General features: G+C 38.4%; 1 protein-coding gene and 1 long non-coding RNA gene across 2 annotated transcripts; both read right to left on the bottom strand.

The window, feature by feature from the left end:
• Nucleotides 1–40,359: 40,359 nt before the first annotated feature.
• On the bottom strand, nucleotides 40,360–90,531 carry LOC145999447 (uncharacterized). Its single transcript, XM_083136406.1, has 2 exons — nucleotides 90,180–90,531; nucleotides 40,360–43,396 (listed from the first exon to the last, which is right to left on the bottom strand). Exons 1-2 carry the CDS (start codon nucleotides 90,226–90,228, stop codon nucleotides 41,031–41,033), a joined length of 2,415 nt encoding a protein of 804 aa, XP_082992532.1. The 5' UTR covers nucleotides 90,229–90,531; the 3' UTR covers nucleotides 40,360–41,030.
• Nucleotides 90,532–98,791: 8,260 nt separating this feature from the next.
• Nucleotides 98,792–105,232, bottom strand: LOC145999446 (uncharacterized). The gene is made up of 3 exons (XR_014443389.1): nucleotides 105,142–105,232; nucleotides 103,189–103,259; nucleotides 98,792–98,913 (listed from the first exon to the last, which is right to left on the bottom strand). It is a non-coding gene; the product is annotated as an uncharacterized LOC145999446 (long non-coding RNA).
• Between the last annotated feature and the right edge of the window lie 38,947 nt (nucleotides 105,233–144,179).

Genomic DNA, 144,179 nt, shown 5'->3' with positions numbered 1-144,179 from the left:
TTTGTTGTGTACTCGAATATGGCGACCACATTTCTCGGCCAGTGAAGCGTATTTTAATCACTGCCTTGTAAAACTCGAGAGAAATCAAACTCCATTTTTTTTAGAAAGTACATTTGTACATTTTTTGCTGGTTTGCTGCAGAAGAAAAATGAACTTGTTCAAACGTAGCAACAAGGAGCATTACCGTCATGCTCAAAAATATTCTCCGACTTACCTCTAGTTTTTATCACGAAGATTGCCGTGTTTAAGCAGATTGCATATATATATATTTCGTTTTCAATAAGTTCAGCTGTAAAGTAATGATATCCTAGACCAAAGTATTTTACGAATGTTTGTGTATTAATAATTTTTCACTACATTCAAGCACTACATAATGTTTCCACACAGGTACTACCGGTATACATTCTATACAATTTGTGTGTGTGTGTAGTGGTAAAAGTGTTAAGAATGTTTTGTGTGTGAACTGTTTGTGTATTCATAACATTTCACTACCTTTAAGCACTACATAATTTTCCCACACAGATACTACATAACATTATTCATAAAATGTGTTTTAGTGAGAAAAGTCACCAAAAGCATTTGATTCCTTGTAATCGTGTAGCAAACCAGCAAAAACTTGTAAAAAAATATTTAACACAGAGACTTTAACCTGATCACTTTGATGGTCATGTATCATACACACTTTTCTATGTATTTTGAACAATTTTCTCTGTAAAATACTGATTTTATTACCACTTAGAACATTATTGGAGCTCTCCATTTTAACAGGATTATGGGTTGAGAAGTATGAGGGTGTATGGAGAATATGCATGTTTAGCATAACATTCTATGAAGCTAGAATCCCAGGTTCGAACACTGTGTTAGACATGTATATACCAACTTTTCATGCTATACCTATTACAAAGAGCTTCCATCAGTATAGTTTTTCCACTGAATGTTTTGCTATGCAAAAGGAGGGAGATATATCTAACCTGGAATATGCATGTTTATAGTATGAGGAGCTGCATGCATGCATGTATGTTATGTGACATCCACACTACACAAATTTATATAACACTAGCTGACATAACTGTGTTTTGATATCTACATCATAAAAATGTGTTTACATCTAAGTTTTTATTTTTTTTCTTAAAATTTGAGGTTATTACAATAATGAGAAGAAGACACATTCACAACGTTAATTTTTCTTAGCAAGCAGCAAATATTTTTCATACATTGATTGTTTTATTTTACTGCATGTTGTTACTGCTAATCAAGGTGTTGATCTGCCTGCAAATAATAACCATTTATAACCATTTGGAGTAGTATTGGAGCTCTTCCTTTTAAAGGGTGTATTGGCTGGGGAGTATGAGAGTGTATAGTCTTAATGTGTTGCTTATTATGAGAATTGTTGCCTAACCTGGAATATACATGTTTAGTAAATGAGGGACTACATGTCTGTATGTTATATGCCATCCGCACAGTACAAATTTAAACAACGCTGGTTGACACAACTGCATTTGAATCTACATACTGAAATATGGGTTTACTTCAGTTTTATTGATTTAGTTTTGAAATTTGACACCATTGCAATAAAGAGAGAGCACTTTGTTCAAAGTACAAGAAATATTATGTTTCACAATTTTAATTTTTCTCAACAAGGGGCAATTTTTTTTCATGTACTGTACAATTCATACATTCTTTATTTCACAACATATTGTTCTAAACAAGGTGTTGATCTGTATGGATAGTTTGTCTATTTGTGAAGAAAATGTTCTACATTTTCCCCTTCATTTTATTTCATGCTTTGATGCATGAAGTTGACTTTAAATTTAATTTAAAAGGAATGTTGCTCATGTTTAGAATATAATATCTCCCTTCTTCCACTTGCATAGCAAGACACACAGGGGAAAAACTGCACTGATGGAAACTTTGTAACAGATATACTTAGAATCAGAATCATGTTCTTTAAAAATTTTGAATGTTCAAAATGCTATGGAAAGTTGGTATATATATGTCTTAACCAGTGTTCAAACCTGGGATTCATGGCTTCCCACCACATTATGCTAACCACTCCCACAAACAGGCTAATTTCACAGATATAATGAGGTATAATTTTCTTCTCTCCTGTACTATAACAAGCTGAGAAGTAAAATCATTATCACAAACACTCATGTAATGGTAGTTATGTATAATGTAAATAATATATATTTACACTTTTAACTCACAATAGAACTCAACTGGGAACAAAGTAGGTTTATGGTAAGTATAAAAAAGTATGCATCTTAACTAAGGCTGAGCCGATACCACTTTGAACCGATGCCGATACTCTCACCGATTCCCACCGATACTTGAAAATTGTAATAATTAAAAGTTACTTAGAAATTTCATTAACAATAGTGTATAAGTATTCCACTCTAATTATATACATCAATTGATAAATATATTTGCCTTAAAATACACAAAAATTATATTAGAATATTGATTTTAGATGTTATGTCATAAAAAAAATTAAGTTTTTCACACAAAGCTGCTGAAAACTAAAGAGAAACTTCTAATTTTGCATAATATCTAGACAGGCCCCACAACATAGTTATGTTGGATATATTTGCTGGCACTATGTTTAAAAAAGTGAGCTAACTGCTGTCATAAATACATAGTAAACTCAACACTAATGATGTAACTCACAGTTGTAACATTTGTATGCCTTTACATGATATCTTTTGAAAATGGCATGAAGGTATCCTCGTATCGAAACAGAGGGGGCCAAATACTTACCAATCAGTGGGATCATATCACTTGCCACAGAACAATTTGAAGTTTGCATTGGTAGTAGTAAGTGTCTTGTTGCCAGGAATATGATGCATATTTTAAATCCCAGTAACTGGTATGTTGTGTCATATGATTATAAGAGCTATCCAGGGCTGGTGACCTTTGATATAGTCCAGAATAAAATAGAAGTCTCCATTATGAATAGAGCTGGCTTATACTTTCAGTGGCCTCTGCCAAAGGACCAGATTTTTTTTTGGTGGGGGGGAGGCTTATCTTGTGTAATGGTCAATAGCACAGGACATTTTACATTGAATGAAGATATTTAAACAGTTGACGTGTGGTGCAAGTTTGCTTATTCAGATTTGTAATATGTGTTTCCATGTTACAAAAGTCACATAATTTGTGTGTGTGTGTGTGTAAATTAACTACAATAATTTGCTGAATTTGTAGGATCTGATATTTTGTCATTTCAGTCTTCAGTTGTTCAGTGCACAGCAAAAAAAATATTTATTAGATTTATAAAATAGGCACCATTGTTTTTCTCACATTGACGTTTTTTTGTTTCACTATGTGTGGTAAATATGTTACATTTACAAAAGGAGTGAGCATTATATTTTACTTAAACATCTCACACCAAGCACTATGTCCAATACTTACTATGAGCTATCTAGGTGTCTGTACTTTTCATATCCATGCTGTGCATATGCCATAATATACTGGTCGGGTACCTTAGTTCACTACCTTAGTCACTTTGGAATGACCCTGAATGGATTGATGAAGAAAGAGATGCAACAAATATTCTTACGAAAATTATTTAATTGTATGATGAAGAAACATTCTTGTAGAAACGTTCAATTTATACCTTCAGTTTGGTTCCTACATTTTAACACAATCTCTTTGGAACATTATGATTTGATTTGGTGTTTTAAGTCCACTTTATGCACAGTAAGACTAATCGGGACTGGACCTACAATTTAAAGTGGGATCAGAACCACTATGTGCCTCCACCAGGTATAGGACTCTGGGCCCCTTGATTACAAGGTGACGACGCTACCACTGCACCATTGGGAAGACACTCTTTGGAATATAACTAGTGGGATGGAATATTGACAATTTTTTAATTCTACATCAGTTTTGAATAAGAAATACATGTAATTAGGATTTTTTTTGTTATCATCCAAGTAATGGTTCAGTTTGGGTTCCTGCATAGCCAAATCGTTATGGCTCATAAATGATTTTAGTACAAACAGAAGTTCAATTTCCATTAGAGCCCCTCCCAGATAGTTTGTGAGTGCCAGCATTGTGAAAAGAAATAGCTGAATCCAATTGGAAGCTACATAACAATGTCACTGGAAATATACGTGCACACTACATGTCACGCAATGGAAGTCCACTGACAGGCTCTTTCATAGCTCCGACATACCATGTCGTGCATGTTTGTGAATCTCTAAGATTATTTAGTTTTGTATTTCTTCGTTTTCTGTTAATTTATGTTTCTTTTTCTTCTTTATCAGATGGATCAGATGTGTGCAATAACATTTTTACTTTCAGTATCAAACTACAAATGCCATTATTTTTGTCTTTTTCTATGTTGACAAACGTTCAATCAACAATGATTTTAAGCACACCTTATGCAGAGATAGGATAATTGGGACTGGTCAAGCCGTTTAAATTACAATTCAATTTACAGCACTGTGTCCTGCTGGGAATCAAATTCAGAGATAACGGGAATCAGAACAATTATGTGGCTCCATGGGGGAGTTACAATAGGTGAATTGAATAATACTCAATATGATTGATTTGTGAATCATTTAGTTGTGAATTATGCTTTTATAGGGTCAAATAAAACTGAGTATTTATGTCCTTCAAAATGAGACAGCAATGCAAGTTATGTTGATTATTGTGTTGCAAATTGAATTGCATCGGAAGCATGTTGAAACGTTTCACTTTACTAGTGAAGAATAGTTCAAATACGAATGTGTTTCATGGTTTTCAAAAGTCTGCCAAACAGTCTTGCACCTTTTAAAACTGACAGTGTCAAAAATCATTATATTTATATATTGTGAGTAAAAAGGGTTTGAAAAACTTGTTTTCCTGAATTGAAGTACCATATACAGTATATCTACTGCAGTGTATAACCGGGGATTATAAAAAAAAAATTGTACACTGTCTTATATTCAAAAATTGTGGGTTTCTTATTTAGGGTACTGTATTCTTCAAAATTAGGGATAAACACATTTTTGTTTTGTGTCAATTATTATACATGTTAGATGTTAATGAAAGTATTATTTTTATAAGCAATAGAAATCAGCTTCATGTGGTACACTGTAGATCATGTTTTGCTCTTTGTGGTAAATAGCAGCAAAGTTGAGAAAATGTCTCATTTACAGCAATATATTTGTATAGACATGTTTTTCCATTTTAATATTCACTAAATGTTTCTTCATGTGGTATGTTTTTCTTTTTCAGGATAAAATTGCCTTATCCAGTCACCTGAAGAGGACATGTGTTGGGATGAAACTGAATGAATAATAAGAATGAACTTAAGGTGATTGCCAGCTGCTTTTTTGTTTGAAATATTGACATGACGTAAGTGGCTAGGCTTTGCTGCATCTTTTGTGGAGGTGAATCTTTGAACAAGTGATTACAGGTGTGGCTTAGATTTTCTTTTGCTATGGAACATATATTAGGGTGTGGTAGTGTATGTGGATCACCATCTTACATGTATTTTCTTCAGTTTTTAAGATCTGAAAAATGTAGCATGGTAAGGTAATAATATACTTTGGATAGGCATTCATATAGAAACCAGTGTGTAGCATCAATAAATGGTTATTCATAGTCATAAAATTCCTTTCACACAGCTTGCATCTAGCTTACCTGAGGGTGGGGGGAAGTCTGCCAGGCCCACCCAGTGGCGGAGAAGTTACAGTTTGAGGGGCAAATTTCAGTCGAGTACCTCATCTGACCGAGAATAAGTTCTAACAACACTTGCACTGTTTTACATAAATAATATAGACTACTGTGGACAGGAACCAAGCAGACGTCCATGGTCTAGTAATTAGCATATTGTTTTGCAAAAATAAGAGTCCAGGGCGGGGAAAAATTATTATTGAGATTGCTATTTGCTTTAAGTCCACTTTATGCACAAATATGCTTATAGGGACTGGAGTTGAATTTTAAACTATTGTAGAATCCAAATCAAAATATTCCTCCACCAGGTATCGAACCTAGGACCCTTTTATAATTCTTTCCATTGCCATTGTAAACTGAATGATCAGACATGAGAAGTAATGTGAATAACCATTGAAAACAAAAACTTATTTTCTCAAGGGGTCACCTTTTAAGGCACATTCCGCAATGGTTTGGATCCAAATTTAAACTGCGGATCCAGTTTCGATTAGGCTGTCATGAGCATACAGTAGGTTTAAACTTTGTGATGAAGCACAGAACATTTTGGTCTTCAAAAAATATTAGGAATAATAATATACAAGAACTGGCAATTGGGAGGGGTGAATGCCCCAATCGCTCTCCCTGTGGGTGCGTGCCTAGACCCACCATTTCTTGTTTTTCTATTTTTATAATGCGAGTATTTTTAGTAAAAGTTGAAAATAAATCATACTGTTCCCTAGGGTGTTCCCAATGTTTATGTATTATTTTTGTTCATAATGTCATAAAGTAACTCGTATTGGAGGAAAAATTCAACGGGTGGACCTGTGAATGCCCCCACCCTCTTGCACATGGCAGTGACAGTGTACAAGTGGTTGGTAATTTTTGTAATTATTATAGTTACTATATAGACATTAATATGATTTTTTGAAGTTTAGTGAATGATAAAATATGTGTACATTCATTAAATGATTGGTTCTTGTTTTTTTATTAATGATAATAATTCTTTAATTGTTATAGTATAACAGCATCTATGTAAGCAACAATGAACTCAGTGATTCAATAATATAATGGCTTGGAGTTTAGAGCTAAGAAAAGTGTAGGCCTCTGAGTCTACCGCTGGGGTGTACGGAAAGAAAATCTGATAAGAATTTTAAAAAATCTAAATACAGTAAACACCTGATATAACCTGACCTGCTAAAGGGTGCAAATCAAATTGAGTATAAGGAAGTATCATAATGAGGTTCACAGCAGGGAGTAGGCTTATAAGTCCAGGTCAGCACTACAGCAGGTGAAAGTCACAAAAAAAATGTTAACATTTTCATAAAATAATATATTCAAAATATTTGCTTGTTTGAACTAGTTGCAGGCCAATATTTTTTTCATTTTCTTTCATAGTATAAAAAAATATTGATTTTCTTGACCTAGTTTTACAATGCTATTTTAGTGTGGTTTTTCCATTTTAATGATTTGGTTTTATTTTTATTTATCTTTATACTTTAGCCTACATAGACATTTTAACACAAGCAACTTCTTGAGTTATTTAAATGTAGCCTACGTATTAGTAAGAAAACATACTTTTCATCCATAAGGTCATTTTCAACTTCCTTCATGTCACAGTGTTGTTTTTAATGTTTGAACCATGTTGCAACTATAAAATGAAACACATTGTGGCTGGGTATAGAGCATATTAACAATAACATATATTTTTTGGTCAGTCTCATTTTTGAATTGAGAATTTGTGGTCTGCTATTGTTACTTATTGAGCAGTTTGTTATGTGAGAGTTCCAATAAATAAATTTCAAAATGAATTGTCCATTTGTTTTGATTCACAGTTTTTTCTTCCAATCCTTCAGTTATTTACGTAATGATTTTAATATAATTTTTAATTCCAAGAATAATTCCAAAGTGGTGGATAATTTATTTCCCTTATTGAGAATGATTTTGGTCATTTTTCTAAGGTATGTGCTTCAAGAACATGTATTTGTTCTACCTAACCTACCTAACAAATGCCTCTTGGGTTAAGCTGGATGAGAATGAATGTCGGATTGATGTATGAGGCATGTACCATGCATCCATGTCTTATACAGGGTCCAAATAAACTTGAGACCTCATAGCTCTTTTGGCACATATCACTGACCAGTTAGCCAATTTGAAGCCAACCTATTTTCTTTTCTGAATTAAATTTTCAGAATATTTATGCAGAATTTTTACTGTCATAGAATGTAGTTCGTATAAGGAAATTGAGACACTTGACTTTTTTTTTTTACAAATGCATATATTTCCAATTGATGGTGTAATGCTTGTTAATTCTAACAACATTTGTACTTGGTGCAGAGTCTGAAGGAAACCTTGCTAGAAGATTGAAACGTTACGTTTAGTTTATGTTTTATAATAAAATAAATTACTGCCTTGGTCAGCATATTGAGTTTTTGTTAATTCTGTGTTAAATTGAGGAAACTACTATATATTCTCTGCACATGCTTCTTCTAGATGTATATCTATCTATCTATCTATCTATCTGAGGTAAGATGATTTTTTTCAATTACTGCAAAGTTGTCCAGGAACCCTTTTTTTCAGCGTGAAAAAATATTATTACTACAGAATTTTAGTGTCATGCTCAGGGATCGATACTTTTTTCATGTTCCATTGTTTAGTCTCAATCTTGAAATAAACTTGTCATTTTTCAAGCAAATGGTCACAAATATAAATGACAAATTTATTTTTATCTTGGAAAGTAGTTTCTCTTAAATTTTGACTAAGTTCTACCTCAAGCTAGAGAAGCAATACTTATTCAATTTTGACCAAATTTAAATAAAAAATGAATAAACTGACCTCAGCCTTGAGAAGCAGTAATTATTCAGTTTTGACTAAATTTTAGTCAAAAAATGAATAAACTGACCTCAGCCTTGAGAAGCAGTAATTATTCCATGTTGACTAAATTTTAGTCAAAAAATGAATAAATCCACTTCAGCCTTGAGAAGCAGTAATTATTCAATTTTTAACTAAATTTTAGTCAAAAAATGAATAAATCCACTTCAACCTTGAGAAGCAGTAATTATTCCATTTTGACTAAATTTTAGTCAAAAAATGAATAAATTTACCTCAGTCTTGAGAAACAGTAATTATTCCATTTTGACTAAATTTTAGTCAAAAAATGAATAAATCCACTTCAGCCTTGAGAAGCAGTAATTATTCATTTTTGACGAAATTTTAGTCAAAAAATGAATAACTTGATTTCTCACTTGAGTAAATTATCTTTGAACTTGAGAAGTAGTGCTTCTTCAATTTTGACTAAATGTTATTCAAAACACGAGTAAATTATCTTTGAACTTGAGAAGTAGTACTTCTTCAATTTTGACTAAATGTTATTCAAAACATGAGTAAATTATCTTTGAACTTGAGTAGTAGTTCTTCTCGAAAAATGACTAAATGTTCTTCAAGTTTTGACTAAGAAATACAGTCAATTCAATTGACTAAATGCTAGTATTCACTTTTGACGCAAATTGAGTCGGTGCTAGTTTCAGTACTGGATTTAGTCAAAAGTGACTAAATTTTACTCGTTTTTGACTAAGTCGTTTTCACAGTGCAAGGTCAGAATATTCTTTTTAGTTATGACACGACATTACAGTTATGTTATTTTAGTTCTGTTAACCTAAGTCAGAATGTTTTAGTCTCCCAAAGTTACATATATATTATTATGTACATTTTAGTTCAGGTAAGGGACTGGATACCGTATAAAGTGACGGGTGCAAAATCGATGTAAAGTGCTGACGCACCCAAAATTAAAAATTCACAAACAAATAAAAAATCTTAAGGTCGGCATAATTTTATAAATATAAAATTGCCATGGCATAGAATTCATGATCCCAATATAATCCTTGCCTTCAATAGGTTTGGCGGAAATAACCCGGGATTAAACAACAAGCAGTTGCGGCGATTGGGTTCCAAAACTGGGGAGGGGGGCAAGGTGAGAAAACTGGGTGGAAAAGACAATATATTTCCTGTTGTAGATAAGGTTTAGCATAGTGCGGCGGCAAAAGTGGAGAAAAGTTGGGGGCAACTGCCCCCCCTTCGCCCCTCCCTAATCGCCGCCACTGGATATAGAAGAAACACAACTCGTACAAACATGAACGATCAGCTGATCGAACGGCGATATCGTGAGTAAGGTTAAGTTTGCAGCAGGTTTTTGCGTATGTAGATCTAAACGTTCGCGCAGAATATAGTTCCAATGAGACAGGTTACATTCCGACAAAACTGCACACTTGCAAGAAAACAGTAATTTAATTTGTAATATACTGACAAAATAATACATCTATTAGCAGGTATGGACTTGATCGGTTGCAATCACTGTGTAGATCACTGTGTGGATCTGCAGATTAGCCAACTGGGATATCTATTATGCTGAAGAATCGCTGGAGCTCAAGAGCGAGTCGAGCGGGACTGAATACGTTGCAGAGAGCGTTGAATCCGCGATACCAGTTTTGCACATCCCACTATTTTAACCCTATTTTTATAGTGATTCATTGCTAATTGTTCTATATCACCAATAACAAATCATGCTTTTTTGGTAGTATAAACTTGAAGGACATGTGTCTTATAGTAACGTATGTATTGCAAACGAAGCAACCAAACGTTTTCATGAATTTATTTATTTCTAAATGAGGAACAATAACTCGTTATTAAATTCAAGAAGTTCCTGTCGTTTACTTTTACCTTTGTTTTTTTCCCTTTCTGCGTGTTCGACATATACATACATGCCCTTATGTTTCGAAGATATTTCGCGATTTATATTAAGTAAGGACATATTTGTTACATAATCTATGCGCAGAAAGTACTTTAAAAATTCAGGAGATTAAAAGAAGCAAAAATGCATTCCGCTTGACATGTATGTACGGGTTTTAATGTGTTAAGGGGTTGGCAATACTGCCGATTCTCTCATTGTCTGCGATACGAAGACCTCGGAGGTTCAGGCAAGACTGTCACGGATGATTCTGAGCTCCGTTCTCGTGCGGATGAATATATAAAACCTGCTGCAAACTTAACCTGGCGCGAAGCTTATTCCAAATCTGATTCAGATTTTAAACTGTGACAGATCACTTGAATAGGTATGAATGCATTTGTACGCCCGCCAAATACAATCACAAGAAAATAAATATACTCGTATTAATTCTTTTCTTTTTTATAAACTTGTGGGGATTGTATCCTGTTCTCTAACATACATTGGTTTGGCAACATACTGTATCCTTCTGTGGCGCCGATCACTGTAATATTTGAAATCTATTTATTTGCTGATTATAATTCTAGTTGCAGTAAATTAATTTATTCCAAATTTTGTAACTTACTCTTAGGGTTTATTAATATTATAACAATACTTCTTGACTTTCCGTTATCTCTCACGGGTAGTTTGTTTAGTAAGTTGTTCAAGAACTCTTAATTGTAAATTTCGATTCATCAGGTATAGGTAATCGTAAGTCGGTCTCTCTTGTGTCACGCATCGTGGGCCAATTATTCCAGGTGGAAGCCGTAAGTCTGGAACGGACAAACGGTACCAATTGAGCCTATACGGTGGTTAGGTGATTGCGAGGAACCTTTTTGGTTGAACACGTTGAGTGGAGCAGACATACGACTTGCACTATTTTTTGAAACTGTTTTCCCTTATTACCTTCATCCTTCCTCTTCTTGGTTGTCCTGGGCTCTACAATTAGTTTGGAATTGCTTCATTGGATTGAGTTGTCGGTTGTTTGAGTTTGTTCGCTTTCCCACAGGATTTTCGTTTGTTCCATTGGATCATATAACAACACACGGTTGTGGTCTTCTGATATGCATCATGGTCTTCCTGCAACGCTGCTACGACAGCGAGAAGGGGTGAAAACCTTCACCGGAGGTACTAAACGGACGGACGGTCCAAACTCCGAGACGATGCTCGATTCACGAAGTACCAATGATCCAATGCAAACGTCCAGCTATTCCACAAAACACCGACGTCGCAATTCCTATGAAGGATTACCTCTACCTCAACGTCAACGATCTAGATCACCAATTAAACGAGATACAGGAAATACAGCTCATGCAACCCAACTAAAATCCAAACAACAGGATAACAGCTTATACAACTTCCTGCTCACCAATTACGACACCAAATTCAATACAGCAAAACATGTGTTCCAACAAACATCTAAGTATGTACCAAGGGCACAAATTGCACAAATACTGTTCACCCGTAATGGCATCATATTGAAATCACCAGATCCAGACTTTGCAAAACTAATTAGAAACAAAGCTTCTTTTGAAATCTATGGAGCCAAAGCAAACATCCAAACACTAAATGCTTCCATTCAAAAACAACCACCACCACCACATAAATCCCCACTACTATCAGTTGTCATCAGGGGTGTAGAACCTAGTCTAACAGACGAAGAGATTTTTGAGGAACTGGAATGCGAAGGTGTACAAATCCGCAAATGTATCCGTATTCGCAATAACAACGGACCCACATACATGGTGCGGGTCCTAACAGACTCACAAAATGCTGTAGACACCCTACTACACAGTGGAGCATACATATACAGACGCAGGTACAAAGTTGAACCATCCCGTTCTCAACAACCTCTTCCATTGCGGTGCGAAAAATGCCAACAGTATAACAAGCACACTACTGCTGCATGTCCAAACCGAGATAAATGCGGATACTGTTCAGGACCCCATTCAACCAGAGAATGTCAAAACCAAACTGCTGCACCAAAATGTGTCACATGTACGGAAAACCATCCTACATACAGTTACAAATGCAAAGCCAAGCCAGATGCAATACCTGAACACCCTGATCTAACAGTTCCCCTGCGCACCAATGACACTGCTACAGAACCTGACAATTCACTACGACATCCAGTAACAGTGGAAGATCTAATACGTTTCTTCACCCTGACTCTCCAAAATGTGCACCCATTTTTAAGAACGCACATATTAACCCAAGTAACAGCATCTGCAAAAACAATTTTCAACTTGCAACTCCATGCAACATACTCTGGTCCTCATGTGCATTTCCACATATCCCACTTGGAAACTCCGGTTTAAGGTTTTGAATATGGCAGTACGGAATATGTATAATTTTCTATTTTTAAATATCCGATCTGTTTCTAAACGAAAAGCTTTATTGCAACACCTGCTTTTGGAAGAATCTGTTCACTGCTTTGCGCTAAACGAAACCTATCTTGCTCCAAAAATGATCTGTCATATTCCACCATACAACATCTTACGCCACGATGGTCCGCCGGGATTAAGAGTAAACGGCGGCACAGCAATTGGAGTAGATAGAAAATTACCATATCGAACAGTTACCTTCCCACCAAACTTCCACTTGCCAGAACATACTGCTAGTACCATCTATTTTCCATCCCGGGTCGTTACTTTTGATACCATCTATGTAAGACCAGGGGAGACTATTCCATACCAATTCTTTCAACATATCCAAACCCTTAGCAAACATTATATCATAGCAGCGGACATCAATTATCATAGTCGAACCATGCAAGACAAAACAAACTTTTACAATTTCTGGACCAAAACACTACAGCAGAATTCCATGTACTGTCCAGAGCCACACGTCCCATAAGTAACACTACCCCTGACGTTGTTATAACATCAACATCTCTAAGTGCCTGCTTGAACATATCTGTGCTGGATTCCATCGGCAGTGACCATGACCCAGTGAAAATTACCTTAAATCTTGGCAACCGCAATACGAGCAGTACAATACAACCTCGAAAAATCTGGTGTTACAACAAAGCGAACTGGGAGGCATATAGTGAAAAGCTACAGAATGCTTTTTCTCACCCGCATCCACCACCAAACAATTCAGAGAAACTCGATACGGCGGTGGAACATCTTACTGCTCAGATTACCAGTGCGGCAACCACTAACATACCTACGACCACTCTGAATAGTTACAAACCCAAGCTACCTCCGCAATATCTTCACCTAATCACAGCATCACGACGAGCATACAGGGACTACCTCCAGACCAGAAATCCTGAATCTCTTAACTTACACCGTCAATGGCTGCGTACCGTACAAAACTATATAAAAGCTTATAAACAACGTCGATGGATTGAAACGTGCAACCAATTGAGTGATGAAAGCCATCCCACCAAATACTGGAAACGTTTCAAGGTGCTCACTGGACAATCCAGTAGTACTCCTTATCCAATAACAATCAAGGACGCAGCCCTAAACACCGACACTGAAAAAGCTTATGCCTTCGCAAATGTCTTGCAAGACACTTTCACTCCAACACCACAATTAGCTCCAAATCTCCGCCTCCAGACCAAAATTGACAGAGTCACCAACCCCAATAACAGGCAACTGCAACCCAGCAATACGCACGATATTGATCCTAATAATGCTCTAACTGTTCCTATTACAACAGACGACATTATCAATACTGTGCGTAGGAAGAGAAACACCGCTCCCGGCTTGGACAATATCACATACGTATTGATCAAACAGGCCCCGCTTGCATTGCTGTCCTTTCTGGCTATTATCTACAATTTTATCCTCCGCACAGGACACTACCCGACAGACTGGAAGATTTCGAAAGTTCTAATGTTTCCAAAGCCACACAAAGATAGTACCAACCCCACAAACTATCGACCTATTCAGCTCACATCAACATTTAGCAAAATATTCGAACGCATCATTGTTCGACGCATACACATGCACTTACAAGCACACAGTTTACTTCCATCGCACCAAGCAGGCTTTAGACCTCAACACAGTGTCCTTGATAATTTGTTAAAACTAACAACTCGCATCACAAATCACTTCAACACTTCCAAACCATCCTGTCTAGTACTATTCGACCTGGAGAAAGCATTTGACAAAGTATGGCATACTGGACTCATTTACAAGCTCCATAAATTCCAACTACCGCTTTGCTATGTTAGATTAGTACACAGCTTTCTAACAAATAGGGTCGCTTATGTCACTGTAAATGGAGCGATGTCATACCCCATTTTCCCTTACTCTGGCGTTCCACAGGGTGCTGCTTTATCACCATTACTCTACATACTATACGTTGCCGATATGCCAAAACCCCCACAAGTTTTCTATCTACCAATTCGCTGACGACACCGCATTTCTCGCCTGTTGTTCAACCATCCAAGCTATAAACAAAACTCTCCAACCAGCTATAAACTCCTTCCAAAGATGGTGTGACACATGGCGTCTCACAATAAATGCTCTCAAAACACAAGCAATGGTGTTTCTACAGACAGGCTGTCGCTCGAAGATCCAAAGGAACCCAACATTATTAAACATCAAAATACGGGGAACGCCAATTCTGCCTGCCACCACTGCAAAATACCTAGGAGTCATATTTGACTCCAAGCTAACATGGAAACCTCAATTGCTCAACATCGTCCAAAAAGCTACAAATCGTCTGAGCTTGCTCAAACGGCTAATTGGAACATCCTGGGGACTCAACTCCCAGGTTGTCCTACATACCTACAAGTCTTTCCTTCGACCAGCAATAATTTACGGCCACACTGCATGGATATCAGCGCCAGACTCATTCTATCACAAACTACAAGTTCTGGAAAGACATGCTCTTCGTTTGGCCTTCAGAGTAGTCCTACCAAGTCCTACACGACTACTGTACGAGCGAATAACCTTCCCGGAAATCACAACCCACATCGAAGCCATCCGTCACAAATATATAACTGGTCGAATGAACTCGCACCATCCACAACTTCTCAGCACAATGTACGAAGATGCTCTACACGACTGCCTTCCCACTTACCACTGCACACCATTACAGCATCTCTTAACCATGTATACCTTCCTGATAGATCCACAGCATCCTGATCATCAGCTGTACATAATCCATCATCCTCCGGAACTACGGCACGTGATATATCCAACACATGCCGCACCATAGCAAATTATTACTTTCCTAAGAAGTAATTTTCCCCTTACTGAATAAATAACATCTAAGTGAACTACCCCCAGAATAAGTAAATCTGTACCACTTCAATACTGAAAACACACTTAGACCATCACCTTGCAAGGGAAAACATTTATGAAAACAATTCACTTACCAAAGAGAAGGTGTAGCCTTCTAAATGGAAAACGAGGACAAAAAAAAAAAAAAAAAAATCGAACACGTCAGTGCGTCGAGAGAAAAACCCCTTGGAACATTCGCTGTGACTGTAATTTCAGTACGTTTGGAACGGACGACTGGAGGTAATTGCAGTCTACACAGTGGTTTGGTGTTTCCGAGGTACATTGTTGAACGCCTTGCTGCGAAGGGATATCTAGCTCGAACGACACTTTTCAGGTGGCAACAACTAGGTTGTAGCCCCAAACTTTCAACGGTGGAGCTCTGGTCACAGTACTTAGAGGTATCAATACTGCTTATTTTGAAGCAAACCGTGTTTTGCAACCCACGCTTGCAACACGTGCTTGTACAGGAGCAACCTGTGTTTGCCACCCAGTTATATCTGGAGCAAACTGTGCTACAATCCTCGTTTGCAGCACATTATAATCAGCTTATTTTGAAGCAAACAGAGTTTGCAATTCCCGTTTGCAACACTTGTAACTCTGTTTCTCATTGTTGTTTCCGCCTTGTTGATTTTAAGATAAGTATTGGTAGGTCTCCTCCCTTTGTTCACCATGCATAAAGGGCTCCCCCAACAAGTTGGGGGTGCACACGCTTGAGACAGGAACATACAAAAACAAGACCGAAGAAATCCAAGAAGCACCTCAGCTGATTCAAAGACAGCTAGGGATCGCTCTCGATCCCCTCTCCAACAACAAAAGAAGCAAAAATACCACGAACAAACACGCAACCCAAAGTTAAATCCCAGAGATACCACACAAATTGATGGCCGAACTGAAGAAAATTCCACTGTCTACAACTTCCTACTACAAAATTACGACCCCAAGTACAGAACTCCTAAGTTGCTCCTTCAACAGATACAAAAATACCTCCCCCGAGCACAAGTAGAACAAATTATATTCAACAGAAATGGCATCATTATAAAATCCAGAGATCCGCAATTTCTATCCACTTTGAGAAACAAAGTTTCGTTCGAAATTTTTGGACCACAGGCTGCTCTATCTCAACTGACACCCAAAACTGCCAAACAATCACCACCCCCAAACAAACCACCTCACATGTCAGTCGTTATTAAAGGCGTAGATACAGAACTCGCTGACCAAGAAGTATTAGAAGAACTACGTTTGGAAGGGCATGAAGTTATAAAATGCGTTCGAATCCAAGACAACAACGGACCAACTTACCTGATGCGAGTAATAACAGATTGTTCCAGCACAATCGATCGCTTACTTCATGAATGGGCTTATATATATCGCCAACGACACAGGGTTGAACCATCGCATTCAAGGGCACCTCTTCCGTTACGATGTGAACGCTGCCAGAAATACAACGTCCACACTACGGCAAATTGCCCCGAAACACCTATCTGTGGCTATTGTTCTGGCCAACACACGACTAAAGAGTGCACAAATCTGAATGCACCACCCAAATGTAACACGTGCAAACAGGCTCATCCCTCATATAGTTACCGTTGTGCTGCACGCCCAAACCCCGAAGCCTCACGCCCTGACCTAACTGTACCATTAAGCACTATGGACTCTACAACTCCACCACAGAATTCTCTGAAACAACCAGTGACTTTTGAAGATCTACTTAGATTTCGAACATTAACCCTACAAAATATCCACCCATTTCTACGCCAACATATATTACAACAGATAGTACAGATAGCTAAGACTCTTTTTCGTGTCCACCTGTTCGCTACATATTCTGGTCCACTTGTACATTTTAAATTGTACCACTGGAAACTGAAGTTTAGAAACCTAACTGTTATTTATATAATTATGGCGGGCTATATACAATATAATTTCCTATTTATGAACATCCATTCTCTACCGAAAGATAAAGCTATATTCCAGGAACTTCTCCTGGAAGAAGACATTCATTTCTTTGCACTGAATGAAACCCGTATCCCCAAAGCCACACCCCTTTACATACCCAGGTATTCCTTGCTACATACACCTGGTCCTACAAGGGCGCAACGATTATGTGGTGGAGTAGCCCTAGGGATCAAGCCAAAATTTCCCTATAGAACAAATATATTACCACCTCAATTTCCATACCAAGAATATTCTATTGCCACACTTTATCTCAAAAGTATAAATGTGACATTGGCTACTGTATATATACGACCCACTAGCCCTCTACCTACGGACTTCTTTCTTTATATCGCTTCTACATACCGTCACTACTTCATACTAGCTGATATTAATATACATAGTCGAACAAATGCAGAACGAACAGCTTTCCACACTACCATCGATAACAATACTACAGGTATATTTCAAGATTTACCATCTGCAACTCGTCCAGAGAGTAACACAACCCCCGACGTAGTTTTTGTGTCACCTTCCTTAGCTGACAAAATTAACATAGAAGTCCTTGCACCGATAGGAAGTGATCATGCACCAATTAAAATAACTCTACCAGTGCACCACTATACTCAACACAAACAGGTTCCTCCAAAGCGGATCTACGATTATAACAGAGCAAATTGGGAAGGTTATCGAGAAGATCTCTCCACTGTCTTTCAAAATCTCACCCCTCCAACGAACTCTGACGAATTAGATAAGACTGTAGAAAACATCACGTCAGAAGTCAAACAAGCAGCAAGCACACATATACCACAGATAACTGTGAACAGTTTTAAACCTAAACTACCACCTAAATACCTTCATCTAGTAACTGCATCACGTCGTGCCTATCGGGAATACGTACAAACAAGGAATCCTGAATGTCTGCGAGTTCACCGTCAATGGATAAGAACTGTCCATAACTACATAAAGGCACACAAACAACGTCAGTGGATCGACACTTGCAATCACCTTGATGCTGAAAGCCATCCTAGCAAATTCTGGAAACGATTTCATATGCTTATAGGAAAACATACAAGTACTACGTATCCTCTTCTCTCACAACAACAAGCTCTTACAAATGATTACGAAAAGGCAAATGAATTTGCACAGATTCTCCAAGACACATTTACTCCTCCGCTTCCGCTTGCTCCTAATAGCAGATTAGAATCTCAAATAACAAGGAAGGTACATCCTGAAAATAGACAACTGCAACCCAGTTCTCATCATACTATCAACGCAAATCACCCTCTTACTATTTTAATTACCACAGATGATATAACAAACGCAGTCCGCAACAAAAGAAACACTGCCCCAGGGTTTGATTCCATCACATATGTCTTGATAAAGAAAGCTCCAGTAGCAATGTTGTCATTTCTCGCCTTCATATACAACTTAATCCTTCGCACTGGATATTACCCTGTCGAATGGAAAGTGTCGAAGGTACTCATGTTTCCGAAACCTGATAAAGATCGTACAGACCCAAAATGCTATAGACCTATACAACTAACATCAACACTCAGCAAAATCCTTGAAAAAATTTTAGTCCACCGATTACACTCTCACTTATTGTCAAATAATTTTCTCCCGATACACCAAGCCGGATTTAGGCCACACTTTAGCGTCTTGGATAACCTACTAAGACTCTCAAATCGAATCTACAACCAGTACAATACCTCTAAACCCTCTTGTTTAATACTATTCGATCTTGAAAAGGCATTCGATAAAGTGTGGCACACCGGCCTCATATATAAACTGCATAAGTTTCGCCTTCCTTTCTGTTACATTCGATTAATTTTCAACTTTCTTACCAACCGAATGGCATATGTAACAATAAATAACAATCTGTCTCACCCTATCTTCTTGAACGCCGGAGTACCGCAAGGATCGGTATTATCTCCATTGCTCTACTTACTTTATGTCGCAGATATGCCAACATTCTCTCAGGTGTCAACATACCAATACGCTGATGATACAGCTTTACTGGCTTGTGGTTCTACAATTCAAGCAATAAATCGCATTATGCAACCAGCTATTAATGTATTTCAACGATGGTGCGACACTTGGAGACTCACCATCAATAGCGCAAAAACTCAAGCCATAATATTTCTTCCTACCGGATGTCGCTCACGGGTACAAAGAAATCCAAGTATGTTAGATCTTAAGGTCCGTGGCCAACAGCCTACCAACAGCGTCAAATATCTTGGTGTCATATTTGACACAAAACTAACATGGACACCACACCTACAGAACATCAAAAAGAAAGCCAAAAACAGACTACAGCTGATGAAGAGACTTGTCGGCACGAATTGGGGACTTCGAGCAAACATCCTCCTAAATAACTATCTGGCCTTTCTTCGGCCCGTACTTACGTATGGACATACAGCATGGCTCTCAGCAGAGGACTCGTTCTATGAACGACTACAAATCATAGAGAGACATGCATGTCGACTGGCATACAGAATCAAACTACCAAGTCCAACTCGACTCTTATACACACGAATAAGTTTTCCACATATAACACTTCACCTAGAGGCATTGCGAAAAGAATATATAAATAACAGGATGGACAAAGAACACCCACCGTTGGTTCACACAATCCGTGAAGATGCAATACACGACTGTTACCCGTACAGATTGTATACTCCATTACAACATCTTTTAACTCTGTATACTCTGACCATCGGGCCCAGACATCCTGATTATGAACTATACACCATTCATCATCCACCACAATTACGACCACATTTATACCCTTCATATTGCAACTAATAATCAAACTACAAGAAAGGGTATTTATTTACTAACATGAGAATGAAAGTAGGGTGTTATATAATTTAGCAATGAAAATCCAAGGTCATTTCAAGACTAGGTTAGTGTTCATTTCATAATCCCAAAAATAGAAAAAGTGCACTTAGCCTATCTATTATTATTATTATATATTTAAAAGTTTCTAGCATGTACCGAAGAGAGGGACATAACCCTCTAAACGGATGAACGGAAAAAAAAAATTCGAACATACATTTTGTCACTTCCTAAAGTTTATCTAGAAAGGGCTTCAAGCTACATGCATGTAGCCTACAAATATGAAATCAATAAAATGTATCATAAGTTTATTATATTGAATACCGTCATGTGATGCGTATTAATGAAGTTATTTTTAGTTGCTATGGAAACAAAAAAAAAAACTCTTTCAACACCCTATGACACAAAAATACTAAGATGCAAATGTCTTCAATTAAACCTGTTACTCTGTGTGAAAAATTACCTCAGGGATTTTTTTCTCCTTATTGTGTGTAATGTTGAACGTGTAGCAAACAATGATTGTCGATAAGATAAACGACCATTGACAACTAGTAGATAAGTGGAATAGCTAGCATTACATGGGATCTTTTTAATTTATTGGAGATTTTTTGCTATATGTTATTTTGGTAGTGATTTACTCCTCAACACAGAGACCCCGAACTGGTTCGATGTTCTTGGGATTTCGAACCTTACGGTGTCCACCAGGTGTTCTTTCATTTCTTTTCTTGAAATTCCTTACCCACAGTAAAATGGTATTCCTACTGGGAACATGCAGATTACGGTTAATGTCGTTACCTTGAGCAACTTCCGTTCAGTGTTGATTCATAAACCGTCACATTCAGTTGCCGCGCCTCACAGGTGTTCTATTAAACAAATGAGCTGTTATAGTCAAGAAACTGCATGAAAGTGCCTCTCATGTTATTTTCCTTAATTGCTTTCAGATGTAGTAGAACTTGAATTAGATTGACTTCGTTGAATGAAAGAGTTTTGTTTTAATTTGTAATTAAAAACCGTCAGGTTTAGTTTCCGGCCTATGTATCGTATATGTAAGGGAGACGAATTTCCCTCTCCTGAACCGAATGGCAGTAGTATTGGCAGTATAATATAGTTTTTAGTAATTGGGCATATTAGACATTATCATTTCATTCGTAATATTTTCCCCAATATTTTCAGAGACGTGAAAAGCATAAACTTTCTACCATACTTTTGGGATCTTGTTACTTGTTTTCTTCCAATCTCTTCAGATGTATAGTCACAGACACTTCAATTGATTGATTTGATTTATTTTACTTCACTTTTTGTGCCACTTTTGGCTAATTTTTGAAGTTGGGGATGAGTGATGATGTGTGAATGGACACTTACAAACACCCATACCCAGGCCGGGATTCAAACCCGGGACCCCTGGCGTCGTAGTGCTATGTGCTAACCACTCCACAATGGGGCCCGGCTCGGACATTTCTTGGTTGTAACAATCCCATTGGCTTGAATTGAATTGTTCCAACAATTTGTCGAGCGCGATCTCCGACTACGGACCACTTCGGTCGCCGAATGTTTCTTTTCCTTTTTTTTCAGATATGCAAATGTGTATATATTACCAGTTAGTAAACTCTTAATATTACCTTCCAGGTCTAAGTGCCTAGCATAAGTCCGCCCACAGGATTTCTTCTCAGGTAGGCAGAAGTGTTTAAAGTGGAGGAAATGTGGGGTGATATCTTCCCCCTACGTAAGAGAATTCTCATATAGCATCTCCAGCACTAGAATAATTTGCATAGGCACTTAATCTGCTGTGTTTCACGAAACTCCTCATCCATGTTTTCACAATACATTTTCAAAATTTAGATTATATGAAGGAATCTCAGGGGGACCCACTTGACCTAGAACATTAAATCTTATGATAATATTTTTAGGCGTAATTTAGAAAAAAAATAAATTCAACGAAAATCCAAACCCATACACAAAGAAAAAAAAATTGAACTAGTAACACCGAGGAAGCTTGACCAATTATCTTTTGTGCGTTCAACTCAGTGACGGCGTGCGGCGTACCTAAGTGTCTTCGTGTACCTCCAACGAATAAAACTGACGAAATCAGCTCTTGCCATGGCCAGTGATGTGCGTCTACGCGTAAACAACGATAGTCTACATTCTACACGTAGACTATTTTATACACGTAGATAACGTAAACTATGTAAACAACATGGCGAAAGGTGATAACTTAGCAAAGGGCGCCGTGGAATTAAAATAAAATTATACTGCCTATCAGTTGGCAACGTGTGAGGAGAACCGTTCATACTCTCCATTGCAAATTCGAACAATTTCTCACCTAGGAAAAAACCTAATATAGGAAATATTCTAGTGTTTTATGGGGAAAAGACCACTTTTGCCTCGCGACTGCCATCTGTTGTTATTTTTTTTCATATGATATATCTTTTTCATAGTTGATAGAAGAGAAGAGAAATTTTGTTGTAAGTAGGATTCTTTTCAGTTCGTTAGGAACCAATGTGGTTTAAAATGTCACTTTCCTTTCATGAAAGCCTTGAAAATTAATTTTAATGTACTTTAGATTGTCTACGTAGTCTATGTAAACTACAAGCCAATGTAATCTACGCGTAGATTACGTGTAAACAACGCATGTAGACGTAAAATTATAGTGTACGGCACATCACTGGCCATGGCGCATAACGGTAGGCTTTCAAGTAGTTTATTTTGCAATGGACAAAGCAACGGCGTTACTCTGGGAGCTTTTCGTAAAACCTCTGCATCCGACGACAATAAACAAATAAACAATGAACTATTTGAAAAAAGAACTTCAGACGCGAAGTAGGCTGCAATTGTTTTAAAGGTTCAATAATTGTTTGCCCGAATGATCTTTCAGTGATATTTGTTCCATTGTTAAGAAATTGTATATGCTTTCAATCACATTTTATTTGGCAGAGATAAAATTTTTGTGGGGGGAAATCTCCGGCATCCCCACTGCCGTCACCTTGCCGGATAACTTGTGATGGCGAGGGTGCGGGCCTTGCCTTCAATAAATTTGGCGGAAATGGCCCTCGGTTAAACAACAAGTATAACTATTTTCATTACTTAATTTATTAATTTTATTACTTCATTATTTAATTTTTGTGATATATACGTCCTTGCTTGTTTTGAAACTTTTATTTTTATTAAATATAAAGGCAACCTGAATTTTTTGTTCATGAAACAAAAGAGAGCATAAAGCATGCACGGTTATATTTATGGCTAGAAACTTTCATAGCTGGAGAACGGAAACTTCTCCTAGAAGTTCCGCACTCAGCCGCTACGCGGCGCCAGTAACCGGACTTGGTCTTAAGATAAGAGCAAGAACGCTCCAGTGTTGTCAACCTGACAAATACAGATCCAAATGTGCTTTCTATGTTAATAAACGTAATTACTTGATTTGATTTGATGTAGCGTCGACTTACTACCACTTTACTCAATGAGGGTGGGTGATGATATGGTGAGGGGGTCACTCACAATGAACATGCAAACTGAGGCCCGCGTTCAATTCCGGGATCCCTGACGTGATCACGTAAGATGTACTTAATATTGAGAATTATTCCAAGTTAATTGCACCAGTTAGCCAAATGAATATTGTGTGAATCATTTCAGCCTTTATTTCATTGATTGATTTTAATTTCTCACATCGTTTTTCTGCCACTTGTGGCAGGTCGCGAATATGAGGATGAGTAATGAATTAATAATTGATTGATTTGCTTTATTTTACTTCGCTTCTTGTGCCACTTTTGGCTAATTTGTGAAGATGGGGTGAGTGATGAAATGACACTCAGAAACATCCATGCTCAGGCCGGGATTCGAACCCAGGGACCCCTTGTGTCGTAGCGCAATGTGCTAACCACTCCGCCACGAAGGTCGGTTCAGCCTTTATAGTTAATACTCGTCCTTGGTCTCGTATCGATTCTAAAATTCCTCTATACTCTGTTCCAGCTAACTGTGGAGCAGCCAAACGAAAGTAAGTCACTGCGCAAGTAGTGACGCGAGATGGCTGCACCAATGAACACGTAACAGGAATGGAATTGCGTGGAGTGGAGGAAAGCCACTGCAGTTACCAACCTTCCCAGCAGCGTGTACTGATTCGCTCTGGCCACTCCATTTCCCTCGCTTCTCAGAATGTTTTAAACCTGTATCAAGACAGGATATATCATCCAAAATACAGTGCAGTGGTTGCTGCAATTGGTATCATATGAAGTGTGTGCAGTTAAAGGAAAGTGATGTGGAATATTTAAAATCTGAAAACAGGGAATGGCGATGTACAAAATGCATGAAAGAACGGCGCAGTAGTCTACTTCTTGAAAGTGCGGAGGAACCAGCTAAGGTAGGGAATCCATCCCTAACGGACGTCTATGAACTGTTACAAGCTCTTACAAATGAAGTTAAAAACTTGAAGCAGAAGCAAGAAGAAACGGAACGTGAACTAGGAAAATCACTAAACCTTGCTCACGAGAAATTAGATGAAAACGCTGAACTAATAAAAAAAACAGTCCGAGAGTATAGGTGCATGCTTAGGGCGGATAGAAGTGTTGGAAAGTGAGAATCTGTTATTAAAGAAGCAATTGAAGGAGACACAGCTTCAAGTAGACGATCTGGAACAGTATGGTAGGAGAAATACTCTTGAAATATATGGTGTACCAGAAAACTTGAATGAAGATCCCTACGAAATTGTAAAAAAAGTAGGACAAGTACTAGATGTAAAGGTAGAAAATGAAATGATTGACATATGTCACAGAATGAAAAAACTTCCGCAACAGAAATCGGCAGGCATTATTGTTAAGTTTGTTAGACGTGTAGTTAGAGATAAGATAATTGATAGACGTAAAGTTAAGAGAAATCTAAACTGTACACATCTGGGCTACACAAATAACGAAGCTGTATATATTAATCAAAGTCTCACTCCCCTCAGGAAGAAAATCTATGGCTATGCCAGGAAAGTTAAAAGAGAGAAAAACTACGCATATTTATGGGTTGATGGTTCAGGGTCTATAAAATTAAGAAAAAGAGAAGGTGATAGAGATATTTTTGTTCTGAAAACAATTGAAGATGTTGATAAGTTAGTATAATTTGAAATGGCTTCACAAAAGGATGTAGGGCTATATGTAATAACTGATGACATAGATAACTTGAAGCAATAAATGGCTTCGTCTGATATTATGGTTTACTATCAAAATGTGAGGGGTCTCAATACAAAAACTTATATGAGTTTTATGTAAATAATATAGCAAGTATATATGATATTATTGTCTTAACAGAAACATGGTTACATGATGGGGTCCTAAGCAGTGAATTATTTCATGATAATTATAGGGTCTTTCGTCATGATAAAACTGGTAATCATAAAGGAGGTGGTGTTCTTATTGCAGTTAAAAATAAAATACCTTCAGATGTTGTTGAACTAAAAAGTAATCTTGATATGTTATGTATTAAAGTCTCTATATGTAACCAATTGTATTATATAATCGGGATCTATATCTCTCCTGCTTCCAAAATTGATATCTATAAATCATTTTACAATTTGTTTGAATGCAAAGAAGAGTTACAAAATAATCTGTTTATAATTGGAGACTTTAATTTACCGTTGATATCTGACTGTTCATACAATTTACAAGAAGGTGGGCCCTGTTATAAATTGTTGCAAAACTTTTTAAGTTTTTATGATTTACATTCAATAAACAATGTTAAGAATGGCAATAACAGAACCTTAGATCTTATACTTACTAATGTGTATATAGTGCGCGTCAAATCTCCTGCATATGGCGATAGCCAATAGCAGCGCACTGCAGCGGTGCCATGTCGAAATCTCACACGGAAAGAGACAGCGTGGTCGAGCGAAACGCCTTGTCACGGAGAGCACGGAACATTAGATAATATAACATATAATAAACATAATGGGAGAAAAGAACATACCTGATTAGGGACTGCATAATTCTTTCAATATTCTCAAGGTGGAAGTTGTAGAGCCTTTGTAAGATATTTTGTCCCGTAAAGAGTACGTTATCTTTTTGGTAGTAGAAAATTCGCCACGATCGTAAATTTCAAAGACTGTTCTACGAACTACGTCTTTTTTCAAAGTCATCTAAATTTGTCGTTCTTTTCGGTATATTAATGTGCTTTCTAGTCTAGGTTATTGAAACATTGGAGCAGGCCCCGATCCACATTGTTTAGCCCCCGAACATATCCGAGAAACGGTTGCTTGATTCACACCACACGCTTGAGCTGTTAGATCCTGGCACTTCTTAAAGTCAATTTTACTTCTTTGTTCGTCACTCGAACACTTTTTTTTTTTTTTAAAAAATGTACACCTGAAAAATCACCTGTCGTGCCTGGCTTCGTACAACACTGTATTTTTCCCTCTTCTTTCGCCATCACTACCACTTGGTTTACTCAACGACATGCTGCACACACCCACTAAACACATGAAAAAAAAAAACGAACAATGACGGTATCCTCTTCGTCAACTTCTTCTGCCATCACTGGGAACGAACGTGCCCTGTTCCCTTAGCTAATCGGAAAGTTTCAGAATGCAACAGGAACGAAGGGAGAGCAAAAAGGATACAATGCAAATACGTTTATAATAACATTGCTTCTACAGAGGGAACGGTATAAGCTACAATCACGCTTGTTTTTCGTACATACTCGCAAATTCATTATCTTTCCATCTGTTGAACTACTGACACTTGAAATAATCTATTTATATCCGAGCGCCAGGTACACGATTTAGTAGCGAGGTGAAACAGCTTCTGAACTAGGCAACGCTGCACGTCCGTGATTCGCTGGTGCTGTTCAGTCGTTCAAGGTCATATGCAGGAGATTTGACGCGCACTCTAGTAACATTACAGTATCTAGAGATGAATATCCTCTTGTTAAGGAGGATTTACATCATCCTGCATTAATTATAAATGTGTCTATGGAAATAAAGTTCAAGAGTATTAAAAATAATATCACTCTCAAAAGGAACTTTTGTAAAGCAAACTTTATGCGCATGTACGAATTACTACGAGGTATAGACTGGGCATATTTATACAAAATAGGTAATGTAGAAGAAGCCATAACGTATTTTTATAATGTAATTAATAAGGTATTTGATGAAACTGTTCCATATAAGAAAACTAATATGCACAGCAAATATCCACGATGGTTTACCGTAGAAATTATTAATAAATTAAAACTAAAAGAATATCATAGAAAACGAAAGAAAGATAGTGTAAATAGTGAGGTAGAATATAAAAAGCTTAGAAAAATAACTAAAATATTGATAGATAAAGCTTACAAAATCTACATCAAAGAAATAGAACAAAATATACAAAAAGATACCAAAGGATTCTGGGAATTTGTGCAAAGTAAAAGGGGCAAGAGAACCAATTATAATCCTACAATGGTCTTTGGAAATAAATTACTTGAAACGAGTCAACATATTGTTAATGGCTTTGCGTCCTATTTTAAATCAGTGTATGTAGATAGTACTGGTGTTTATAATCCATCACAATATTCTGAAACGGTAGTCCCTTATGAACTATCAATTAGGACAATAACATCTAAAGAATATTTTGAAGCCATAAAAAAATTGAAACCAAAAAAATCAACTGGGCCGGATAGAGTCCCTCCTTACGTATTAAAAGCATGTGCAGAAATATTAGAAAAACCTTTGTGTTCAATATTCAATTTAATAATAAAAAATCAATACTTCCCTAATCTATGGAAATTAACGCAAGTCTGCCCCATTTTAAAAACAGGAGATTCTAGAAATATAGAAAATTATAGACCCATTGCAATTTTATGTGCACCAGCAAAAGTATTTGAACATATTATATATATGCGAATATTTAGTCATGTAAAGAGTTTTATAAGTGAAAGTCAACATGGATTTTTTACTGGTAGATCGACAACAACGAATCTAATTAATTTTGTTCAATATGCACACAACATACTGCATGATCGTTCAAGTATGCATGTCATTTACACTGATTTCTCCAAAGCATTTGATAAAATTAATCATGATGTCTTGTTAAAAAAACTTTCAAGCTTTGGGTTGACATAATTTTTTATCTCTTATTGGGTCGTATTTGAATCATAGGAAACAGTATGTAACATATAAAAATGCTAAGTCATACATGTATACTGCACAGTCAGGGGTACCTCAAGGATCCAACTTAGGACCATTGTTTTTCATTCTTTTCATAAATGATTTACCGTTACATGTTAAACATTCATATTGTTTAATGTATGCTGATGATGTAAAGTTATATAAACAAATTAACGGGCCCCAGGATGTTATGAAACTACAAACAGATTTAAACAGCTTATTTGTGTGGAGTGTTAAAAGTAATCTTGGACTCAATATCAAGAAATGCTGTTTTATGATAATATCAAATACAGAACATACCACACATTATGAGTACTTCATTAATCAGGAAAAACTGAAACAAGTGAAAAGTATTAAAGATCTGGGAGTAATAATTGATTGTAAACTAGAGTTTCATGAACATATATCTCATATAATAAATAATGCGTATAGATCTTTGGGTTTACTAATAAGAAATTGTCTGAATTTTAGCAGTACTACTTCTATTAAGCTTCTGTATAGTGCCTTAGTTAGAAGCAAACTAGAATATACATCTATTGTTTGGTCGCCACTTTACAAAACCCACATAAAACAAATAGAACAAGTGCAAAAAAAGTTTTTGAGATACCTATATTACAAGAGGTACAACATGTCTGCATACGCAAACAGAGTTTCATATGTCCTTTTACTGAAGGAATTCTCATTTATGACACTCAGCAATAGAAGAGAATTAGGACAACAGATATTTCTTTATAAAATTATAACTGGATTGTTGGATAATAGAGAGTTTCTTCACCAAATATGTTTCAATGCTAGCACATGTAATTTAAGAAAAAGAAATTTATTGCTATATAATATCCCTAAAACTGAAAAGTACAAACAATCACCATTAATTAGAATGAGTAGTATGTATAATAGAATAACATCCACAAATCCAAATATTGACTTTAATCTTAACATTTTGGAATATAAAAATGCTATAAAAGCCACACTTAACACAGATACTTTCACAAATGGTTGATTATTTATTGTATTTATTAATTATTGTAGAATATGTTCTATATGTATCCCTATATCCACATAAATGTGTGTGTGTGTATATATATAATGTAAATATATGTATTTAGATAAGCTTAAGGATATGTGCCCATTAATATGTGTATGTATTTATTTCATTGTTGTTTCTATCCTATTATGGTCATATTTATTCTGTACACCTCATGAGAAAGGTGATAATATTGGTTGTGGATATATGAATAATTTATGTGTGTTGTGTATATGTTTGTATGTGTGTATGTATATGTAGATGTGTATGTATATGTATATATATATATATATATATGTGTGTGTGTGTGTGTGGGTGGGTGTGTGTGTGTGTGTGTGTGTGTGTGCGAGAGCACGTCATTACTCTACGTTATATAAGTGTACTTATGTTATAGTTAATAACTATGTAATATGTATGCATGTTATTTAATCTCATTTATATTCATGTTCACATTATTTATGTTATATTAATGCCTCTGTAATTGGAGATATCCTTTCTCTGTAGAAGGCAAATAAATAAATAAATAAATAAGTATGCGCTGCCTTGCTCCACAGTTAGCTGGAACAGGGTATAGTTCTTGTCTCAGTCTCTCCCCTCCCCCTATCTCTATTTCTCGGCGAGTGCTCTAAGTATGCCCGTACTCAGGTTTTATTTTGAGGGAGTGGCCAGATCCGAGGGCGACCACCCCCTGGCCTCCCCAAACCCCCTTCGCAGCTAAGACTCCGTGTATCTTATTAGTCGAATTTGAGACTGCTTTATACGTAACTTAGTCCTGAGTAATTCTGTTTTATACATAAATTACTGTAGGTCTCGGCAAAATATAATTTTAAAACGTGATAATTAAACCTTATTTGTACGTAATGCATTTATACGTATACTAATATTCATGAAATACAGATGATTTGCACTTTACCAAGCTACAACCATGGACGTAACTTGGGACGTAACTTTGAGAGTACAGAATTAAACTGGGCCTAATTTTGAAGGGGCAGAATTAAACTTGAGCATAATTTTGAGAGAGCAGAATTAAACCGAGCCTAATTTTGAGGGGGATGAATCAGACTTGGGCCTAATTTTGAGGGGGCAGAATTAACTGGACATAATTTTGAGAGGGATACTTATACTGGGCCTAATTTTGAGAAGGGTAGAAATTAACTTGGGCCTAATTTTGAGGGTACAGAATTTTTAAGTGGGCCTAATTTTGAGGGGGAGAATCAAACCTGGGGCTTAAGTTTTGGGGAAGATACTCTAAAAGTTTTCCACCCCATAAAAACAGCGTGCAAAACTGTATATGGAATCCCATGTCCGAAGGTACAGAGATCGTTTGAAATAAGAGTCCACCTGCATTTTAATATTACGTACTTTAAAGCATGTTTACGTCAATCCACGGCTTATCAATATCGTCTGCATATAGGAACAGCTGAGTTACCCCACTTAATTTTATATCCCGTTAGTTTCTTCCACCTACTCAACGGCACACTCTAAAGCTAAATTAAAAGAAAAGCAATAACGATAAAGCATATTTTTATGTAACTCATCATGAATTTTAAATTTAGTCAACATATTATAACATATACGCTTTTTGTTTTCTGTTTCATGTTTATTCTTAACATATCAATAAATTTTTACTTTTTCAAAGTCAACTGATATATGTATTATCTCCTTCAAACGATTTGTATGCTGTTTATATTCTCAGATTTTTCAATTGCCTCCCTAATCATGTACATCCACAAGGGAGGGCTAAGCAAGGTAATTCCTTCCGAGGGGAGGGGTCCAAATGAGGTATATTTCCCCCATATAACTGTTTCTGCCTCAAAAAATACCAAAAAATCCCCTTGCGATTTTCACCACGAGATGAAAGAGTATAGGGGCCCATACTTTCTTGATCATGGCAGAAGGTGGGGTTGATGTAATCAGCACCACGCCCCTGCCCGCCTGGATTTGCGTGACTCCCCCTTCCAGACGTCTATTTTCCTAATAGGAATTATTCGACCTGTTACGGATCCCGCGTTCGATACCCGGTGGAGGCACATAGGGGTTCAGATCCCACTTTAAGCTGTAGGTCCAGTCCCGATTAGCCTTACTGTGCATAAGGTGGACTTAAACACCAAATAAATAAATCAATCGACCTGTTACGTTTAACATTACCAGTTCACTAGCATATGGGATAAGTCTTTCTAAAGGAACAATAAATAATACGTTCTTTCTTGAAAATTATATCCTTTTTTCCCTAGATGCGTCCTTACACTGTTATCGTTTAAAATTAACGTGGTCCTTTAACCCTTTGATCATTTTGTGCATGCGCTTGAGTAAATTCACCCATTATCGACAACTACTGCTGCTAGATGTGGACATGGGTTATTTCACGTGAAGAAATGGCCCAACAATCTGCAACAAAAGCGCAAACGGCTGCTAAGGAAGCATGTGGACTTATTCATCACATTACTTCAGCTACATTAAGCATGAAGGAACTGCTTTGTGCATTTCCGCCTTGATAGCGGGAACAATTGTCTGTGATTTATTCGTACAGATACAACAAAAACTAAACAACCTATTGAGTCCAAACACAATCAGTTATCTAGAATTTAAACTCAGGATCCCCTCAAAAACATTCTCTAGAGAGAATTGTGTATTTTTATGTCATATCTCTCTGTCATTACTATAAAAAGAACACATTTGAAATTTTTCGTCCACGAAAGATTTGCAAATTTATTGTGACGTAAGAAGAAGTATATTACATTTGTTGAGAAACGCGTTGAATGAATATCTCCAAAATGAAATATGTTTCAAGCTTATTGAGCTTACAAGTATGCCATATTTTTAAACCAGCGTGCCAAATACATTTACGATATTCGTTTTAATTCTCGAGAAATACGGCCTCATTTATTGTTGAAAATCTTTGTTTACGCCACTTAAGTTATCTCGATGACGTCAATTATATCAGTAAACAATAGCTCGTATAAAGTTGCATTACCTGTATTTGAATAAGCGTTACAGCTTAAAATGAGACCCTTCTCCGTACGGTTTTGAAAACTATTGCACAATAGTGACATCTCTTTGGTCATTCACTTTTAAACCGTGCAATATTTAGAAACCTAAATGTAAAAATAATCATTTCATATCATAATAACACTACGTATTCATTTCCTCTACTGCTGTACACAGCACAGTTTATATATTACAGCTGTACGTATGAATGTACAGTTCAAAATATTCGTAGTAGACGGTAAGAATAAAATATCAATCAGATAATAGGACATTTATTAACGTGGACTCAAAATGGTGGTGGTGGAGAGACAGGGATGGTCCGTTGTTGATTTGGAATGGAATCAGTGGCGGCGATTAGGAGGGGGCGAGGGGGCAGTTGCCTCCCACTTTTTACCACTATTGCTCCAGCACTATGCTAAACCTTATCCACCAAGGTAAAGTAAACTGTCCTTGCTCCATCCAGTTTTGGGACTCAATCGCCGCCACTGAATGGAATGACACATACACACACACGCACCCCTCACACATATATATCTTGTGTACTGTGGCATTCATGGAGGTAAGATCGCACACATTCTCGATCTAGGTCGTAAATGAGTTTGATGTGATCAGCACCTCTCTCCTGTCATCTTGACATACTAGGGTTTCGCTAGGTACCCTTGATTGGAGGCTGGGTGGGTCCCATAGCTGTTTTATGCAGGGAAATTGATGGAAAAAATCATATCATACCTGAGGTCACTCACAGCGGAAACATGGGTGTCTTGAGAGGTAGACAGACATCTACATCTTCATATCCACAAATTCACTGCTACTAGTTTATCACGAAGAATGATAGATGGGCGACAGAATAACCATAATGAAGCATCAATCCTTTGACCACTGGCATTACAGTTAGTTGGACTGGGAGGACACACAACGACAACATCGAACGTCTTTGGGTCTGTATTTTAAGGAGTAATTTTTAAAAAAAAACTGTCCTTATCAAGAAACTGCATGACACTGCCTCTCATGTCATTTCCTTTATTTGCAGTGTGGTAAAAGTATAAAATATAAAACTGATAATTTCACATAACTTGTCCTTAAAGTTAAGAATTAAATTGTATAAAGGCAGCCTTCATGATGACATTATTCCTGCATATCCTCACATATAAATTCTGACCTGGATATAAACCACCTCTTACGAATTTCCGTATGTGTGTAGTTTGAACAGATCTATTCTAGAACCATTGAACATCTTGCTGTTGTATAATTAGGTTTTTAACCTATTTTTTTCTTTGTAGGTAAATATGAAATTACAAGTTACATCAACGTTTCATTAAGAAGCGCAACAATGGTGAAGTTTTATAGTGCCTAAAATAACCTATTTTGCTTATTAGAACCTATTTTAGGTTTATGCGCCTAAATCAAACTTTTTTTTTAGGTTTTTAATAGATTTTCAGTTTTTTCAGGATAATCACACAGAGGTATTTCCTCGGTTTGGTACTGAAACAATTCATTGACTAACGTGTTTGGAACATACTTTCAGTCGATTTAGCTCCCTCCTACATCCATAATGTTGTTTTCAAAGCTCTAAACAAAGAAATTTGTCTGGCGTCATTGTTAGCCTACTTGCACAGTTCATAGTACAATCTTGTGATCCGTGTGGTCTTACTCACTTTCGCGTCAGTTTGTACTTTCTGGCATTCGCGCCTTACGAAGTAACGTTTCAGAATTCAAATTTGCACCACTGACTAGGTTTTTGTTGAAAGGTCATTTTCAGCATTTAAGACTGTATATCATGGAGAGGCCTTTTCCGAATTCACCTTCCTCCTGCCGGTAGAGAGCGCACAACGTTTACAACACCAGATGTTTTGTCGAGGCCCGCTTTGCGAGGCTCCTCAAGAACACGCCTCCTCCGGTACCCGGGCAATTAGTGATTGACAGGGTCGTAGAACCCTTGTCTCTCGGCACTGGAGTTTTGCTGTTCGGGTCGATTGGTATCTTCATTGTCAAAAGCTGATCTTACCATTTCGTGTCAAAATTCCAGACGATAATATTCAGTGGTATCGTCGTTGCCTTGTAATCAAGGCGTCCCGGGTTCGATACCCGGTGGAGGCACGAAGTGGTTCGGATCCCATTTTAAACTGTAGGTCCAATCCCGTTTACCCTTTCTGTGCAAAAAGTGGACTTAAAAACAACAAATCAATCAATAAGTTCAAAGGAAATCATAACCATATATTATGTAATAAATGCTACACAAGCATATTTTCATTATTTAATTTTTGCACTTGGTAAGTCTTTCTTGGGTACAGGTCTGGACCCCCCCCCAAAAAAAGTACTTGAGTTTCCTCGATGGAATTAGTAGTAATTATCTCGCCTTGTATTCAAAGGATCTCAAGTTCGATCCCCGGTGGAACTACACAGTGGTCTGGATCCCACTTTATCCTGTAGGCCCAGTCCCGATTACCCTATTTGAGCATGTAATTGATTTAAAACAAACTTTAATTTTGCTATAATTTATGTAAGATTCAATTGGGACAGTTTCTGTATTAATGTATTTATCCTTTTGGAAAATAGGAATAAGACAAATGAAACACAATGAAAAAACTGCCCGGTGAAAGAAATGAACTTTGCTTTTTCCGAAATGGTCGGAGCACGGTCAAAAGCCGCTCCCACGGGAAAAGACAATGCCAAGGGTAGAAGACCTTGGTCAGAGTCATCTATCGGCAGACGGCTGAACTTGTTGGACTCGAACATAACCCCGCCAGACCCCACTATGGCTCGAATGAAGCCATTCTCAAAGGACATATCAATGTTTGCAATGGCGTATTGAAACAATGGGCCTCTCAATTTGAAAAAAATAAAAATCAGTTTACTCAGGAAGGATGCAAGAAAGCCTTGCAAGGTTAAATTTTTACAGTAACTTAGAATCGGGCTCTATACGCCGATCCAAAAACAGCGATATTTGACAGCTAATATCTTTTAAAATATAAAAGTGATATAAAAAATTCAATATTCAGTGTTAAGATCCATACTTTCTAATCAATTTACCACAAAGCTCATTCAAATGTCTCAAATAGTTTTTGAGTAAAAGTCTACTGAATGAAGGCCTCTTTTTCCGCTGCCCATGATATGGCATAGACAAAAGGCAGAGTTTGACTGTGGATAACATGATAAAGATTGTTATGTATTCAGGGTGGCCACTCTAGGATAAAATTCAACTATACTAATTCCCGATTTTCAAGGCTAACTTTCCAAAAATTCAAGAGTACAAGCAGATGTTTTTCAACCTTACGTATTACCGCCTCCCACCAACCACACGCATACAAACAAATATATTAACAATATAAAGGGTCTGTGCGATTCCTATGTATCTAAAAATTCTAATTCAGTTATACGGTATACATATTTAAAATATTTAATTTAAGGTGCTAAGTTTACATTGGGCATTTCACATAGACTAAAAATACATCTATAAACTCAAGTCACAAATGTGAAAACTTGCCTCAGGGCATTAATAAATATCTCGTATAAATTCAAAGGAATCTGGATTAATAAAAGGTGGAATTTTTCACGTAATGGAGAAAAATTCACGCAGATTTCCCTGAATTCAAGGAATTCCCGGTGAGTTGCCACCCAGGTATTGTGCAGCAAATTATTTATTCGTAATTGATTCTTCATATCAACAAAGTAACTTTTGCTAACAACACAAGTATAGTATTACAATAATTTGTGGATAATTTTGAAACTGATGCATGTAAATGAAAATTTGGTTAGAAAATTAATAATTGGTTGTCAATTTACCCATTAAGATTTCTTACGGTTCTCTTTAACGATTATACCTAATCAGTATTTTTCAGGAATTTTGAACCGTTTTAAGTTTTCTCTTGGAAGCTACTTCAGGATTTTTCGAGCCTAATTTAAGATTTTTAGTACCCATTTTAGGATTTTTAGAACCTATTTTGGGATTTTTAGAATCTATTTTAGAGCCTATTTCATAAACCTAAAAGCACACTTTTTAGGACCTAGAAATCCGAGGTCTACTATCCGTGACAAAAATATTGAGCCCTTGGTTTGCGTGCTTGTAAAACTGTACTCCTTGGGAGGAAAAAAGTGAAATATACCTCAGTGGAAAGATACAAGTGTCTGCTTTTAGACAAAAGCAAGACAAAGTGATTTTAACTCCGTCTGTTTTCTATTCAGAGAAAAATGTTTGTAAATGAAAAGATAGTCAATACCAAGAGATATTTCTACCAGGAGAAACGAATGGGCGCATAAGCCAAGGTGTCAAGTGCACGGCGGAGTGTTTGGGGGTTACGTCAGCACAGTGAAAAAGGTATGTAAAGGAAAAGGGAACAACAAAAATTTGCATCAACCCAATATTTTATCGGGCGAGTTTTTATAAGATGTGGTGAGAAGAAAGATACAGAACTTTTATGTTAATTATCCATTTCAACAGAATCCATTATGAACAGCATTTTATACTTTTACCTTTCACTCATTATATTTATTGAAAACTTACTAGTTTTTAGTCCTTCTGTCTCTCTAAACGAACCCACAACTCCTTGCTTATTACAACAGTTACAACTGTGTAAGAGACCAAAATATAAAAGCAATATTTCAGGTGGAATGTATAGCAACACGTTAAATGCTGAAACCACCACCACTACTCGATACAATGCTTAAATGAATTTTGCGAGATAAACACAATTTAAATGTGTTTTTGCTCGAAATATATTTTAAAATGTTAGTTGGCATGAAGGCTTCAAATGCGCAATTTTTAAAATATAATTTTTATGCGTTGCTATCGCTCTGTTTCCCTTGCTTATGAAATCGCTGTACACAGCAGGTTCGTTATTATTGTATACAGAGAAGACTGGGTCTCTCATGGAACATCGTTGCACTCAATATATCTGTTTAAATGTGCGACATAAAATAATATTGGGAAAATTACGTTCATATAAAGCTGAGTGGAGTTGTTTTCTCTTTCTTTTAGTTCACTTTATGCACAGGTAGGCTAATCGGGACTGAACTTACAGTTTAAAGTGGGATCCAAACCACTATGTACCTCCACCGGATATCGAAGGAGTCGACGTTCTTATGAAGTTAACAGCTATAAGTAATTACCTCCAAAAAACTGCAGTACAGCAGTACTCCATTTCTAATATGAGAAATATTTCATTCATTATTTTATGCTGCGACAATACTTTGGATCGGCTAGACGGAACACACTTGCGCGATTCTCGCACCGAAGTGCAGCGAAATGGCAACGCTGTGGAAGTCCCCTGCAGCCCGCGGAGTCTGAGATTGGCCGCACCCGGGCATACGTCATGCACCCGTTTACCATATTAGGAGTGCGAAAGAATAATTAATATCTGGAACCATATTTAAGGTACACACACCAAACTTCTGGAATTTGATCATATGCGTTATATCAACAGTTTTTTTTTTTTTTTGCAATGTCATTGAATTTGTAATTATGCATTTCAAGTTTGCACGTTCCCCTAAAACGCCAACTTTTGAAGCATCTAGTAAAAATATGAATTTGATTTTTTCTACAGAGGTGCAGAAATAATAAAACTTGAAGTACACAAAATCTTAAAATTATACGTACAGTCGATTATGAACTGTATGGTGTTAAGTTCCCCGTTCGTGAAAATTGGAAGAAAAATCTACACTTTTCAGTGATTGTTTTATTATAAATAGTAAGATAACAAAGTTAAGATTAATTTTCAGATAATGCTTATTAAAAGTAGATACTTGAAGCTTTCCAATGAGGTATATTTGAATTTTTTCCTCCCACGAAGTACAATTTTACAAGCGCGTAAACAGAGGGCTCAATATTTTTGTCACGGATAGTAGTTATAATGCAACAAAGGTACTCGCTTTGAATCATTGATCACAAACTAAATTGTGGAAACATTTTTGGGTATGACATTTATTTAATAGCACATTAGAATTTTATATAAAAAGAGGTTATCCAGTGAATTTAATAAAACCATTACAAATTTTAAAGCATAATATATTATTTGCATATTATGATACAGTGAGTGATGTTTTGTAATATTGTTTGTTACTTCTCTTTGTGCACACACTGTTAGGGTTTCATGAATTAACTGGAAAATAAACAATCTGCACAATACATACAACAATTAACACATGTTTTGACTAGTCCCGGTGGTATATATTTGTATTCCTCCATCTAAGAATACAGTTGCTTTGTAATATAAGAGCTATTCTAATGTATTTAGTAAGTAATTTCTCATTCAAAGCCTTAAGTAAATAATATCAAATACCAATATCTATAGACATTGTCTAGTACGAAGATTTATGATTGTGTATATCTCATTTTTATAAGTACCAGTCTTATTTGAAAGATTATTTTCAAAGAACTACATAAAACAAAACTTTTGTATTATACTGATTTATTGGTACAGTAATTGTATAATACTTTTTGTTTGTATTTATATCTTTATAAGTTTTTATTCAGATCATCATCAGTCTTGTTATACTTATATTTTCAAAGGCTTGAAGTATTATTAAAAGTAAATATTAAAAATAGTCACACACATGAAACTTCCCTTCTATTGACATTTTCATTCTATATAAATAAATAATAAATTAATTTAAAAATATTTCTCAGATAATGTTGAAATTGTCACTTCAATGGATTATGATAATTTGAATTCTACATTTATGCAATCAAGTTTTCTATTTCTTTTAAATTAAACGCTTCTTCAAACTATTTAGCTTTTCTTTCATATTCATACAACACGCGAAAGAAAGTTCATCATAGCGAATGCATGAAAATTGTTTAACATTCTTCTAATTCTGTCGTATCATTTCCATTAACAAGTCTTAGTTATTGCTATTTGCATTAGTTACATTGGTAGATAAACTGTTATTAAAAAGTAAATTTCACTTCAAGTACTGTACATTCAAATTAATAAAATTCTCTTCAAATAAGTTCAAAATAGAAAGGAAGTAAGTAATATAAAATACTCTCTTTGGTACGTAGCAATATGTAAATACTACTTATTCAAATTGAAAATTAATGTGAAGGGATACAATAATGACTTTCAGAGTTATTTAACAATTATAAAGTAAACAATTTAAACACACAAACACATACATTTGTACAATAATAACAAATCATTTAACAACAATACAAAAATTGTAATAAACTATTAGCCTATGATCATCAAGTATAATGTGATTATAAGAAATAAGTATTAGCAAATTTTTACTCATTTTGTACATTAATAACAAGTCACTACACAAAACATAAAACAGATGTAAGGATATACTATCTACAGCTGTATAATATGAATTAAGTATTATCAGCATGATTCGTGTAGTGCATTCTAGTTTATCTCCTGATAAACAAAGATCAAACTAACTTCTATGTAATTTTATATCTAGTGTAGCTGGTGAAAATATGATAATTAATGAAATATTGCAAATAGAACATTTGTAAAAAAATGAAAATAATATAACCAGCAGCTTACAACAAACATTATGAACATGAACACTATTGGTGAAAGAACACATTTTTCTTTTTAGAAATCGGCTGTTAAGAAAACATATGCCACTACATGACACATATAAACGCGGATTATCTCTATTATAAAACATTTAACTTACTATTTATAAGAGTTACAGTGTTATGTTTTAAACATCCATTTCGACGAAATCTAAAACCCTACGTATGTTGCTTCATGTTTATGGGTAAGACAATGCCATTGTTAATACCAATGGTGTTATTACTGTTGTGTTTCAGAACGTAACACATTCTGGTATAAAGTGCAAAGGTAAGAAATATACATATTATTCTCTTCACGTTTCAGGAAATGTTTCTAACCATGTACGTGCTTGTACAGGTTGATTGTGTACAAAAGTAATTGGGTCACATTTTGAAATATTTGACATTAATAAGTGAGAATGTTTTGAAGTTTGGAATGTCTGGTAAATACAGGAGATCAGCTGTGAATAGCATTGTATCCAGAGAAAAGTGATTGATATAGGATGATGTGACTCTTTCATATTAGATGATACTGTGCAATACATCCTAGTACCTATATTATATACGGAGCAGAAGCATGGTAATAAAGAGAGACGGGTACAATACACAAGTAGTGCACACATTAGGGCAGAGAACACCAGAAGATGCAGTAATGAGATTTGATAAATGGTGAGAGTAGCGAAGTTGCATGACAGAACATATCACAGTCACTTTTAAGGTATTCCAGCATATGAAGAGATGAGTCAAATGCGCTTCAATGAAGATATGCAGTTCAAAGGAAGTGGGAAGAAAAATCAAGAAGAATGCTAGTGTATGTGGCAAGTGTACATAGCAGAGTGTGCGGAAAGAAAATAGTAGAACTGGAGCAAGGAAAGAAGCAGGGAGTGGTGAAGCAACACAAGAAGGAAAACGAAGCTTGACGTCTATGCCTACCTAGTCAGAGATTGAAATCCGGAAGCCTGATAATGACCGAAGTGATAATCAATATCGACTTACGAACAGTCGTAATTATACTGTAAACTCGACCCCAACTCAGATGTCGATATTGTCCCATATGCTCTTGATATTGGTTGAGATCTCTCAACACAAGAAGCAACATTTTTTGAGTCTTGCGATGTATCCTGATCACTCTGGGTTATTCTACAATTATGACTGTCAACGCCCTCGGAGTTTCCCCCTGTAGTTGCTTTAAAATTAGAGTGTCCTTGCAGATCTGATATCAAGGAATTAATGGAATATTCAACATTGTTCGGGGAATTTATTTTCTGCTGGAAATGGGGTGGAACCGAAGAAGTCATCACCTGGTCAATGGAATCTAATTGTTGGTCATTTCCGGTAGAATTTAACATTGATCTGTATGGTTCTAAATTCAATTCAGCAACACCGGAATCTCTTTGAGTTCTTTGTCCAATAAATTCTTTGGGATAAGAACTGTGAGAAGAATTAGGGGAGTAATACTGGTTGTAGACATTTGATGATGATGCTGTTGCAGGTGGAATATCGTAAGGGATGTGGATATCTGAGTGGTGTGAGCTGTAGTGTGATAAGTGACTCTCGTGTTCGGTTTCCATGCCGTACCACATGAAACCTTGTTCAGTACGAGGGTGCTGTATACGATGATACCCTGTTACAGAAGACGAGAGATTCTGGACTGTATGGAAGTCTGAATCTTGAGCAACATCTGGGCGGTGGTCCTCTGATGAGATTGAGCCGTGTACAGGAAAAGCTGATGGGTGACCTGACAGAGGCTGACTTGGAAAATAGGAAGGACTCAAAGTGTATCCAAGATAGGAACTTAGACCATCTTGGTGTTCATATGGATGTACTGTTGAAGTATTAATTCCAAAATGAATACTACCTTGATTAACTTCACCTCTGGGTTCATCTTGCAAGTAACCAACTTTATGTTTACCTGGCGAACCAGATCCCTCAGAAAATTCATTGTTCTTAGGGGAACTATCGGCTACTTTCATTGGTGGACTGTGTGAAGACGTTGGTTGTGGGGGACGTTCCTGAACAGAATACTCAGAAACATGAATATCACTCTGGTTGCACATTGATTGGCTGTTACCAGCTTGGAGGTGTACATCGGGAGACTCGTTATTTGTCACTGCTGACCAGGAGGTGTAAAATCCAATATCTAGCTTTCCTAATTCATGTTGTATTTGCTGAATATCCTTCTGCTCGATATTAATATTGTAAGCAATATGAGAATCGTTTAGTTCTCTGAGATCTGTGAGTTTCATAAGCAACTTTGGGAACAACACAGTTGCGTTATCTGGATGATATTTCCAATCCATGTACTTCCTCATGATTTGGAGAAAACGATCCTGAAACGTTGCTATTCTAGCCTCATCCTGAAGACCCTCTCGCTCAGGATTGAAAAGGACAACGAGCAGAAGCAGCATGACCGTAGGCTGATCAGGATTTAATGCCTTAACTCCGTGTATAAATTTCATATGTTTCTCGTACAATTCTTTAGATACCATTCTGCGGAGGTCTGCAGCATTCACCGTGCTTGTATCTCTGAAAAGGATCCCAGTTGCTCCTGGCCAAGTGTTGTTCCTGACGTCAAAGGCAAATGCGCTACGTATGAGGCATATCTCCAGCATGCCTTCCTTCAGTAAGATGCTTTGGTCGACGGTGGATAAGGATGTGAACTCTGGTAGAAGACGAACGAAGTAGACTATTCTCTGGATGATGCTCGTGAACACACCTATGAGCTCCACGTTTTTGGATTTCTCATTCTCAACCATTGGCGGCGTGTTGCGGGATATGTACAGATACGCCTCGGCATACTTCTGAACAATCTTTTCGATAACGTCCTGTTCTTGTACGGTAAGGTATTTGATCAGGTCAGGCCGACTAGGTTCATAGTTTGTTGGTCCTCTTTTCTTCCCAAGTTTCTTCAGCCGCTCCTCTTCTTCGACGTCCATCCTCTGCTTCCTTTCCAGCCTTGCCTTGAGCATCTGCTGCCGTTCCTTTTCCGTCATCACCCAACTCTTCTCCATCCCAATACTGATGCACTTCTGGAACCTACACTGTTGGCAACTCTTGCGAGACGAAATTGAAATTATGCACTTTCCATCGTAAGGGCACTGGAAGTTCTTGAAGGCATCGTTCTGCACCGACCTCCTGAAGAAGGCCTTACAGCTGTCGCAGGACAATCCTCCGAAGTGAAGGCTTTTGGCTCGGTCGCCGCACACCCCGCAGGATCTCTTCTGCTTCTTTCTGCCGTTGCCAGGAGACCTGTTGCCATTGGAGGACTCTCGGCCTGTAGACGAGTCTGACGAACTGTTCTCTGGCGAAGACAGGCTGACTTGACGACAGCAAGCAGTGGAGATCGGGTCTGTCATATCTGGAAGTAAAACAAATACTTAAGCTCAAGAGGCACAGTTCAATTTCAAAGGTAAGGCTTCAGGTCATATGGTCTCACTCATAACACAAGCAAGAACTGTGCTCTGACGTAAGCGAGGAATGCCTCCATTAGGTTAGGCTTGTCATGTTTAGTTCTCCTATCATAAACACACTGCCATTTATCTGGGCTTGGCCAAAAGAGTACAATTTATGCTAAGAGGACTAAACCTAACGCACCTAACCTAAAGACGAAGGCATTCCGTAATGACGCCAAAACACAATGTTTCGAACTGATTCAGACACGTTATTGATTTACGAAAAATAGTACTATATGTGTTGGCTATATTATGAACTTTGCAGATCAATTTCTGTTACATATTATTATACCAAAGAAAAGAAATGACGGAGTATGCTTCACGTGGAATCACAGGGAAATTCCCAAATGGTACAGAGGTAGCATATTCGACTTCTAGGTTCGATACCCAGCAGAGGCAGAGAGGTTCGAATTCCACTTTAAACTGTAAGGCTAAACAGCCTGATAAGGTGTACTTAAAACAACAAACTTTGACAAACTTTTTGTTAATGCAAAGACGATTCAAGAAGTTGTGTTCAGTACAGCAATGCTGAGAAAGTGAGAATTTTCGGCCTCGAAATTTCCAACGATGAGCACTGAATTTCCAGTGATGATAAGACACCCTCATACCAAGTGCATGCATACGTTATGTGCTTTGACAGGGTTGGGAATTTTTGATAATTACCATTGTATGCTATAATTATATTATTTCCACATTCTTCGTTAAAATTATTTGTAGAAGATCTCTGTGGACTTCAGGGCGATAGCGGTACTGTGGCGTTGTAAGGGGGCGAAAAAGGAGGGAGGGAGCGAGGCAGGAGGCTTCGTCGGTCGCGTTCAGTAGCGTTTGTGTAATCACTCCTGCTCTGTTGCTTACTTGTCGTTAGGTTCAGTATGCAGGAGGGATGCTCGCACCGCACGGAGCGCTCGCTGGCCTAAACAAGTGCAAGCGAGTTGCCCAAGCCTGCAATAAAGGTAAATCGTCAGGGGTAATTTTGTCCCCTATAAATAATAATAACATTAGTAAAATTAAAATTATTTGAAAATGAAACCCTTAGAAAAATATTCGGACTTAAAAGGAATAAAGAGACAGGTGAGTGGAGAAGGTTACATGATTTAGAACTGCATAATTGCATTCCTGTCAAGATATTATTAGAATGATGAAATCAAGAAAACGTAGGTGGGCAGGCCATATGGCACGAATGGGTGAGGAAAGAAGAGTTTACGGGGTTCATGTTGGGAAACCTGATGGTAAGAGACCTGTAGGGACCTGTAGGAAGGCCAAGACGAAGATGAGATGAACCTAAAGGAAATCGGTAAGGATGGAAAAAATTGGATTGATCTTACCCATTATAGGAACAGATGAAAGGGTTGTGTATAAAACTTCGGGTTTAAGAAGGTTAGAGAGAGAACATTTCTTCCACTGTATTTTAATCATGTTTATGAAGCGACTATCGTTTAGTATTTTCAAATGTTATCAGTCCGAATCGCTTGCAGACTATTGTTGACCTGGTGGTATCTTCCCAGCTTTATCAATAAATGTTCAACAATAAGTATTTGCTAATATTGGATAAAAAAGCGTATTAATTAATTTACGCAAGAAGTTTATTGTACGATAATATGTACACTATTACAATGATTCTTTTGACATTCTCACATTAAATTCTTGGGCAATAAAATGAAGTTGGTGAGCTGTACTTCATACAAATATTCGTTCTTCGAAACAGCTGTTTTCCTAGAACCAAGAATACAGTAATAATTTGTGAAAATAAAGAATAACTAGAATTAGTTGTGAATGCTCGAGAGAAAATGTTATGCTACAATTAGTTTTAATTAAAAAACAATAATAACAAACATCCTCTTATCTACTCTCAAAAAGAGATCGAATTTCCTTGCTAATATGTGCTGATACAAGAAACCAATATAGATAAAGAGTTCATTTCACAAACTGCACAGTAAACTTTGACAAACACAGCCTAAATCTGATAAATTACAAAGTTCTTTTGCATGAAAATTTTCTGACATTCTGAGAACATCCAGTGAAATCAATAATCTGTAGCGATATTGTTTTTCTGTAGAAAAATTATTTCTAGTATTTGTGATCACTGAAATATGTCCACGTCTGAAATTTTACCAAGTAATCCTACACTACATGTTGTTAAACGTAGCCATTGCACCTTAGGAGAATTCTCATGGAAGTTTTATCTTTATGTAACCTTACTCCAGACAATAGATAACTCTAATAATTTAGCGTGATAATGAGATTGTAAGTGTTATGGTGCGACCAATATAATTATTGAGTATCTCTTGAACTTTTTTCGGTTCATCTAGTTCGCACGTGTTTCACTTATATATCATTGTTCTCTAGGTCATCTATGTACATACAAGAAGTTCATACTTGTAGTAATAAGTTTGTATCTTCCAACCTTTCACTGATATTCTCGTGATAAATACATCATGCTTTGATGTACATTGTCCGACGAAGTGCCATTTGTCAAGTCACTTTGAGAAATCAATACACGAAATGGTACGGAAATGACACTACAAGCTTCACGTGTCTCTTGTCACTTATGGAGTGACAATAACATGCATAATGTCGCCTGTCTGCTTTCTGTCGCTGAACAAATTATAATGTAAGACAATTTTTTTAAACATTTTTATCTAATTCTGTTTACAAAATATCCCGGAGCAGGTGATCTGAATCAGGAATTATTCCAGTCATTTCTCTTTTCCGCGCGGCTCTGAGGTCCACCCAGCCTCGTATAAATGTGTACCTCGAAACTCTAGGGGTAAAGGCGACTGGGCATGATGCTGATCACGTCACTATGGTGGAGCAAAGTAATATGTGGAGCTCCATATTTCTACATCACCCCATATGTCTTCACCTCACTTAGTACTCCCACAGATTATTTCTTTGATTTGCAGATGATACAATTCAATCTACAGGTGTATCAATATACGCTGTATAACACACATCTTATTACTAACTTCGTTTACTGTACCTTTCTGTGTACAACATTATGTTGTATGTATGTCACAAAAAGCTAGTGTTATGGAATATTCAAGTAACATTGGTTGTGTTGGAATAACATCGCCGTTATGCTGTTTTAAGATATTCATCAGATATGTTCGCCGACCTGCGTGGTGGAGTGGACGACGCCAGGGGTCCCGGGTTCGAATTCCGACGTGGGCATGGGTGTTCTTTATGACTGTCCCTTTACGAATTTTATCATATCATCACTCATCCTCATCTTCTCGATTAGTAAAGTAAAATAAACAAAATCAATCAATCAATATTCAGACTATAGCGATCTTGATGCTTTTCCCGGAAAGTATACAGGGTTTCCAAGCTAGAGGGATCGAGAAATAAGTGATAAAATCTAGTGAACAGAATGTATTGGTAACATAAACTTTTACTTTTACTTGATACAAAACTCACCGAGTTTCAGATGATGTTCAATGCAACTCGATATGTGCACCTTTGGTGGCTCTGCACACATCTAAACGGTATTCAACTTCCCGCCAAGTGTTCTCTAGCATTTGGGGAGTCACAAGCGCTACTGCATTTGTGATACGGCCCCTCAGTTCCTGCAAATTTCTTGGTGTGTCTCCTTGATAAAGAACGTCCTTAACATATCCCCATAAAAAAAATCCAAAGGGGTCAAATCGGGTGACCTGGGTGGCCAGGCAAGGGGCCCTTCTCTTCCGATCTACATATCGGGGAAACGTTCATCCAAGAAGTCACGCACCTGTCGATGATAATGGGCCGGTGCTCCATCTTTCTGGAAAATCGATCCTGGGGGAGATTGGTCTATGGCGAAGTTCTGCAACATGTCCAGATACACATGTCCTGTGACTGTAGCCTCTAAGAAGAAGAATGGTCCAATGACAGAGTTCATCGTCAATCAACACCAGACATTCACTTTAGGCGAACCCCATATCCGGCAGTTGTGCCTATTGATTTTGCCGCATAAATGAAAGGTTGCTTCATCCGAGGAAACAATCTTGTCCAGATACGAGTTGTCCTTTTCAATTCGCAGAAGCATTTCAGCTGCAAAATGTGCCCTAAGCGGACGATCATTTGGCTTTATGTGGTGATGAAGCTCGATCTTGTAAGCAGTCAAATGGAGTCGCTTGTGTAAGACCTTGTGAATAGTCGATCTAGGCATTTGAAGTTCGGAACTAGCTCTTCGGATAGACTTCCTTGGACTCCTTGTAAATGCCGTTCTCACACGTTCGATTGTTGCCTCATTCACAGACACTTTCGCATCTTTGTCGGTTTGCGGTAGTAAAGAACCTGTTTCTCGGAGTGTTCTGTCCCATTGGAGAAAAGCTTTATGACCAGGTGGATCCACATTCCACGTACGACGAACACGGCGTTGAACCCGAGTAACAGATTTCTCTTCTGCTTGCCATAACACGCACTGAACTTTCTGTTGCGGTGTCCACATGTTTTCCACTGCGCGATCGACTACTGAATGGCGCCTGGCTTCCTTTCGAGACAAAAGCTATTGATGCGCATGCGCAACCGTGTAGCTGTCTGAAAACAGTGTTGCACAATCTCGGAGAGTTTCCCTTTCCTGTCATATGAAAAATACAGCAATATCCTTATCTGGTTTTAAATGCCGAGCATTTATTTCTCGATCCCTCTAGCGTAGACACGCTGTATTTAATGGTGTCAGAGAACACTTTCGCTATTTCTTACAATGTTATAACAATGAGATTTCTGTTGTTAATAATAATAATAATATATATTAATAATAATACTGAAATAAGTCAAACTTAGTTTTTAAACAATAATCAACACTATGTTCTAAACTAGTGTAAACAGTTGACAGTGATTTCTAACTAGTTTAAACAGTAAACACTAACCTAAATTTGTTAAAACATTAAATGATAGAAACCAGTCTAGAACAGGTGTGCTTAAAAGGGGGCGATTAATAAAATTTGGGGAGGATTAATTAAAAAAATATAAAACAAAAATGTATATATTTTTGTGAAATATGAATGTAAAAATATTTACACATTGGCACCATGCTTCAGTATGTGCTATGAGGAGACAGGGGAGGGAGAAATCGGGTGGGGGGGGTTATTTCCTTAGTAGTTCATTTGTTGTGGCTGGTTGCAAGTCACTTTTCCTAGTATGTGCACCATAATTAATCCCTTAGATGAAGAAAAGGAAGAATTTAGGGGGAAGGTCAAGTAAAGTATCCCGTGAAGCTAAAGCAGTGTTCAGTTATAGTAGGACTAGTAAACAAGCTGTCATAACTGAATACTTTATAGGGATTACAACCAGGGTTGTTAAAGGTCCAGGAATTTAAATAAATTCAATTCCGGTCCAGGAGAGAAAATCAGAAAGCGTAAATGGGTTCTGGACCGTAAAGAACCTTTATATCTGTAAAGTGTTTCAATTCGGTCCAGGAACCATTTTACCAGATCAATTTAATTACGGTCCAGGAACTTCTTTTCCGGATCAATTTAAATTCGGTCGAGGAACCTTTGTTCAATGAAGCAATATGTAACTTGGATCGAATTTTAAATTCCGGTCCTGCAGCGAAACCCAATAGAACCCATTAGAATTTATGGATTCCTCTACATTTAACAACCCTGATTACAACATGTTCTGGTGGAACACACCATTCGCTTTGGGGAGATGGGAACCCTTGGTCTAAACTAAAATTTTATTACGTGTATATAACAATAATATGCTATTCAATAGTAAATACCAGTTATAGTGGAACCACAAGCAAAAAAACCTGCGCAGAAGCACATCGCGCCGGCGGGTGCGGGAAAGGGCAGGGGGGAAGGAACATTCAGCTGGCTCACGTCAGCGTTGCCAGACCTAATTGATTTCTCGGGAGAATTCCTTAATAAACTATTGCTATTGAATCTCCAACGGCCAGCTCAAAAACACGTTTCCTGCTCATCTTACTTGAACATGGAGGGGAAAGGTAGAGTGGAACTCCACTCAGCTGTGAAAAGTGCTGTTTGAACTGTGAAATTATGTCAAACGCTACTCAATTGTGCTAGGACATTATTTTATTACTTTTACTACATTACTATCTTTAGATGGCTGTATTTTATCTCACCCAAAACTCAATTTCTATTTTAGTTATTTTACGTCGCTTTTGTGCCTCTACGGGTAAGTACGACAACAAGGATGAATGAAGAAGTGATGAAATGGCTGAAGTGACACACACAGTGAAACGTCCATGCCTGGCTAGGTAGAGCCTCTGACTTCGTAGCGTGGCAAATTATTTTATATATATATATGTGGGGGGGGGGGTATTTCTAGCAGATGGGTGAACCGTAGCATAAGCGTTGTTATCTTCAATTATTGAGGAAGACATGCTGTATAATTCTCCAATATATTTCACATACGTAATTCATTTTCTTATTATGGTGGAGGACGCGTGCCAACCCTTAACGATACCTGTAGACCGAACACCAGCAGAAGGAAAATTAATTTGTTATTGTTAGCATTTTACTTGAAAGATTGTGGAAAATATCAGACAACGAAGGGCGGCACGTTAGCTTCATTTGTGAACAAAACTTTCTACGATTTACTGTCCGAAAATAGAGGCATGGCAGACCCTTGTGTCGGTGTTGAGAAAGCGCAAACTTGAGGGTGTTGCACCCTCTTAGATTTTACCACCGGAAGATGCGGAAGAGATGAAAGACATTGGTCGCGTCCCTCGGACGGTTTACTTTCTTTTGTTTGAAACACGTCCACTCCTGAAATGGATATGTTCAGTTTCTTTTCGCCAAACACAGGGTGCTGGGTTTAGCACCATTGTTACAAAAGTATCTGTGACGTTTACACCGTAAACAACGCGCGCCACTGCAGCAGGGGGCTTTTATTGTGACCCTTTGCTTGGCGACTCTAGGTTATTCGCAACCTATCTCGTTCCCTTCCCTTCTGGAAAATGAATGTTGACATAAAAGTACCTATTATTTCAGATCTATCAGTCGATTTCAGTCACAGTAATTTACATCCATTATTATAATAAGAACGTGGTAATTTCAAACTCAAGATCATTGGATTTTGTAGCAGATCTTCTGGTTTCTCAAGGAACAATCTCCTGATTTTTTCAAGTCTGACCTGGCAACACTGCCACGAGCACCGACAACGGCAGGGAACATGCGCGAAAGCTTTTGACAGAAGGTTTTTTGCCTTGTGGTCGAACTATGCAATAGGTGTAATGAAATAAGACTAAGGATACTAAGGACTCTGTGTAATCAGTACAATTCGGATTTTAGGCTTTTAACCTATTTTTTTCTTTGCAGATAAATAAGAAATAAAAAGTTACATCAGCGTTTCATTAAAAAACGCAACAACTGATGAAGTTATATGGTGCCTAAAATAACCCATTTTGCTTGTTAGAACCTATCTTAGGTTTTTGTGCCTAAATCAAACTTTTTTTTCAGGTTTTTTTATATGTTTTTTAAGGTTTTACATTATTATTACATCACAAAGAGGTATTCGTTCTGCTTGTTTATGAAAAAAATCAATGACTAACTTGTTTGAATCATACTACTAGGGACGTTCAATATATAAGTTTCCCTGTGCTATAAAATATTGTATAAAGCAATACCATTAGAAAGAAGCACATGGTTGACAAGCGCCATCCTTCGTCTACAAGGAACAACAATCGATTCGTTATCAGACGTGAAGGCGCAAGCCCTCAAGGGCGAAAAGTAAATGCTTGTTCGGAAAACACGGGCTCGCGTCATAAGGAGTTAAGAAGCATGGATGCTAAGGGTGTTCTGCTGATGGACTTTTTGGAGCGAGGAAGAACAATTAATGCTGACCGTTATTGTCAAACATTGGATAAACTGAAAAATGCAATTCGACATAAGCGACCAGGTCTCCTGTCATCTGGTGTCACTCTTCTTGACGATAACGCTCGCCCCCACTCAGCAGTGCAAACACAACACAAAATTGAAGAATTGGGGTGGGAACGGCTGTCCCACCCTCGATACAGCCCCGATTTAGCGCCGAGTGATTTCCATCTTTTTCCGGTGTTAAAGTCTGAATTGCAAGGTTACCGTTTCGAAACAGATGAAGAAGTGAAGCGGAATGTGAGAATAGTGCTCAATAGCCAGAGCCCTGATTTTCTTGCAAAGGGTATGGACAAATTGGTGCAACGGTGGGACAAATGCCTAAATCTCTATGGGGATTATGTGGAGAAGTGAGGAAGGATCCTCCTACACATCTATGTATAGTTTTCTAATGTATCTTAAAAATAATTTTTTTTACAGCATACGGAAACTTATATATTGAACGACCCACGTATCTACAGATTTTCCTCCCTCTAAGTCCTTAATGTTTTTTGAAACTCTGTCGCACTGTTGCCTGCTCAGTCCAAAGTGCAAACTTCTTATCCGCTTAGATTTGGTGCTTTCTAGCATTCAAATTTTCACAATTGACTAAGCATCTGTTTAAAGATCATATTCAGCATATAAGATGATCCTCAAGGACAAAAGGTGAGGTTTTGTCTGAGGATAATGTGAAAAATATTGTTACGTATTGTGCAGGAAATTATACATAATTCATTTATCATATCGATAAGTAACTTTTGCTAACAGTACAATATTAGTAATACAATAATTAGTGGATCATTTTGCAAGTGATGCATAGGAATCAAGATTTGGTTGCTATTTGATGGTTACATATGCCTATTTATTAAAATTTCTCACGGTTCCTTTGAAATGTTGTTTTTAAAAATTGAACCTATTTAGTACATTTCAGGATCTTTGAACCATTTTAAGTTTCTTGGAACATACTTCAGGATTTTTTAGTGTAATTTAATATTTTGGAACCTATTTTAGGATTTTTAGGACCTATTTTAAGGTTTTTACAGCCTATATTAATTCTTATTTTTAATAAATTGAAAATACAAAACTTTGTTACTTACGTGAAATATATCATAACATATACCATATCCGAAATATACCATAGTCTCGTCAAATCGTGTCATTCGTCAGGAAAAAATGGAACGGTACAAATTTGGTAAAGATAAAATTTGGAAAACACTTCTAAAACCGTTGTTACCCCCATGCTCTCTATCATTTGTTAAAACTATCACTATAAAACCGTCGCACTAAAACTCCTAAACATTAAAAAAGAAGGAACGCCCTCTCGTTACACCGTTCCCGTGCGGCCTGTTCGTTTCTTCCCTGACGAATGACACGATTTGACGAGGCTATGGTATATTTCGGATAGCTGAGAAAAGAACCTAAAGAAATAAAAACAGTTGTTTCTGAAACGTCGTTGCACAAAACAGATACTCATTTCACGTAAGTAACAAAGTTTTGTGTTTTTAATTTATTGAAAATACCAATTAATATATATGTAAAGTGAGTAAGTCGCACATATCGTGAATTATGAATTTAAGAGCCTATTTTAGAGACCTAAAAGTACATTTTTTAGAAGCTAAAAATCCGAGGTCTAGTAATTATTATTATTATTATTATTATTATTATTATAATCAGTAGGCTACATACGGTACAGTTTATATTTATAATTATACTATTATTTTTTTTATATTTTAACTTTCCTACTGTAAAACTAATTTTCAGAAAGTGTTATGTAAAATATCAATTGCAATATGTATGTGACGAGGGTTTGTTGTAAGAGATCGAACGAAACACGCCAGCTCAATAAAAGCGATTCTATTTCATTCTATTCTATTCTATTCTATTCGCTGTACACTCTACATAATTTATTCGTTTTATGTGGATTTTGAAGTCAAAACTAACAAGTGGAATGTGTCAAATTAAAGATAAGTGTTTAAGCTACAATTTTTGTTTAGAACACTTTCTTCTCATATATTCGTTTAGCGATGTTTTAGTACAAATTTTCACTATACTCATTTTTTTTCCACTCATACTTGGTAGGTATATTATGATCTTACGTGATACAACTTAACCTATCTTTTTTTTACGATTATTTAATTTTTTTTACGATCCTAAGTGATATAACTTAACCTATCATTTTTTTTATTTATGCACTGTTTGAACGTCATCATTTGAGGATCATATTTTGTAGGTATTTTTTTTTTATCAATCGAATATAAGTTTTTGACATATTTTGACAATTTTTTGTCGATGTTATAGCGTTTAGCGATGTTTTAGTACAAATTTTCACTGCACTCATTTTTTCCATTTATACTTGGTAGGTATATCACGATCTTACGTGATACAACTTAACCTATCCTTTTTTTTACGATTTTTTAATTTTTTTTACGATCCTAAGTGATATAACTTAACCTATCATTTTTTTATTTACGCACCGAACTAACCTACAAGGGACTCTGTTTGTTTTAATATTTCAGTATTATAAGGTTTTCACAAATTTTATATAACCTAAAATGTGTTGGATGTTGATTTTTAGTATGTGGCAATTTTTTATGAATTTTAAAACTGCTCTGTGACCCTCTCGTTCTTCACGTCGTAGGCGAAGGACTTCTCTGCAATCAGGATGACACTGCATAGAGTATCGGCAGGCAGCGCGTCGTGGAACTCGCAGACGACCTTGATGTTGGTTCGATCGTTGACCACAACCTTCTTCCTCTTAGATGTGTTGATGACGGTCATGGGTCTCCGGGCTTTGAATTCGCTGGGCGTGTAGTACATGTCCACGCTTCCCTCGGTCACGCGTTTGTAAGCCGAAAACGCTTCGTAAAGTTTGAGGTAATCGTCTTTGGTCACGTCGAGGTTGTAATTCTCGCGCGGGAACACTTCGTTGCGTCCATTCTTCAGATAAACGTTCTTGATTTTGCAGTCGTCGAACTTGCTGGAATCTTTCTCCTGATTGTTATCGCGCCCGGTCTGAAAAAGCACTACGACGAAATCTGGCATGTCGAACTGTATGTTGTTGAACTGCGTCGTCACGTCGAATTCCATGTGACTTCCCGACGCCATCTTCTGCACGCACTGGTAACCGTGAAAGTGAATCACCACCTGCGGACTTTTCAAGATCTCCGCTTTGTACTTGAGGGCGTAGTTCGTTTCGTATTCCACCACCGGCATTCTCAATTCCATGCTCCGGATGACGCATTTCGCCGCTTCGGGTAAAGTGTTGGCTATCGGCGTGGTGCCGTCCGGACCCAAAGTAGCGTATCGCATCAGTGCGTCGTTGTCGTTGGCTGCTCTTCGAAACGTGACCCTCAGTCCTCCCTTCCACATGATCTCCTTGTAGTCCGAGAAGAAACCAGGCAGCAGACGCATGGGAAAGAGCACCGTGTGACTTTTCGTCGATATTTTGGCCCCGGCTTCGAATCCCCCGGCCTGGTAGTACGCTGCGTCCGTTTTGGATAATTTCAACGTTCCCACTGCCGTCGACGTGATGCCTGGATAATCTATTCTGTCGATGACGGTGTTGTGTTTCCTCACCTCCACCTGCGAGAACAGGTAAGGCACGAAGTTGTCCACGAGTATCAAGGTTGCTGCTGCGGGAAACGCGTCTCCGCTTTCCTTCTTCACCACGTCGAATTGAAGGTAGAGGTCCGCTCTGTGAGGATGAATGAACCCATCGCCTACGTCCACATCGTATTCGATCTCCCTGTTCGCCTCGTTGAGATTGGCGAACGTGCGACGGTTGGGAGGGAAAGATTGCAATTCGTAACTTTCGATTTGCTCCATTTTACATGTATGGTTATTTATTATACGTTGATCTCCACGATGGCCGTCGTAGTGGCACCTGCAAAATCCACCACGTCTCCTTTCTCGTTCGTCACCACCAACTCTATGTCGTCTATGCGGTTGCGACATACCGGAAAATAGATCGGCGAAGAGGGCGTGTAGATGATCGGTTCCATGAACTCGGAACTTGGTTTGAAAGTGGCTATGATTCCCGTCTGCTTATGACTTCCTAACAATCCGTCCGAAGATTTCGTGATCATACCTTCGGCCACGTTACAGTGTACGTTCAGAGTCTCTATGGCCAAGAATTTAGGAATGTTGGTTGCTACGTGCTTGATGCCAGCTTCGAGTTTGGTGTTGTTCTCGAAACCTAAAAGTTCTCCCATGGTGCCCAGGTCCACGGTCTCCGTCGCGGATAGGATTTCCACTCTGTGCGTGACCGAATTTTGAGAAAGGTATGTGCCTTTGGGTAATTGAGCTTGCAAAGTGGAAAGATTGTATTGGCCTGGCGTGACGACGATGTGTTCGCTTCCGACGCTAATTTTGTTGTTGTGCTGGGTGACGTTAGGTATGAGGTACATGCTGTAGAATGCACGCAGAGCCACGGATTTAGGATAGACGATGTCGTCGTGCAGCGTGAGTTTCAAGATTGAAGATTCGCTCGTGAGATGGAACACGCCCATCCTAGTGATGCTGTTTGAGGTTCCACAATGTTTTCTGGAAATCCTCGATCGTAGGGTTATTTATTTTAGAGAGAAACGCAAGCACGGAGAGGCAGAGATGACCGCAGTTCACGTCTCCGAAATCTTGAATGCGTTCGTCGTTGTAGTATATGGAGGTTTTGTTCGTTTTCAGATAATAGACTAAATTTGTAGGTGGAACACCTCCGAAAGAATCGAAAACGAATGCTTTATCATCATTTTTGTGGTAACATATCCAATGCGTGCCTGGATTTTCTTGACCGTCCAAGTTGACTACTCCGCATTCTCTTCTTTTGACGGTTGAAGGTAACTAGTCGGACATGAAAACTCCTCTGAAGTGTTTGATTTGTAACGGTTCGATCAGAGATTCAATGTCTCGGTTGGTGAGTGCTTCTGTTTCTTTTTTTTAAACTTTCTCATCACGCCCTTCCCCTTTTTCTTCTCCATGGCCAGGTTGTGACGTTTCTGTTCTTCCAATTCCGCCTTGTTCTTCTTCGAGTCGATGACGGTTTTCGCGATGGCAGCACTTCCGCCGGCCAAACTTCCAACGGCCCCCAATGCTGCCAGGATGGCCGGGATGCTGAATATGAAACCTCCGATTTTTTGCTGTTTCCGCGAACGCTGCAATCTTTTCAATTGAGGTGTGCTGAGCAGCAATTTCATTCCATGTCCTTTCGACAAGCAAGAACGTTTCTTCTCGCGTTGTTTCTTGGTGAGTAACCCATCGAGGGCACCTAGATTTTTAAGATTGGAGTATGGTATCTGGTACACGACACCCTTGGGCTTCATGTTGATGCTCTATGTGTTATTTTCACGGTATGTTATTTATATATATATTCTGAGATTTTTTTTGTGTAGTTTTTTTACGGTATGTTATTTATATATTTTCAAGGCCTCGCAGTTGTTACACAAATTCTATTACGTGCTTCGTTTTCTTGCCAAGAAGTTCCTTTGTCCCCTTGTACACGATTCGAGTTTTGTTCTCGATTAAAATAGATAGCTTCTCGTCGGATAACATGTTAGCGTATCGATCTGGTAAAAATAGACTGTATTGTGCGTTGAGCAACAGGCGTACCTTGGGACCATACTGGGTAGAAACGATTGAACCGGAAGTTATCGTGTAAGGTTTGTCGACTTCCAATTCCTGAATTTTTACATACTCGACTGACAAATTTAGCATTTGTTTTAATGCTTGGAGATCGCTCATTTTTTCAGTTGTCAGAGTGTTAGAGAGAAATTTAATTGCTTTTTTTTCACGATGTGTGTTATTTATATATACCGAAGATTATTTTTTTACGATGTGTGTTATTTATATATCAAGTTTTTTTTTTTACGGTATGTTATTTATATACCCCACCCCAATTTTTGTTTCGTGTTCATGGCGATGGTGGTACCCAGTGCGGCGACCCGTTCACCCAGCGATGCGTCTCTGCTCACGAATCTTTCGAAAGCTGCGTGCTCTAATTTTCTGTCTGCTTCGTGACGTGCATCCAGATCCGTCTGCGTAGTGTTGTAAGCGATGTCGTGATCTTTGCATGCGGCGTCCAACGGATTCACACCCTTGTCTCCTCTCTCCAATCTTTTCTCGAGTTTGGTACCCGGCCCGCAGTACTGGTAGCCAGGTAGATGCATCTCGAAAGGTAACTTGTTGATGATGTCGTTCACGAGTCCCTTTCCTTCGGCCACGTTCCAAAATTTCGGAGGCAGCGTGTTGATGATTTTGATCAGGTAACCTATGCCCTTGTCGTCGTTCACGATGAAGTTGGAAAGTTTCGTGCTGATCATGTCCACGATGCCAACCTTCTCGTTGTAGAAATTACGGTTGCCTGCATTCTCTTCGCCGGCTATCACCAACAATCGGTCCACGAGTTTCCTAACGTCGTCCACCCAAACGAATTCTTTGGGTAACGTGTTGTAGCGTTTGACGCCGCTGCCTGTTTTGACCTGGTTCCAAATCGGTTTGATGAGATTCCTGTACTTCTCGCCGCTGCTCGATTTCACCCTATTCTGCGAGGCGTCGTTGTTCTGGTACAAGGCATCCGTCATGATCAGAATTTCCTTGTAACTTTGGTAATCTTCGTCGGTGTAATCTTTCGGCTGCTTTTTGGCGACGAGTTCCCACAGTCCCACCGTACCCGGATACCTGTTCCAACTATCCTTGTCGCCTAAATTGACTTTAATGTCGTTGCCTTCGAAGGTCACCTTCGATTTCCCAATCTTCCACACCACACCGCCGCCTTCGCTGGTTTCCATGCTGGGATACAATCCGAACACTTCATCCTTGTCGAATTTCCCCGTGCTCAGGTAGTCTCGTGCCAAAGGTCCCAACTCGATTTTATCCGAAGACGTGCTACCTATGGCTCGACGTCGTGCCGGTGCATCCTTCAGTTCGAACGGTGTCGAAGGAATGCTCGAAATGGGTGTGGGTACGGCGTAACTTTTAGCTGCGAGCGGTACGAGTTCATTAATCAAATTTTTATTTTGTTCCGTGACACTTTTAATTTCTTTACCTAGACTGCTGATGGCATCGATCACGGGTTGATCCTGACGTTTCTTCTCTTCGTAGAATCCGCGATTCTCGGATTTCCAACCTTTGAAGCGTTTCGCGAGGTAATCGCGAAGCTTGAGATTTTCGTCTTCGATTTTTCGTTTCGTCATGACGTTATTTATATACGTCGTTTCTCACAACGTTGCAACGTTTAGAAAATCGTTGATTTTGTTTCTGTATTTTCCGTCGTTGGGTTTCCTCGTCATGTCGATCGTCGCGAATCCGAAATCGTCACCGTTCCAGCAAGTAGAGCAGCCTTCCGAAAATTGATTGTAGTTCATGTCTCCGCCTACGTAGTCATCGTATGCGTGCTTGAGGTTGGTGTGATCTTGACGAAACAAACATATGAAATTGGCGTTGTCGCGTACTAACTGTTTTGGAATTTTGGAAAACGTTTGAGCTAGGTAAAAACAATCCATTCCTTTGTGACGACCTTGCGTGAAAAAGTTGTGAATTTCATTTTGATTTTCCAGGATGGCGTCGTCGAACACAACAACTGAATTTTCACGACAATCGTCGAGTGGTTTTATTTCCGAGGCGAATGTTGCAATGTCCAGACCATCGTACAGTTTCATCAGTTGCTGGTATTTGGATTGCTCCAAACTTTTCGAGAACACGTACAGGTGCCTGTTCTTCCAATTTAACCAATTCGGTGCGAGGAGAAAATTGTCCACGAGCAGTGTCGTTTTCCCACACCCCGAAGGACCTACGATCAGACAGCGGATGCTGTCGGGAAGCAACTTACCGTTCTTTTTCTTCGTTTGATTTTCCGGATCCGGTAGACGCTTCACCACGTTCCACGTACTCACAAGATCACTTCGTCCGCGTCGATCCAACTCTTTTCCGGAAGTCCCAGCCATTTGACAAACAGTTTGTCACCTTTCCTACGCAATACTTTCTCGATGAGGTACGTGTCGGGGTGTTTCGTTTTAGAGAGTTCCTCTTCGTAAAATCTTCCTTTCAAAATCTCGCCGCTACTATCTTTTATTATATACGTGTGTCGGTTTCCGGGTAGAACTCGAACCACCGTAAAGAGTTCCGTGCTCCAATTTTTTGTGAACCCCTTCTCGAAGGTACGTTTGAATTTGCTGATCCTCACCTGGTCTCCAATTTTGTATTTAGCTTTTTTTGTCGTGGGTGTGTACTTTGGACAGTAAACTGTAGAAATTAAACGCTGCTCGTCGGACTTGGTAACGTCGGCTGGCTTCATGCCTATCGTTCTGTGTACCGTATCATTATAGGTGTCGACGAGTTCCGGGAGGATGTCGACCCATTTGTAATTTCCCCGAAGCGTGAATCGTTTCCACATGTGTGTTTTCAAGGTTCGATTGAATCTTTCCACGATGCTGGCTTTGACGTGACTGAAAGTCGAATAATGTCGAATCTTGTGTTTTTGAATAAACTTTTGGAATACGGCGTTGTAAAATTCTTTACCCTTGTCCGTTTGCAGAAACCGTGGTCGTCTGCCGCCGCTTTCGCGAAAAATTGTCTTGAATGCTTCCGTGACGCACGTTCCCGTTTTGGCTTTCAAAGGTAGAGCCCATGCGAATTTCGAAAACGTGTCTATGACGGTGAGAAGGTACTTGTTGCCCTTGTTCAATTTATGTACGTTTTTCAAATTGCCGCTACTCATCTCCACGAGGTCGCTTTGCCAGAGGTCGTCGATGCCCTTGGTTACCACAGCCAAACGTTCGTAGTTACGGCGTGCAGGTTTATGCAATTCTTCGACGATGGCTTGCCTAGACATTTTTTTGTTTAGAGATTACGTTTCAAGAGAAGCACAAGCGTGATGGGATTCAAAGAGGGCGGCACTTCGCTCGTGTTTTGAATGATCAGCTTATCGCCGGCACTCACGTCGAAAACGGTGAGATCTTCGTCTTCGTGTATTTCATATATGTTGCGCGTTTCGTTCCAACGTGCCAGAGGAATGTTTCCCGCTTTCTGGACACCACGATTCGATATCAAGGTCATGGTGGGAACGCTAGCTTTTCTGCCGTGAGACCAGTACGAAAATTCGTTTATCTGAATCGTGCCATCGAGGAGAAACTTGTAGTACGGATGATAAGGATGCAACATGTACAGTTTGTTACCTTCGACGAACGTGGAGATTCTCTGTTGATTGGGTACGCTGTTGATTTCGATGGCTTGCAGAGAATGCAGTTTAGCGAATTTAGTGTCGACGCCGAGCAGATTACTGTGAACTTGTCCGAGTTTATTTTCGATGGGCAGCAAATGCTCGATTATGGTATCCGTTACGGCAGAAAACGACGGTTTGATTTTCACTTCCACGTTCAACTGCTTGTAGTTTTCGTTGAGTTCTTGCAACTTGGCACCGAAAGAGGCCAGCGTCGATTCCTGCGTGGATTCCAGCACTCCGACTTGATCTCTGATGTTGACGACAATGTTCTGAAGGTTCTCGACTTGATTCAATTTTGAGCTCTTCTCGGTAAGATCGTTCACGATGCTTCGCATCTCTGTAAACTGCGTGTGAAGGTCGGCGACGCTCTGCGAAGTGGGCAGCGTCGACACCAGCGAAGCAAGTTCGTCTCGAATCTGTTCCACGTTCGCCGTTTCCGTTTCCAGTCGTTTCAGCATACGTGATATGTTTCTTTTCAAAGCGTGCAATTCTTTGGAGGTGGGGAGATTGGCCACTTTACTCTCGAGATCGCTCAACGAACTTTTGATGTCGTTCGAATCGGATAGTGCCGTTACCGCCGTTTTCAATTTTTCCAAATCTTCGCTCGAAGGCACGCTCGTCCGTAACGATTCCAAGTCACCCTGCATGTTGTCCAGTACGTGATGAAAATGAGCGAGATTCGTTTCGACGTTTAAATTTTCTAAATATTCGATTTTCTGCTGAACCGTGCTCAACGTGTCTTGAATGCTCGTCAACGCTCTCGCTTCAGCGTGAATATTTTTAATTTCTTCGTTGATCAATTCCAGAGACGCCTGAAGCGTAGCGATGGTGGTTTGAATGTGTTCGAAATCTTGATAGGCCTCCAATTGAATTTTTATGTTCGCGACGCTTTTACCGATGACCTGCAGTTCGTCCGACGATGGTAGGTTCGTCATGGTATCTTCCAAAGTCTGTAACTTGGATTTAATTTCTTCCAACGTGCTGGTGAATTCTTCTTGTAATTTGGAAACGACGACATGCAAGCGTTCTACATCAATATCGTTCACGACGGTTTGAAGTTCAGAGAAATTCTTTTCTATTGCGGAAGTTCGTTCTTCGATTTCGAGTTTCAATTTTTCCAAATCTTCATTTTTCGATTGAAATTGCTGTAATTTGGCCAAATCATTTTGAAGCGAATCCACGCTCAACTGTATATTTTGAACGTTGTCGTAAGAAGGTACGTCGACATAATTTTTTATGAGCGTTTTCAGTTCGGAATCGATTTTCAGAATGGGGTCGAGACATTGCGTTTGGAGCGTAGCGATTTCCGACTCTAAACTTTTGTTTAAGGTTTCCTGCAAAGCGATCAAATCGGTCCTCAACTTCTTAACTCGAATGTCCAACATGAGAATCTCTTCTGCGTGGTCTACACGCTTGGTGTTGCCGAAAATGTCGTTAGGCATTTTTGGTTAACGGTTATTTATAATAGGATAGACGATTCGTAATTCTACAAAAAGAGGAATAAGTTTGTCGTAATCTCCGAGGAGTTCTATGTAAAAATAATCTCCTGCAGACACATCGTACGTAATGTTAGAAAGCATCTTGTCGTGCTTGATTCGAAAAATGTTCTTGCCGGTAGAAATTTTGATTTCGCCTGCGTTTTCCGGATTCACGGTGATTTGAAGTTTCCCGTCGATCGGAATTTCGTAGAAATGTAAATTGTTATTAAAAACATAAAACATCTTGCCCACATCGTCATTCAGTTTCGTCCAAATGCTGTTGAGGTGAATGATCAACAGACCGTTGAGTTTAGGTAACACGGAAGGTAAGACTTCATGATCTGGTATGGTTTCCATAATGATCTGTTTTTTGAAACCGAACAAATTCATAGGCATGCTGGTTATTTATTCTCACAACGTTGCAACGTTTAGAAAGTCGTTGATTTTGTTTCTGTATTTTCCGTCGTTGGGTTTCCTCGTCACGTCGATCGTCGCGAATCCGAAATCGTCACTGTTCCAGCAAGAAGAGCAGCGTTCCGAAAATTGATTGATCAACAGACCGTTGAGTTTAGATAACATGGAAGGTAGAAATTCATGATCTGCCGTGCGGTGTACAGTCTCCATTGTTTGCTTTCGGAAACCAAAGTGATTCATTGTCCTTGCTAGTTATTTATTGTGTATGTGTATGTTAATTTTTTTTATTTTAGTTATAGTTATTTAAGTTCATTTTTTTTTCATTTGCATTGCCTACAATTTTTACTAATTTCTAAACGATAGTGTCCCCAAGGCAACGTGTGGATTCCACAAGACAAAATACATCTTTTATCGTCATGCGGATCTAATGCTACTTTCCTAACTTTGTTTGTTGTAATCACATGGTCTACACTTTGGATTCTTTGTTCTATGCTTAGTATCGTCGATTGTGAGTAAAGGCAATCGATGTAATCGTGGAAGGTGAGTTTGTTCTCCACCGTATTTTTGCCCACACCTTTTGCTTTCTTCGTGACGCTACTCTCTGTTCTCATGGCATACATCTTCGAACGCAAACCCGCGAACTCGACAATAATATCACCGTTACATTCATCTTTCAGTTTACCTAGGACTTTTTTGTTGAGGGATGGAATTCCAAATCTGTTGGGTTGAGGGTACGCAGAAGTATCAAAATACTCAAGCATGGAAGGATTTTTTATGTCTTCGTATAGGTTAGGTGTTTGTATGCTGTAAATGAAGCTGTCGGTGTCCGTGTACAAAAGTGATATTTTATCATTGTAGAAGGGTTTCATCACGTCATAATGAAATTCGAACATGTAAAGTTTCGACAAGTCGAGAACCGTTGCGCCAACGTAAATTGGTTTTCTGAATTTCATCAATTTTATATGTAGATTGAAAAGTGCCAAATTCTCGTTGTAAATTTTTCTCGACTTGAATCTAGGATCGGCTATCCACTTCCGACATTTATTCTTATCGGAAATTAATTTCACGTCTACGTGCTTTCTAACATTCTCCATGGTCTTTCCGTACACCGCATTGTTCATTAATTTAAAGAAGTCCTTGTCTAAATCGGAAGTGGCAGCTGTTCTATGTTGTGTGTTAGTTTCTATGTAAGGTCTTAACCACGTGGAATGTTTAAACTTTAGTATTCTTCTAACATTTACTATCTGAACACCCTTCCCAATCAAAAACCGGAGATTCTTGTAGTGGACGACGTATCTCTGTTTAGGGTCCAATGTTAACAAAAGCTTGTCTTGAACCGAGTCGGGTGGACATTTGATTTCGGGAGTCGGAGGCAAATCCGAAAACGTGTCGTGCAGGTTTTCGGAGAATTGGAGATCTACCTCTGCGAAGAAACCACACTCGCTATCGTCGAAATGAATAATATCTATCGAAGTGGGATCTAACCATTCGAATCCCCCGTAAGGAACTTTCTGAACCATGGCATGTCCGTAGAGATTATTAACGTCGGCGTAGAAGATGTAATTCGATGCTCGATTTGAATCGTAATCTTCTTTCATGTGTACGTTATTAGCTTTCGCATGTCTCTGTACGCATTGCACCATTCCACCTCGTATCCCTCTTTCGATAAATAGCAACATGTCAACGTCCGATATCAGTTCCAGCTTGACCTTTGTCTGGAATAACATTGCCGACCACGCTAATCCCGGTAGACTGTAGAAATACGCTGGATCTAATTTATAAATATTCGTTGCCGTTTTCCTGAACGCTTGAAAAACATCCGCGAGTATCGTCACGTCCAGTTTTAAGTATGCGTCGTGGTAGTCACCGAGTGTCGTACATTCTAATTTCTCCCACATGAGTTGCGCGTGTTGGTATTCTTCTTCCGCGATTCCTTTCTCTCTGAGTCTGCTGTAAAATTCTCTTGGAAGTGGAAGAGCGTCGTCGTTAAATTTAGAACCATCACTAACATATTCGTAAGGATAAATCCCTTTACGTCTAACGAGTTCTATGTCTACGTTGGGAAAACTAGCTCTAGTTATTTTAAATTGATCGTCGGTGAGTTTGTTCGCTAAAGCATCCAGACTTGCAGAGAGAAATCTATACGAATCCAGGAAGCGCATCTCGATTGTATTTTTCGTTCCCGGAATCGACACTTGCTTGCTGAGACTAATGTAGCGTTCTTCATTCTCGGCCAAGACACCTATACGTTTCGGATCGTAGCCAAGATGTCTCACCAGGTGGTGAAAATCATATCCGCTTCCGTTGTGAAAGAATATGGGGATGAATTTAGGTTTCTGGGTTTTAAGATTGCACGTGTTGCAAATTCCACCTATGTAGTTTCCGCTGAAATGATCGTGGTGGAATATTTTTTTGTTCTCATCAGTGAAACTTTGATCACATACCGGACACACCTCAGTGGAATTGTAATTTTGAAGTTCATTTTCAGTTAAAGGTGCCATCGGTTTTGATGTAAGCAGTACGCTACCAATTACCTCAACCTCCTCCACCATTTTTTCCAGGAAGTGTTCGATTACATTTGGCCCGCGGTATATATATGCTTCATTTATTTTATCACGTCGCACAACAACATAGCCAAAACTATTGGGTTGATGAAGCTGGTACGGCGTTGTGGAGGAAATTTCAGGATCCGGTTCGCAGTAGGAGAGTGGTTTGAGGAACGCCTCGAAATCTGCGACGATGATTGCAGGATGTTCCAACAATGCCTTGTGCATTTTGAATTCTTCGACTTCGTTCGTTTCGGGCATCAACATTCTAGCCGGTCTGTTGTCACCACAATAAATTTTATGTTCGGCAAGTTTCTCCAGAGCAATTTGACGACTATGAAGATTTTGATGATCACGTCGGTCACGATCGTCGAACGTGGTTAGGCATCTCGGGCAAACTTCGATGTTGTTTGCATGCTTGGTTGATTGACTTCTGACCAAACGTGATAGTGAACAAATTAGCGTATAGTGATGAACATCCTCGTTGGAAATTAGAAGAAGATTAATCACACGAGCATCGTCATCGTCGATATCGCTTATCCTGACGGGGTGCACAAAATATTTATCTGACGTAAAGGAATATACATTAATAGCGATGCGTTTTCCTGCACGATTTTCGAACTTTGTTATATCCGACAATGTCACCGGGTATTCGATGTCAGACATTACACTTTCAAATTCGGACTCGTATTGCTTGTAATGATAAATCCGTTCTGGATTATTTTTGCAATGAACAGGATGCAGTGCAGCCAACACACACCAGAGAAAACACTTGTTATCGCTGTTCTGTATATTTAACACAGCCCTCTTGTGTTGAATGTTCGGTGGAAGAGGAACGTAGCTGGATGCACGAAGAGGCGAGAATTGGTTCACGTAAACGGTTAACGTGTGAGGACTTCCACACAGAGACCATCCCGACCCTTTAGCCTCGAAATCGTCATGTTTCTTAACCAGCTCGTTGGAAACTTTATAATAGAAGTTGTCCAAATTTTCGACGTCAGCAAAATAAAGAGTCTGATTTTTTGTACGATGATAAAAAATACTCGTTGTGCCATCAACTTTCTCGTATTCGGAAAACAAAACAACGTATACTTTTATAGAGTTGTTTTCAAGTTTATCTTTCAAAATATTTAGTACAGATGTTTTCGTTTCATCCAAGAAACTAAGGATGTCACGGCCTGGTTCTGACTTAATTGAAAAATCCTGGAGTTGGTCGTTGAATGCAGATCTAATTGGTTTGCGTTCATTGGATAATTTAATTTGCTTGGAAGTGGAAGCTTCGGTTCCTGGATTATCGATTTTTCTTTTCAATGTTCCTTGTTCGGTCGATGGTTTGCAAATTTTGAGGTGTTTACTTAAATTTGTAATGCTGATCATCTTTCCGCATCGAGCACAAGACTTAGAAGGTGACGAACGATTAATTCTCGAACCTGTTTCGCTACATCTTGCCCTGTGTACCGATAAATTGTTCCTTGAGATTAGCTTCCCACAAGTAACACATTCAGTTTTATCATTTTTACGATTGAAACTGGTGGTGGATGCCATTGCTTTTTCGAAAATCACAGAAATCAAAAAATCTAGTATATAGCGATACAATTTTCAGGTATGTTATTTATATAGAATTTCTTGAGGTGAAATAGAAAATGCACGATCACGTCAAAATTCAATCTGGTCGAAATTACTATGAAAAACCACGTGAAACACCTTTGAACTTGAAATAATAGATGGTATATAGCTTCAAAGAAAGTTAAATACCTATTTTTTTTACAAAAACAAGGAGCACAGCAACAGGACGTCCGTACTCTTCGACTGCTCTCACGAGACTGACTAATCTGCAGTGTATGCCGTCTTATATAATAAAAACGCGGACCGTATTGAAAACACCTGTAATAATTAACCAATCAGAAGACGCCACGTTAGATATGACTCATCACATTACGCCATAACTTGTTGCAACATGTTGTGTAATAGTTTACTCCCTTATAGTTAATACAACAAAAAGCATTAGATATGAGTCATCACAATGTTACGTAATAACTTGTTGCAAAAACGTTGTGCAATAGTATACCCTTATAAGTAATACAATTAAGAGGTATTTAATATGAGTCATCACAATGTTAGTTACATGGTTCTAGTTAGGATGATGATTTTTTTTTTTTGGTTTGTTGGATAGGGGTTGAAGAAGACTATTTGTTGTGGTGACCACAGTATTGTTTTTTTTTTTGTGTTTTCTGTTCTCTTACGAGAATTAATATAAGTTGCCATAGAACCCTCCAATTCATGACTTAGGAAAAATCTGTTTGCGGATTCATCACGTACGCCTATACGTGAGTAAAATGTGAATAGAACCTATGTTCGGAAATCCAAAATAGCGACCGGAAGTGGGATTATCTTGGAAAACAGTAAGACTTAGGAAAAATCTGTTTGCGGATTCATCACGTACGCCTATATGTAAGTAAAATATAAATAGAACCTATGGTCGGAAATCCAAAATAGCAACCGGAAGTGGGGTTATCTTGGAAACGGTAAAACTTAGGAAGAATCTGTTTGGTGATTCATCACGTACACCTATATATAAGAAAAAATATGAATAAAACCTATGTTCGGAAATCCAAAATAGCGACCGGAAGTGGGGTTATCTTGGAAACGGTAAGACTTAGGACAAATCTGTTTGCTGATTCATCACGTACGCCTATATGTAAGTAAAATATGAATAGAACCTATGCTCGGAAATCCAAAATAGCGACCGGAAGTGGGGTTAGGGGCCAGGAATCTTAAAAAAATATTATTTGTTTGTTTGTTTGCGTCACAATATAGGGGTGCACGCGCGTGTGTGTGGCACATCGTTCCCGAAAAAAAATAGGTTTACAAAGGTCACGATATACAAACATTTGACCAAAACTTGGAAAATTACGATAAGGTGCATTCATCCTTCAAGAATAAGAACAACCTATGTTCGGAAATCCAAAATGGCAACCAGAAGTGGGGTTATCTTGGAAACTGTAAGACTTAGGAAAAATCTGTTTGCAGATTCATCAGGTACACCTATACGTGAGAAAAAGTATGAATAGAACCTATGTTCAGAAATCCAAAATGGCAACCGGAAGTGGGATTATCTTGGAAACAGTAAGACTTAGGAAAAATCTGTTTGGGGATTCATCATATACACCTATACGTAAGAAAAAATATGAATAAAACCAATAGTGTTCGGAAGTCATGCAGGTTTGGACGTGACGACGCAGTTCAATAACATAGGTTAGACCAAGAAAAAAACCTTGGTGATTTTATTTTGAGTAAAATGTTGGCAACACTGCGAGAAAATAAGGCTTATGTCTTACAAGAGCAAACTATTAAGTCGAGCCTCACCGAGCCTCACTTCGAGCCTCACTTTCGGTTGCAGCTCTGTCTTTATGGTTCTACTCTAAAGTAGGTCAAAGCACGTAGAGGCTCTCGTGTAGTTTAGCACAAAAAAAAAAAATAAATAGGTTAAGTTATATCACGTAAGATCGTGACATTCGTACCAAGTACGAGTGGGAAAAAAAAAATAGGAAATTTTACAAAAACATCGCTAAACGCTAAAACATCGACAAAAATTTGTCAAAATATGTCAAAAACTGATTTTCAATTGATAAAAAAGAGGCTACAAATGCATACCTACCAAGTACGAGTGGAAAAAAAATGAGATGCGGTGAAAATTGCACTGAAAAATCGTCAAACGCTAAAACATCGACAAAAAATTGTCAAAATATGTCAAAAAGTGATATTCAATTGATAAAAAAAGAGAATACCTACTAAGTACGACTTTGAAACAACCCAATTACACTACTGTTGGTCTTATCGAAAAGCCTAACATAACCTTAAGTATAGGACACATCTTAAGGTCTCATTTTTAAAAAAAGATCGTTGAAATCGGACCATTGGTTTCAGAGATATAGTTGTTTTTTCATCATCCGCCATCTTGAATTGGCCACCATTTCTATTAGCTATCACCAGTGATGTGCGTCTACGCGTAAACAACGATAGTCTACATTCTACACGTAAACTATTTTATACACGTAGATTACGTAATGTATGTAAAGAACATGGCGAAAGGTGATAGCTTCTCAAAGGGCACCATGGAATTAAAATAAAATCATAATGTGTATTAGTTGCTGATGTGTGAGGAGAACTTTTCATACTCTTTCTTCCAAATTCCAACAATACCTCACTTAGGAAGAAACCTAATACGGGAAATATTCTAGTGTTTTATGGGAAAAAGACCACTCTTGCCTCACGACTGCCATCTGTTGTTGTTTCTTGTATACAATTTATCTTCTTCCATAGTTGATGATAAAAGAGAAGAGAAATTTTGTTGTAAATATGATTCTTTTCATTTCGATAGGAACCAATATATACTGCTGGACAAAGAAAACCGGACACCTTAATATTTGACTTCTGAATTGCAATGACAGCTCGCAGGTATATTACAGAATGTTTGGCAGATCATGTAGTACCATATGCACCATTCATAGGCTCGGACTTTGTTTATGCATTCGTACTTAATTCAGTTTCTGCAACATTTAGTTAGCCTTCGAATCAGAGCTTTTATCGACCCACTTCGTTATCTCAAAAAATGCAAGTGTCCGGTTTATTTTGTCCCGCAGTGTAGTTGAAAATGTAACTTTCCTTTCATGAAACCCTTGAAAATGCACTTTAGATTGTCTACGTAGTTTATGTAAACTACAACCCAATGTAATATACACGTAGACTACGTGTAGACAACGCAACTAGATGTTAACGTATAGTCTACAGCACATCACTGGCTACCACTTTAAAATGACATTTTTTTTGGCATTCTTACACACCCATATACGTAACTGTGGCATAAAGGAAAATTACTACCCCCAAATTAACCGAATTCTTGATTTTGGCAAATTGGCCCATAGACTAGTATGATAAAACAAGTAGAAATTCGGCAACGCAAGGATTCATTTTAAACGTTTGCGTGAGACTTTCCCACTGCTCGAAAGATGGTGCTCGCGTCGTATTACTTATAATTGAACATACCTTATAATTTCTGCCTTGACTACAAGTTACGTGCTCTACATATGAGCAGTAATATTAATAGTCTTCCATGGTCTGGAGGATTGGTGCTACATTTTGCATATAAACATATAAATACACTCACCAACAAACACACACATTCAATATCGAATAACATGGGTACCTGGGGAAACCTGGGGGGTAAAGGCGGCCAGGGGCGTGGTGCTGATCACATCACCCCCACTCACGACCGGATCAAGAAAGTGTGGGGCGTTACCCCCACACCCCCTTTACGCCTTCATGGCGTGGTGCTAAGCACAGGGGAACACTTTACTTTTTACTTTTTTTTGTATCTTTATTTAAAACGGGCTGGCCTCGCCGATGGCGTAGTAGCAACATCGTCGCTTTGTAATCAAGGTCACCCGGGATAGATACCCGGTACAGACATGTTGCACAATGGTTCGATTTGCACTGTTATACTGTAAGTCTAGTCCCGATTAGCCTACCTGTGCATAAAGTGGACTTAAAACAACAATTCGATTTAAAAAATAGGCTATTTGACGATTATTATTATTATTGTGACAAAAATGTTGCACTTTTATAGCTAAATTCGACTTCGTATGCTCAAATGCATTTATTTTTGAACACTTAAACCATAAGAGAGAGAGTGTGTGTAATTATACTGGACCTGGACATGCTACAGCTTCTCGGTTTAACAGAAATTAGCAAAATTAGAGTTTGCGAAATAGAAAAGATAATCTTCATTTTGAAGAATACGAGGGTACCAGTTTCATAGATCGGAGACACATTAAAATCGGATATTTTGTGTTTCGCATAGTTCGTACTTACCAATTGTGTATTGCCATTATGCTTTTTACACGAAAAAAAAAACCAAAAAAAAAACACAATTTTTCACATAGAGAGTAATTTCTTTGACTCCTTTTTTCGCTTCCATAACACAGAATATGGAGGGCAAATCTTGACTACCGTAGTGGGCATGCAGTGTTTCCAACATCCTTCACCGAAAAATACCTACTATCGTGTTCGTCACTTGTGCAAGTTGTACATTATGCACATGTAGCTGACGGATAGCCCGGGTAGCTGACGGATAGCCCCACGAACCATACACGGATAGCCCCACGAACCATTCACAGATAGCACCACGAACCATTTCCGATAAGGTTAGGTTAGGTTTGGTTACGTTAGCCAAGCATAGTAAAAAAAAAAAAAGGTTTGAAACACTGAAAGGGGCTTACGTCATCAAACGTACGCAGCATCCGGTTGTCGTAGGGCAAGCAAATGAAAGCAATGGCAATTGTGCGTCTGTGAGATATTTCTCTTGAAAATACATGATTTCCCGGTCAAATATATTCCACGATGAAAGAAAATACTTCGACGAACGTTGTAAACCTTGGAGAAACTCATTTCCGTAAGTAGTTTCTTGTGTAAAATTGAAGAAATGTGTCTCCGATGTATGAAACTGTTACCGAATACGAGTTTCCTTTAAAATTTATGCACATATTTCAAAATATATTATTTGAAATATTACAATTAAAATCAATGTTAAATTATTTTGATATAATCAGTTTGAGAAAGAGCAATAGCAAATTGAATTCATGCCTGAATACATTTTCAAGGAAGAAGTAAATTTAAATGTAAAAATAACTTAGTAACTTTAAATTAACTTTAACTGAGTTACTTTTGGTTGGAGATATAACACAGTTCCTATTAATATACAGGTGGTGGACAAAAAAATATGAACACCCTGATATGACACAAAATATTTATTCGTAGGAAGTTGACCCAACCTTGGCCGAAGTTACAGCATGTATCCGACGTGGAATATACAGTCACGGACAATTCAGGTTATAACAATTCCATGAACTTTCAATGGAATAGGTACACCCCAGAAGTGTCCGTGACTGAACAAATGCAGGTCTTGCACAATGTTCAAGAGAATACGCACCATTCCTCGTGCAAAACTGTCTCTCGTGTAGAAGGTGTGTCTGGAGGTGGAAATGTAGTTCGCACTTAGTTCTCCAAAATACTCCACAAATGTTCAATTATGTTAAGATCAGGCAACTGAGGAGCTCATATGAGATGTTCTACTTCATCTTCATGCTCACTGAACCATGCGTTGATGCACCAAAAAGTGTGAATGGGGGCCTGTCGTCTTGAAACATAGGTCGTTCGCCAGGGAACACTATCCGGATCACAGGATGGAGATGTCTAGAATGCTGCGATATTCCTCTGCTGTGATCCCCCCATGGAGGACTACAAGAAGTCAAAGGCTACACCAGAATATCTCTCCCAACACCATCACAGAACCCCCACCACGGTTAAGAGTAGTTAGGAGGCAATCAACATGAAAGGCTTCTGGAGCCGTTCGTCACACCCAAATACGCCTGGTGGTCTAGAACAATGTGAATGCAGATTAATCAAATCCAGATGACTTGACCCCACTGCTGCTGTGTCCGTCCCTCTGTGCCCTCGGTAACATTTTCGAGGCTACGCAAAATTACGTGGTGTCATCAATGCTTGGAATAGCCGCGCTCTGCCATGAGTGTTGTGCACGCCAAGGGTCCCGGGTTCGAATCCCGGTCGGGCTTGGTTGTTTGTGAATGTCCATTCATCAATTTCATCGTTTCATCACTCATACCCATCTTCGCAAATTAGCCAAGAGGCACAAAACGCGAAGTAAAATAAACTAAAATCAAATCAAATCAAATGAGTGTTGTGCCGTAGACTATAAGTTTACATCTACTTGCGTTGTCTACACATAGTCCACGCGTACATCACATTGGGTTGTAGTTTACATAAACTACGTAGACAATCTAAAGTGCATTTTCAAGGGTTTCATGAAAGGAAAGTTACATTTTCAACTATATTGGTTTCTAACGAAATGAAAAGAATCATATTTACAACAAAATTTCTCTTCTCTTCTATTATCAACTATGGAAGAAGATAAATTATATGCAAAAAGCAACAACACATGGCAGTCGTGAGGCAAGAGTGGTCTTTTCCATATAAAACACTAGAATATTTCCTATATTAGGTTTCTTCCTAGGTGAGATACTGTTCGAATTTGGAAGAAAGAGTATGAAAAGTTCTCCCCGCACATCAGCAACTGATACGCAGTATAATTTTATTTTAATTCCACGGCGCTCTTTGCTAAGTTATCACCTTTCGCCATGTTGTTTACATAGATTACGTAATCTACGTGTATAAAATAGTCTACGTGTAGAATGTAGACAGACTATCGTTGTTTACGCGTAGACGCACATCACTGGTTCCCAGTATGCAGTTCCCGTTAGATAGTTTTGGTTGATACAGATTTCTGGAGATGGTATTTCATCTGGAAGGTTATCTGAGACAACGTTATCTTGTCTTTTGGGGCACTCTCCACTTCAACACCTACCCATCTCTGGCGGTAAGCTTCAAATTTCAACCGCTGTTCTGTTACGAAAATTATGACTTACTTTCTTTGTAGGCTGTCATCACATTTGACGCCGTGCTCTTTGAAACCCCCATAAGGTTGGCTGTTTTCGTCACTGAGGCTCTAGCCACGTGCATTCCAATCATGCCATTTTGAAAGTCTGAGAGGTCGAACATAATGGTGTTTGGCTGAAAGCAGAATGTTCGTATACAACCCATACAAATGCTGCTGATACACTGATACCTCTATCTTCATGGTCCCTAGGTAGCAGATTTCTGAACCAGGTGGCGTGGCTGTACTGCAAGGATAAATTGCGACCTGTTTTTATATTTGTGTTCAAATTAATTTGTCCACCACCTGTATATATTCACACACACGTATTTGTGTGTGTGCATATATAAAAACACACATATGCACATTCATTTGTGTGTGTGCGTGCACTTTCATTAGACTACACATTTCAGAAGTACACAAGTTAGAAAACATATTGAGAAAGAATAATACACGTGAGGATCAAATGAAAACTTTAACTTGTCTATTTTTTTTCTAGTATATTTTCTCGTGTATGGTTGCTCAAGTTTGCTACACTATAACATAGAACCAATTACTGATCTACATGTTCATGTGCCTCATGAAGAAGAACCTTTGAGATGGACGCACATGAGCCACCTGCCTTGCAAACTGAGGACATTGTCGAATTTATTCCCATCAACCCTGAACTTGACCGTGTGGCAAGCAATCATAGAGATATTGAATTTTCATTTGCCGTAGAATCTATTGGTTCTACACTTCCAGAGGGCAAGAAAGCGCCATCTTTAAAATGACAAAAATGGCGTTTTGAAGTTCACTTGATCAGTGTTGCAACCTTGAGGTTGTTCTGTAGTTCTGTAGATTATAGTTGATACCAGGGGTGCCCACAGGAGGGACTATGGCGCAGACTACGCCATTGAGATTTTGGGGAGGGGGATTTTTTACCTTTCAAATAACATAAAATTCAACATTTATATATTTTTTCTAAAATACATCTAAAAATTTTACACCTTAATTGCACCATATTTAATCCATTAGATGAAGAAAAGAAAGTACTTAGGGGCAGATGCTCACAGGTGAGTTTATGGACGCCTGTTGCGTCCACCTAATTTTGGGGGGGGGATTTTTATGATAGAAATTTGACGTGAACAATATAGCATTGGACACAAGTTAGTATTGCTGCTATATAAACAGCAACTTGTAGACTTCCAAGGGAAACGTAAAGGGTAATCTGTATTATCAGGAGGGGGAGTAGAAGGAAATATCCAACTCTTACATATTGACAAGTGGATTCTAGGGGGGTTGAGAATTAAACGTTGTGGGAGGGGTGACAATATCCAACTCTTGAATATCAGTGTTGTCTTAGATTATAGAGGGTATTTTAGTTAGGGGGGATTGAGCTTTAAATTGAAGGGGTATCCAATTCTTGTATATTACTATTGTCTAGACTGTTGCGAAAATTCTGGTGACTGAGAAGAATTTGTTTTGGAGGAGGCAACATCCACTCTTCAACATAAACAATAAGTCTAAAATTAGGACGGAAATTTTTGGTGGAAGGATTGAGTATTAATTTTAATGGGGGAGATATGAAGCTCTTGATAAAGTGTTAAATCTTAGATTGTTAATGAATTTCTGTAGTGGGGGAGAGTTTGAATATTATATTTAGCGATATAGTATCCACACGTTTTTGTTGCCGAACGTGTAAATATTGCCGAGTCTTAAAAAAAGTATTGACATCCATTAAATTAATATTCTTGAAGGACTGCAAAGAAATGGAGGTAAAAATTTTCTTGCTCGCTTCGCTTGCAATATTGCGTTACGGAAATGCGTGTTCCGCATTTTACTGAAGTTTTATACTATAGCTGCATTATATAACATCACTTCTTAACATATGATGCTTATAGAGTTGGAATTGTGCTTAATTGAAAGCATGTGCATATTTTGGATAATGTACTTCTATTTGCAGTATTATTGTAGTATTGATTCCCCGTTTGCTGTAATAATTGTACTAAGTGTATAACATCTTGCACGTTACCCGATATAACAGAAAAATTAAAAGAAATAATATCAAATGCCTTCCCATTTCTAACATCTTGTCGCAGGACAATTTTACTTTAACAAATGACAATTGAATTGGAGATAGAATCCTTTGCTATGGATTACCAAAATAATTATATTTACCCCAAGCAGGGGGCGAGTTCTTTGAAAGAGGAACCGTATTAAATTCTCGAAATTAGATTAAGAATTGTTAGCTAAGTTCTGTAATTCTTGTGAAACAATAATTGAATCTGTGACACGGCTGCAGCATGTTATTTGGTTTGCCCAGATTGAATTTTCTATTTTAAGTTGTTAACAATTTGTGTTAAATACTCAAATTGTGGGTTTTATAAATCTCATAAATCGTATTCTCTGTTCACAAACCCTGTTTAAATGCATATTTTTATAATTTAACTTATTACGCTTAAGCAATCAATGTGCTAGCTTTCCGTTATTTTGAAAACTGAACTATTGGAAATATATGGACAGTTTAACATGATATTGTATTCAAATAAACATCAATTATTACTTTTCATCCAAACTATTTGAGGGGGATTATGATGAATGATTTTGGGGAGCTAATGCATCCACGGTCTTGGGGTGATGTTCGATTAAAATATATTAAAATTAGGTTGCGTTCTAGTTTGGGGGATTCATGATTGTCAAGTTTGTTTGTTTTGTGTAGTGAGAGTGACATTCTTGCACAAATTCCAAGCGGAAGTAAAAATATTTAAAATTTGCACTAATGGCAAGAAAATATAATTTGTGTGGAGATGGCTGCAGTCCTCCAACCCCCCTCATCAGCCGCTACTGGCAAAAAATAGATACATTTTGCAAGGTCCAGTATTCAGTGATAAAAGCTTCTTTTATGATCTTCATTCTAAAGTTTGTTTAAGTATCAATGCTCTCTTGTAAATAAACATTAATTTGAAAACAGCACATATGTTCAACTTCTGATATTCCTTTTCAATGAGTAATCAAAAAACAAAGCAAATAGAGTAATATGGCTTGATACTCTTAAGATTTCTTGTCGTCATAAAAATGTACTGTGTAATCTGTTGTTCAGTATAGCCATACGATTAATTGGTTTCTTTCTACAATATATTAAATTTTTAGTTGTTACTAGGAAAACAATTGTACATTTTGTTCGTATACATCTTTTAATGAATGAGCACAAGAAATAAATAGTAAAAAGTCAATACATGCCTTTACTAAAATTCATATAATTATAATTACCTATTGTATTTCCAAATATGCAGCATTTTTTCTCTTAAGAGAACTCGCACATTGGCATTACATACAAATTTAAGCAGTTTAAAAATGATAATGCATGTTATGACGTTAAATATGTTAAGGCGAGGAGGGACAATTACACACTAGTTGCGACGGATTGGCCACTGCTATTTAAAAAAGTGTTTAGTATTCGACAGAGTATGAATTTCTCTCCATGTTGCAAGTAGAAACTGTTTCTCAAGTTGATTAGTAAGCTAGACACGATGTTTGAAGGATATGATTAATAAGTATTTACAGAATCCCATGTATTCCTTATGGGAAATCAACTTCAACTACAAGTTACGGCTAATCAAATGGGAGTTTCGACTTTTCCTTCTACTATGACGTAGTTCAACGTGTCCTTTTCCGTCCATGCACTTTTCTACGTCATTGGATGTTTGATATTCCCGAGAGAACGAATACAACAATGGTCCCATAAACCTAATGCATTTCTCCTTGCCTCCTACGGCCATCCTGGCAGTGTTGCCAAACCTGATGTGCATAAAAGAGCTAAATTTCACCATTAATAGAGCTAAAAATGACTTTCAAGGAGCTAGATTTACGAAGGCTGCATAAAGTGCCTCCTAGGGTAATTTTAGGTGTCCGAGGGGTGGGGGCGCTGCTATTACCGTTAGCTTTAAAGTGATGGCAATCTATTCTTAGTTTTCACCGCCTAGATTTGGCGGCATCACCCATCTCAATAATCCAATGATGTTCATATGAAATCGAAAATAAAGGATTCCCGGATAATAATATTGTCATCTTCACATTAGCCACAGCGCTATATATAAAAATAGCTGGGGAGGAAAGAGGGGAGTGGGTGACGCCTATATATGAATATCACGTCAGGTGCAAAATGTACACTCATGGCAAAGGTTGGTCTTTATGGGCCGGAGCCAGTGGTGGCATCATGGCGAAGCAGAGGGCGGGTGCCATAGTTCAGAGTCAAACGAGTGCACGAAAGAGCCAGATCTGGCTAAAAAAGAACGAAGTTGGTAACAGTGATCGGCAGCTGCCGCAGCGAGAAAGACCTAGGGGAAATTGTCCCTCCTTGCCTTAAGAGTTATCTTTATATCCATACCATGTAGTTTGATGTGGCAATTCATCTATCCCGTGATTAATGGTAAACCTTGCTCATACTAGACGCAAAACAGATCATCGAGTCTCCCCTTTGCACTACACAGTACTTGATGTAATAGTGACATGTTAGACGACGAGAAGGAATAACTCAGGACGGAGAGTATCAAGTGAAATGTTCATTAAAACTAAATAAAAATATATATCCGAAAACACTATCCTAACTAAATACTTTATGGAGATTATGACATGAACTTCGGGCGGGGGCTTCATTGGCTTTTGGGGGGGGTTGCGTCATTGGCCTTGGGGAGGATGGGCACCCCTGGTTGATACCTTGTTGAAATTTGAATACAGTCTGTCATACAACTCTACCTCGTATATTTGGTTTACGTACTCTCATTGAAGTCTTACCCCAGGTAATGAATGGAATGATTTGCATAATCAGCTTGACCGCATATATTTGCTGAATGAATAACACTGTAATATATATTTTTACGGTTGAGTGCTCTTTTCTACATTGGAAGTTTCGGAAATGTAGTTAATCGATTTTTAAATAGGAAAAAGAAACAACATCAAACTTTTATTAGATTTTGCTTATCGTGTAGTGAGGTTACAGTCAAGTAATACACACTTCTTCATAAGTAATGCTTCATATATTAAGTCAGCGCCCCCTATGATGCAATGAGTAAAATCCACAAAGAATATAATAGAGTTTTAAAAACTTTCTTTCAGTATCAACAAATCCAAGTGTATTTTGTAAAGATTTGTAACGTTAGCTTCTAAGTCACAAATATTTAATAGTTTAGTATCTTTTCAGAGCAGCCATCGAACAATTTGGCTGCTGTGAAAAGAGACGATTGAAATATCTCATTTCGGCAGTTGGCTGTGGTCAAACCATTAAACCTCCACTTCTTCGGCTTGATCCTCTCAAGCTTTCATTACCAAACTAAGATTAATTGATGCCCTATAACTGCTACGAGACACATGTATTAGAATCTCCGAAATCTTCACTAGACAGAGATTTGAAAGTATCATAAAAAATCGAAATGCTGGAAACTTACGAAAAAAATTATCACCTGTAATTTTGCAACGCTGCAACCAATTTTACTAAAATGCCATACCAGATCAGCTGACTGTCCAAGGTATCTAGCAACTACATGAAATTCAGCTTAAAACCTCAAATGTTCATGCAGTAATAACATAATTTGTAATGTTGACCTATTTTCAGCCCCATGTCCGTTCCTAACCGAAATCATACATAATATAAAGGACCCATCAAAAAGTAGGGCTCAAGTAAGGCCCTAAATATACTGGATTCCTCGTTTCTTTTCTATGAAAATGTAGTCTAGGCAAATGGGAGCATAATTAAGATCCTCTCGTGATGGGGATAGGAAAATGTTTCGCCCTCCATCTTGAAAAATATGGACAGATTTATATCAAGTACAACAAAAAATTAACTGTCCAATATCAGGGTTATCAACTATATTAGTCATTACACTTATTTTCCTCTGTTTTTTGTCAAAAATATACCTCAAATAATACATGTTGGATTGGTATCCTTATTATGATGAAACAATTTGAACCTAGTTGTACAGCTACGGACACTTCTGGGTTGTAACGATATCATTGAAAGCAAATTGTATCGTTACAAGCCAAAACTGTCCGTGACTGTACTATTAACTGTTACATTTGAATAGAGGGTGAAGGTCACATAAATGGCGGCGAGGGGGGAGAGGGGACAGTTGCCCCCACTTTTGCCACTTTTGCTCCTGCGCTATGCTAAACCATATGCATCAGTGGAAAGTAAACTGTTCTTGCCCCCCCACCTTGCCCCATCCACTTTTGAAACCCAATCGCCGCCACTGCGTCACATTACCTAGGTCCCTCTTTATCTCTCAGTGATGCCAGTGCACCGTTTTCATACCAATTATTTGGTATAAATATAAATTCAGTGTAGGAAAATAGTCGTTGGTGAGAATTTCAGCTTTCTTTGATAGCTTATTGGAGCCGGCCTCCGTGGCGTAGTGGTTAGCACAGTGCGCTACAATGCCAGGGGTCCCTGGTTCGAATCCAAGCAAGGGCATTTGTGAGTGTCCCTTCATCAATTTAATCATATCATCACTCATCCTCATCTTCGCGATTAGTCAAGAGTGGCAGAAAAGCTAAATAAAGTAAACTAAATCAATCAATAGATAGCTTATTGGTAAATCTTGTGGTTTTGTGAAGATGTGCCTGCAGTGTTCGCATTTACATATTGGTTGTAGATATCACAAAGTCGCTAAATTCACTGTACACACTGCATACGAAATTCGTTGTTGCTTTCTTTTAAAGCACCGGAGCTGGTATTCTTGAAATACCACTCGAACAGAAAAAAAATCTGCCCCAGTGTGAACTGAATTGGAGTTCAAGATGGGTCTTTGGGAAGAAGGGGAGTTTGTATCAAGGCGTTGAGTAGCATCCAATCCCAAAATAGAATCATTCAATTTCAATATAACGTCAATGATCTATTCATCAATAAAAATTAAGCACATGTACAGTCAGCGACACTAAAATGGGACACCTACATTCTGAAATATACGCTTTCCTGCAACGTGTTGCATGTGCTGCCTAGCTATTCGGCGATGAGTGAACTATAATAGCACATTTTCAGTGCAAGTTCTAGCACCGAAATAGAGTTAGGCAAAACAGATAACGCCATGCAAGTCGTTATACGTAACCGTATATCTTCCTTGATGTTTTTAGAATTACTAATTCATTGGTGATTTACAAGACCACTGTTTTTATTAAACTAAGGAAGCGTGCATTTCAGGATATTGTTGTACCATTTTTATAGTCGGTGAGTGTACATACCGATCTAGAGGTAATTGCTGATGCAGGACCGGCAACATTGACAAGGGGAAACGAGGGAGAGAAGGAATTCATAAGGATCCAAATCATGACCTTGAAATGCCGATTCTGGCGTAACGTACATTAGTACAGATGGTTGACTATCGACAATAAGCTACAGTTTGACCTTGAGTCATTGAGTCTTGTGTTATATGCCCTAGTTAGAACGTAACATTTTATAATTAAACCTAAAAACTTCCCACCTCTTTATATTTTGTACACTACGAAAGTACTTGTGGGTGGTATAAAATGCATTGTGAACTTTGTTATGTATGTCCTTGAGGCTTTTGATTATCCTAGATAATTTCTGAAAATATTACAAATAATTCACTTATTAGTAGTTTCGTGGAAATCAGTATCTGCTATGAATAGTAATTACGAAAATATTAAAGTAAATTTCTTTACATGTGATTTGATTAAGCTCCGCGTCAGGTTAAGTTTGCAGCAGGTTCTATGTACTAATCCGCGCGAGAACGGAGCTCAGAATCATCCGTGCCAGTCTTGCCTGAACCACGGAGCTCTTCGTATCGCAGACAATGAGAGAATCGGCAGTATTTCCAACCTCTTAACATATCAAAACCCGTACATGCATATCAAGCGGAATGCATTTTTGCTTCTTTTTGTCTCCTGAACCATACAATTTTTAAAGTATCTTCTGCGCATAGATTATGCAATAAATGTGTCCCTACTAAATATAAATCGCGAAATATCTTCGAAACATGAGGGCATGTGTGTATGTGTCGAGCACGCGCAAAAGAAAAAAAACAAAGGTAAAAGTAAACGACAGGTCAATCTTGAATTTAATGAGTTATTGTTTCTCATTTAGAAAGAAATAAATTTATGAAAATCTTGGTTGCTTCGTTCGCAATAGATACGTTACTATAAGATACACGCCCTCCAAGTTTATACTACCAAATAAGCATGATTTGTTATTGGTAATATATACAATGTAGTGAATTGTCTGCTACTAATTCTCTGTTTGGTTTCAATTTATGGATCACTTCACTAAACCAGGAGCCAAATGTTGTCCATTTCTTGGTGATAATCACCCTTCCCTTTCTTTGCACGCAACAGTAAACATGCGTCTTCAACAAAGCCTTCATTGCCGCCAGTGTGTGAAACAATAAGCCTCCCCCTCCCCCGTCGTCGGTTGCTTTAGCCCTGGCGGTGGTTTTGCACGCTCCCACGGTTGAATGAATCAATGTACGACCCGCGTTGACGCATACCTCGTCCAAATAATTAACATGTTTATTTTATTTTTCACGGTGATATATTTTAATACCGCGGAGATTATTTTGTCGTCAAACAACAAACAATCGTTTTCTACTCCTAAACTCAACCGCAAATCATTCAACATCCGAGACGGTTCATGTCCTCATTGACGGCAAATCACCTCACGCCCTGTTTTATTTTTGCCGTAAACAACTTGTTTAACTTTGAAGAGCTTTTTGCTTCGGATAACACTCGGGCACGGCCGGGCACTGAACAGGAGACCTCGATTCAGCCATTCTCGCCCCTGTACAGCACGAATAGCAATGAATCACGACAAAAATAGGCTTAAAATAGTGGTATGTGCAACACTGATATCACTGATTCCACGCGCTTTGCAACGTATTCAGTCTCACTCGACTAGCTCTTGAGCTTTTGTGTTCCTTCAGCGCTACCGACTGCCCAGTTGGCGAATCTGCTGATTCAAGTTCGTCTGCACAGCGATTGCAACCGATCAAGTCCATACCTGCTAATGGATGTATCATTTTGTTTGTATATTACACATTAAATAACTGTTTTATTGTAAGTGTGCAGTTGTGTCGGAATGAAACCCGTCTCAGCGGAACTATATTCTGCGCGCGCTTTATTTTTAGATAGTAAACAATTTCTTGTATTGTGTTACATGTAGTACTCTACCTTAAAATTACTATAGAATTATCATGCAGTTATTAATCAAAGAACAATGATTATTTTTGTAACTCTAAACTTATAATTATGTGAAGTAATTTCTAAGTTAATGCTACAACCGCTATAGTATAGTAAAGATACCTCTATTTGTAGGTTAGGTCTAGATTGTATGTAGTTTTCTTTATTATACGCGTATGTGAGTTCAAGCTCACGTTAATCACTATGGTGCAGTGGTCAGTACGCAATTTGTCCACTACTATTTCATTCAGTCTGTTTTCCACAATGTGAGGATCGGAAATTGAAATAATATCGTCAATCGTGAGAGGACAACATCTACTTTGCATCAAAGGAATTCCATTTCTTAAAACAACAAAGGGATGTTGAATAATAAGTAATGAAAATAGTGACGAACAATTTGTGATCTTTGCCGTTGATTGTACATCGTGCCACGACGTCAGAGGTCCCATGTTTGAATTTCGTCCATGGCTTGGCTGTTCTTTGTGAGTGTCCCTTCATCAAGTTCATCTCATTCACATCCTCGCGATTAGCTCAAAGTGGCAGAAATTCGAAGTAAAATAAACTAAATCGATGAATCAATGAATTACTTAAAATTGTAATTACGGTTCATGTAGTGCCACGTAACCGAGTTGTTTCTACGCATGAAAGGTTTTGATTGATTTGGTTTTTGATTGATTGATTTTGTTTTTGATTGGTTGATTTGGTTTTTGGTTGATTTATTTGGATTTTGATTGTTTGATTTGGTTTTTGGTTGATTGATTTGGTTTTTGATTGGTTGATTTGGTTTTTGATTGGTTGATTTGGTTTTTAATTCATTGATTTGGTTTTTGATTCATTGATTTGGTTTCTGATTTATTGGTTTGGTTTTTGATTGATTGATTCGGTTTCTCTCTTTCTTGCCAATTTTGGCTAATCGCTAAGATGAGTATGATTGATGATTATATAATGAAATTAATGAAGGGACACTCACAATGAACACCCATGACCAGGCCGGAATTCGAACCCTGTACCCCTGGCCGAAAGCACGCTGTGCTAACCCCTCCGCCACAAAGTCGGTTACGCTTTAAAGAATATTGACCTGTTTTCAGGGTAAACGGAGTTCATTGTCTAGTTTCGTGACATTGAAAGAATTCTGTTTGTTCGTCACTTGTTTATCTGCTCTTGCTCAAAAATTCTTACATAACCAAGGACGAACATTCTACCATAGATGGCGCAAAAGGGAGTTTTATTGGGCCATTCCCCACTACTAAATGATAAATTATGTAATTGAAACTGTTATTCATGCAAACAAGCAAGAATTAAAAAGCCTTATAGCAATCAATTAAATAAAGGACTGCGCTTCAAACATTTTATTTCTAAATTCGTGCAAATCTTAAACGACTTTGTGATAATTGTTTAATATTTTGCATATAAACAAATACAATCTTTGAATCAACACACGTATAGTTTTGATTACGAAAATCAGTTTGGTCGAAATACAACAGAAAATTCTCATATGTATATTAACTATATGAAGTGTAATTTCCAAAATCTTGTTTGGGGGTATAAAGTTCTGGTATTTTTAAAAAGAATACGTGTTTCTCATTACGTAATATGTTTTATTGAGGAGAAAGTACAAACGAATATTGCTCTTATTATGATCTCCGTATTTATTTCATAAACTTTTATCTTCTCGTTTAATATCTAAGAGACTAAAAGTTAAATTATACAAAACAGTAATTTTGCCTGTATTATTATATGGATGTGAAACTTGGTCCCTTACATTGAAAGAGGAACATTAATTGAGAGTATTTGAAAATAAGATCCTTAGGAAAATATTTGGACCTAAAAGGGATGAGGAGACAGGTGAGTGGAGAAGGTTACATAATTTAGAACTTCATAATTTGTATTCATGTCCAGATATTATTAGAATGATTAAATCAAGAAGACTTAGGTGGGCAGGCCATGTGGCACGAATGGGAGAGGAAAGACGAGTTTACAGGATTCTTGTTGGGAAACCTGATGGTAAGAGACCAGTAGGAAGACCAAGACGAAGATGGAGGGATAACGTTGAGATGGCCCTAAAGGAAATTGGTAGGGATGGAAAAGAGTATATAGATGTTGCTCACGATAGGGACAGATGGAAGGTCTGTGTTGCTGCAGCCATGAACTTTCGCGTTTAAGAAGGCTAGAGAGTTAGTTAGTTAGTTAGTTATATGATCTCACTGCGAACTTTTGTGGAATAATGGTTACCATCGTCTCTTGCAATAATTCTATTCTCTGTCCACCGTAATAACGAAATGAATGTATACCAATACACGCAGCCTCTGAGGAATTCCATTGGCTGTTGTGATGTCAGCTGTGCAGTAATCTTGCGTGTAGTGATACACATCGTGTCTTGGTAATCTGTGGAGCATAACGGTTGAAAAGGGGAGAAAGTGTGTGATCGAGCATAACAGTGAGCGCTGGTAGCTGCAGTCGTGTTTTCCTCTCCATGCACTCACTTCCTCTCTCGCACGTTCATTGACCGAGTCATTATTTGCGCAGAGACTTGTTTTCGTTCCTTGCTCCAGAGCTTATCGGATAGTGCCATACCCCTCAACATAGTTACTATATTGAAGCCGTGTTATATTGCGAGATGTACAGTTACGAACAATATATCAATGCGCAAAATAACATCAGAACCAAAATATATAAGAATGGACTATTTCTTTGAAGTCGCATGTTCATTACATAAGGTTTGAAACTTGTCCTGAGCATGGGAGTTCTTTGTGAGCATCCTTTTATCAATTTCATCTTAGCCAAAAGTGTTAGAAGAGCTAAATAAAATTAACCAAAGCAATCAGCCATTAACTACGTCAATTGTTAACCTGTGCCATAGCGTCTAAACGACCCCCTAGTTGTGGAACCGAATCGCCGCCACTGCTTATCTGGGAAACCAATCATGATACCAACCAGTCTTATTTTGTGGGTACAAAGTCAATATTAGTTCTCTTTCAGCTCACATGTGTATTTTGAACTATTTTTTTTTAAAAAATCGGTCAAGTCTGCCATGTGTTCATTTCTCAATTGAATAGCACAAGACTAACCCCAATAGATTTAACTTATTTATGGATATTCGGTATAGAATTGTGAGTAGACTGATGTTGTTGCCTTGTAACCCAGAGGACCGGGAATCAACACCCGGCGGAGTGGTTCGGATCCCACTTTAAACTGTAGGTCCAGTCCCGATTAGCCTTACTGTGCGTAAAGTGGACTTAAAACACCAACTCATGAATGAAGTAATATGCTATTTTTGTTGTTGTTTGCTGTAGGAAACAAGTTTAAGTGACTTCTGAGGTCTCCTGGGGGAAGCGTAGTAACTTTTCCTGAGATTCCGACCACCCACCATCGTAAGAAAAGTGGGAAGCTACGAACGAGTAGCGTAACCCGATCATAGAAGCCTACAGTAACAACTGGTGGTTCGTGGTGCGGACCACACGCCACCCGGAAATTGTTGGATGATCGCCCACCTCTGCTGGGGCATGTGAGTAGGTAGGCCCCGGCTCTCAAGGGCTGTTGCGCCGCTGGATCACATTCAGCTTTATCACTGCCTTAGAAATACTGGCACTATCATTGCAGGGGAGTTTCCTTTTGGTAGGCCCGGGGGTGGACAATATATTTCGAAGTGGGCTCTTGTTTTGTACTTGTACAGTTAATTACAATGTTGTTCGTACAGTGCAAACGTATCGACAGAGTCGGATTTGCTAAAGAGCATTTACATAAGGATCAGGAGTTTTGGGAAAACGTGATCCTGTCGGATTAAACCGAAATATATCTGCACGGATCAGATAGTGTGATCCAGTGTGTAGAGGAAGTCAAATACTCAGGACAATGTTGCCAATACAACGCCTACGGTAAAACATGGTGGAGGATCCATTATCATCTATGCCTGTATACAGTGGCGCAACCACAGGGAGGGCAGGGGGACATTGCCCCCCAACCTTGGCCGGAGAGTTCTAGGGGGGCAAGGGGGCAGACAGGGACAGCCAAGTGTACCTGCAGGGGGCAATTACCGCCCACAAATTCAAATTTTATGCAATTAAAAGTACTTTTCGTAAATGTTTCTTGCTGTCTTCGCTCGCAGTGCCTGCTTTTCTTAATCTTATCAAGCTCAAAACCGTAGCTAGGTGATGCTGGGAGACGGCCCTGGGTGCGATTTAAATTAAAGAAAGTTGTAAAATTGATTCATTGATTTGTGTTTTTTAAAGGCTACTTTATGCACAGCAAGGCTAATTGAGACTTGGCCTATATTTGAAACTGGGATCCGAATCACCATGTGCCTCTACCGGGCATCGAACCCGGAACACCTTGATCATAAGGCGACGATGTTACCACTACACCATCGGGGAGACACAAAAGTTGTAAATAATATAATGCCATGGAGTTCCGTGAAATTATTTGCGCCCTATTCAATTAATATTGATTTCAGCCTGAAAAAAAATTGGATCCAAAAAATTTCTTGCTCGCTTCGCACGCAATTTATGTTATGTTTGTTCGCTGTAATATATTGTAAATCACCAGACAGAGAAATAAGACTTGTCTTCATTGATTCTCTTTTAAGTGCATGAACAATTGGTTTGAGAAAAGGGAGCGTGCACATTTGAGATACAATAATGTAATTATTGCTGTTGGTTTATTGTGAATTGGTTGTGTGATGTATTTAAATAATATATGCTGTATATACTATTTATTAAAGAAACTTTGAATACGTACACAATTTAGTGTCCACGTCACTCCACGTTGTAAGGGTCCCGGGTTCGAATCCCTGTCGGGCTTGGTTGTTTGTGGATGTCCATTCATCAATTTCATCATTTCATCACTCATCCTCATCTTCGCAAATTAGCCAAGAGGCACAACACGCGAAGTAAAATAAACTAAATCAATCAATCAATCAAAGTCACTCCACGTTGCATAGATGTGAAACATCTATTGTGCATGAAAGTTATGTAGAATTGTACTTGAAAGATTTATACTTGGAATGCATATATCAAGCATTTTCTGTCTTTCAAAAATAGTTTATATCCTTGTTTTACGTTATTAATGTGAAATTGAACGTGTTAAAAAAATGATTCAAATTGTTTGTTCGAACACAAAAGCTTTAGCACAAACTTCTACCCCCTTTTTCCGTAATTTATGAGGATAATAACGTCTTTGATACTACCACTACTAATAAAAATAAAATGTTGGTACTGGGCTCGAATCCCGGATTTGCATCTTCGCAAAAGTGGCACAAGAAGTGAAGTAAAAAAAAGCAAATCAATAATAACAATAATAATAATGTTATAATAACATTATTAGTAACATTATTATTATTAACATTATTATTATTATTATTGGTACGTTTATCCTGGTTTGCCCCCCACCTAGAAAAAATCCGTGGTTGCGCCTCTGCCTGTATGTCGACTAAAGGAGCTGAAAAATGCAAGTCATTGGTGAAATCATGGACAAATATGTCTGTAATAATATCCTGAAGAATAACGTGGAAAGAACTGCCCAGCAAATGGCGTTGCCACCTTTGTTCACGTTCAAGCAGAATAACGACAGCAAACATACTGCTCAACTCAACAGGGATTGGTTGATTTTGAACGTACCAAAGCAGTTGAAAATACTAGTTCAAAGTTTAGATCTGAATCCAATTGAGCATTTATGGATATTTTTGAAGAAACGTGTCCATAAACATGAGTGCAAGTCAAATGAAGATCTGAAGAGGACCGTCGCTTTAGAGTGGGAGGGAATCAGCTAAGACATCTGCAAGACTTTGGTCGCTTCTATGCACAAGAGATGCCTAGCAGTTGTTAAGGCCAAGGGTTATGATCTGGTTTTTAAACTGTGTCATTTTGCAACATTTGTATGTTTGTTTTTCTGTTTTCATTGCAACTGCACGAACAGAATTGTGACATCAAATTTAGCGTGTTTTTGCTAAAAATGTATGTTTTTTCGTTATTAATAAAGTTTATGGGGGAACAAACTGTTGTAAATAAATCACCATGTGTCTTATAACCACATGCAGGGAGAATACGTAATGTACTAAGGCTTATTGTAATTTTTTGCTTTCGTTTACTTCTCACACTTCATCTGTACAAACAACATTGTGAGTAATTGTAGCTTCTAATATGCCATCTCTCCCCCCCCTCTCTCTCCTTCTATCTTTCATTCAATATCTGTTTTTCCTACGTTTTATCTTCTCTGTAATCTTTCTTTCCCTCTATCTTCACCTGATTCTATACTAATTTCTCTCTTTTTCTTCGTATGTTTCTATATATTCCCATCCTTACCTCTTTCTTTCATTGTCTATCTTTAATTCCATACTTCCTTCTTTTCCTGTTTATCATTTTCTCTTATTATTCTCACTAGGGCTCGGAAGTTAAGACCTATAAATTGCCAAAAAAAATACCCAAAAATATAAAAAAATACCTAAAAATGGAAAAAAGGACGTATAAATGTGAATCAAATTAATTAATAACTTCAGTTTTAATTACATATTTAATGAATAAAAAAATACAAAATTCTGGTGGTATGCAACACAGTGCGAAAAAACTATATGAATTAAATGCATCTTCTTTCAGTCCAAAAATGTTTTTCTCTCGTTTCAGGGATTGTTCAAATATATTTCTTTCTTTCATTTTTTTGTTTCTTTACTACGGAAAGGATGTTTAAGAGGTGACGAAATGATGATGATTCGAATTGAGAATGGGCAGTAAAAACGTAGTCGAAAGAAGGTTAAGTTGCAAAAAAAAAGCCGTTAAGACCTAAAAAAAAGGCTAAAAAAGGACCAATAAGCCAAAAACCGCCGAAAAAGGCCAAAGAGGACAAATAAAACCCACCTTTTTCTGGCCTACAATGACCCAAAATGAACATATATTATGTTGGGCCTCGTCTTCGGACACTAGGAAAGAAAAGGATTTTTCCTCAACTTCCGAGACCTTATTAACACACACTCGCTCTGTTTATTTCTATATTTCAATCTCCCTATATTTTTTCTTCCCCCTCTCTCCGAACCCCTCCCTTTCCCCTTACGCATGGTTCTTGATCTACTCTCAATCGTAACATACCCTGAGAAAATTTCACTCGGAAACTATGTGTAAAACACTGATTTATTTGATGCAACACATGTTCGTAACTCATACAGAAATATAATTCTTGCAACTGACTATAATGCTTTCATATTTCAACTTTAAAAATATACTGAAATCAAACTGAAACCGAGTTAAAGCATTGCAGGATAGTCTTCAAATATTTTTGGGAATAAGTTTCGGAAAAATGTGAGTGGAGTATGACTTTAAACAAATTTGACAATACTAGATCTGACCATTTCCTTTTCTGTAAGCAGCTTTAAAATCAGGGAACTAAAATTCTGGGACACGTATGGACTAAAAGGCCTCCCCGATGGTGTAGTGGTATCGTCGTCGCCTCGTAATCAAGGGGGTCCCGTGTTTGATACCCGGTGGAGGTCCCGATTAGCCTTACTGTGCATAAAGCGAACTAAACACCAAATCAATCGATCAATCAATCAACGTATTGGCTAAAATTGCCTGTAAAAACTCACCTATTATATAGGGCCTGTAGGCCGACGTTAGGTACTCCAGATGAGGCATTTTGGATCACTCGAACTTCGCTCAGAATGAACCGGAAACACATTTACACACCGTGGAGAAATATTCAAGTTCGCACAATCTACTTCCGCTATCCACCGTTTCTAGGTACCGGCTGCCTTCAACTGTCGAGTTCTCAACCATTTCGAACACTAGGACAGCCACTCTATCCAAGCAGCCAAATCGTAGGCTAATGCACACCTATTCGAATCATCCACTTTCCTATATTTTCCCTACTAGCCAGTATACCACGAGAAAATCCCACACACTGCTTTCCTAGCGCCACCTGAACTTGACCAATATTTCAAGCCGGTGTCTTCACGACTACTTCCACATATTAATATGTTTTCCCTTTCCTTGCATGCCGCCCACATTCTCCCCCCCTTCGCACACTTTATCTCACTTCTTTACAATTCCCCCCGCGCTTTGTGGCTGACCCCTCCTCCCCCCCGTAAAGTACCCACTCTGAAACGCGTTGGGCCAATCATTCCATACTACCTGAAGACCTTGGGCAAAACTTGCTTATCAAGTCTTTCCTCGCAACTACAGAACAGACAACAAACATTCAAAAACTTGCTTCGACTTAAAATGGCTAAATACACTACATGCTGGAAATGGTCATGTGTGTCATACACACGGCAAGAGTGCTTCTTTGCTAAAATGGACGGAAATTATGTTCGCTATCGACTAAAGGAGGCAAAACATGATGGCCTGTCTATGTACAGTATTTGCAACATGCATGTGGGGTCTTGAACATCCATGCGATGTACAGTGGCGTATCAGGACTTTCATAAAAGGGGTTATACTTTTCTGTGGCATCCTGTGTTATACGAGTTCCTTCTTTTTGTTAGGAATTCCGGGCCAAAACGGGATTACGTTATGTCAGGGTTGTTAAAGGTCAAGGAATTTTAAATAAATTCAATTCCGGTCCAAGCATAAATTGGTTCTGGATCGTAAGGAACCTTTTTATCTGTAAAGTATTTTAATTCGGTCCAGAAACTCTTTAACAACTCTGCATAAGGTTCTAACCAATCCTTAGCAAGTCACTGTCCCTAGAGTAGAAACGCCAGAGGGTGAATGTCCGTCCCCCGATCAGTGTGCGTAACCCTGGAGTGACGCGGGGGGGATTTCCCCCACCAACTATCTTGGTCTCAAAAATCTCTCCCCAACAAAAAAATCAGAGGGAGGGATTTGAAATGACAGCACAAGATAAGCAATTGGTCTTGACTTCAAATATATTTTACTAAGAATAATATTAAAAGCAAACACAAAGTAGTGTGATCTCGGTCTCTCTTATCAACATTAATAACAATAAACACACAATAAGAATGAAAGAAGAATACAAGACAAATATAAGTATGAAATCTGATTGATTTATATTAGCACAAAGCTAAAACTAAACAAAAACTTAATAAAAACTATTTGAACTATTTTGTAATTTTTGACATATTTAACCAGTTAGTAAAAGATTTAGTTTGTTACATTATAAATATCTGATATATATATATACATGTATATATATATATATAATTAATTTATTTATATGGATTCAATATAATGTATTTTTAAATATTTAGTAATTATCTTTATATTTAATATCAAATATGTACATCAGATAATTATATATATATATATATATATATATATATATATATAAATCAAAGATGGTAAAAGGAAACCATCCTTTTCAAATTGAGATGGACAGTTCTCGGGCGCGATTTAGCTGGGATCGGTACATGGCGTGGGTCAGTTCAATAGCGAAATTTCTCGCTAGTGGGAAAATCGTGGGTTTTATGCTAGGGGGCATGGCGGGGGCAAGCTAAATCGCGCCCGAGAACTGTCCGTCTCTATTCAATCCCTTACCAAAATCTTGTTGCTGACCCCAGGTAACCACCATCACAAAATAGACTCCTTCTGGTACACCGCCCATTCCATTGCCAGTGACCTTAACACTAAACACCTCCAAAAACTCTCCAATCTCTGCCGTCAAGCTTTTCAGACTGGCTGCACCCTTCCCCTTCCACTGCCGCCCAATTTCAGTCCCACACCAACATGCCCGCTATTACCCGACCCCCCTTTACCATTGCCCACCCCTCCCACACCACCACAGACCCCCTGAAAACCAAAACTGTACTCCCACACTTCACACCTTGGGAAACAACCAGTCCACGGACAAACCCACCCCTACCAGATCCTTGACCACTAATGACCCTAACCCACTCAAAAACAAGCAGACTGTACTCAATTTATCCAACCATAAACTGAGCACTGATGAAATAGCTGTTTTGTCCAAAGGCCTGACCTTCTCCCCCACAACTCCTCCCAACCAATTCCGCCTACTTTTTGACATACACACATTTGCTCGCAACCTCCGATGGCAACATTTCTGGGCCAAAAATCCCTCACTCCAAACTACCACCAGTGAAACCAACCCGAGCCTCCTTCAATTTAGCCCCCCTCCTCCCAAGATCCACCCCCCTGCCCACCAACCACCCCTTGGAAAGATACATCACTGCCGTCATTTCCACCACCTCTGACAGCTCATTCTTAAATAACTTTCACAACCAACCTAACCTCAATCCCCCCCCCAACAGAAAGCTCTCATAGACCTCCGCAACAACCCCAACATCAAAATCCTCCCAGCTGACAAAGGGTCCACCACGGTGGTCTTGAAATCTCAAGACTACCTGGCGGAAGCCAACCGCCAGCTGGCTGACCCCTCCACCTACAAACCCACCACAGTTGACCTATCCGCCGAACACCTCAACAAAATCCAGGACTTCATCCACACCCGCGCCCCCCCTGAAGGCCTTACAGCTCGTACCACCGCCATGTTAATACCCGACAATCCCCGCACCCCCACCTTCTATCTTTTGCCCAAAATCCACAAACCTGGCAACCCCGGTAGACCCATTGTGTCCAGCTATAACTCACCCACAGAAAGAATCTCAGCCTTTGTTGACTCCCATCTCCAGCCTCTTGTGAAAGCTCTGCCCTCCTACCTCCGTGACACCAACCACTTCCTCCAGAAAATCAGCACCCTTCCACCATTGCCCCCAGATACCATCCTTGCCACCATCGATGTTACTTCCCTCTACACCAACATACCTCACTCCCATGGCCTCCGCTCCATAGAATTCTATCTCAATAGCAGACCCAAACCTCACAACCCCAGCACCAACTTCCTGACCCACCTAGCCCACCTTGTCCTCACTTGTAACAACTTCACCTTTGAAAACCAAAATTTCCTACAGATCCGAGGTACAGCCATGGGTACCAGAATGGCCCCATCCTATGCAAACCTCTTCATGGGCAAACTTGAGCAAGAGTTTTTGGCTACCCAACCCCTCCAACCCCTCCTATGGCTCCGCTTCATCGACGACATCTTCATGCTCTGGACACATGGAGAACCATCCTTGTCAGCTTTCCTGGACGAACTTAACCACTTCCGTTCCCTAAAATTCACCTGGACGCACTCCCCCAACCAGATCACCTTCCTAGATGTGGACGTGCACATCGAGGGAGGACACCTGACTACCTCCATCCACATAAAACCCACCAACCACATGCAGTACCTACACTTCTCCAGCTCCCACCCGTTCCACACCAAAAAAGCCATTCCATTCTCTCTGGCCCTCAGGGGACAGCGCCTGAACACTTCACCCACCTCCCGCCAGAATTATAACCTCCGCCTACACCAGGCCCTGGTTAACCGTCGATATCCCTCCATCCTTGTCACCAAGCAAATATCCCGAGCTGCCTCACACACCACTACCACCAAGAAACCTGCTGCCACCAACCCACCTGCACTCATCACCCAATACCATCCCCACCTCAACAAAATCAGGCACACACTGCACTCTCTTCTCCCAATTCTCCACAGTGATCCTGAAACCAAAAGCATATTTCCCGACAAACCCAGGGTGGTTTTCAAACGCCCCCCAACCTCCAAAACATCCTGGTCCACAACACTCCTTCACCACACATCCAACACCCCCCTGCCCATAAATGCAACCGCCCCAGGTGCAAGACCTGCCCCATCCTCATCACTTCTCACACCCTCCAGGTGCACACGGCCACTGGCAAATTTACCCTTCATCCCAAAGGGACCTGCCATGCCTCAAACCTTATCTACATCCTCACCTGCAACATCTGTGGTGATTTTTACCTGGGGGAAACATCAACGGCCCTCAACCTCCGCATCAATAACCACCGCTCCTCCACCCACAACCTGGACTTCACTGTCGCCGTCCACACCAACCACCACAACATCAGTTTCAACGACTGCTTCCGGGTAGCGATCATCCATCTCCTACCCAAACCAGCCAACACCTCTGTTCGCAAAAGATGGGAAAGGGCCTATATATCAGCCATGAGTGCAACCACTCCACCTGGCCTGAACAAGGCCACCCAGTAATACCCATCCCTCACCCACCTTCCCCCCAGACCATCCCGTCCCTCCCGCCCTCCCAACTCTTCCTACACACTCACAGTTTACGACGAGCCTGGTGACGAAACAGTGTTTTTTTCGTTCTACGCACCGCTTCTTCTTCGATGGGGACCTGGCAACTCTGCAGTGCCCCAACTTCCGGTTCCGTCTATTTCTTCTCACACCGATGATGCTATAAATTAGCGAAAATTTTGAATCTTTCTACTGTCCGGTGAGTGTTTCCTTTTACCTTCTTTGATTTTTACTTAGCCCTTTTGGCCCTTCTTGCTTTTTTTTATATATATATATATATATATATATATATATATATATATATATATATATATATATATTTGTGTGTGCGATCTGAGTTCTGTGTGTGTCACCTCCTTCCCCCCAACACACACACACGAAATTAGTTGAGTCTATCAACACTTGCTCATGGATATTTAGATCTTCAAGACATCCACTTTAAGGAGAGGGGATAATATAATTTTTAATCCTCACACAAACACCCCTTAAAATACACTCCTCGCAACAAATTTGGAATATTATTATATTAGGCAATAGGTGATAGGCACTTGGGCCTGTGAAAAGACGACAAACGTCCACCAGACAGATACCATGGGTTGTTGCACTCCAAGGCCGTGTCTAACACCTATTGTCTAATATAAAAATATTCCAAACATTTTTTGAGGAGTGTATAATTTAAAAATGTAAATACTTATTTAATTCATGAAATAAAATGTTTTGTTCTTAAGTACCATGTGGATAGTGCATTTATATTTCTCATTTCTGATGCCTTTGACTTCCCCCAATATTTTCCAACGGTCAAATTTCATCTATGCATGGCACTTGAGCTCATCTTACCCTTGGAATCTACATTATTGCAGTCTTGTAAGGCTCTACCTTCGAGGCTCAAAATTATGAGAATTATGTTGCATAAATTTGTGTTATGTTTTCTTTGACCCAGCTGTTATCATAGGCATGGCAAGATTAAGTCCCATAACAATTACTTTTGTACAAAGAGGAACGAACAGATTATTTATGTTCACAGTCCATGTCTCGAAAGAAAATTAAATTAAAGGAATAGAAACGCAAGGAATCATATAAATTGAACCGAAAAAGGAATCAAGAAAGAATGGAAGGAAACAGTGAAAAGATACCAAACGAAATAATAAAAAAACAAATTAATCGGAAGACAAACGAAACGAGGGAAAATGAAATATAGTGAAAGAAAACAGAAATTAAGAAAATGAAGATAGAAAAGAAACAAAACTTAAGAAACGGAAAGAAATGGTGAGAAACAAAGTTAAAGGTAATTCATAAAAAAGGAACTAATGGGATACGGAAGAAATAATAATCAGAGTATGGAAAAATTGACAAGCGAAATAAGAAAAGGAATGGACAATTGATTTAGATGGGTCTTACACGTAATACGTGTATCAGACGATAGAAGAGAAAAACCTTGCAATTGCACGTATTTATTTAGACATATTAGAAAGCTGAACGAAGCTTGAAACAATTACAGATACAATATACAAAGTACAATTAGACTAAAATTATATATACTAATATAACAACGTATAATAATTGATCTGAATTATCGTTTATTACAAGGTTAACTAGAATACATACGCTATTCCTCGACAAGAATGAAAATATTTACAGAGGTTCGTGATCTATATATCTGTATGCTAAATATCCAAGAAATTCAAGCGTTATGATATTCTCATTAAAAATATTTTCTAATCTGATTCCTACCACTTAGATAGCAGCGATTCTATTCTTAACCATTTTAATATATACTGCTGGACAATGAAAACCGGACACTTTAATATTTGACATCTGAATTGCAATAACAGCTCGCAGGTATATTACAGAATGTTCGGCAGATCATGTAGTACCATATGCACCATTCATAGGCTCGGACTTTGTTTATGCATTCGTACTTAATTCAGTTTCTGCAACATTTAGTTAGCCCTTGTACCAGAGCTTTTATCGACCCATTGCGTTATCACAAAAAATGCAAGTGTCCGGTTTTTTTTGTCCAGCAGTATATTAAAATATTCACCAAATATATGAAATAGGTAAAATTTAAAGTAGGGTCTATTGATAAGAAAAATAATTTCTTGTACCTTTTCTATAATTATTGATTTCCATTACATATACATAGGGAATAGATTTTTTTTAAAAAAAAGATCAACACGGAAAAGATAGACAGAAATGTGCATGTTTGTTTGTTGTGGGAAAGTGCGCAGATGTAGAAAGAAGTGTAGATCAAAGAGTACATGCATGAAGATAAGAGAATGCAGGAAAATTACATTGTTGGCAAAAGACGAAGGTTTTTGAGAGCATAGGAAGGGAGGATAAGCTATAAAAAGAAAGAAATTACTAGTAAGTAGAATAAACATCACACTAGAACTGTACAAGTACTGTACTGGAGTGTCACAAACATTAGTTTTGTTTAGAATATGCAACAAATTATATATATATATAAATGGATGTATGTGTATGGTTGTGTGTGTGGGTGTGTATATTTGTTTGTTCCTGCATAACTCTCGAAAGCCTCAGCAATTTCAACCAAACTTGGTACACATATCACTTGCAATCTGGAAATAATACTTTGGGGGTAAGACACCTCTGGCACCCCTAGTGTGGGGTGGGAAAGGATTACATGTAAATGTAATCTAAAGCGACCGATATTATCCGCACAAGCAGACATCCTTGACTCTATGCAATGCCGCACAACGAAAGTGTTTCTCGGGTTGTCTAACTTTCAGGCTGTGTTGCGAAAACGCCCGATATTTGTGTGGAATCTATAGTTTTCGGAGTCGCTCCCAATGCCGTTCAACTCTACACTGTAAAAAAAAAAGGCCGTAATTTTACGGTGACCTCACCGGCAGCTCGGGCGCCAGTGGCGTCACCGTAAAATTACAGTGGTTTCACCGTAATTAGGAACAAAATTGCACCGTAATATTACAGAAATTTCACCGTTCCAGTTATGGTTCAAGTACTGTAAGTGATACTGTCATTTCACCGTAATTATACAGAAAATTTCCCGTGATAGCAACAGTCGGTATTTTGCTTTTCTTCTTTTTTCATTGTAACAATATTAACAGCAACATACTTTTAATGGCTTAAAGCTATATTCTGTGTTATTTTCCACAATGTATTGCATTTATAAAGGTTACATGTTCATGTTGACTAAAATCACTTTCACATCATAAATTTAAGCCATTGAAATACATTAGGTAAGCTTTTCTATAATACAGTAGTTTGAAAAAAAATATAATAAATCACAATATATAATACTTACTTGTAACCTGCAATGTACATTCACTAGTATCCATGGTAGGAAATATTGAAACCTGTGGGTAGTGGGGATTTTACTTTTCTAGTAGTAAGTGTAAATCAGAGCCTGTTTGAGTCATACTCACTTCAGAACACTCCCTTAAATCTACACAGATTAACCATACAGTTGAACTATTAACAAAATGTGAGCACTGTAGATAAATTTTTCAGCACTGAGACTACTCACACATCAAAGCAGCAGATACATGCTTCCTGAAAGCATAATGCATAATATTCAGTTTTAAAACACAAGCAAAGAAATGAAAGAATTTATACTCGAATAACATACCACTATTTTAGTATTCATCTCGTGTTTTAAAATGAATAGTATGATATATCATGCTTCCACCAAGCACATAGGTGCTACTACAGGGCATAAGTTTCATTATTGTTATTATTGATTGAAACATAGAGTGTAAGTTTCATGCTTACCAGTGTTTACATAGCAGTGAAAAATAGGACTGGAAATATGAAAAGAAAAAAATACACACACAAATCACCATCAGACACACAGTTATTCCTTAATATTGTTGGTTTAGATTGATTTCCAGTGTTAATGTAGCAAATTTATGTTATTAATCGAGTGTAATCAGCAATTAAAACACAGCAAACTGGACCTCCTGAAGTTAGAGCAGGTAATCATTAATCCAAATTAGAAACTGGTAAAAAGTAGGCTATTGTGTGGCTTAATGGTTAACTGTTCTCACTTCACTAGGTTTGCTGGATATCTAAAGGGTGTTATTTATCGTTGGGATAGATATTAATTAAAAATAATAGATCATGTAGAATAAGCAATCTTTATTATTTCAAAAGATATTGACAAATTCCATTGTTATATGCATCCTTCATATTAGCCTGGAAAGTTGTTCTTTGCTGAGTGATGGGTTCCTTGCCTCAGTTACCACCTGAAATTATAAGAAGATCATAAAATAAACAAAGATGCACACAAGAAGTATATTTTTTTGCAAAAAGTGCAGTAAATTCCAAAATTCCCTAAATTTAGCTTATGAGGACAAAGAAAACAACAAAATGTAAACATTACATGCAAATTGCTTCCATTTCTTCTAAACTAAAGAAACTGGAAAATGCAGACACAAATCTAGAGAGTGATGGGGAAGAAAATTTGAAATATGAAACTCAGTGCATTACCCTTGCAAAGTGAAATAATTACTTTACATTTCAATATAGATATGAGAGGAGGGACAGCAAAATAAAAAATAACCCTACTATAACATTTAATAGTGGATGTGCAGTACTAATAATTCTTGTATAGTGTTACAAATGTAGTCGCAGACAATTCTGGGTTGCAACACATTATCTCTCATCTCCCAGGCAAATAAAGAATTTGAATTTGAAAGAACATGGTAATTGCATGCATTTCTGTCAGAAGTGTGCACGAGCCTTGCACAGGAACCTAATTAAGAGGTAACAAAATTCCAGTGTGCAGGAAAGAGTGGGGGGAGGGGGTACATTCTCTGTGGGGTATATTCTTTAGCCTAAGCCTCTTGTACAGTGGGATCCATGAGTATTACCATGCGAATTGTCCATCACCATGTTCGTGCACTTTATTTGACCCAATAAGAGCTTCAAGAATTAAAAGAAAACTCAAAACAAGCTGTTGACAACTTCTACACCAGTATACATAAAAATCCATTGCTTAAAAACACAAGAATGTAGGAGAAAATTAATTAAAATAGTCATGGACAATTTGCACGGTAATACTCATGGATCCCACTGTACATTATGCCACTTTGTAGATCAATTGCTGAGAACGTAAGAATTACCTCTCCGGCATCTCCTTACCTAAATTGACTGTAGAAAATCAATTATAATTTTTTTTCTTATAAATCACATACATGTATAATTTTTTACACAAGAGTTCATTTGAAAAGTTTACGTATTCCTGCTTCAATGAAATCATAACATAACTATACAAATGTAAGAACAATGGCTATTTCCACCTGTCACAATAATGGGAACAGAGATATTTTGCTAAAATAAAGTACTTAAAATTAATTAATTCATTAAAACCAATAATGAGGTCAATGGACATATGGAAAGGGGTGAGGGAAGAAAGGCAAGAGGACAGCATGACCAACCTGAAAAATGAATACTAACCTAAATCACCACTATACTTCACACTATAATTTCAATTCAGTCACAGTGTCAATTATTACAATCATACATGTAAGGCTGATACATGGTCATCGCAGGAAGACAAGAACTTCAAACTGAAGCCGTGTTTTTTTTGAGAAGCAGATATGTTTTTGTTGAAAATATGTTTTGCTTGCCACTCTGAAAAAAGTCTTTCAGATATATTTTGCTACATTATTGAAGCATCACACATACCACATATTTGATAATGCTTTTCATGCATTCAGGCTATGTCATCATACTCAGGTTTTTTTCATTTGTTAAGACACACCACAAAGTAATTCTTAATTGTATGAAATCAGTTCATTATGAAAATTTTAATCCAATTGCATGTCTATAATCTTACTTTTTGTGCGAAATGTCTCACACGTAATGCTGGAATGCACCATGTATGCAGGCTGTGCCTGGATTAGCTTTTATAATAGGTATGGGGATTTCAGGCCTCATGTGTGTGTTGTTATTTCTTGGATATCTTAAAGACTTTTTTCAGAGTGGCAACCAAAACATATTTTCAACAAAAACATATCTGCTTCTCAAAAACCACTGCTTCAGTTCGAAGTTCTTGTCTTCCTGCGATGACCATGTATCAGCCTTACATGTATGATTGTAATAATCAACACTGTGACTGAATTGAAATTATAGTGTGAAGTATAGTGGTGATTTAGGTTAGTATTCATTTTTCAGGTTGGTCGTGCTGTCCTCTTGCCTTTCTTCCCTCACCCCTTTCCATATGTCCATTGACCTCATTATTGGTTTTAATGAATTAATTAATTTTAAGTACTTTATTTTAGCAAAATATCTCTGTTCCCATTATTGAAGGGCTTGCCCTCTTTTTTTGAGATAGGTGGAAATAGCCATTGTTCTTACATTTGTATAGTTATGTTATGATTTAAAGAAATAACAACACACACATGAGGCCTGAAATCCCCATACCTATTATAAAAGCCTAATCCAGGCACAGCCTACATACATGGTGCATTCCAGCATTACGTGTGAGACATTTCACACAAAAAGTAAGATTATAGACATGCAATTGGATTAAAATTTTCATAATGAACTGATTTCATACAATTAAGAATTACTTTGTGGTGTGTCTTAACAAATGAAAAACACTTGAGTATGATGACATAGCCTGAATGCATGAAAAGCATTATCAAATATGTGGTATGTGTGATGCTTCAATAATGTAGCAAAATGCGACTTCATTTGTTTGTGAAGCATATAGGATACACAGATGCCAATAATTTTTGTTTGTGAAATATGGATATTATATACATTCACAAACATTTAAACTTTAATGCAATTGAAAACACTTAATATTTTTTGGATTAATTCATTTCGTTATTTACATGGAGTAGGACCACGTTTCATGAAATGTCCCACATGCACTTCCAAGGTATGGTATGTGGAGAGAGTATATATTTTTTAATGCATTTTAAAAAGGTCACCCCATTATACTGCTACTGTAGTACTTTAGATTTTTCCATAGTAATGCACAGCTTTTCTTAAATATCAAAAAGTTTCACGTAAAACTGTGATGAAGTTGTGGAGTACAAGGGAGGGGACAAGAAAATAATAAGCACATATCCCTCCAAAAGAAAGTAGCACACATGCACCAATGCACATCACTGTTTGTTCACTTGCATAAACAATTGCAAAATAGGAGTTGCAAATTAACATGGAATTCAGAAACCATAAATTTTACAATTGATACCTTTATTATTTTTAAAGCCTGTAATGCACATTAGTTAAAGCTATCCCCTTCTCCCCAAGAGAATGGAGTTAAGAGGACACAAAGGGGAAAGAGGTGATGGTCAAAATCGAAGGGCGAATCTTAAACATACACTTCACATACATTTCATACAACATACGCTCCGATAGACCAATTGGAACTGGACCCACAGTTACAAATGGTATTCCAACCACTGTGTAATGTGCCTGCACCATGGATTGAGCCCAGGACCCCTCCATTACAAAGCAACAGAGCATTAGCACTACACCATCGGGGAGACCCAACATACAATTAAGTGAAATTATTTCAATTAAGTAAGCAATTATCTAGCTCAGGCAAAACAGTCACAAATATTAGGTTAACTTCCAAAGATTTAATTTCAAGTATTCTACATATACAAAACATACTAAATGTGCATCAATGGTTTTCTAATATCCCGTTCCTATTCTATGTCATTATGGTATAGAAAATTGTACAAGTTTCCATGCACTGGACTACAGATGGATGGATGACCATTCCACTCATTTGAACTGGAAAATCATGACAAAAAATTATGGCTGCAACTATTTTCACCAGGTGGTGAGACTAGCATGTAGGGCTATTTTCACCAGGTGCTGAAAACAGCACCTAGGGCTATTTTTGCTAGCAAAATAATTACCTGAATCATAACATTGCATTTTATCTTATTTTATTATATACATTGGCAGTATTGCTGAACGTACTGCTAAGAAGTTATATTAAATTAAAAATGGGTGTGACTACTAGTCACCAGGTAGTGAGAATAGCAGAAAATGCTGAAGACAAGAAATTACATGATCAGGTGTTGGAAAGTATTTACAGAACTGAAGCAATTTTAATGCTAAAAACCCTAAACTTGATCTACCTAACCTAACAATGAAAGCATTTAGGAAGGTAATACCTCTTCGTACGTATGTGACATATTAGCAGGACCAGTCTACATCAGAACACCTTGCGGTGCATTTTCAACTCCGTGATGTGCAGAAGAGAAGTACTTGTCTCCTGCACGAAAATAAATGCACACCAACAATTAAAGAATACACACATCCCTGCAGCAGGCCAGGTCAGGTTGCAGAACATGCACATGCAGTTTAAAATCTGGTGAAAGGAGCTCAAAAGCTAGCCTCACCACCTGGTGAAAATAGTCACTCTGAAAAAGGCTACCAAACTCCCTTATGTGGCAACCAGAAAAAAGATTAAAATGAAATGGACAGCTAACTCCTTAAAAATTCACATAATTGTTACTGTATTGACTAGATAGAATATTTATACTTACATTTGAGCAACATCTGCAACTGGGTGTCTAACTATGTACTTTCCTCTTGATCTGACTGCTTCTGATATTCACTGAAATAAAGATTTAAAAATATTATTTAATGTGAGCTAACATAAAGAAGTGCTAAAAGTGCCAATAAGTTGAATTTGATTCATCATAAAATTGAAAAGTTAGAGTAGGCATATATGAGGAAGACTTGACATCCATCGGCTACCAATAATAAACAGTACCGGAATCCTGTACTAGCATGGATGAAAACACTAATTTTGCACTTAACATGTACATTTTTTCTTTCCGGATAAAATATGAATCTCGTATTAATGATTCCATTGTCTACCGATAATATATGGTACATTCGGTATTAAAACAACAACATGAACACCATTTATATTTCCTGTCATTTATATTTGGCCGCGACTATTTTCACCAGGTGCTGAGGAACAGCGTATGTGTATTTGCACCAGCAAAAGTAATTACCTGAATCATACCATGACATTGTATTTTATCTTATTTTATTGCATTCATTGGCAGTGTTGCTGAACTTACTCCTACGAAGTTATTTTATATTAAAAATGGGTGTGTCACCAGGTAGAGAAAATAGCATAAAGTGCTCAATACCAGAAATTACATGATCAGGTGTTGGTAAGTATTTACAGAAGTAATTTTAATGCTAATAGCCCTAAACCTGACCTGCCTAACCTAACAATGAAAGTAAATGAACACCAATGTAAGCTTCATACACATCAATTAAAGAATACACACATCCATTTAGCAGGCCAGGCCAGATTGTAGATGATGCACATGCATAATGTCTACCAGTCAAGAAATCATGCATGTGGTCAAGAATTTTTGCTATTTTTTACACTACAGTGAATTTACATTGTTATATACCTCTACTAGTGTTTATGATAAAATTGGAAATATAAAATTGCCTTGAGTTGTAGTTAATTTTTTTCGATTTGTTAAGTATTACATTGTATTACATGCGTCAAGGTTTGTAAAAAATATTTTAAAGTAATATGGCCATTCCCCATTCAGGATGAAGTCTGAAGCATTAATAATTAAAGCAAGTCTAAATCTCTTGTTAAGTTTTTCATTGAATAAAAATATATATTTTTCTTAATTTCCAACCATACCTAAGTAGGAGGTGATTAAATACATGCTAAGAAAAAGGAAAAAAAGGTCAAGAATTTTGGATTTGTTATTTTGGTAGACACTCTGACATGCAGCTTAAAATCTGTTGAAAATAGCTCAAAAGCTAGCTCCCCACCTGGTGAAAATAGTCACTCGCATTTATATTTTGCTTCCCAAAATACAAGGGTAATGCAAATTTTGAATGTGAACAGGTTGCAAAACTCGTTAGAACACTGCTTTTGCAATAAAATACTGACACTTCCGGACAAATAAAAAAAACATTGCTTACAAGAGTAAGTAGCCCCTTATCATGAACACGAAAAAAATTTAAATTATGGCCTAAAATAAATATGTTCTATTGTATGGAGATAATATTTAAACTGGTGTTGGAACGTTGTATTTTACGATTCGTGTTCCTGCATTAGGAATTACTTTCAGTTAAACATGCACTTTTCACTTCCCTCCTTGTAAAATATATGTATATCTTACGTTCGAACACTGCTTTTTCAATAAAATACTGACACTTCCGGACAAATAATTAAAAAAAAAACAACAACATTGCTTACAAGAGTAAGTAGCCCCTTATCATGAACACGAAAAATATTAAAATTATTGCCTAAAATAAATATGCTCTATTGTATGGAGATAATATTTAAACTGGTGTTGGGGCGTTGTATTTCACGATTCGTGTTCCTGCATTAGGAATTACTTTCAGTTACACATGCACTTTTCACTACCCTCCTTGTAAAATATATGTATATCTTACGTTCGAATTGCAAAGGTTTTCAATACACTACACTTCTTGGCTTCAATACTTACTTCTATAATTTCACAGTCTAACACAGAACACACTAGAGATTGTTGTCTTCTAAAACAGTATGGCCGCCATGCCATGCCTTGGCTAGCGTCTTCTCGGCATACATTGCGTTGCATTTGTTTCTTTCACAGCAGTAGCACCAACCCACTGTAGTTTGAGTAGCAACTTTTAAGAGCGTATTTATTAACCCGTTTATACGTTTTAGGATCAATCATAACTATTCACGGCACAGATAAATGTTTTATAACATTTAAATAATGTGTTTATACATTTATTTCTTATTGCATACAGTATTTGTGAAAGAGAAGTTGGATTCACTGTCTTGAACGTTCTGTTATTTACGGGGAAAATTCTGTAGAATGAAGCTACGTTGAATAACCTGTAACTTTTACGGAGTAATCAATGTAAAGTAACGGCAATTTTTTACAGTGTAAGTTCATCACACGTCGGCAGGTGGGGGGGTGAGAGGGGGTAAAAAATAAAATGCCTCAAATGACCTAGATTAGTGTCGAATCCATAGTTTTCGAAGTCGCTAAGCTAATTGGTGACATTCACAAGGACATTTAATATTAGTTACATTTTACACTATAGTTAGAATTCATTATTGTCCTGTCTAATACAAGATTAGGATAAATAAATAGCCGGCCAACGCCGGGTAATCAGAATATATTGAGTTTAAGTCCGATTCATGCATAGACATCGAACCCGGGACCCCTTGATTACAAGGCGATAACGTTGAAACTACCTGATTTTGTTATTTATTTTCTGCTTCCTTTGTCTAATCGCGACGATGCGGATGAGTGATGATATAATGAAATTAATGAAAGAACACTCGCAAGGAACACACCTGCCCAGGTCGGAATTCGAGCCCGGAACCCTTGGCGTCGAAGCGCGTTGTGCTAACAACTCCGCCACGGAGTTCGAAAATACACATTACATGTTGGCCTTCAATTAATTTATGTAGTTCTTATATACTCAGTCTGTAAGGTATACTTCCCCGTGCATATAGCACAGTGCCATGAAGGCACATTTAGGGGATTGGGAGGAGAGCCCCCCATTACCCCCAAGGGTTGCGCCTTATTACCCTTGATTTGAACACTGTGAACCGATACCGATACCCATTCCCAACGATAACAATGGTTGACAATTATAACAATTAAAAGCTGATCATAATATTGATTAATATTAGTGGTGTGTGGGTATTTCATTACAATTATAACCATTAATTTAACCATTAAAGTTTTCATGGCCTCCCGATGGCGCAGTGGTAGCGTCGTCGCTTTGTAATCAAAGGGTCCCCGGTTCGATACCGGTGGGGCATATGGTGGTTCGGATCCCACTTTAAACTGTAGGTCCAGTCCTGATTAGCCTCACTGTGCATAAAGTGGACTTAAAACACCAAATCAACCAATTAATTATCAATGTTTTCCTTCAAAATATTCAATATTTCAATCCGAATATTAAAATACTTCTTAGGTAATCACAAAATACCGTTTTTCACACAATATTAGTGCAAAATAAATGGAAACTTTGAATTTCACATAACTTCCCGAATAATTAGACATTGCGAAAGTGTCCCGCGGCATTTTTGGGGACCCGGAGAATTTATTTATGGTGTATGTAATAAAGTAAACAACTTTTTTCTTTCGCCTGATTTGATTGATGGAGTTGGGGTTTTAAGTCAACTGTATGCACAGAAAGGCTAATCGGGATTGGACCTACAGTTTAAAGTGGGATCCGAACCACTATGTGCCTCCACCGGGTATCGAACCCGGGACCCTTTGATTACAAGGCGACGATGCTACCTTTTTTCGACTGAACTATATGGATTGGAATACAACAATCATATTACTTATGTATCAATCACTGAAACCTCAAGTTTCTATGAATGTCTAGACTACAAGTGTTCATTGTGGTTTCCACCAGTTGCGACACACATCGCAACGAGATTCTAGTCCTTGCCACACTTTTCCCAAGAATTCCTCTTCCACCAAAGCAAGGGCGTTTTTTAATCTCTCCTTTAGCTGTTGCACATTCTGCGGCATAGGTGGCTCATAGACTTTGCTTTTCACAAAGCTCCAAATGCAGAAGGCTAGGGGTGTAAAGTCTGTGGACTTGTGAAAGTAGCCATTTTCGTTAACACTACACTAACGCCCAATGATGTGCGTCTACGCGTAAACAACGATAGTCTACATTCTACACGTAGACTATCATATACACGTAGATTACGTAATCTATGTAAACAACATGGCGAAAGGTGATAACTTAGCAAAGGGCGCCGTGGAATTAAAATAAAATAATACTGCTTATCAGTTCCTGATGTGTGAGGAGAACTTTTCATACGCTCCCTTCCAAATTCGAACAATTTCTCACCTAGGATAAAACCTAACATAGAAAATATTCTAGTGTTTTATGGAAGAAAGACTAATTTTGCCTCACGACTGCCATCTGTTGTTCCTTTTTGCATACTATTTATCTTCTTCGATAGTTGATGATAGAAGAGAAGAAGAATTTTGTTGTAAATAGGATTATTTTCATTTCGTTAGGAACCAATATAGTTGAAAATGTCATTTTCCTTTCATGAAACCCTTGAAAATTAATTTTAATGCACTTTAGATTGTCTACGTAGTCTATGTAAACTACAACCCAATGTAATCTACGCGTAGATACGTGTAGACAACGCATGTAGACGTAAACTTATAGTCTACGGCACATCACAATGTCGTTGTTTACAATAGTCTTGCACATGAAAACAAGAAGATTTTCTCATTGTTACACAACAAACCTCATTTTCGTTTTTCAGATATTTTTCTAACAATAAACCTTTTATGTTGTTTAGTCTATTATGATACACTGCTCAATGGTAGCGATTAGGGAGGGGCGAGGGGGGCGGTTGCCCCCACTTTTTGCCGCTTTTGCCTTCTCTAGCAAGGTAAATTAAACTGACCTTGCCTCCCCCCAGTTTTGGCACCTTGACCCCTAGTTTTGGAACCCCATCGCCACCACTGACGCTGCTGTATTTTCGTATTCTTCATCAAGTAGACCTCCGTGGTGGTCGGATTCCTGCGTGAACATGGATCTGTCATATCAAAGGTTATCTTCATTGTAGCGATTAGCTAAAAGTTGCAAAATACGTCAAAATAATCGAATTCAGTCAATCAATTGAAGCATTCCACCGAATAACGCAGTATGACACCTTCCGGTTAATGCGAGAAAAACGGAAAAAAATATAGTATGTTACTGGACTACAATAGAAAAAAGATAAAACATTAGGCAAGCACAGTATCAATCTTTGAGCAACATCCGGCCATTAACTCTTTTTCTCTCCTTCCTTGTATATCTTCTTTCCTCTGTTGTAGTACCTCTTCGTTTATTGCTTCCTCTTCTTCTTCATTTCCTTTTCCATGTTTCCTCGTCGTTTTCTGTGTGTTGCTTCTTTAATTTACTTTCTACTCATATTCTACTTTTTATTCTCCCCCTCTCCAGCTCTCTCTGTCTGAGAGACTTCTTCTTTACTTCTTCTCTCATTCTCTCTCTCTCTCTCTCTCTCTCTCTCTCATCAACTTCTGTCTTTCCCCTTCTCTTTCTCTGTTTCCTCTCTTTATTTTTTTTCTCACGTTTTGTCGTTTCTTTCTCTCGCTATCTTCTTCTACGTCCCTCTGCGTGTCTTTATTTCTTTTTAATTTCTCTCTGTGTTCGCCTCGCTTTCTCATTTCACTTCTTCTTTCCCCTCTCCTTCCTTCCTTCCCCCTCTCTCCCTGTGCCACATCTACATTTTTCTTTATCTCCGCCCCCGTGGCGGAGTGGTTAGCACTTCGCGCTACGACGCCAGGAGTCCCGAGTTCGAATCCCGGCCTGGGCATGGAAGTTTCTAAGGTCCATTCATCAATTTCATCACTCATCCCTATCTTTGCAAATTATCCAAAAGTGGCGCAAAAGCGGAATAAAATAAAGCAAATCAATCAACCTTCTATTCAAAACAATTTCATACAACCCGTCGCCATTTCTCGTAAAGTGGCTATTTTATATCGCTACCTGCACGTGGACTAACTTTGTGTACTTCCTGGTAGGAAACTCAACATCCACCGTGCCATTCAGAGACATGAGTTACGAAGTACAAGGATACAATTTCAGATTAAACGAATTAAATAACTTGGCTTCTTTGGAGGTTGTATGTTTTCCACCCCAGGAAGCTTCGAATATTAGTTCTGTTTCCTGTATGGCGCTTACATAAGGCGGAGAACTAGAGATAAGAGCGGTTGTTGAGCAAGTGAACCACCTTGGAAGCTCGTGCTTGATAGCGATTGTTGCCTCAAGGTCGAATGCAGCGATATTGTTGGTAATTTCTTGTGCTTTGCTTGAGCGGAATGGCGATTTTTTATATATATATATATATCGTGAACAAGGGGATAAATATGTATTACCAGGAAAATTGTCCATTGTCATTTGTCATTTTCTTCTTGAAATCTACATCTATTTAGGGAATGGAATCGTACTCATGGTGAATAGATTGCTTAGTTTCGTCAATTCTTAAACCTTGTTCTCCTTAAAAATGTACAAAGTGGATTAACATAGTGATGGGCATGAGCGCACGCAGGAAGGGTTAAGTCAGTTACTGCCCCCCCCCCCCCCCGCTAGAATAATATGAAACTGCCTACTTCTCCTTCCTCCCTCGCTTGTATTTTTTAACTCTCTTTCTTTTCCTTGTATCTCTTCTTTCCTCTGTTCTAGTACCTCTGCGTTTATTGCTTCTTCTTCTTCGTTTCCTTTTACATGTTTCCTCGTCGTTTTCTGTGTTGCTTCTGTACTATTCTTTCTACTCACATTCTACTTATAATTCTCCCCCCCCCCTCTAGCTCTCTCTGTCTGAGAGTCTTTCTTCTTTACTTCTCCTCTCTTTCTCTCTCTCTCATCTACTTCTGTCTTTGCCCTTCTCTTTTTCTGTTTCCTCTCTTTTAAAAATGTTCTCTATCACGCTTTGTCGTTTCTTTCTCTCGCTATCTTCTTCCTTCTATGTCCCTCTGAGTGTCTTTATTTCTCTTTAATTCTCTCTGTGTTCGCCTCGCTTTCGTATTTCACTTCATCTTCCCCACTCCTTCTCCCTCCTTCTCTCTCTCTCTCTCTCTGTGCCACTTCTATATTTCTCTTTCTTTCTCTTAGTTCATCGCGCTATGACGCCAGGGGTCCCGGGTTCGTATCCTGGACTAGTCTTGGATGTTCTTTGTAAGTATTCCTTCATTGAGTTTGTGTTTCAAGTCCACTTTATGAACAGTAAGGCTAATTGGGAATGGACCTACAGTTTATAGTGGGATCCGAACCACTATGTGCCCCCACCGGGTATCGAACCCGGGACCCCTTGATTACAAAGCAACGACGCTACCACTGCGCCATCGGGGAGGCCCTGAGTGTCCCATCATCAATTTCATCATATCATCTCTCATCCTCATCTTCGCGATTAGCCAAAAGTTGCTGAAGTGCGAAGTAAAATAAAATCAATCAATAAATCTTTCTTTCTCTTCCACTGACTTTCACTTTTTTCCTTCTCTCTCTCTCTCTCTCTCTCTCTCTCTCTCTCTTTAATTCCATTCCTTTCCCTCATTATCCTCCGCTTCTATCATCTCTCTTTTTCATATGTTCCGTAAAACGGTGCCGTGCGATGAGCGCATGTACATCAAGCGCACATTTCATGAATGACATTTAAACGACCGTATATCGAGCGCACACATATGTTTCTACCTTTATGATTAAATGTCAACCTCCCCTCACACTTTTTTCCAGACTTGGGACTGGACAATGTGTAATCTAATGTACAATAGTGGTTTAAAGGTTGTTATCTATTAGCAACGGCTTCATAAGATTTTTAGAATTAATACTATTTAATTCAGCAGTCAGCTTGGTCAAAACTTTTCACAATAATATATTTTCAATCGGCAATAGCCTCGTCACATGATAATGGCTTTCAATCATACTTGGTAACATACGATAGTCTCAGGCAGCGAAGAAGGTCGTCAGTATCAACATATTTTTCTAGAATGGCTTGTATGTTTGGTTTGGTTTGAGTTGGTGTTTTAAGTCCACTTTATGCACAGTAAGGCTAATCGGGACTGGACCTACGGTTTAAAGTGTGATCCGAACCACTGTGCCATGTGCCTCCACCGGGTATCGTACCCGGATCACTTGATTACAAGGCAACGAAACTACAACTGCGCCATCGGGGAGGCCAAGAATGGCATGTATGTGTATGTCCGTTTCAATGTACATGCGTCTCCTCTTCCTGCTTTGGATTCCCAAGTCTTAAGTTATCATCCTGCCTTCTTATCTCTTCTGCTTCTTCTTTCATTTTCTGGAGGAGTAGGTAAACGTTGAACTTGTTGTTCTGTCCTTCAATCTGATTATTTGTCCGGTGTCTTTTGCCGCAAACATTCCATACATTGACTGGTATATTTTCGTTGTTCAACCACTGGTCCACAAAATAGTCCAGCAATTTTGTTAATTTTAGATCCTGTGGCGCGCTGTCCATAATCCCGAGACAGTGGATAATGTTCTCAGTTTGACGGCCAACCTGGTACCGATATCCGTCAAGTAGAAGACTAGGTTTACTCTTGTAAGTGGTGATTTCTTCCATTTGAAAAACTACACAAAAACAAAGCGCTCTGAACAACGACTTTCTCAATACAAATAATTTACAAAGAATATAGGCTATCCACTTTACAAATTTCAATCTCCTCCTTGCCTGCACCTTGGATATGCTTGGGTGACTCAGTTATGTGACCTTCACGTGCGCTCGATAAACGACTTCTCTTCTGTGCGTGCTCCAAATACCGTGCGCTGGATAAACGACTTCTTTTCTGTGTGCGCTCCAAATACCTTGCGCTTGATAAACGACTTCTCTTCTGTGTGCGCTCCAAATACCGTGCGCTCGATAAACGGCTTCGCTTTTGTGTGCGCTCTAATTACCGTGCGCTTGATAAACGGCTTATTTTCGGTGTGCGCTTAAAATACCGTGCGCTCGATAAACGGCTTCTCTTCTGTGTGCGATCCAAATACTGTGCGCTCGATAAACGGCTTCTCTTCTGTGTGCGATCCAAATACTGTGCGCTCTATAAATGGTTTCTCTTCTATGTGCTCTCCAAATACCGTGCGCTCGATAAACGACTTCTCTTTTGTGTGCAGCCCAAATACCGTGTGCTCGATAAACGGCTTCTCTTCTGTGTGCGCTCCAAATACCGAGCACTCGATAAATGGCTTCTCTTCTGTGTGCGCTCCAAATACCGTGCACTCGATAAATGGCTTCTCTTCTGTGTGCGCTCCAAATTCCGTGCGCTCGATAAACGGCTTCTCTTCTGTGTGCGCTCCAAATACCGTGCACTCGATAAAGGGCTTCTCTTCTGTGAGTGCTCCAAATACCGTGCGCTCTATAAATGGCTTCTCTTCTGTGAGTGCTCCAAGTACCGTGCGCTCTATAAATGGCTTCTCTTCTGTGAGTGCTCCAAATACCGTGTGATCAATAAACGACTTCCCTTCTATGTGCGCTCCAAATACCGAGCACTCGATAAATGGCTTCTCTTCTGTGTGCGCTCCAAATTCCGTGCGCTCGATAAACGGCTTCTCTTCTGTGTGCGCTCCAAATACCGTGGGCTCGATAAACGGCTTCTCTTCTGTGAGTGCTCCAAATACCGTGCGCTCTATAAATGGCTTCTCTTCTGTGAGTGCTCCAAATACCGTGTGCTCGATAAACGGCTTCTCTTCTGTGTGCGCTCCAAATACCGAGCACTCGATAAATGGCTTCTCTTCTGTGTGCGCTCCAAATTCCGTGCGCTCGATAAACGGCTTCTCTTCTGTGTGCGCTCCAAATACCGTGGGCTCGATAAACGGCTTCTCTTCTGTGAGGGCTCCAAATACCGTGCGCTCTATAAATGGCTTCTCTTCTGTGAGTGCTCCAAATACCGTGCGCTCTATAAATGGCTTCTCTTCTGTGTTCGCTCCAAATACCGAGCACTCTATAAATGGCTTCTCTTCTGTGTGCGCTCCAAATACCGTGCACTCGATAAATGGTTTCTCTTCTGTGTGCGCTCCAAATACCGTGGGCTCGATAAACGGCTTCTCTTCTGTGAGTGCTCCAAATACCGTGTGCTCGATAAACGGCTTCTCTTCTGTGTGCGCTCCAAATACCGTGGGCTCGATAAACGGCTTCTCTTCTGTGAGTGCTCCAAATACCGTGCGCTCTATAAATGGCTTCTCTTCTGTCAGTGCTCCAAGTACCGTGCGCTCTATAAATGGCTTCTCTTCTGTGCGTGCTCCAAATACCGTGTGCTCGATGAACGGCTTCTCTTCTGTGTGCGCTCCAAATACCGAGCACTCGATAAATGGCTTCTCTTCTGTGTGCGCTCCAAATACCGTGCACTCGATAAATGGCTTCTCTTCTGTGTGCGCTCCAAATTCCGTGCGCTCGATAAACGGCTTCTCTTCTGTGTGCGCTCCAAATACCGTGGGCTCGATAAACGGCTTCTCTTCTGTGAGTGCTCCAAATACCGTGCGCTCTATAAACGGCTTCTCTTCTGTGAGTGCTCCAAATACCGTGCGCTCTATAAATGGCTTCTCTTCTGTGTTCGCTCCAAATACCGAGCACTCTATAAATGGCTTCTCTTCTGTGTGCGCTCCAAATACCGAGCACTCGATAAACGGCTTCTCTTCTGTGTGCGCTCCAAATACCGTGGGCTCGATAAACGGCTTCTCTTCTGTGAGTGCTCCAAATACCGTGCGCTCTATAAATGGCTTCTCTTCTGTCAGTGCTCCAAGTACCGTGCGCTCTATAAATGGCTTCTCTTCTGTGCGTGCTCCAAATACCGTGTGCTCGATGAACGGCTTCTCTTCTGTGTGCGCTCCAAATACCGAGCACTCGATAAATGGCTTCTCTTCTGTGTGCGCTCCAAATACCGTGCACTCGATAAATGGCTTCTCTTCTGTGTGCGCTCCAAATTCCGTGCGCTCGATAAACGGCTTCTCTTCTGTGTGCGCTCCAAATACCGTGGGCTCGATAAACGGCTTCTCTTCTGTGAGTGCTCCAAATACCGTGCGCTCTATAAACGGCTTCTCTTCTGTGAGTGCTCCAAATACCGTGCGCTCTATAAATGGCTTCTCTTCTGTGTTCGCTCCAAATACCGAGCACTCTATAAATGGCTTCTCTTCTGTGTGCACTCCAAATACCGAGCACTCGATAAACGGCTTCTCTTCTGTGTGCGCTCTAAATACCGTGCGCTCGATAAACGGCTTCTCTTCTGTGTGCGATCCAAATACTGTGCGCTCGATAAACGGCTTCTCTTCTGTGTGCGATCCAAATACTGTGCGCACTATAAATGGTTTCTCTTCTATTTGCTCTCCAAATACCGTGCGCTCGATAAACGACTTCTCTTTTGTGTGCAGCCCAAATACCGTGTGCTCGATAAACGGCTTCTCTTCTGTGTGCTCTCCAAATACCGAGCACTCGATAAATGGCTTCTCTTCTGTGTGCGCTCCAAATACCGTGCACTCGATAAATGGCTTCTCTTCTGTGTGCGCTCCAAATTCCGTGCGCTCGATAAAGGGCTTCTCTTCTGTGTGCGCTCCAAATACCGTGCACTCGATAAAGGGCTTCTCTTCTGTGAGTGCTCCAAATACCGTGCGCTCTATAAATGGCTTCTCTTCTGTGAGTGCTCCAAGTACCGTGCGCTATATAAATGGCTTCTCTTCTGTGAGTGCTCCAAATACCGTGTGATCAATAAACGACTTCTCTTCTATGTGCGCTCCAAATACCGAGCACTCGATAAATGGCTTCTCTTCTGTGTGCTTTCCAAATTCCGTGCGCTCGATAAACGGCTTCTCTTCTGTGCGCTCCAAATACCGTGGGCTCGATAAACGGCTTCTCTTCTGTGAGTGCTCCAAATACCGTGCGCTATATAAATGGCTTCTCTTCTGTGAGTGCTCCAAATACCGTGTGCTCGATAAACGGCTTCTCTTCTGTGTGCGCTCCAAATACCGAGCACTCGATAAATGGCTTCTCTTCTGTGTGCGCTCCAAATCCCGTGCGCTCGATAAACGGCTTCTCTTCTGTGTGCGCTCCAAATACCGTGGGCTCGATAAACGGCTTCTCTTCTGTGAGTGCTCCAAATACCGTGCGCTCTATAAATGGCTTCTCTTCTGTGAGTGCTCCAAATACCGTGCGTTCTATAAATGGCTTCTCTTCTGTGTTCGCTCCAAATACCGAGCACTCTATAAATGGCTTCTCTTCTGTGTGCGCTCCAAATACCGTGCACTCGATAAATGGCTTCTCTTCTGTGTGCGCTCCAAATATCGTGGGTTCGATAAACGGCTTCTGTTCTGTGAGTGCTCCAAATACCGTGTGCTCGATAAACGGCTTCTCTTCTGTGTGCGCTCCAAATACCGTGGGCTCGATAAACGGCTTCTCTTCTGTGAGTGCTCCAAATACCGTGCGCTCTATAAATGGCTTCTCTTCTGTCAGTGCTCCAAGTACCGTGCGCTCTATAAATGGCTTCTCTTCTGTGAGTGCTCCAAATACCGTGCGCTCTATAAACGGCTTCTCTTCTGTGAGTGCTCCAAGTACCGTGCGCTCTATAAATGGCTTCTCTTCTGTGTTCGCTCCAAATACCGAGCACTCTATAAATGGCTTCTCTTCTGTGTGCGCTCCAAATACCGAGCACTCGATAAACGGCTTCTCTTCTGTGTGCGCTCCAAATACCGTGGGCTCGATAAACGGCTTCTCTTCTGTGTGCGCTCCAAATACCGAGCACTCGATAAATGGTTTCTCTTCTGTGTGCGCTCCAAATTCCGTGGGCTCGATAAACGGCTTCTCTTCTGTGTGCGCTCCAAATACCGTGGGCTCGATAAACGGCTCCTCTTCTGTGAGTGCTCCAAATACTGTGCGCTCTATAAATGGCTTCTCTTCTGTGAGTGCTCCAAATACCGTGCGCTCTATAAATGGCTTCTCTTCTGTGTTCGCTCCAAATACCGAGCACTCTATAAATGGCTTCTCTTCTGTGTGCGCTCCAAATACCGTGCACTCGATAAACGTCTTCTCTTCTGTGTGCGCTCCAAATACCGTGGGCTCGATAAACGGCTTCTCTTCTGTGAGTGCTCCAAATACCGTGCGCTCTATAAATGGCTTCTCTTCTGTGAGTGCTCCAAGTACCGTGCGCTCTATAAATGGCTTCTCTTCTGTGAGTGCTCCAAATACCGTGTGCTCGATAAACGGCTTCTCTTCTGTGTGCGCTCCAAATACCGAGCACTCGATAAATGGCTTCTCTTCTGTGTGCGCTCCAAATACCGTGCACTTGATAAATGGCTTATCTTCTGTGTGCGCTCCAAATTCCGTGCGCTCGATAAACGGCTTCTCTTCTGTGTGCGCTCCAAATACCGTGGGCTCGATAAACGGCTTCTCTTCTGTGAGTGCTCCAAATACCGTGCGCTCTATAAATGGCTTCTCTTCTGTGTGCGCTCCAAATACCGTGGGCTCGATAAACGGCTTCTCTTCTGTGAGTGCTCCAAATACCGTGCGCTCTATAAACGGCTTCTCTTCTGTGAGTGCTCCAAATACCGAGCACTCTATAAATGGCTTCTCTTCTGTGTGCGCTCCAAATACCGTGCACTCGATAAATGGCTTCTCTTCTGTGTGCGCTCCAAATACCGTGGGCTAGATATACGGCTTCTCTTCTGTGAGTGCTCCAAATACCGTGCGCTCTATAAATGGCTTCTCTTCTGTGCGTGCTCCAAGTACCGTGCGCTCTATAAATGGCTTCTCTTCTGTGCGTGCTCCAAATACCGTGCGCTCGATACACGTGCGCACGACGCACATAATTCCTAAAACACTTCAAGTGGGCATAATGCCAATATATCTAATATAATGAAACAAAGTTTCGACTTTGATCATCTTTGAATGGTGATGGCTGTTAACTCTCAAAGAACTGTCATACAATGTTGAAATTCGAACTCGGGATCCATGGAGTCGTAGCGCGCTGCGCTAACCACTCCGCCACGGTGGTCGGTATGACATTACATAAGTCTCCATCATCTGCAGTGAGTAGACAATGGAAAATGAAGTTTACCTAATGACAGGTATGTTACATTCTTTTTGTAAAAGTGTTGCCCGCATCCCTCTTCCTAAAGAACACGCTATTCGTTCTTTTCTTTCATTGGGTCTCAAATGATGGAATTAAGTGTTTCTCAACATTTGATAATATTGTATAAATAAGTATTGATTTGGATATTGTGTGTCACTTTTGCCTATTTACGGAGATGAGGATGAGTGATGGCATGATGAAAATTATGAATGGACACTCACAAACATACATGGCCAGGCCGAGATTCGAATCCGGAACCCCTGGGATCGTGATTTGAGAGAAATAAATAGTGACCGACTTAGTTGAGACGCAATACCAAACCAACCTAAAGTGCAGTGGCGAACACTTCGTAACACCCATGGCTAGGAGGTACCGCGTGGCAAGAATTACAGTTACCAAACTCAGAGCCCTCTGTAGCCTGTTTGAGGCATCGTAGAACTCTGAAATTTGGCGAATCCGCTGTGCAGAGCATGGGGAAGAGAATGCCGATAAAAGAAAATAGTTCAATTTTCCGCCACCAGGTTGAAATGTGGCGCTGTACTTCCATGATGCTGCTCCAATTGGTTATGGATTTGCCTTTACCTTGAAATCTTGCAATAAACGAGAGATTATTTTCTCTTAACTTCCAGCCACTAACAAATGTCTTTCTAATTAAAAACTCAGCTAAATCACTTAACGTGAGTGCTGAACAAGAGTTCAGAAGTGATCACCATGCCATTAAATAAGAAAGAACGTGCATTCCTGGTGAAGTTGTTTTATCAGAATGGTAGCAATAGTGCAGCTGCACTGCGAAAGGACGACGCATGGGTTACGAAAGATGATGAACAAATTTGAAGAGACTGGAGATCTGGGTGTTGCAGCAGGAAGCGGCCGCCGGATGATTGCAGAAGAAGTTGTCACCGAAGTGACTGTTGCAGTGACGGATAGAGCCTCTTGTTCATGATTTAAAGATTTGTACGCCTGACTTATGTTTTTCAATATTCAGTATTACAGCGCCACATTTCAACCTGGTGGCGGAAAATTCAACTAATTTTTTATCGTCATCCTCTTCCCCATGGTCTGCATAGCGGGTTCACCAGATTTCAGAGTTCTGCGATGCCTTAAACAGGCTACAGAGGGCTCTGAGTTGGGTAACTTTAATTCTGGCTACGCGGGTACATGGTCAGCTAGTATTGAATACTTTTGTCAATATATTGAGTATGGAAATATAGATAGCGTGTTATACGAAGGCCACTTTGTGCATTTTAAGGCTAACGGGGAATGGTCCTACGTTTAAAGTGTGATCCGAACCACTACGGGTATCGAATCTGGGAACCCTTGATTACAAGCAGGCTCCAAAAGCCTTGGGGGGGGGCGGCAAGTGGGGATTTCCCCCTCCAACAAAAATCCCCGGGGAAGAAATATAAGCTATTAAGTTTGACTTCAAATATGACTTCAAATATATCTATTAAACTGAGGATAATATGGGAAACACGCATAAAGTAATGCGTTTATGAGTATTTCATTATTTATATCTCTCTGTCTCTCTCTTCTCTTTCAAGATATTGTTAAAAGATCCACACCAATAACGATATACACACGATAAAAGTAACACAAGAATGCAGGACAAAAATAAGTATAAAATCTAATTAATTTATATTAATAGGAAGCAAAATCTAAACGACACCTTGCATAACAAAATAATATATTGAAAAATGGTGGACAATGAAAGTCTTCACGAAAAGAGGAAAATATAATTCATAACAAGCTGAAATTTGGTACATAGCTTCCTTATAACATTAATACAGTAATAACATATGATAAGCCCTTCGCAATCACCCGTACGCCAAGGTCGCCATATTAAATTATGGCGGACAATGAAAGTTTTTATGTAATAAGGAAACTATAATTCATAGCACGAGGCTGTACCAAAAACAGTAATGGAGAATGTAGTTGCATGCAAGCAAATTATGTCCCCTTTCCAAGGTATATCCTGTACGAATTTCTTTCTTATTTTCAGTGTTTAAAGAGAAGACAATGCTGAAGACGTCGATGACCAACATGACAACGATGAAAGCGACGAACTCTTTGATTCAGATATGTTCTTTGTGGTCTGTTACCTACAGGAGTGCATTAACATCGTGATAATCTGATTTAGTATGTTAACAGAACGAGACACGTGAAAACAATAGCCTACCTGATGTGACGGCCAATATTACAGAATGTTGTCATACCTTACACATTTACCTCCCCGATGGCGCAGTGGTAGCGTCATCGCCTTGTAATCAAGGGGTACCGGATTCGATTCCCGGTGGAGGCATATAGTGGTTCGGATCTCACTTTAAACTGTAGGTACAGTCCCGATTAGTCTTACTGTGCATGAAGTGGACTTTAAAAACACCAAATCAATCAACTTACACATTTACCAAATCGCACTCTGTTACAAGTTCCATGCGAAATATTGAAATTATCCGCTGTGCTTTCAATATGGCGCCGTTACCTACTGTGTCAATGATCTGCAGAAAACTTAACATGTTGTAATTGATGTTACTAGATATACCAAGTTATTGTCAATTAGTTCAATATTTATTGAACACTTGAATCTATCCGCCATGTTACAACATGGCGAAATTAACGACAGGGTGATCGCATTATTAATGTTATAAGGAAGCTATACAGCAAATTTCAGCTTGTTACGAATTGTATTAGTTCCAGTATTTCGCGAAACTTTTTGAATGTCCGCCATTTTTTAACATGGCGGCCTTAGCGTACGGATGATCACCGGGGGTGTTTTGTACGTTGATATTAATGCTACTAAGATGTTATATACCAAATATCAGCTTGTTTGGACTTATAGTTCCCTTATTACGTGACAACTTTCATTGTCCGCCATTTTTCAATATGGCGGCCTTAGAGTGCGGGTGATCGCCAAGGACTTTTTGTATGTTCCTATTAATCAAATTTCAGCTTCTTATGAATTATAATTCCCATATTTCGTGAAAATTTTCATTGTCCGCCATTTTTCAATATGCCGACCTTTGTGTAGCCTACAGGTGATCGCCGGGGACTTTTGGTATGTTGTTATGAATGCTATAAAGGCGCTACATACCAAATTTCAGCTTGTTATGAATTAGTTCCTTTATTTTTCCTATTTTGACTGCACTAATCGGAACATCTACGAAGTAGGTTGGAAACTCAAGAAATGACAAGGCCAGGAAAATGTATTTTTTTAAATGTTATTCTCATTTAATTTGCTAAAATAGAATAAGGATCACGAAGCCCTTATTCTTCCAAAGATTTCCATTGTTAGTGTGTGCGTAGATACGAGGGTGGGCTGAAACGTTTTGCCTGTTGATTAATATCTCTGGTTATAGTGAACAGAATTTAATCAAATAAAAGACAATGTGTACATTGACATCTTAGCTTCAGTTCTGGAACATCACTTCCCCACATAGTCACCATCCACTTCCACGCACTTCTTCCAACGGCGCACCAGTCCTTCCATGGTGTCACGGTAGAAATCCTTGCCTTTGGCGAGGGTGGTAAATATGCGGAAGAGGTCCATCAACATTATATATCTCGAAGCAGTCTCTATCAGTATGATTTGGAGGTAAGGTATTAATATAAAGCGTGAGGAGCAGTGATAACGGAGTATGGTAATAACGGGGTGGAGTGTCGTGAAGAGCATCATAATAGCCCGTATTCTGCAGTAGTGGGTATTCCTGTGCGACACGTGATGTTATGTAGCGGGTGCGAAGTGTTTCCAGATGGAACAGGATGTTAGGAAAGGTCATCCTGGCATACAATAATCTGGTGGGGCTGGTTAAGGATATCCTATAGGCAGTGCAAAGAGCATGTCTTTCTAGTATTTGAAGTTTTTCGTAGATGGATCGTGCTGCAGATGTCGAGGCTGCGAAGCCATAGGTAAGAATTGGACGGAGCATAGCTTTGTATGTCATGATAACCAGTTCAGCCTTCAAGCCCCAGGTTGTCCCACAGACTCGTTTCATTATTTTTGCTTTGCTGGTTAAAATGTCGAGCTGATCTTTCCAAGTAAGGTGTTGATCGAAAACAACACCAAGGTACTCCTATTATGGAGTTTTGAACCTTGATAGCTAGCAAATCTGGATTTCTATGGACCCTTTGGCAGGAATACTATTGCTTTTGTCTCGCTACAATTTATTAGGAGTCTCCAACGGCGGCACCAGGAAACGAAGATATCTACTGTTCTTTGTAGGTGCTGATTCAATTGATGGATTGTTCGCCCTAAAGGCTGTATCGTCAGCATATTGGAATGTATGAACGACCATAGGGTGGGGGACAAGGTACATCAGCCACATACAGTAAATATAGCAGCGGTGAGAGTACTGAACCTTGTGGGACTCCCGAGTGGAGAAATATTGGGTTTGATAAGCTGTTGTAGATAGATACATAGGATACTGAATTTGATATGACGTTATAAATCAAACGAATATAATAGGAAGGTAACTGAAATTTGGTTAGTTTATAAATGAGGCTTGGATGCAATACCTTGTCAAATGTCTTTTCTAGGTCGAATAACAATAAGCAGGATGGTTTTTTAAGGCATTGTATTGATTGGTAATCATTGTGGTGAGCCGAAGGTGTTGATCGCTAATACAAAAGGAAGGTCTAAATCCTGCTTGTTGGAAAGGAAGTAAGCTTTTTGTAGTGAAGTGTGCATGGAGTCTCTTTACCAGAATCTTTTAGATAATTTCACTGAACACAGAGGTAAGTTGTATTGGTGGATAGGAGTTTATCGATTGTGGGGATTTGTTGGGTTTGAGAAACATCAGGGTTTTTGATGCTTTCCATGCTATAGGAAAAAACCAGTGCGAAGGATGGATGGGTAGAGCCCTGCCGAGATGGTAAGGACAGCAATAGGACATTCTTTGATACGTCAGTAAGAAAGGGATTCGAATCCAGGGGCAATATTTTGTCTGTGTTGTGTAGCGTCAGTTGTATATCTCCGGAGCTGATGGGGTTGGTTAACATATTACCATCTGGTAGAGTGTGAGTATTTGCAGGTTTTAAATCATCATCATTGAAATTAAAGGAATCCACCGGTGACGGCGTATTGGTGGTTCTGGAGAAATCGGAGTGAATATGTCTTGCAGATTGCCAGCGAATGCGTCAGCTTTTTCTTCATTAGTTTGCAGAGGTGTTTCTTGAAGAAATACAGGATATGAGGTGGATGATTTTAGCCCAGTGAGACCTTTGAGTCTATACCAGAATTGGGTTGTATTTGAAGATCTATTCAGCTGGTTGCAAGCATGAGTCCAGTTTAACCTTTTGTAAGCAAGGATATAATTGTGCACAGTGCGCTGTAATTGACGATGATGTCGCAGGGAATCAAGGTTACCGGTTCGAATATAGTCCCTGTACAGCTGACGGGAACGAGTTATCATGGTTAGATATCGAGGAGGAAGATTTGGTTTGTAGGGAAGAACTTTGGACCGTGGCACATGCACAGAAGTTGCGGTTTGAATTTCTTGAGTAATCCGATCGACCACAGTAGTAAGGTATTCTTCTGTAGCAGGATTTATTAAATCTGATGTCGCTTCTTGGAGGTGGTCTCTGCAGGCTGCCCAATTCGCTTTATCATAATGGAGAACATATCGAGAGCGTGATGGACCAGTGATTACATTGTTTCTGCAGCGAAGTGTAAGATTTATTGGCAGGTGGTCACTACCTAGTGTACCAAGAACTTTAATAGTGCATTTCTGTGCGAGATTTGCAGAACTGATAACAATATCTGGAGTTGACTCAGAGATGGGTCTTGTATGCTCTGGAATATGATGTTTTATTCCAGTGGTTTGAGTGGTAATGAACTGAGAGAATTGCGTTCGTTCTAGGAGAGGTCCACTATGTAATATTGAGGTCGGCCATTATGATATAATTTCGAAATTTTTGTGATATATGTTGTATAAACTCATACGGAATTGGATATTTTGGTCGCACGTAAATTGTGGCCAAGGTAATACTCATATTTTTTAGATACAATGTGGTTACATTATGTTCTGGTATATTCATAAGTGGAATCTGGTGATGTCGAAAGGGGACTTTTGGGGAGAAACCAATTGCAGTACCTCCACTTGCCCTCAGTCTTGGTTGTGGGTTATCACATCGATGTAGCGTGCAGTGGCGGCGATTAGGAGTGGGCGAGGGGGCAGTTGCTCCCCTCCCCACACTTTTTGCAACTTTTGCTCTCGCACTATGCTAAACCTTATCTGCCAAGGGAAAGTCCCCTAGTTTGCCCCCCTAATTTCGTCACTTGCCCCCCATTTTTGGAACCCAATCACCGCCACTGTGTGGTATACGACAGGGTGTCCAGGGTGTGAGGAAGGTTTCATTCAGGAGAAAAGCTGTTATCCCTTCTTCTACTAATAGTTGTTCAAATATAATTTTGTGAAATGGGAGTGAACGGATATTCAAAAGTAAAACCATCATAAATGTGTTATAATATTTAGGAATTCCCAGAATAATAATTTAATTGAGGAAGGTACTTATATGTTCACGGGAGGTTGGTACTTTAAAAAAATTACCCATTACAAATTTGAAAATTGAACACTTAACTTCCTTTATTTCGGATACAGTACACTTCTGAAAACTTTCTTGTTCACATTTATTTGAGACGCAATTAGCGTATGAATATTTATTATTATGTACACAGTTATACATATAAGTAACTGTTCTGCCATCTCTGAACTAAAATGTAATTCTCTTTCTCCGAATTCTAGTGGAAAAGATCAAGACATTTCTGAATGCGTATTAGTGAACAGAAAAGAAATCCCATGTACAACTGTGATATCACGTGTATGTTCAATTATATGATAAACACAACTTCAAACCTCACGTTCATGCAATTATAGAGAATGAGAGATATTATTATTTTGATAAGGAATAAAAAGGTTACTTTAAAAATATTATTTCTATTGTGATAGTTAAGAGCTATTATTTTGAAATTCAGACAAAAAGTGATATTTGGATAGTTGTATTTTTTGATTAAAGTATTTTTTGTTGTTAAAATGGATTATGAAAAATGTGCAATTTTGAGACCCTGGAAAAATATCTCCCATCTGTGGAAAATATTGAAGTTCAAGGTCATATCCTCCGTTTTTCATGAAAAGTGAAATATGAGTAAATTTGGAGTGTTGTATTTTTGGAAAGCAATTACATCCCAAACTTTTGTTTTTATGTATTTTTAAAACAGAATAGGACAGGAGTAACAATGGCGGTTTTCCAGTTTTTTTTTTTAAGTTTCATCAACATTTATTGCCTTGCCTGTTATTCGTGGTCTTTTTTCTCTGTCTTTGCTTTGTTCTGATATTTTCTCCTTTTCACACTACTGTCTTGTTAATATGACATTTAACATGGTATTACATTACAGGAGTTATACTGTAATTAGGATAAGTAGCTAGACCTGATCATTCCTATTCTATTACAGATATTTGCTATTGTATTTCTTCTCCCTTGTTGAAATGGATGTATGTGTGTATATGTGTATATGGGCGTGTTTGTTTGTTTGTTCCAGCATAACCCTCGAACGCCTGGAGCGATTTCTACCAAACTTGGTACACGTATGACTTATAATCTGGAAATAAATACTGTGGGGGTAAGACACCCCTAGCATCCCTAGGGGTGGGTAGGAGGGGTGACATGTAAAAATAATCTAAAACGAGCCATATTAGTATGGAATTCATAGTTTTCCTAGTCTCTAAGATGAATAGTGACACTCCCAATGCCGTTTAACGGCAAGACACCCCTGGCACCCCTAGGGGTGGGGGTGGGAAGGGGTGACATGTAAAATGACCTATAATAGTGTGGAATCCATAGTTGTCGGGGCCGTTGAGATGAATAGTGACACTCCCAATGCCATTCAACGGCAAGAAACCCCTGGCACCCCTAGGGGTGGGAAGGGGGTGACATGTAAAATGACCTATAATAGTGTGGAATCCATAGTTGTGAGTGCTGAGATGAATAGTGACGCTCCCAATGCCGTTCAACTCCAAGTTCATTTTACACCATAGTTAGAATTCATTATATTCCTGTCTAATAGAAGATTGGAATAAATAAATACCTTTGCAACGCCGGGCGATCAGCTAGTAGTTTTATATTAACCTGTATTGTAACGGCCATGCATTCAAATCCTGTCCAGCGAAGACGCTGCCTGACTTGTGTTCCATTAAGCCGGTTGCTGTATGTATTGTCTTACACGACTTGCTGCTTTTTGCATTTGTTACTTTAAGTTAATCTGGTCTCGGCATAGCATTTCTAGGAAGTTCATGATTCAACTTCCAGATTATCCTTACTGTGCATAAAGTGGACTTAAAACCAACTCAAACTCTACAATTCAGTTCCAAATTCATTTTCAAGAAATTTTATTTCAGTTATCTGTACGACGTCGAGTTATTGCAATTTAAATTGAGACCCGTTACATCAGATATTCTGAGAAAACAATATTCCTATCGCCACCGCATTTTAGTGTAATGATTCCTGGCTATTCCTAGTCACGTAGCGGAATGCATCATTCAGCTAAGGGATAGTGGCGTTTATTTAGTGAGTTGCGACGACAAAGATACTGGGTTCGAATACGACGTAAATGCATGTTTCTTTCTTTTGCATAATAATGCAAAAAAGAGCGAAATTGGTAATACAAATGAATGGAAAATGAGTTGCTAAATTAGTTTCAAATTTTCTGATGTGTTTTCCGGCACATAAGGCAATAGAACAAAATGGAGACAAGAAATTATTCACTATTTGAAACATATAAGCTACTTTTGTGTCACTGATCTCTAATTTATATTTTAGCATGACGGAATGCTTACTGAAAAAAAAATTTCTCAACTTTTATGAAAATATTTTTCAGTACCAAAAAAGTATAGCACATTACTTTCGACTTTCTAATGTAATATTCCTTGCAAAAACGTTATTATCTTTGTCACGTCTAAGCAATTTATTTTAAAGCGTACGCTCTGCCATCTTTCGGTAGACTGTGAAATCGTTGTCAAATTGTTTTTGTTTTAGTGTAATTTCAGACCTTTCGAAATTTCTACAAGAACGTTGTTCGATGCCCTTCAATTGTCGAATTTGTTGTGTCTCACTGGCGTACGCACAGGAGGGGGTATGAAGGGGCTACAGCCCCCAGAAATTTTTAGAAATTAAAGAGAAGCAAGTGAAAGCAAAGGAAAACCCAAAATGGTAAGTGCAAAATCGATTTAAAATGACAGCCGATAACTATTTCTGTCTATGAACAACTTTTTTTAAACGAAGGTTTAAAATGGTAATTGGAGCTCATATCGCATGATAAAGGACAACAACGGGCTGTCACCAGAATTGATTTACGGCAATATAAAGGTTAGATTCATGGCAATGAACCCGCGTTCACATTCAGATGTAGATATTGGTACAATTGCGATTGAATTCACGTCATTTTTGAGTTAGGTGGAAATGTGTTTTTGATTTTATTTGTATTTGAGAAACCATTTAACTAGTGACTCATACATTATTTCGCTTACATTAAAATTCAACTGACATGTAACCTTAAGACGCACGTTCACAATCATTTAAATGACTGTATGTGCATTTAATAGCATTACATGCTAAAAGAAATCCAAGATTGTAAAAATTGCTTTGGATGGAACGAATGGTTTTCCTCTCAACTCCTCAACTACCGTCTTTCTACCCGGTGAATCAATTTTTTCCAATGTTTCGAGAGTAGCCCCGTCAATTTCTTGCTTTGAACTGAATAATTTTGGTTTTGCATATGCATCATATATATATATATATACATATATAAGTTCGTAAAGTATAGAAAATGCCATTATGAAATAACTTATTTGTCAAATCAAGGTGCCTTTTGAGATTTCAGGAAAGATTTAATGTAATTCGAACGGTAAAATTGTAGCGATAATTTATATTAAAAAAAATATTGCTTTCTGTGACTTACAGGCCGTAAGTTGTTGTATTTTGTTGTAGTTATTTTACAGTACTCTTCGGCACGGTCTCCGTGGAACTTGCGCTGGTGTAATTTACGGTTTCTATTAATCAATTCTATTAATTACAACAAAACAAGAAAGAGATTATTATTACAATTTTTAAGGAGGCGAAATTGATGCCCCTGGCGAATGAGCACTGCGAGTGGCTCCCTCTCAGTAGTTTCCGTTACTTCGAACTAAATTTGATACACGATTCAAGTATTGAAGTATTTACAAGTTTGGTCTTTATATATATTCTCCTGTTCGTATTTCTATTCGTAGGAAACGTGAAAGATGTGTTTCTATTCGTATGGAAAAGTGACAGGTGTTTTTTATTGGCAGGGAAAGTGAAGAGTGAATGGTGAAAGGTGTAGTTCTATTCGAAGGGAAAGTGAAAGGTGTAGTTTTATTCGTATGGAAAAGTGACAGGTGTTTTTCTATTGGCAGGGAAAGTGAAAGGTGAAAGATGTAGTTCTATTCGAAGGGAAAGTGAAAGGTGTAGTTCTATTCGTATGGAAAAGTGACAAGGGTTTTTCTATTGGCAGGGAAAGTGAAAGGTGAAAGGTGTAGTTCTATTCAAAGGGAAAGTGAAAGGTGTTTTTCTATTCGTATGGAAAAGTGACAGGTGCTTTTCTATTGGCTTACCCTATTCTATTCGTAGTAAAAAAATGAGTAGAACAGGTAAAGATGTGTAAGTGCGGTTGGCAACACTTAACGCAAAATTCATTACGGCGCAAAATCCCCGCACTCTCAGCACGTAAAAACATGGATTAGAGTATGTTAAGTGGTTAAGTTCTTCAAACTTGCACCTCTTACCAGTCGATCGGGGACCATCTCGATTATTTTTTTTAATTGCAACTTAACGCTATGCAACACAACAGTGCTCGGACAGGATTGAACAACGAAGCGACACAACATACGTCAAAAACACAGCCAAGTATTAGTATTCTATACAAAAGTACTTGTGAAGCATCAGAAGTTTGCGAAAATACCGAATACGTGGCATCTAAAATGGACACAGACAGGGGCGCCAACTTTTCATAAATATTGAGTGAGCTCAAACAGATTTTAGTAAACTAACAACGACATCAGAAGGAGGTCTAGAGCTTATAGTGCATAAAGCCATTGTTTGTATTAATATTGTAATACATGAAATAGTACTGCATTACTTAATTGGAACTCTATTAAGATCTAATAATAATAACAATATGTTTCGGCACTATCTATAACCCTAAATTCTAAAAAATAAAGAAGTAAAATTTATTTGCATAAATTTTAAAAACCGGGAAATTACAAGTGTGCTATTCTAAAGTGCCTTCACATTATATAGGATGTGTCATAAGTAATAGCACAAACTAACACAATTGAAAGTACAGAATAATAGAAGCAAAAAAAAGTCTCAGTAAACATGGATCCGGAAATGAGCCGTTTTCGAGATAATTGCGAATGTGTGGTTACAAGTCGCCACTGACTTCAATGACTTCGCGGCTCGTTTACGGACCCATGTTTAATGAGACTTTTTGCTTCTATTATCGTGTACTTTGAACTGTGTAAGTTTGCCCTATTACTTATGATGCACCCTGTATGTGTTCGTGGATTATGACATTATTGTAACCCCATGTTCCTTTATCATAAATCGATGCACATTTGTTCTAAAGTAATGAAAAAATGAAATAAATTGATTCAGTTTTGGAAAGAGGTCACTCCGAAACCGAAAAGTCGATTGTACCATATACGCGTATGCCTATATGTATTTTATAGTTAAAACTAAGGTGCGGATTTTTGCCTATTTGTCTATCTTTGTGCCTTTGTAGTAAAACATAGGCTTTAACGTTTTAAGTTCGTTTCATGGTGTTTCTAGTCCAAAAACGCATTATTATAGTGCCTAAAAATGCCTATTTAGAGGGTTAGAGCCTATTTTGCTTGCTCGTGCCTAAAAATGCCTATTCTGCAATTCTCAGCTTACTTCAAGTTATTTTACTTGACTTTCTCTTTCCCTACATGAAGAAGGTAAGCCTTTGTTAATGTTTAACTGACTGAAATATATTATTCGCTAGATTAGAGGTTCTTAAGGGATGTCAGATCTTTGGAAATGCCAAATATCGCTTAATCAGGGTAATTAAACTGGACAACGTTGATGACTCATACTTGGACAAAACGAAGCCAACCCGCCCCTTCTTTTTTCCACCTGAAAGCTTTAGGAGTCAAACCTTCCTCCATTTAGGCACGCCCTGAGTATAATTGTGCATTGGAAAAAGAAAATTAAAATAAGTTTATGTTCAAACCCTATTTTAATGTCGTTTTAAATTTTGTGGTGTCTTTTAAATCCGTATTTAATGCCGTTTCATATTATACAACGCCTTATTAAGTGCCTATTTTCATCATTTTTCGTGCCTTTTGACTTCCTATTTGAGAGATTTTTAGTGCCTATCAATTCACATCCTAGTTATAACATAAGATACAAAATTACAAACTTACAAGTAGGAATAGCATAATTACAGCATTATCATGTCTTGTTAGACATAAGCTGAAGTTTCACCTTCAACTTACAGATGTTATTAACATCTAGAAGACACTTCATTGTCCGTTCTGGATACATATTTGTTCTAGGAATTCCCTGTTTCGATGGTTCTTGATACCAAAACCATTTCACACTGTTTAATGCTTTCTCATGAACCATCAAGCTGCTACATAGCTTCTGATAATCATCTGTATTGTAGATTTGGTCACTAAAAATGGTCAGCCCATCCAGTAAGGAAACGATTTCAATAACTTCACGCATACATAAAAAAGGGGCCCTAAATGTGAAATACAGTAGGTCTTTACTAGAATAAAAATGAACTTTTACCTTCAAATTTTTACGATTTGAAGTTTGGGGTCTCCTCGTTGGCGTAGTGGTAACGTTGTTGCCTTGAAACTGATGGGTCCCTGGTTCTCTACATAGTTGTTCGGATCCCACTTGAACTGTAGGTCCAATCCCGCTTAGCCTATCTATGCATAAAGTGGACATGAAATAAAAATTCACAAGGATTTGGAGCTTATCTTAATAAGTAACTCGAGTAAACACCTCGTTAATTATGTCATTCATTTTACTTCACTACGCAACACAAAAATACAATTCAATCAATCACTCACTACTTTATTCACACGCCGCACACCAAGGAACCCTTAACACCTCTCAAGACTAGAACTGGTCTATGTCATTTCGGTTATTTTTAGATGCACTCGTAAACATTCCCGGTCAGCCAACAAATTCTCCTCACCACTCTGGTTGTTTGAAGGTCAACGGCCTCTTTTTCAACTCGTCTGCAAGCGCCTGTCGTATACCACCCTTTCCCCTTGCCTGCGATAATTTGGCTTCGAGATTCCCTGGGAAAATTACATGCTTGGAACACTGGGTGTGCAACATTGCCCAAGATTGTTGAGAAAGTTTAGAGGGTAATTTCCCCGTTATATGCAACTCTTTTCCTTCTCCTGTAACAGTTTGGCACCATAATTCCCCATTCCTGGGGAAATTACATGTTAGAATATATGGATTTGCAACATTGATCGGGAACCTCGCGGGCAAGGTTTTCAACTCCTAAGTAATCAGGTTCATCTTCTTGTTGAAATGAACACTTTTATGCACATTTTCTGATAGATGTTTTTTTCTGCATTTTGGTCACTAAGTCTGGTCCTCACAGATAGTCCTGAAAATAAGATCCTGGTGATTCATGTTTTCTTCATTTTAAACTTTGCACGTCCTCCATTCTTTCCGCATCTTTCTGCATCCTTACATGATTCGTTCTGGGGCCGTCGATACATACTAGCAAAGCACTTATTTCGCACAGTGTACACGGGTTGTTTTTCAGATATTAATGAAGTGGTTTTACTAAATTTCAATTACTGAAAGAATATAGGAAATTAATTTCAGCATAAGAACATCTACGAATACTCATGTAACGATTGATTCATTGATTTGCTTTATTTTACTTCGCTTTTGTGTAGCGGAGACGCTAGGATTAATCACCTACGGGTGCTGAGGGGGGTGCGGAATGAAATTTTGGGGATGTGACGTTGAAAATAAAGAAAACATGAGACATGCGTGCATGCTTTAGCCATTACATCAAATACCAATCAACGTTTAGTAACCTTTTATGAAAATATGGCAATGAAACTGAAGACTACAAGTGACTTGCTACATTTTTTGTTTGCTTTGGCCACAACAAGCGTAGCTTGTAGGCAGGCCAGTGACATATATTGTGTCTTACAAAAGAAGTACCAATTTTTAATAGCAATAACGGCGAAAGAATGACAACAGCTACTGATTACTCGACTCCGGTTTTTATGTAATATCAATGTACAAGATATGTACATAAATATGTAACAATAATTGATAAAATATATACCTAAATATGTATTATCAAACGGATATGTAGATAAATATGTAATATCAAAGAATATGTAACATTAATAATAATCAAGTATCCAAGCAATTTCAAGAATTTTGTTAGATATGTATTTTATTTGAACATATTAAACATAATTATAATGACATAAGTTGTTCAAATTAAAATTTGTATCAAATTTATAAACTAAAAAAAGCACAGCAACGTGTACTTATTTAAGAAACCAATTTCTTCAACTATTAATTACTTTTCACATCACAAATTATTGCAGACTATGTAAATATCTAACACCATTTCCGTGTTGCGCGCTGCAGTGGCCTTGTACTGGGGGTGTTAAGTGACTTATTGAGCCACCCTGTACATCATAAATGTGTTTTTTGGACACAGACTTTTATATTTTACATGGACAAATATGTAATAAAATTATGTTTTATATAATTTAAAGGCATTTCTCTATTATTTACTAACCTAAAAGATAATATTCTGTATAATTTTTGTCTTTATGTTATAACGATTTTTCCGATTTTTGCCCAAAGTGATTTGGCAACATTGCAAAATAGCTATGAACTAAGATTAACCATAGCCAAGCGTTTTTCTTTGACGAATTTCATCGAAATGTTACATTAACCTCAAATTGGGCCTGTTTTCATTGCAATTGTATGAAAAACCTTATGAAAGAACTGTCAGTAAAAATTAGCAATACCACTACAAAATTTCCCTTTCTTTGCAATGCTTGCAATGGAGCATGAAAATAAATAAAATACGTGTCAATATTTTAATTTTGAATAACTTTTAAAATATAGCTCCGATAATTATGAAATTTCAGAATCAGTGCTAATTAATTATGGAGAAAGCAATTAAATTAAAGCTCCCACTGAAAAATGAAGATTTAAATTACCAAACTTGACAAATTTTATTGTCCATATAACAGTGCATCTGAATGGACTGGTTACAATATACTGGCAACTATTTAAAAATATGTAACATAAATATTATGCAAGCTTATGTCAGTTATGTAATTCCTTGACATTTTCCTATTCAAGGTATGTATCTAGAAAGCAATAGAATATGTAATTACATACAAATCTGGGCTCTACTAATCACTGTAGAAACTGTCCCTCAGTAGAGGAAATCAAATACGGATTATTTTTCAGAATAGCGTCAATGGCTTGTCTGTTGTGTATCAGAGGCGTCTCGTGAACGCATACAGTGCATGCGTCGATTGTGGGAAAATGGACAGCTTGCTCTGCGACGACATTCATGAGCATTTCTACATTCTAATTTCTTCATATAGGAGAAGTATTTATTTTACAAGAGAGCGCTGAACTAAGCTTATACTATTTCATTTCTTGGATCTGAAGTGACGCAAGCATCAATTGTGGGAAAAGAATTATTACTTTCTTTCACTTCAGATCCAAGAAATGTAATATAAGCTTAGTTCAGCGCTCTCGTATAAAATAAATACTTCTCCTATATGAAGAAATTAGAATGTAGAAATGCTCATGAATGTCGTCGCAGAGCAAGCTGTCCTTTTTCCCACAATCGACGCATGCGCAGCATGCACCGCATGCGTTCACGAGACGCCTCTGTGTAATATAACAGCGGTGTCACTTCAACACGAAACATTCTGCGCTCAATATGACGACAAGGATTTAGTAAGTTATTCCGTAATATGGCAATGCAAGAGTTAATATTGTTTTTGGTTGAAAATTGGTTTTGAAAAAGGGTGCGCGAGCCCCCCATCCACCTTCAATGCGCCGCCCGTGCTTTTGTGCCACTTTTGGCTAATTTTGAAGCTGGGGATGAGTGACGATATGACGAATGGATACTAACATACGTCCATAACCAGGCCGGGATTCGAACCCGGGACACCTGGCGTCGTGGCGCGATATGCTAAACACTCCGCCACTGGTACGCATGTAACGAAACATCAGGAAAGTTTATTTAAAAAAATATTATTCTTATTTAATTTAGTAATATGGAATAAGGATCACGGAACCCTCATTCTTGCAAAAATTCCCTTCAGTTAGTTATTGGAACACATGAATTATTAGACGTCCCTCTTAATTAACGGAGGATATTAATAATACATAAACGGGAGATTAAGACGTTTAGTAATTTACTCCTTAATAAATTAAAAATTGAACATTTACTGCTTCGTTTTAGATACTCTATACACTTAAACTTCCTGGTTTTTTATTTTTATTTAAGACTAGTCGTGTATGAATATTTATAACATAAACAGATATGTGTAGTTGTGCTGACATCTCTGGACAAATATGTAATTCTATTTCTCCGAATTTTCGTGGAACAGATTAAGAAGTGGAGATATTTCTGAATGGTTATTAGTAGAGCCAGGATTTTTATATAATTACATATTCCATTATTTTTTAGATACACAAATTGAACAGGAAAATGTTCACAAATTGTATAACTGACATGATTTTGCATAAGTTTTATGTTACATATTTTTATATATTTGCAAGGATATTACATATTTTACATATTTGCTAATACTTTAACAACATATTTCGGTAATTTTTTTATATCTTGATTATTTTTCCTATATTTTTGATAATAAATACATTACTCTGAAACATGATGAAAATTTGTAGACCATGTGATGCTAATCAATGAGATGCAGGTCACCTAAAATTGACTGCCAAGTCGGAAGACAGGCTAAAAAAAAAGAAAAGGGAACTAATTACTTTCCTGCTTACATTTTTTCTTTCGCTTTTAGGTTTAGGTAAAGAACCTAGTAACTATTTGTCATCGCAGGACAAGAAAACTACTTTCCTGTACGTAGCGAGTTAAACAATCAGTTCATGTTTGGGATAGATTAGTGTATGTATAAACATTGTGTTATCAATGTGTGAGAACTTGTATATTTTAAGTGTTCATTATACTTGTCGCCACCAGGTGACAGGACTGTGCAGACTCTCTTCTTCGGAGACTGTTCAGGGCGTGGTACGGATAGGGAAATACCCGTACTGAACAAGATCAGCGAGAGACATTGCTCTCTACTCCAATGCAGTCCAGTGTCAGTGTGCATTAAATATTGTATATAATCAGTCCAGTGTTTAATTAAGAATCGCAACAGTTCCCTTGTACGTACAAAAAGTATGAAAGTAGCTATGGGTAACTATCTGATATCGCCCGAACGGATTTCTTCAAATTTACAGGGGAAACTACTTACTGAAATCATTTTCTGTATCATTGTGGAGGTTCTTCGAGGTATTTTCTTTCGCGGAAACTAAAAACTTCACCATAGAATGCTGCAGAACAATAAATAATAAGTTGTTACGTAAGAAACTTGCATCTTCTGTAACATTAGGCCGTTGTTTCCATTATGTACGTGCAGATGGCGCGAGCGTCGAAAGTTTTCAGTGTTTCCAAACGTGCCTTTTTTTACGAGAATTTTGTTTAATTTTTTTTAACTATGCTTACCTAACCTAACCCAACCTAACCTAACCTTGCCGGAAATGGTCCGTGGGGCTATCGTGAATGGTTTTTGGGGCTATCCGTGAATTGTTTTTGGGGCTATCCGTCAATGGTTCGTGGGGCTATCGTGGATGGTTTTTGGGGCTATCGTGAATGGTTTTTGGGGCTATCCGTCAATGGTTTATGATGACATAATGAACACGAAAGTAGGATTTTTTCGGTTAAGAAGGTTGAAACACTGCATACCCACTCCAAATCGACAAAACACAAGAACGACGCGCGATAATCCATGACGAGTGCACGCCATATTGTCTGTTACCCAAGCATAACAAGGAAGACAAATAATTACTCGTAATATTAAAAGTTGACACTATTTTATGGAAAAAGGCATAACTTCACCTTAAAGAATCTTCCGCAATGCAGAATAGGTATGTATCAATGCTAAAATTAAGGAAATAAACGAGTGAGAGGTGTTCGGGCTTTATCGGATAAGTACTGTAGCTATGCATTTTCACTCGATTGTTACTTTTGTAGATGCTTTTTTACAATTTGTTTCGAAAGTTACAAAGAGCTTACGTGCTTACACATTCTACAATAATTTCGATGTGAAAAGTAATTAATAGTTGACAAATTGTTTTTAGAGTTTATAAATTTGATACAAATTTAATTTGAACAACATATGTGCTTAAAATTATGTTGAATTATGTTCAAATAAAACAAATATCTAGCAGAATTCTTGAAAATGCTTGGATACTCGATTATTATTAATATTACAAATTTTTGATACTACATATTTAACTACATATTTAGGAACATATTTGATCAATTACTGTTACATATTTATGTACATAGCCTACTTTGTACTTTGATATTACATCCGGGGTCTAGATATTATTCAACAATACATTGTGTCACGCAGTGGCGTACGCAAGGTGAGAGCTGATGGGGCTACAGCCTCTCCCGAAATTATTACAAAATCAAAATTTTCAAATGAAAGAAGTAAAGAATTCGCGAGAAAACAAAATGGTAAATCTAAAACCTCCTAAATGAGCCCCAATTACTAGTTTGTCTTTGAATAACCTTGACAACGAAGATAAAAAATAGCAATTACAAATTTTAAATTCTGTATCCCGTCCCACCTAGAACACAGCTATGCAATATCAACCTTAGAATTCCAGCCCTCACGAAAAGAAATCCTGCGTACGCCAGTGATGTTACGTGTATGTTAGTTTATGTAAAAAACATAATTTTCAGCCATGGTAAATAATAAAAAGGCCACTTTAATTATTATTTTTATTGTGATAGTTAAGAGCCATTATTTTGAAATTCAGACAAAGAAGTGATATTTGGATAGTTGTATTTTTTGATCAAGGCAATTTTATGTTGACGTAGGCCATGAAAAATGAATAATGTGCAATTTTGAGACCCTGAAAAAATTTCCCTCCTCTGTAGAAAGTGTTGAAGTTCAAGGTCATACCCTCTATTTTTCATGATTAAGTTTGGAGTTATTATCTTGGGAAAGAAATAGGACACGACAGGAGTAATCACATTTTTGTTGGAGTTCCGGTAACAACTTCTAGTTTCATTATTTGTGGTCTTTTTTTCTCTGTCTTGGTTCCTTTTTATATTTTTCCCTTTCGCACTTTTGTCATGCTAATAGGGCATTTAACATTCTATTACAATGTAGGAGTTATACCGGGTGTCCCAGAAGTCTTTCCCTGATTACAAACTTTATTCATATCCGCTACATGCAAGGTAGAGATGTGAAAATGGTGCCAAAATGTTGGAAAACTAACCAAGTTTTTTGTTGCAGGTTTGAATAACGTGGCTGTAGTGTAGCAATTTCAGTGCACAGAAAACCGGAAATGTTCACAAATCAGGAAAATGCTCAGCATGTCCTCAGGTATCATGAGACCCGGTCACCAATAACAGTGCAGAGGAAGTTTCAAATGTACAGAATTCTTTCGTCTAGAATATCTGCCATCAATAAGTTGGTATTTAAAAAATGGAATTTATCTTCATTCCCAAATCCTGTCAAGTCCAAGAAACATTGTATGGAAAGATGCCACCCGATGTCAAGAGCATTAATTCCGGATTCCTTGGCACTGACACTGCTACACTACAGCCACATTAGTGAAACCTGCAACAAATAAACTTGGTTAGATTTCCAACATTTTGGCACCACTTTCACATCGCTACATTGCATAAAGCGGATATGAATAAAGTTTGTAATCAGGGAAAGACTTCTGGGACACCCGGTATTATTAGGAACGGATTTGAAGGGGATGAGGGACAATTTCGCACCAGTTGTGCATTTACTTCAATATCGTCCGAATGGGCAACGCTACTGGGGAAAAAAGCTGGTGTTCAATAGAGTATGAATTTCTCCACATGTTGCAAGTGAAAGTGTTTTTTAAAGTTGATTATTAAGCTAGATACGACCTGTAAAAAAATATGACGAATAAGAATTTTCGGAATCCCATGTATTCCTTATGGGGAATCAACTTCAACTTAAAGTTAAGGCTAATCAAGTGGAAGTATCGACATTTCCGCCTGTCAATTACTACTTCAGTCTGTCCTTTTTCCGTTGATATATTTTTCTATAGCATCGGAAGTTTGATATTCCCAACAGAACAAATAACATAATACTTCCATAAGAGCAATGGCCTTCTACGGCCATCCTGACAGTGTTGCCAAACCTGATTCACATAAAAGAGCTAAATTTCACCGTAGACGGAGTAAAAACTTTCAAGGAGCTAGATTCACGAAACTGGATAAAGTGCCTCCTGGGGCAATTTTAGGTGCCAAACGAATTGGGGTGTGGGTGAGGGGGCGCTGTCATTACCGTTAGCTTTAAAGTTTTCACCGTCTAGATCCTGCGGCATCACCCATCTCAATAAACCACCGATGGTCGTATGAAATCGAAAATATGGTATTCCCGGAATACAATATTACGTCTTCTTCACGTCAGCCAAAGCGCTATAAAGGAAAGTAGCTGGGGATGTAATAAGGGGTGGGGCGACGCTGCCAATATAATAATATCACGTCACGTGCAAAATGTATACTTATGACAGAAGTCGTCTATGTAAGCCGGAGCCTGTGATGACATCATAGTGGGGCGGGGCGCAGGTACAATAGTTCATAGCCAAACGAGTGCACGAAAGAGCCAGATCTGGCTCCAAAAGAGCAAAGCTGGCAACAGTGATCGGCAGCTGCCGAAGAGAAAAGGACCTAAGGGAAATTGTCCCTCTCCCCCTTAAGGTGCAGAACTTTTTTAAAAATATAGCTGTTTCCTTACGATTGTTTGAGATATGTATTTAAGGACATGAAATCAAGTAAAATGAACATACTTTGTTGCATCTCTTTGCAATTATTTTCCCATTTTACCCCCTCTTTGATGCTTCAGCGTTCTTCCCCTCCCCACCACTCTTCTACGTACTAGTCTGGCCTTGAGACTACGAGTGGTGCCAACTCAGCAAAAACTCATTTTCTGAATGCGATACCGAGCAGTGGCCTGTTTTTTTTAAAGCCGAGGGCGGTGGGGGTTATTTTATTTATCGTACAACAATCACTACGGAAGACAATCTGATAACACGCTTACCTGTGTTCTTTTTTAAAGCACTGAAATGTTCTTGTTCTTTACTCTTGGCTGCATATTTTTGAAATGCAAAAATCAAATCATGCCGGGTCCAACGAAATCCACAATCTGCTCTGGAAAGCCCCTTACAGGACAGGCCAGTGAAATTGTTTACAATGTTGCAACATATTTGCGAATTCAGAAGGAGTTACATAAACTTAATTACTCGTATAAAGTTGTCGAGTCCACAAGCGCCGCCACGGGAGTATCTAAATGGATGGTCTCTCAAGTTTTGAAAGAATTGGATTGGATTGATTTGTTGTTTTAAGTCCACTTTATGCACAGTAAGGCTAATCGGGACTGGATGTACAGTTTAAAGTGAGATCCTAACCACTATGTGCCTCTACTAGGAATCGAACCGGGGATCCCTTGATTACAAGGCGACGACGATACCACTGCGCCATCGGGGAGTTCAAGTTTTATAAGAAGGAAAAGAGTCGTTGGCGAAAGGTAAGCTGGAGTTCTGTACTCCGACACGTAGAAAACAGCCCAGGAAAAAGCGAATACAAATTTCGTTGAAAAACCTCAGACCATTCCGCTCCCTCCAGGTTGCAACACTGCTAACCAACGTCGCTGCGGAGAATGGAGTGGGGAAATGTGGTGTGAGCTGTGCAACAGCGTCTTGTCTTTAAACTTGTCAAGTTATATAAAATGGTGTAATATAATCATTGCAGCCCCAATATTTCCCAAGATAACGTAGCAAAACCCGCGAGAGAAACTATAACTACAGTTCTCTATGCGGTCCGCGCGCATTATATAGGTGGGTTTCATGTGACGTCAGGATGCTCACAGCCGCCATGTTTGCGATCAATTTTATTTGTCGTTTGTAAGGAAATATCCACCACGTAGCTTTCGTTACATCTGCACGAACTGCAGTTTTGTTTTAAATCACGGATGTCTGTGTTAGTACTTTCCAGCCCTCCCGCTTGAATTACATGTGCTTTCAAGAAATGGCCTCAATCATGGCTGCTCGAAGCTACAATGCAACAACTTGTGTCGCACGTGAAACGCATGTATATACAGAAGGCGCAGAGAATGAGAGCATTGAATAATGGCATTTTATCAGCACATTTCTTTGCTCCTTTTTTAAAACATTTTCAGAACTTTTGTTTCCCTTTCCTAACCATAATTCTACACCTTAAAATCCTTTCCCTATACAATATACTAGAATTAGGCTACGTAGCTAGACCTGACCATTCCTGTTCTATTTGTCTTTGAATTTCTTCTGCCCTTGTCCCAAGTGGTTTACTCAATTTAGTGTTGTATATTGAACCTGATTTTGCGACAGACACCCATCCGAATACTGTCCAGCGTGCGTGACTTGTGTTCCATTGAGCCGGTTGCTGCATGTATTGTCTTATGCGACTTGCTGCTTTGTGTATTTCATATTTTGAGTTAATCTAGTCTCTGAGATGTAACTTTGCATTAAAATATGGCCGATTTGTCTGCTCCACGTTTCAATTGTTGGAAACATAGTCAGGTTTGCGATTGTTGCACTTGTTGCATGGAAGTCTGCACATGTCCATGCTCAGTTGGCTAAATCCCTGGTGTTTTGAGTGATATTTCAAGATTAAGCGGATGTCAATGTTGCAAAACGTGCAGGAAGCTGACCAACTAGCACCAGAGATGGCATCGGTGGAAGATATTAAAGGGTTAGCACGGTCTGTCGTAGAAGAACCACGCGCATAGATACCGCTCTGCTCCAGGAACGAAGGAGACACCATCTTGGGAAGAACTTCAGAACCACCACTACATGTATGGAAATTGGGAAGGAGAACATCTGCAATGAAGAATGGAAAGTGGCTGATACACTAGATGTGCCGAAGATCTGGGTAAGTGGAGCAGACTATGTTTCAAAGTGCAAGGAGCTTTTCCTCAAGTGGAAATAAAACACAGTAAGTACAAAATTAGAGAAATCCTTGCACAGGAAGACACGCGAGGAGACCCCTTTCTGTCTGAGTAAAATCAGGAAAGTAGATTTGGACTGGAGTTTGGAGTGTGAGACCTGACCAAGAAGATCCATGCAGCTGGCAATAAGATTACTCTAAATTTGATGGACGGTTGTGTGGATTAGAAACCTCAGCGAAAACGTTCGTTCTGTAAAATTCGAAGAGACACAATTTGGAAATATTCGCAAAGGAGCTGTAAATAGGAGCGAGAAAGACGTGCCTCACTTTGGAAAAAAAAATGCTTCGTGAAGAGCTTACCCACTCAGAAGAAATCGATTTTTTCTATGATTTGTAACTTCCTATCTTGCGTTCGGTTGCGATGTTTTTAACTGGCTACAAACTGTGGACAACGTTTATCTGCTCTTCAACCGCTTAATGCGGTATCTACCTGGATGTGAGATGTAAATAGTTAGGTTAGGGATTGTAAATAGTTGCGTTAAGGGCAGTGATGTGCCGTAGACTATAAGTTTACGTTTACATGCGTTGTCTACACGTAATCTACGCGTAGATTACATTGGGCTGTAATTTACATAGACTACGTAGACAATCTAAAGTACATTAAAATTAATTTTCAAGGGTTTCATGAAAGGAAAGTGACATTTTCAAATATATTGGTTCCTAACGAAATGAAAATAATCCTATTTACAACAAAATTCTTCTTCTCTTCTATCATCAACTATCGAAGAAGATAAATAGTATGCAAAAAAGAACAACAGATGGCAGTCGTGAGGCAAAATTAGTCTTTCTTCCATAAAACACTAGAATATTTCCTATATTAGGTTTCTTCCTATGTGAGAAATTGTTCGAATTTGGAAGAAAGAGTATGAAAAGTTCTCCTCAGACATCAAAAACTGATACGCAGTATAATTTTATTTTAATTTCAGGACGCCCTTTGCTAAGTTATCACCTTTCGCCATGTTGTTTACATAGATTACGTAATCTACGTGTATAAAATAGTCTACGTGTAGAATGTAGACGCACATCACTGGTTAAGGGCTGTAAACAGTTAAGACTATATATAGTTATTATAAGATTGTACACATTAGTTTATGTTAGCAATAAGCTGTGTGTTCAACCCAATCTTGATGTGTGGCCAGTTTTAAGTCATTGTTGAACTTGAAGCAGTCAAACAGATCTTTGGCAAGCATTTCTTTCATTTCTGTGGAAGGTAGAACACTGATGCATTAGCATAAACCAAAAACTGACCTTGATGGAGTGAATTGACTTTGTAAAGTCTAAAGACAGTGTATAGGGTGATATGAGGTACTTGTAAAGGACAAAATATAACGACTAGAATTCCTAACACAAAACAGTCTAAACTTCAGTAAACTGACAGCAGATCTAATGTAGAGTGATGGAGTAAACGAAGTGAATTGAAAGGAAAAGTGAAAGACACTTTAAGATCATTAATATCTCAACGTAACCGACACACGCGAAGAACGAAAAATTAAATAAAATTACAATTAATGAAATCTGATACTTGCCCTTCTTATATTTACATTTTACAGTATCTGCTGTTGACAAGTATAACGTCTCACGCATTTATCTCTTTATGTACAAAATTTATTTACACTTCTACACTTCGCCGTATATACATCTTTTCATAGCAAATCCGATATCAACTGCTTCCGGTTGCCTTTTGCCCCAAAACACAGAAAATTGCACTTATCAAGACTTTACTCTACGAGCGCAGTTTATCACGCAGAGGTCCCTACGCATAGCTACGGCGCTTACGCTCTGTGTGTATCGCTGCTTCCAACAAACTGTCAATCCATTGAAGGACGGCTACTTTCTGCGATCTGAGAGCCTGAAAATCCGAGAGCATAAGTGAGAACGAAACAAGTCGGAACCTGTATTTATACCTCCGACAAACGACCCGCCCCCCAACCACCGAGGCAAGGTCACATTGTTATCTTTCAAACAAGGAAGCCGTTGAGGGAACCCAACCGTTGGCTTCCCCGACTACAGGGCAAAAAGCAACCTAGGCAGAGCATGTACAAAGAAATACACTTTTACATACATACTTTCCAATTTCCAGCTGTGTGCGTAAAATCCACACAGCACTGCTTACACAAGGATAAAACAGCTGTGGCTGATCTTGCCACCGAAGGTTCCTGGTTCGGGTCCTGGTCTAGGAATGAATGTATATTTGTGTGTGTTCATTCATTAGTTTCATCTGATCCATCATTCATTCTCATGGTTTCTGTTAGTTAAAAATTAAAAGACACAATGATCAAATATTCTACCAAATACTAAGATTATAGAAACATAGCTGAACTTCGAACGTAATGCGAAGTTCTTTAAAGTCATATAATTCATTTCTACAATATGTTGTCGCAATTGTACTGCACAGTTTAAAAACCTCATTTTTTCCTTATCTAAGATCCTCACTCTTGCCTAACCTACTCGTGTGTTTTCTTTCCATAACGAATTATTTCTCGCGGTTGTACGTTTTGGTGAGTAGATTAGGCAGGTGCGCGCGCAGACTAATTTATTTGGGCTGCCTTAAGAGAGTTTCAATTTCATATCTTGACAATGTTAGGCTAATTGTCATAACTTCATGTTACTTTTTTCCAGAAACTACGTATTAGGTTGTAAAGATGAAATTTTAACATTACTTTAGCAGGGACGTGCTTACATCCACCGCTGGAAACAGCGTTAGCGGGACAAAACTGCTTGTTCCTTTCTGTTACTTTGCGGCGCTTGGCAGAGGCAGTGTTGCTACATGAAGATCAATTTTCCTTGAAGGGAAATCCAGGCCCAATTTCCGGAGAAAAGCGAAATTTTATAAAAGAAAAATATAAAAAATTGCGTGGAAATTTGAATATGTCCACTCCTATTTTTTTTATTTGCATTATTTACATTGGTGTTTTATTTCTATTATGTCTAATTCATCTTGATAGGGGAGTGTTTCTAAGTATATATAAAAAATAAGATTTATTGGTCAAACCAGTTCCAATTTCCACGAGAGAGAAATATGCGTGTAAAATTACAATCAATATCACAATATTTGTTTGTTGTTTTAATACTTCTTTCTATGATTATTACTATTGCTCCTGATATTATGAATATAGAAATAACAGATGGTTAAAAACATCAAGGCTGGTACAATTTTAACAGTTATTATTTACTTACTTAAAATAAAATATCACTCCTCCTTATCGTTCTGATTAGGCAAAGTGACAGAAAAATATAATACAGTACTATGGCGACATCTAGATTTATTCATATCACATATGCATCGATACTCGCTAGAGGCCCATAGGAAAGATCTAGTCCTGATTAGTTTATCCGTGTATAAAATGGACTTAAAACAACAACTTAACAAAACTGTAGCTATCTAAGAATAAAGCGAACTTAATAAACTTTTTCACAACTATCGAAATAAGAATCATCGAAGTATTTGGATATCCAGAACTTGTAGACTACATGAAGATACAGGCCTCTTGTATTGGTGAAACCGTTACCTTATAATACAGGGTGCGTCACGGGAGGCTGACGGTTTTCAAATGGAGATCTCGAGGTAGGGAGAGGGGGT

This window comes from Lepisma saccharinum, chromosome 15, assembly GCF_977018435.1.
Source record: "Lepisma saccharinum chromosome 15, izLepSacc3.1, whole genome shotgun sequence".
NCBI classification, from domain to species: Eukaryota; Metazoa; Arthropoda; class Insecta; order Zygentoma; family Lepismatidae; genus Lepisma; species Lepisma saccharinum.
Note: the sequence above shows the minus strand (reverse complement) of the source record. Positions and strands in the feature narration are given on the sequence as shown.

What these genes read in the sequence shown, in the direction of transcription:
- LOC145999447 (XM_083136406.1), bottom strand. Translation starts at nt 90,228, where the DNA reads ATGCCTCATCTGGAGTACCTAACGTCGGCCTACAGGCCCTATATAATA. An exon ending in CTACAGGCCCTATATAATAG is followed by an intron (nt 43,397 to 90,179) that starts GTGAGTTTTTAC and finishes TTTTACTTCCAG; the next exon opens with ATATGACAGACCCGATCTCC.